The sequence below is a fragment of the Pleuronectes platessa genome, chromosome 8 (genome assembly GCF_947347685.1).
Source record: "Pleuronectes platessa chromosome 8, fPlePla1.1, whole genome shotgun sequence".
NCBI lineage: Eukaryota > Metazoa > Chordata > Actinopteri > Pleuronectiformes > Pleuronectidae > Pleuronectes > Pleuronectes platessa.
The window spans coordinates 11,499,332-11,634,116 of record NC_070633.1 but is presented as its reverse complement, the minus strand read 5'-3'; the positions used below and the strand labels follow the sequence as shown (position 1 = coordinate 11,634,116).

At 42.5% G+C, this 134,785-nt stretch overlaps 6 protein-coding genes across 7 annotated transcripts; 3 read left to right on the top strand and 3 right to left on the bottom strand.

Annotated features, from left to right (window-relative positions):
• Nucleotides 1-13,231: 13,231 nt before the first annotated feature.
• On the bottom strand, nucleotides 13,232-26,834 carry lonrf1 (LON peptidase N-terminal domain and ring finger 1). The gene is made up of 12 exons (XM_053428594.1): nucleotides 26,008-26,834; nucleotides 21,872-21,990; nucleotides 20,820-20,942; nucleotides 19,846-20,034; nucleotides 19,637-19,748; nucleotides 18,640-18,715; nucleotides 18,371-18,485; nucleotides 17,712-17,833; nucleotides 17,444-17,602; nucleotides 16,796-16,958; nucleotides 16,538-16,687; nucleotides 13,232-15,838 (listed from the first exon to the last, which is right to left on the bottom strand). Exons 1-12 carry the CDS (start codon nucleotides 26,306-26,308, stop codon nucleotides 15,689-15,691), a joined length of 1,779 nt encoding a protein of 592 aa, XP_053284569.1. The 5' UTR covers nucleotides 26,309-26,834; the 3' UTR covers nucleotides 13,232-15,688.
• A 1,711-nt stretch (nucleotides 26,835-28,545) lies between these two features.
• Nucleotides 28,546-30,459, bottom strand: med7 (mediator complex subunit 7). Its single transcript, XM_053428595.1, has 2 exons — nucleotides 30,328-30,459; nucleotides 28,546-29,556 (listed from the first exon to the last, which is right to left on the bottom strand). Exon 2 carries the CDS (start codon nucleotides 29,545-29,547, stop codon nucleotides 28,783-28,785), a length of 765 nt encoding a protein of 254 aa, XP_053284570.1. The 5' UTR covers nucleotides 29,548-29,556; nucleotides 30,328-30,459; the 3' UTR covers nucleotides 28,546-28,782.
• Nucleotides 30,460-32,173: 1,714 nt separating this feature from the next.
• Nucleotides 32,174-38,962, top strand: itk (IL2 inducible T cell kinase). The gene is made up of 17 exons (XM_053428593.1): nucleotides 32,174-32,458; nucleotides 32,585-32,689; nucleotides 32,801-32,882; nucleotides 32,991-33,116; nucleotides 33,347-33,384; nucleotides 34,385-34,536; nucleotides 34,652-34,717; nucleotides 34,832-34,886; nucleotides 35,972-36,051; nucleotides 36,221-36,363; nucleotides 36,511-36,585; nucleotides 36,757-36,925; nucleotides 37,021-37,237; nucleotides 37,325-37,389; nucleotides 37,502-37,620; nucleotides 38,328-38,485; nucleotides 38,569-38,962. The coding sequence occupies exons 1-17, from the start codon at nucleotides 32,321-32,323 to the stop codon at nucleotides 38,632-38,634; spliced, it is 1,854 nt and encodes a 617-aa protein (XP_053284568.1). The 5' UTR covers nucleotides 32,174-32,320; the 3' UTR covers nucleotides 38,635-38,962.
• A 2,124-nt stretch (nucleotides 38,963-41,086) lies between these two features.
• On the top strand, nucleotides 41,087-67,170 carry cyfip2 (cytoplasmic FMR1 interacting protein 2). Of its 2 annotated transcripts, XM_053429006.1 has the most exons (30): nucleotides 41,089-41,254; nucleotides 48,066-48,215; nucleotides 48,317-48,406; nucleotides 49,172-49,249; nucleotides 51,270-51,371; nucleotides 51,512-51,693; nucleotides 51,773-51,869; nucleotides 53,283-53,411; nucleotides 53,521-53,625; nucleotides 53,707-53,795; nucleotides 53,907-54,144; nucleotides 54,288-54,440; nucleotides 55,607-55,746; nucleotides 55,827-55,974; nucleotides 56,999-57,152; nucleotides 57,258-57,414; nucleotides 57,508-57,604; nucleotides 57,701-57,777; nucleotides 57,914-58,022; nucleotides 58,205-58,324; nucleotides 58,449-58,648; nucleotides 58,726-58,813; nucleotides 59,216-59,359; nucleotides 59,474-59,564; nucleotides 61,534-61,664; nucleotides 63,698-63,770; nucleotides 63,876-63,970; nucleotides 64,089-64,327; nucleotides 64,978-65,125; nucleotides 65,229-67,170. In XM_053429006.1, the coding sequence occupies exons 2-30, from the start codon at nucleotides 48,099-48,101 to the stop codon at nucleotides 65,394-65,396; spliced, it is 3,759 nt and encodes a 1,252-aa protein (XP_053284981.1). In that variant the 5' UTR covers nucleotides 41,089-41,254; nucleotides 48,066-48,098; the 3' UTR covers nucleotides 65,397-67,170. The 2 variants fall into 2 exon arrangements, with proteins under 2 accessions (XP_053284982.1, XP_053284981.1); XM_053429007.1 differs by lacking the exon at nucleotides 65,229-67,170 and having other exon boundaries at nucleotides 41,087-41,254; nucleotides 61,534-61,666; nucleotides 63,697-63,770; nucleotides 64,089-65,110.
• Nucleotides 67,171-67,972: 802 nt separating this feature from the next.
• Nucleotides 67,973-76,153, top strand: hmmr (hyaluronan-mediated motility receptor (RHAMM)). The gene is made up of 20 exons (XM_053428827.1): nucleotides 67,973-68,124; nucleotides 68,374-68,472; nucleotides 68,579-68,664; nucleotides 68,769-68,846; nucleotides 68,966-69,154; nucleotides 69,269-69,355; nucleotides 69,482-69,593; nucleotides 69,671-69,736; nucleotides 70,390-70,463; nucleotides 70,552-70,622; nucleotides 70,706-71,073; nucleotides 71,166-71,314; nucleotides 71,407-71,642; nucleotides 72,885-73,001; nucleotides 73,122-73,313; nucleotides 73,400-74,113; nucleotides 74,541-74,613; nucleotides 75,143-75,319; nucleotides 75,446-75,605; nucleotides 75,726-76,153. The coding sequence occupies exons 1-20, from the start codon at nucleotides 68,079-68,081 to the stop codon at nucleotides 75,734-75,736; spliced, it is 3,105 nt and encodes a 1,034-aa protein (XP_053284802.1). The 5' UTR covers nucleotides 67,973-68,078; the 3' UTR covers nucleotides 75,737-76,153.
• Nucleotides 76,154-76,496: 343 nt separating this feature from the next.
• Nucleotides 76,497-77,544, bottom strand: LOC128446204 (insulin-like). The gene is made up of 2 exons (XM_053429196.1): nucleotides 77,355-77,544; nucleotides 76,497-76,642 (listed from the first exon to the last, which is right to left on the bottom strand). Exons 1-2 carry the CDS (start codon nucleotides 77,542-77,544, stop codon nucleotides 76,497-76,499), a joined length of 336 nt encoding a protein of 111 aa, XP_053285171.1.
• Between the last annotated feature and the right edge of the window lie 57,241 nt (nucleotides 77,545-134,785).

Genomic DNA, 134,785 nt, shown 5'->3' with positions numbered 1-134,785 from the left:
AGACTGCAGAGCAAAGGAAGTGATGGAGCTGGATTTGGATGTGGACCAGCTTCCGATGGATCGAGCTTTGGGGCTACAGTGGTGCATTGAAACTGACAAATTCAAGTTTAGAACCTCAGTGCAAGAACAGCCACAGACAAGAAGAGGTATTTTGTCAGTGGTCAGCTCACTTTATGACCCCTTAGGTTTTTTGTCCCCACTCACCATTCCAGCCAAGCTGTTGTTACAGGAGCTTTGTAGGAGAAGCTTGGGGTGGGATGAAGCTATCCCCCATTCTCTCTCCAAGAAGTGGTTTGAGTGGTTGGAGGATCTTCAGAAGGTGGCTGAATTCAATGTGGATCGCTGTATGAAACCCAGAGACTTTGGAGACCCTGCCACTGCACAGCTTCACCACTTCTCTGACGCCAGCCAAGTTGGATATGGAACAGTGTCCTATTTGAGACTGGAAAAGGATGACAGCGTTCAGGTTTCATTTCTGTTGGGAAAGGCCAGAGTTGCTCCACTCAAGCAGACAACAATTCCTCGACTGGAACTCACAGCAGCAGTTCTTGCAGTTCGAGTTGACAAGATGCTTCAGAAGGAGTTGCAACTTAAGCTGGAAAAGTCAGTTTTCTGGACCGACAGCACAACTGTTCTTAAATACATCTGTAATGAAACCAGACGATTTCAAACTTTCGTGGCAAACAGAGTCTCCTTCATCAGAGGAGCATCAGATACTGATCAGTGGAGATATGTTTGTTCTAAGGAGAATCCAGCAGATGATGCATCAAGAGGAATGACGGCAGATAATTTCCTGACAGGCAGGAGATGGATAAATGGGCCGAAGTTTCTCTGTGGGCCAAAGGAGGTTTGGCCTAAATTGGATGCTGATCTTCATGTTATTCCTGCAGATGACCCAGAGGTCAAAAGGGAGTTGACTGTAAATTCTGTTGTTGTGGATTCTGAAAGTGCCACAGATCGCCTGCTCTGTTACTTTTCATCCTGGACGAGACTAAAAAGGTCTGTTGCCTGGTTGCTGAAGGTCAAGAGAACTCTTGTGTTATTGGGACAGAAGAGAAAGGAGCTGTGTGCCTCTAAATATCTCAGCCAGGACAAGCTGGAGCCAAAAGAGCAGGAAGTGAAAAGGAAAATTCAGAGCTTTAAAGCCACACTCAAAGGACAAATCTTGACTCCTGAAGATCTGGAAAAAGCAGAACAGTCAGTCATTCAGTATGTACAAGAACACAAATTTAAAGCTGAAATTTCCTCATTGAAGAATGGTTGTAAAATTGTTGCAAAAGGGAGTCCTCTGTACAGACTGGATCCGGTGATGGATAATGGAATCCTCAGAGTAGGTGGTCGGCTGGATAAATCAGCATTACCAACAGAGTCCAAACATCCAGTCATTTTGTCCAAAGATTTGCATGTATCCGTACTGATTCTGCGTCATATTCATCATCAACTGGGACATGCAGGAAGAAATCACATGCTGTCCAGGCTGCGGCAGAGGTACTGGATCATCAATGCAAACTCTGCTGCAAGGAAAGTTATATCTGACTGTGTTGTTTGCAGACGCAACAGAGGGAAACTCCTTGAACAGAAGATGGCGGACTTGCCTGAGGAAAGAGTGGTGCCTGATAGAGCCCCTTTCACAGATGTTGGAGTTGACTATTTCGGGCCCATTGAGGTTAAAAGAGGCAGAAGTCTTCTTAAAAGGTATGGAGTGCTTTTCACCTGTCTGACTAGCCGTGCTGTGCATTTGGAGGTGGCACATATGTTGGATACAGATTCCTGTATAAATGCTGTCCGGAGGTTCATCTGTAGACGAGGCCCAATCTCCACCATCAGGTCTGATAACGGCACAAACTTTGTTGGAGCTAACCGGGAGCTGAAGGAAAGTCTGGCTGGTTTAAATCATGGCAAAATTCAGAGAGCGTTGGTCCAGGATGGCATAAAATGGAGCTTTAACACACCAGCAGCTTCCCATCATGGTGGTGTTTGGGAGCGCCTGATTCGCTCTGTGAAAAGTGTTCTGACTTCAGTTCTCAAACAGCAAATTCTCGATGATGAAGGGCTCCAAACTGTTTTTTGTGAGGCTGAGGCCATATTGAATGACAGACCCATCACTAAAGTCTCTGATGACCCGGACGACCTGGAGGCACTCACACCTAACCACATTCTGATGTTAAAGGGGAAGCCAATCATGCCACCAGGACTGTTTGACCGCAATGATTTGTACATCAGGAAAAGGTGGAAGCAAATACAATACATGGCAGAACTGTTTTGGAAGAGATGGATTGCTGAATACTTACCAATGATGCAAGAGAGACAGAAATGGACAAGACCAAGGAGAAATCTCGTTCCTGGAGACATCGTCCTCATTGCAGACGCTGCAGCCCCAAGAGGATCTTGGCTGATGGGGAGAATCTTGGATGTGAGAGCAGATGCAAAGGGCCTGGTACGCTCTGTGCGCCTTCGGACCAGGACCAGCATTCTGGAGAGGCCTGTGACGAAGCTCTGCCTGCTGTTGGAAGCAGGAATGTGACACCATGGACTTTCTCTCTCTCCCCCTCCCTCTTTTTCTCTATATCTCTCTTTTGTTGTTTCAGGTACATCATAAAGAAGAAAGTGAACTGAAGCTAATGCATGAACTGTCTAGTCATAGATTGGGTGGAGGGAATAGCTCCTTTGATAAATTAAAGTAATTGTGATTTAGTGCACAATTAGGGGCCGGAATGTTGGAGCTATTTATTTAGTTGTAGTACTTAGTGCTGTTTAGTTTATTATTTTGTTTAGTGAGTATTTAGTTTTTTGGTTATTCTCAGTCAATTTGCTTGATTTCATTATGATTAGATTTCTATTAGTATTCTAGTTTATTATTTGTTTACTTTAGGTGTTTCTTGTTTATTATTTGTGTTTTGTTTCATTTGGGCACGGTAGGGGGGCACCTGAAGTTATATAGGTAGGCTGTCGGTAAGGGACCAGCATGCACCTGGGTGGGCAAATGGTTTTTTACCGGAGCGGGAGAGGCACAGGAATTTTCTTTGTTCTTTGTTTGCTCGCTGTTTGGTTAAATAAACCACGCTTTTCGCAGAAACTGGACATCTGTTTGGACACTATGTTTTTCCCATCCGCGTACACCACAACCCATGGTGCAACAGTGGCCCTTTGATTAGTATAATTCGAAGTTTGATTTGATACGTTTATCTGTTTGACAATCGGCTGCTACACCCATCGAACACCATTTATCGCAGTTTTTGCCGCCTACACAAACTAGGGCTACGTTGTAGCACTAACGGGGCCGAGCACAGGCAATTTCAAGCCTGTTGCGGTCGGAGAAGAGATAGCGATCGATGACCAAGTGCGAGTCTCCGCATTGCATGCGTTTTGCGCTCTGTGGCCAGGATAAACGCTTCACTTCCTGTAGAGAGCAGGTGGTGCTGTGGTTTTAAGTCATGATGTCTTTTTAGATGTCATCTGGTCGCAAGTCTTGGCTCACGTTTGGACTTGATTGGACCAAATATGTCTTAGATACAGAAGCTCGTGTTTGATGGCGTGTAATCAAACTTTGACGCCACGCCACGGCCACACAGCCTTAAAACCATATGAATATCTTCAAGGGGGGGCTGTTAATACACACTTGTAGTGTGAGTAAGATAGCACCATGAACACTGAAGATACGGCAATTTGTGTTTTTCATGGCGAGTTGATGAAATTTAATGCCACGCCATTAATATGGCATTTGATGAAAAGTCACAGTAATCTTATGCCTACATTATAAATGTCTTGAATATATTTATACATATATTTTTTCAACTAATAAGTTGAGTCATGTCATGTATTTGTCGTACATCTTTGCTTTTGAGCTTTTGATCTAAATAGTTCAACGTAAATGTAGCGCAAAATTTTCGTAGAGAATCCTACGAAATGCTCCAAATGACAAGTGCGCCTGTGCAGACCTCCGCAGCGCTCTGATCAAGCAAAATTGCGGAGATTTTCACAACCCTAATCTCAACCCGGAAGAACCATACAGAGAACTACAAATTGAATGGCCTTCCCGTACGTGTGTGTGTGTTGTTCCCATCTTTTGTAGTTCTAATGTGTTTTCACTATTACGTGAGATTGCGACCTGGAAACTTGCATGCTTCTTTATGTTTTTTTTGGTTTGAGAAAAACACCTGTTTAGTCAGATTTAGTTTTTCTTACTAATAAAACAGTAAAACTAGTTTTTCAAGGTTTTGGCCCTACTCAGTGGCGCCACCCATAGTTTTCCATTGGGCTATGGTAGTGGAGTTCAAGACCTTTCAAAAACAGATCATACCATGTCTGTTGCATATGTAGTTTCCATCCTGTAAGCCATCAAAACTGACTCAGGTGCAAGGTTCAAAGGTCATCCCTGAAGAGCAGGAGCCATCCACGATTTTCCCACTGACATAATGTTACTCCCGAGGTCAAGACCTTTACGATGATGTCTTTGCTTTTGTCCTACGACAAGGTTTACATTTCATCTTGCTCCAAACACAACAAGCTGGATCAAATCTGTCAAATCTGTTTTAAGTGGTATTTAATGGCCAGATTTGGTCAAAATATGTATGTTTGCTTTATACACAATCATATGTTCACTTTGGACCAAGTTAGAGACATCTTTGTTCATTAACAACCCAATTTCTCACACCGCAGCCTCAGACTATTTGCCCTCCTTCCCTCTGGGAGGCGCTACAGGGTCCTCCGTTCCCGGACCAGCAGGTTCAGGAACAGCTTACTCCTGCGGTTGTCACTCAGGTGAATCACCGTGGTGCACACTTCATATGTATTTTTCATATTAGGGTTAGGGTTATGGTCAGATGAATGTCTGCCATGTTTTTTGTTTTCAAGAAGAGAGAGAAGCGCATAGGTCACTTATCCCCAGCCTCCTGATTCACAATTTAGTGGAATTCATACGAATTCTAGTGCATTACTTTTAGTAGCATTTCCTACGAAATTTTGAGGGGGACCAGCCTGAATAGTTAGCCCGACAAAGTACATAGAGGAAAATACTTATGGAGAAGACAGACACATTACTGTGGACCCTATTTATTATTTTACACAGATTTCTATATATTTATAAAATATATATATATAATGAAGATACGGAGAGCGAAATGGGTCTCACCATAATACTTGGCAGCACTGACAAAGATGGCGGACAGATGTTGTCCCCCGTCTTCAGTGTTTGGGCGGGACGGGTTTCGACCCCATACATTGGGAGGTAAACACAACTCAGAGCCAAGTTAGTGTGTATGTGTAATAATCATTACAATTTCAATAGGGCCTCCCACTGTCAGTGCTCGGGCCCTAAATACAATTTCTAACATTTTTAGGACTGCAAAGCAGCACTGAGCGGGCCTGAGCACATTCATTTTGAAGTGTTGCATCGTTTTGCCTGAAAAAATGTAATAATGACTGAGGAAATATTGACACATAGAGCTGTTCAGGTTTGGACTCTGATCATGAGACAGAAGTTTGGTGGTGATAGGACAATGCACAGTGGGGTTATGACAACATCGTCTTCTTTGGCGAAGGATGAACCTTCGCCGCACCTCAATGTTTACACGGTTTGAGGAAATGTCCAATTCTGAGAGAGAGAAAGAGAGGGAGAGAGACGTCACCTTTGCAAGACATAAAGATTCCTTTGATCGTTGAACACTGACACTGCAGGAGTGGAGTTGTTTGTTTACGGCTCAGCATCAAAGGATTCATGGTCCAAAACGTCGTGTTTTAATGGCATGTAATCACAATTTGACGCCGCGCCACAGTGTTACGAAGAATCGGTCTTTTAATAACTTTTTATCTCCATCTTGTTGTGATGACACTGATCTCAATTTGAAGTTGATCTGACGAAAGCCCTGATTACAATTTCAATAGGGTCTCACCTGACCTTTGATGTCAGTGCTCGGGCCCTAATAAGAACCATTTATTATTAAGGTATTATTAATTTATTTGCACACATACAGACTTAAATATTGTCCCTGGATACACAGGATGTCCGCATCTAGCAGTGATCACATTAAGACATGCCCACTGAGCAGATTATTGAACTAACTTACTGGTAACCAAGGCCAACCGCCTTGCATCCATGACAACCCAACATCAGCAGTGAAGAAAGTTCCTGTGCTCACTAAAAGCCAATGAGATGAGTCGGATCAAAGCAGCTAGTCACTGCGCTGTGTTGATGTTTGAGGAAAACACTTGACTTGGTTTTCTTTTCGTCCATGTCACAGTGAGCTGCTCCATTCTCCCTGCTGCTGCACATTGTTCCTTTGTTCATGGACTTACTGTAATGGTGAGACTCATGGGCTTAACAGTAAATATAATATCATCCACAGCCGTGGCTCCTGCTGTTTCTGGTCACACTTCTCCTTATCGTCCAGACACACCTTTGCTCAGCAGCGAGCTCAAATCTAAAACTCACCTGAGGTAAGAGGCATCTGGGGAAATTATGGCCACCAGGTGATGAGATGGAATGGACTGATATGACTGTATTTACTTAAATGAGCATATTTATCAAACGGAGCCAACCCCTGAATCTGTCCGACCTCTTATCTCATTTTCCTCCCTGGATTCCTCTGCTTCCTCTGCATGATCTCATTTTCCTCGATACTTATTTTCTTCTTTCATCATCCTTTCACAATCACAATCCTCGCCATGGTCTTGGAAATTGTTGTTGATACATTATGAACAGTTGCAAGGTTCTTCATAGTTTAGAGGATTGTTAGGTAACCTCTCACAAACTTTACGTCTCCCAGCCTCCCACATTGCCTTTCTTTAACCAGAAATACTTTTGTGCTGGACTTCGACAGTCTGGTTTGACATTTTCTCTGCCTCGTCTCAAAGGTGTCAAAGGCTCATGTTACTCGTCCAATGTTGAGATATCTATGTTTCTCTGTATCTTGTGATTATATTTTACCTATATCCTGTGAACAAATATTAGCTGTATAATCCATATAATCAATAATGCTACAACAGTTTCTTTTAATTAGAATGATGTATAATCTTTTTGACTCAGACGCAGGGTCAGGCCCAGAGCACGACCACAGAAAGAGCAGGTGTCAACCTGAATGTCAATCTGACCCAAAATATAATTCGGAGAAAAGTGTGTGATGGAAGTTCATCTTGAGATTTGAAAAAATGAAAGCACGGATGCTCAGAAAAGAGAGAGGACGTGCCAGAACTAATACAATGAGGTGCTTCATGAAATATTGTGAGAAAAGATATGAAATCCTCCTGAAATGTTCAATCTGCTGGGTCTCCCCACTGTGGCAAGCTCCCTGTTTGTCAAGGCCACAGTGATGGGACACCTGGTCAGTTGAAAGTGACGTACTTGCAAAAACTGCATTTTGAGGAAACAATATTCATCTGGCCAATAACTAAATTCCCTCAAAGAAAAAGAACCGCCTCTGTGCCAACCCTGTGTCTGAATATATATATACTGTGGACTTAGGATTGAGAGGGCGTCTTCTCGACATGATCCAGTGAACCTGGTGACGTGTCCGGCAGAACCCCAGAGACTCTCTGTAAGTATTGTTCTTATACAATAAACTTGTTACTGTGAAACTTTTGAACATTGAATTTGTCTAATCATTGCCTTTCCCATCTGAACCTCGAATCAACGAACACAACGCTGTCCGGTCCGGACGGGACCGGGCTCGACACTAACCAAAGAATTTGAAATATTTTTACTTAGTAAAGGAAGTCAGTCTGATTTGTGATTTGTTGGTTTAACCCCTCAGCCTCGTTTTCCCCTTTCCCCATGTTCTATAGCTCATTACAAAATGGATTTTACAGCTTTTTTCATTTTAACAAACAACAGTCTGCTACAACAGGAACTGAGCGAAATACTTCAAACTAATCTTTTTATAGCTAACAGCAGGTTCTGTAGCTATTGTACACTTTGTGGCAATTGGTCCTGTTCATCATTTTACACACATAATTCATACGTACAATATAATCTGACGTATTCTCTCGTAGTAAGTTGTTTATAAAGGTGGACAACATGACAGCTCCCAAAAAGTGAATCCAAATCATTTCCATCCCCCCCTGCTGGCTGGCTGTAGTATGTGACATCCTCGCGTTAAGTAAGTAATATTTTTATTCTGCATGTCGTCTTGTTTGCTGCTTTATTTTGAAAATCTCATCTGGTCTCATTTGAGGTCACTTCACTTCCACTTCCTGATCCTCCAGCTCCAGTGTGTCCTGCTCTCCTGATGCTCCACACCTGCGCTTAGAGGTGTCACACCTGTGTCTCGTTGTTTCTCCTCCTCTTTTAGTATTTATAGTTTCTCTTTTGTCCTCGCCAGTTCATCTTTACACTTTTTGAGTTTGGCTTTATTTCAGCTTTTCTATGTGTATGACCTCTGAGACTGATGTTTCTGATACTTCTGCAATGGTTTAGACTGACGCTTGTGTACTTTTTTATGACAGACCTGGATTTTGAGCCTCATCCTGCTACATATCTCCATTTGACTCAATTGCGTCTGATCAGTATGATACAGAATAGTTCGTAAACCCCAACTCCTCCATGGTAACAGATGGGACAAAACCAAACATTTGAAAAGTCAACGTGAAATATTTTTTTCTCAAAGATGGTTTCTATCACTTAAAATTGTTCTCACCACACTCATGTTTGTTCAAGTGTTTATTTTGAACAAACATGACTGTGGTGAGAAATTGTCACATTTTCAGAAATTATACAATTATTCATGCTACTGAAGTTACTTGTGTAATTTTCAAGAGACATATCAAGTCCCATTGCCTAAGTGCAGTGGTACAACCTCTGAAGAGACCATGACCTGGATTACTGCTAATCTTCACAGATATCATGATTGACAGCTGAGACTGACTTGCAATAGGTTGAGCGTGTGCATCTGCAGCACATCGATACTGTGATCATTACCGTGCAGACTGGCTCCGAAATATTCAAAAGTCTGATATGACGGCACCCGTATTCATGATATTTTGGCTTCATTTTTGTACAACAGGAGTAAGAGGACGCGTCGTCCATGCACCTTTAATTGACTGTGGGTTTGACAAGCAGATTGTAGTAAATGAAGAGATAGATCAGTAAAATTGTAGAAATAAATCAGTTAGATTTTGTTGACAGGTTTCTAGTGACACAAAACAGGTGGTGCTACATTTTATCTTTCTTGCCCACATGTGGCGCCATCGTTTGATTGCAGAAATGTTGCTATTTTGTCTTTACAAACAAACTGATTTAAATTTAACTCAAAGCATGGGTATAATTGGACACATATGGAAACGCATCTTCAAACATCTGTTGTTCACAAAACACAGTAAACAGCTGAAGACTCAAGAATGGACAAACACACACACACACAAGCGTTGCTATTACAAACTGTCTTTGGGCATGTCCTGCCATGATTACGTTTAGATCTCTCTGTCCTTCAAGTCTAAATATATCCACCTCATTTTATACAATCATGAGGACTTTCTGAAACTCAGCCAGGTGTGTGTCCCAGCAGGCGGTACCTCTATGAATCAGTGAGCCAGTTGCATTATATCCTGTCTCCCGCAGCGCCCACCCCCACCTTCCTCCACCGCTTCCTGTTTTTTTCTGTCCTTCATCTCCCAGCAGGCAATCCTGATCTGCTTCATTTGTTGTTGCTGTTTTTTTTTTTTCTTCCACGAGGAATTACCAGAATATACTTGTGCAGTCCAGTTAACTTTTTCCCCCTGTAGGCCACACAATCTGTGCCAATTCTGCCTCGGATATTGACTTTGAAGTGGGGACAAACGAGCTGATGAAAGGTCAGATTTGTTCACCTCACAGAACTAGGGCCTGAATCAGCCAGGCCGGAATCAGTCTTGGAGGGGAAAAGTGAGATCTTTGAGAAGAAGAAAGGAAAGAGTTTTGTTTCCTAATCCTGCGACACAATGCTGCTTTCTGGGTCGAGAGGTTTTTGTTTTTTAGGTTTCCCTCTGATCTCTTGTGTTATTGTATATCAAAGTATTTATGAGATGTCCTACGGTGCCGACAGAGGCAGTTGGCCGATATGTTTACCTTGGCTCTCAGAGGCCCTGCCACACAAGAGCGTACTCATGGCTTTATCATCGTGTTGACACTCGAGGGGATTATACAAAGACAGAAAAGAGCTACGGTTTGTCAGCCTCACACCCAAAGAAGAACACACACGCCACACTTACTGACACATACACTCAGGAAAACTGTAATCCTCCAAAGAAGAGGCATTGAGCACTGCAGAAAACACACACACACACACACACACACACACACACACACACACAAGCGTTTGGAAACTTGTGCTCACTATCTTCTCTTCCCTCCACTCTGCTCCAATTCTCCGCACTTCTACTTGTGGGAGTTTGCTCCCCACGTCTTGTCTTTCAGGCTTTTGCACTTCAAAGACAAAAGTTTGATAATGTCCTAATTGATAAACTCGCTCTTGATTTTTTGTTTTTTTTGCGGACTGGATTAAGCTCCTATGACAGCTCAGTCGTATTCATGCTATGATCGTCTCTGTGACTCTTTTGCTGTTATTCAATATTATGAGAATTTGCAGTGGATTGTCTTTCAAGCTTCTTCACTTCAAAGACAAACGTTTTATTATTTCCTTATTGATAATCTTGCTCTTGATATTGCTGGATTTGGTTCCTATGACAACAGAGCTGCCTTCATCCTCTGATGTTCTCTGTGACTTGCTGTTGTTCTATTTTGTGGGATTTTTTTACCTTTTCACTTCTGAGAAAAAAACAATTTTAATTTCCTAAATGATAATCTTGCTCCTGATGAGGTTTTACAGGCTGGATTTAGTTCCTATGACAACAGAGCTGCTGTGTTCCTCCTTTGATACTCGTGACTCTCTTGTTGTTGGTTTGTACTCAGGGAATTAGCTCCCTAAGTGTTGTCTTTCAGGCTTTTACACTTTAAGACTAAAGTTTTACAATTATCTAATTGACAATCTTACCCATGATATTGAGGTTTTCCAAGCTGAGTTTAGTTTTGATGAGAACAGTGTTGCATTCATCCTTTGATTTTCTTTGTGACTCTCTTGCTGTCGCTCTATATTGCACAAAGCAGGCTGGTCTATTTTAAGGGGGACCCCAGCGAGTTGCTTTATAATTATGGAAGAAGATTATTAAAGCTTCACTACACACACACACTCACACGCATGTGTAATATGCTTTTCAGGGCTCATACTGAAACCATCCTCTCTGCACTTTGACCCTAACCTGACATTAATTCCAACGTAAATCCTCAACGCTGACTCATAACTTGTCCAAACATCCTCTCAGTGACAGACTCTTGTCACATATCTGTCCTTGTGAGGAATTTTTTTCACAGTAGTCATCCCAGAACTTACACACACACACAGATACATACACACAGACACACAGACACACACACATAGAACCACAGCCGGTTTCCCCTCTTGTGATAACTCCTACAAAACGCCTGTCAACCTTACTCAGTCATACACAAGCAGGGAGTCAGCGCAAGCTGATGGATCAATTTAGTACCAAAAAGCTGCAGCATTCTTCAAATGTAATGGGCTTTGATGTAGACACTGAGCTGCATTACAGAACCTAGCTAAAGCCAGTGAAACGTCTTTTCATCTGCCTGCTCCCTATGCAGAGGACACAGTCGTGAAACGTGTCTTACTTCTGCTACGCTGATGTCTCAGTTTTTTTGCTGTGTCGCTCACGCAATACAACACATCCTCTTTTTACTTTCACTAATGTTTTGTTCTCTCGAAGCTTCATGGGAAATAACCACCTTCTCCAGGCTTATTTGATAGATTGTCTCTCCCTCCCACGCAGATCCTCACTTTTCTTTTGACCCAATCTGTGACACTGAAATGATAACTGTGAAAGTGTATTTTTTGAAAAGCCATTTCCTTTTCCTTATGAGCCATATTCTCACAAGATTTTGCCTTGTTTATAAAATGTGATTCCATTTGTATTATACTGGTACTTCCTTCGACAGCTAAAGAGTGCCCCCTGGTGGAAACCTGCAGACCTGTTTTTGTATTTAGAAGGATGTGTTCATATTTGTTCCTTGCTGTGAGGATCAATCTTTGCATGGGCTTCCTCCCAAATTATAAATTTGCTGGATAAAAGAAGAACATAACTTAAACAGTGAACTTTAATACAGTAGCCTCTGGCATTTCTTCACGACTACACACTGAGAGTGTTGGAAGTAAGCCTAAAAATATCATTCAATTATAAATTCACTGGGAATACCCATTCTAGCTATTCTAATTTTAATCTCTATCCACAAGAGAGGAAACCAGAGGCTTCTTTCAGCCCTCTGCAGCTGCAGCACTTCACACTTCTCTCCGTAATTATAACTGTTTCCGTACCAGAGTGTCTATCTAGAAGTATGTGAGGCAGTTTCACTCCCATCCCCACTCCTCTCTACCAATTTCTTGTCACGCTGAGAATTGCACCATTTTTCAGCCCCTCCATTTGGATCGTAATGTCACTGTAACTACCAAAATATTGGTGGTATAACGTTTAAAATCACTCGGACAAAAAAAACAACAAACATTAAATAAAAATTTAGGCAGGATTGGCTTTTAAATTTGCTATATAAACTGTAACGTTTAAAAAGCAATAAAATGATTATCAGATCAGGATAGTGTACTGCTCTTGGCTGGAAAGCAGAATACAGATACACCACAAGAAAGCTACTTGCTTTAGTTTTTCATGTACTGAGGTATTTGTGCTGAGACCAACGGCCATGACTGCAGTTTGCACAGAGACCATCAGACCACATCAGCCAGCGTTTCCTGCAAAGCTGCAGCACATAACAGGAACACGTCAGCCATGATGCTTTTCACAGCCTCTCTGAAGCACAACACGTGTGTAAGACTTGTCCTCGCGTGGGGAATCGCTGCAAACAACGGGTCACTTATTATGCCGCCTGTTCTCCATTACAGACAATGTGGATTCAGCGCAAAGCGTTTTAACTGTGTTAGAGGCCATTTTCTGATGGATAATTATGCCACATGTGGACGCCTGCCCAGTTTGGGAAGGAACAAAAGCTGTGGGTCTAAATGAGAGGAAGAATCGTGACCGCACTGCATTAGCAACAGCAAAGTTGAAGCTAGTAAATGATATCAAGCAAGGGTGGCTAAACAATATGGGAGTGAAATACCTGAATACACTCTATGTAGCAGAGATTGAGTTCTGCTTTAGACAGTGTAAATAAAATAAATCACTATAGACTAATTGCTGTGATCCACAAACAGTAATTTTTTATTCAATGACGAGTGGTATCTTCAAGCTATAGAAGTATTACAAAGAAATATTCATTACAAAAAAAACATGTGAGAAACAACGTCCGAGCATCAGAACACAAATTAATGTCATTTTGCAAAAATAAGATTTTCTCTGAGGCTGAAGTTCACCTGAGTGGCCGTGGACTCATGTATTGCTGTCATGTCATGTGTTCACCACAAAGGCTCACCAGGCTGGACATTCAAAAATTCATCCCTTTTTGATTCGAGTGAGCTTTAATGGTTTCGGGTTGCAGGAAATGGAGCTTTACGGTGCATGCTTTTTTTTTCAGTGAAATCAGCAGCTATGGAGAAAAGTTGTGGTGACTGGCAAGTGAAAGTCTCGAGGCTCTGATCTTATTCCCAGATGTCTTCAAAAACGTTGACGTCCAACAATCCCATGTTAAGAAATAGTAAAAAACAGTGTTTGTTCACCTCAAGTAAAATGCTAGTTCCCAGGTCATAGTCATTCAGATGATCATTGCTGCCCCATTCTCTATCAGTCCGTCCATTTTAGTATTCTAAGCTACAATATATATACACAACAATAGGCAGAATCTACTGTGTAAGCGTGATTGGTGCACTAAGACTGATTCTGTTTAAAAGTGATATGTTGGCCACAAAAACACGGTCATTCACTATCCACCATACAAAAGGCATGAGGGCCAGAAGCCTAAAGTCAGGCTGTGATGAAGAATAACACAGATTTCATTCCGCTAACTGTTCTTGTAAGGCCTCAGTTCAATCTGTAGTTGTTCTTACTGTAAAGCTTTTATCGTTCCTGCGGAGGAGTGCATGCACTGTTGCTTCCCTTGTCAAGTTGTGACCACACCGGCACAACAAGTGGGGGGGGAAACATCGCAGGTGTCCACGTGGAGCCTCGCATGCACGCTTTGATGGTGAAATCGAGGTCAGTGTCCGTGTGATTACAGAGAGTTAAACATTAGCTTTTCAACACATTACACAGGGAAAATTTATCAAAGTGCAAAATAAACCACATCAACTCTTGCTTCACCCAGTTAAGCCCGTATTTGTTAGTGATTGTGAAATAACTCCACGTAACATTGCAGATTTAACATTCCATGGAATGTGGCACTCAAAATATGAAGATGACAAAAATCACGCATGTCCTTATAATGTTGTGACGAATACTTGCAGGTCTCCAGGTTGTGTGGCCCCGGTCCTCGACACCATGGTGCGTCGTTAGAAGGGCCAAACACACACACACACACACACACACAGAGTTAGGGGCCGGATGTTCAGTAGGCGTGGTGGCCCACTCATACGGAGCCACCGCAGGGGGACTCAGCCTCTGCCTCTACACCTGTCCCTGCACAGGAGAGGTTACACGCTGCGTCTCTGCATTTCAAGGCAGCTGTCATCGGTGCTCACACAAAATCACGTCGACTGACAAAAGTAACTCTTTCTCTACAGATGAAACTCAAACATAAAGTGCTGCATCCACACCAGACAAATCCACACACATAAATCAAACTGGCTCATACGAATAAAACAATCAATCGCCTCAATTTTTTCACCAGAAAATTACGACAGAAGCAGTGTTATCCATATAAAAAAAATCTCCTCTAGCTGCTGCTATTCCAAGTGACACTTCAAATTATTATTGCGATATTTACTAATAGGAAATAGGGATCTTTTGGGATTACTAAATGGCATAAAATGAGTCACAGTCAATTGCTGCCAAGGCCAATAGTTGCAACTAAGAAGAAGGTGTTACAAATAAGGCCCTTTAGCAAATGATAATCACTCCAAATGATCACATGCAAGGCATGAACTTTAATCCTCTGATGTGCATAGTCCTGAAAACGTCTGCATTAATTGGGTTGTGCTAGTAATGTTTATTTTCACTCCAAACTTAGCTATACTGATGCAAAACGTTTAAATGGAATTGAGTCACTATACTGTACTAGCTCAGGTGATTCTGTTGCATGTTCCCCATGTTTGTAATAACTGGTGAAAAACAGTGACACCTAGTGTTGACTTTCCATAATATTATTTAGATAACGACTTACCTTATCCACAAATAAGAATATTATAATAATTAACCACTTTTTGAGGACCAAAAATAAGAAGCATCTTTGGTCAACCCTGCAATTAAGTACAGTGTGCGTTCAGACACGACTCTAAAAACTTGAATTCCCGGGGAAGAAGATGGTGTAAGAAAGAAAACGTATGCAAATTCAAACAGCAAAAATCCAACCCCCGCACAACTGCTCCGTTTTGTAAGACAACAACCCTTTCACCTTTCGACAAGGTGATTTGGCCTTGAGCTGTGATTTTATAACAGTCCCTCTATGATTCAGAGTTGTCCAAAAAAAAATTTAAAGTCTCAAAACTCTGTAGTGTGAGTGCGTTCAATGGTTTCACTCCATTTATCCATTGGGCTGAGGAGTCTAGCTCTGAGAGAAGTACTCGAGAACGAGGCGGATGTGTCCCAGGCGGTCTTTGAGCGAGGTCAGGGACAGGACAGTGGTCTGATAGGCTGGGTCCAGCTGCATGACGGACAGCAGCCACCAGCACCAGGCGGGTCCATTGGTTGAGGACTACAAGAGATTAAAAAAAAAAAAGGATTAGATCAGAAACAAAGAACGTTGATTATCAGGAAAAAGCATGGCTTACTATTCAACCCAATTAGCCCTTTTAGATGAAATCACTCTGTTTTAACTTTTTATCTCAAAAAGATTTTTCCCCACAACTTCCAACTACTTTATCATTGTCATTAATTTCACTGAACGCTTACTGCATGCATTGATCCTATCTCAGTGAACTCTTTTTTAATAAGTGTTCTGTGATGTTACCATAATGCAGCTCTCAAATCAGTTTGAACAATTAAAAATATGGTTAAAGTCTCTGCAAATTCATTTTCATTCATACATAAATTAATAAATCAGTGACTATCAGGGGCATTAGTGTGGTTTCCAGTGATGTTTGGTTGACATGAATTCTACTAAATGAACTAAACCATTCAGCTACTTTGGTTTGATGCGTTTAGACCTTGTAATTGAAAATGCAGCAGGAGGCAGCGCACAAATTAAATGCGAAAAGCAGAGTGTCTGATATTCTTTTTGTGTTTTTCAGTTTTGCCTCTATCGCCTGTCAGCAGCATCAGTGACACACCCGCTCATGCACTTCGGACCTTTTCCTGTTATATTCTCACATGGGCTCTTTACACTATCATGGAAACTAGATGTTTTAGAGGATTAAGGTTGCGACTGCTGCCTCAAATATGTAAAGGCCCCAACCTGAATGTTTTCCTCCTTTTCTGGCATGGTGCCGTACTGTTTGTTGATCTGCTCGCGAATGCGGCTGCCCATGCGCATGTACCATTCCTGAGCCTGCTGGTACACACTGTCATGGAGACGCTGCAAAAGCTCTAACTCACTGTCATCCACCTGAGAGAGAGAGGGGGGGGGGGAGCAGACAGGGAAGAGGAGAGTGGTTGTGTTGTCTAGCAGTAACATTTTATGGTATAGTAAAGTTTGTGACTTCACGGTGCTGACCTTGAGGTCCTCCAGGTACTCTATGTCAGCAGTGTGGTAGCCGTCTCTCTGAGCTCTCTTAACCACCTTGAACCTGTTGCCACCCACAGTGTCCACGAAAGACCGTCCATCAGGCAGCAGCTCCAGACTGTGGATCTCCAGAATACAGCCGTAGTCAGAAAACCTATAGTGCGTTACATAAAACCAGAAATCTCATGCTTGTACAAAAGAAAAAAACATATCGGAATGCAATATTCACTGCATTAGTTACACAGAAAGTTCAACAAAATCAGTTTTTTTACTTTCTTTATCGTTGCTAAACAGGCCGTCTTGACCCATGATTATTGACAAAATATAATGACATGTTGGAATTAAATATCTAAAATACAACATTAAATTGCATCTCATTTGGATGTTTGGATGTTTCTCTGATTTAGATAAAAAAAAAATCCTGTCAGTAATCTAAGAAATTAAAACCAGGGCAGATTTGTAACCATGCTGCTATTTTCCACCGTCACATGTCATATGAGGGAGTTCAGCTTTGCCCACATTGCGTCCTGCTCTATTGCCATTTTCAAATATGTTGCTTGCTCTGGATAATCGAAAATATGTACCTACACCGAGTGAAGGACAGAGCTATGAAGGGTGTGTTTTTTGTGTGCTTCATACCCTTTGCCATGCTCATAGCTGCACATGCCAAATTTCTTGGTGCCTGTCTCCATGCAGCGGCGCATCATCAGCCGGTACCGAGGCTCGAAGATGTGCAGGGGGCAGGGGACTCCAGGGTACGCCACCGTGCAGACAAATATAGGGATGTCCTTATTTAGACTGCATAGACAAGGCAGAGGAGAAATCAGGGGGACAGTCCACAGAGGGGCTACAATCAATCCTAAATCTAAATGATGTTTTATTGTATGTTCAAGAGAGAGGTGCCTACTTGGACAGTTCAGCCATCTCGGCATCGTGCACCTGCTTCCTCTCAGCCAACTGTGATGGGAAACGATAGTTCATGATGTCCTGAAGCAGAAGCGTGGGGTTGTACTTCCTGTTTTTTAAATACTGGGAAGAGAAATTCGACAGTAAGTTATCAGCAATAGTATAAATACTCATTGTATTCAAACAGGAAAAAAAAAAAAACAGGGATTACAACTTTTTGTTTTAGTGTTTGTATTAATCGTATTGTATTCAATTGTAGTCTTGCTGCCGGTCCATGGAGATAAAAGCATTCAAACTACAGCAGAACTTTAAATAATAGATGTTATAGTTTATCACAAGCAATGAGGAACCAGGGAAGTTATCTGGTTCTGTAGCTTGGTGTGAATTTTGTTAGCAGATGAGACATGAATAAATCAGTTATGAATAGTAGAAAATCCTTTTTACAAAGCTGTCAGCCAAACAAAAGGAGTGAGATTAGTCTCACCCTGCCAGAGCTAACTTTGCTATCTGAAGACCACAATGTGGAACCAAGTAAAAAATCTTGAATAATGACTCCGCTTCAAATCAAATGTGGAAATCAGTGGAGCTAAAAACGGGGCCTTCTGCTCTCGTGTTGAAAACAGATGTATGGCTGCATGTGTCTGTGCTGTCAGTGATCACCTCTTGCAGTGGCTGTTTGCAGAGGGGACAGCGGAGGTTGTGGTCCAGACTCCGCTCTATGCAGTTTTTACAAAAGGTGTGACCACAGGGGGTCGTGACCGGCTCATAGAACAGCCTGCGGAGAGGAGGGATGTTTAGTACAGTGGAGGTGGTGATTATTGTGTGAGTAGCAGTAGTAGACATTAACCAGAGAGAGGAGATTCAGTCTGATCCATGAATCTGCAGAAGACAGTGATACAGAATTGATTTGACTAATCCAGGACACTGACCTGATGCAGAGGGGGCACTCAAAGTCTGACACCGTGAGAACACCTAGAGTTTTCTCTCTGCGCTGAATGCTTTCACCTGAAACACACAGAGAGAGAAACACAGTCACACTCAAGCTCTGTGATCAGTTTCCTCTTCAGAAGAGGAAGAACAAATGAAACAATGATTCTATATAAGTATTATTAAACTCATTTGTTAGGCGCATTAGTAGAACTGTTTATAGTGCCAATGGCAAAGGACCTGTTCAGACCTGGTACTAACATTCATCCTAAGAGATCTAACCACAAGAGGGCAGCATTCTTCTGTCTCCTGTGATCTGATCTCACTTCCCTTCTCTATTTACAAAAACACATAAACATCCAAATTTCCAAACACAGTCCAAATTTTGTGTGTGTCATTGTGATGGTGCAAGCGAGAGAGGGAGGGGGGGATGCTGTTTGCAGCTCTGCTATTAGAAGATTTTACCCATTTGAGAAAGAATTTAAGTCATTATGGGTTGGTCAGTGTTGCTAAAGTGATGGTGCCCACAAACCAATCCAAGTATGGACACTGAGAACCGTTTACACGCATTGATTCATTTTGAAACTGTAGCGGGTCAGAAGACATAGAGTAGGTTGTCCTTCATACGTGGCCCAGGAGCCAATCACGTGCACAATCAGTTTGTCAGGGTAGGCAGTGTTACTGGAGTTATAATGTGGAAACACATACCGATACGACACTGTCAGTTTCATAATGTCAGTAATTATCAATACGTTCACCACAGCTGTTAGTCTACAGTTATAAAGTGAAAGTGTCTGCTCTTATCACGAGAGTTAAACTACGAGGATGAAGAGGATTTGGTGTTAAAAAATAGTTAAAACGTTCAGTGTTATCGAGGTTCTACTGTCCTAACGACAGATCATTAAGGACAGATGTTAAAACCAGGTCTAAACGGGGTCAAAGAGGATGAAGGTGTTAGTCAAATCACAATAAGTATGTGTATTGAGTGTTTCTGCCTACGTGTGCCCTGTTCATCTTCTTTCATCATCTCCTCGTCCTCTTCAGCTGCAGGGAGGAAGGACACTGCCTGGCAGAGGCTGAGGCAGCACTCCGTACCTGTGTCGTGTTTCACCTTGAAGCCCAAAAGACAAAAGATTTGATCAGTGAGGGTGATATTCACATTCTAACACCTTCAAAACCAACCAAGTCCACATTCCTAACCAGCTTACCTGGTGTGTCTCTCTCCTCCCTTTACCCTCCCCCTCTTCCCCAAGTGGATGTTTGAGGGCCTCAGGGTGCAACGGCCCCTGGGAGCCACTGAGGCTGGTGATTGGGTAGGGCTCTTTCAGGTACTCTGATACAACCTGCAGGATGCAGGGCACCTCCTCCGGCACAGCCATGCCCTCCGCCTCCAGGATCTGCCGTTTGAATGGAAACAAATGTATTGAAAGGAATGTTTGTTTTCATCAATGCTAAAATGAAAGTAAAAGGTGATACAAAATAATTATAATTAAATAAGAATACATTTAACATGTGTAAATGTAAGATAACTGCTGTCATTTCAGAAGGAAGAGCTACATTGGAATAAACTCACACAATAAACAACTATCAAAACAAATTAATTTATAAGCAAAGGAAAAGAGGAGCATTTCTTGCTATAAGAAGCACCACCCACACATAATGAAAACAAGCTTCAATCAGAGCAGACGATCAGGCAGCGTAAAGTTGGCTTGTGATCATATGAAACAGGATGTGACTTGTTGTGAAAAATAACACATTCATGATACGGAAAGTCTTACATCAGCCTGCATTTCTGCTCAGGATCAGTGTGAAGTGCATGTGTGAATGAAATGGAGGGCATTGGGGGAGGTAGGCTTTCTACTGAGCACCATTCTGTTACTACTGAGTGTTTCTTATCTGGTCTGCTGCTTCATTACAGGAGCTATCAAATTCTCCTTCGGGTCCCAACTAATGTTTTTTTGCAGATGCTCGGAATGAGCTGTAAGATATTCTACGCCTGGTATCATTTTAGTTGTCTCTCTCCATTCTTGTATTTATATATGAACCTTCTTAATTGAATTTGCTGACCCATCTTGACTGGGACTCCCTGACAAATACACTATCTAAAATAACCTTCCTGGTTAAATAAAGGATAAATAACAGATCAATGAAATAAAACAGCCTACTGGTGATGTTCACAAACCTTCTTGATCTGACTCTTTGCAGGAACGAAGTCGGCTTGCAGTTTGAGGCAGTGGTGGAACTGGATGAGAGCTTCTGTCTGCTGACCCATCTCAAGCAGTACATTCCCTTTACGAAAGAAGCCCTGCATGCAGAGAGAGAGAGAGAGAAAAGTGCAACCAGCACATTACTGCCTGTTAAAGTGAAATAGATATTCAAACCATGTCACTGCAGAGAACATTAAGATTCAAAAGCACCAACCTCATTTAAAAGTTTACACAAATGCGTTTATGGTCGTTTGCATCATGTGTCTGCTTAAATGCAATGTGACATTTAAAAGTGATGTAATGGATCTCTGTAAATAAAATGAAATGACTGCATTAGCAGCGGGCCACCCACTGGCACAGGGCGATTATGACATAAGTAGCTGTTTGCATAACTTTGTGAATGACATAACGTCAATAAAAGGAGATAAAATCCTCTTAAGTGGGTCAGCGTTCTGCAGGTACAGTGATACAAGTCTAAATAAAAGCAGCACCTTTCTCCTGAGGTAACATGTGTACTTTCACACGCACGTTACAGAACCAGATGATTAAGTGCTTCTGCGGTTGAAGTCAGCAGACTTGCACAGAGATCCACTGAAGGGAAAAGACAGCAATGAATTTGGTTTTATTCATGGACTTACGGTGGATTTGTTCTTTTCTGCTGTGTAGACACTGCAATTACTGACTCATGGTTGTACTCCATCAGTCTGTCAAGTTGCAGTTACATCCACCTCTGTCATATTACTTATACATTTATGACTTCTAATTTAAGGAATTTAAGTAAGGGCACTGAGAAAGTTAAACAGAATCAGCACATGAAATCTTGAGTAATGGCCAAAAACTTGATGCGACTCTTTGACCTCCAAATTCAAATCACTTCATCCTCCAAGTGAACATTTGTAACAAATTCAAAGAGATTTCCTGGAGGTGTCCCTGATATCTAGTTCTTGAGACTGGGACAGACGGACACGAATATGATGAAAAAGACAGGAGACGTCATGAGTCTGACCGACACCGTCCCGTCTCTCACCTCGGTCCAGTTGGGTCGAAGGCAGCAGAGGTGGTCGAGGTCTGTGAGAGCATCAGAGAAACGCATCAGGCCGAAGTGAGCTTCTGCTCTGTACAACTTCAAGCTCAGGTCATCTGGGGCTGAGGGTGGAACCACAGGAGAGAGGTTAGGAAACTACCAACAAACTTAACACATGTAATGACACTTATAAAACAACCTGCATAACAGGTTGGTTTTGATTTAGAACATGACCTAAATACATTAAATTACTTTGGAGCCACTAACCTGAAGTATCAGATTGCTATTAACACTGACACAGTGCTTAAAGAAGAGGAGTCACAAATGTTACTACCAACAAACTTAAAACATGTAATGATACTTATAAAACAACCCGCATAACAGGTTGGTTTCGATTTATAACATGACCAAAATATATTAAATTACTTTAGAGCCACGAACCTGAAGTACCAGATTGCTATTAACACTGACAAAGTGCTTATTTAACAGATCATGACTCAGTAGGATGTGTCTGATCCCCATTAAAATAATCCTTAAAAGCCTCTGTCATTATAAATGCACAGTAATGCGATTTTAATTGGCTTTTTGTAACGACATAATCCATATTCATACAGACTTAAAATAAGTTAAATTATTGTTTGTGTCAAATGTTTTAGTTCATCGGTTACACCACTCATACAGTCACTGTTGCCTGAGGCTGTTGCTCCAGTTAAATAATGTTGATTTACCCAATGTAAAGGTTATAATAACAAACACACCCTCTTCCCTTGACAATGACCATACAGAGGAATTATAAAAGGAAAATGACCAAGCCCAAAACTTAAACCTCCACTGGCTGAAAGACGAAAAAGTGCAAGGAAATCATTACACAAGGTACGACTTTGCCGGAGAGAGGGAGGCAGCGGTATTTATTGAGCTGGATTGGCAGAGGTGTACGTCCGTAGATTCACTGTAGCAGTAAACACTCCTGATGTCCCGACCGACGAAATAACTTTTTCGCTGCTGAATCGCGAAAATAAGGTAATTTGCAGGAGATACTGTAAGTAACTGCACAGATACAATAAGAGAAAAGATCTGATTGCACGGCTGTTTTGGGGAATCAAGCGCTCTGAGCTATGAAAATATTTCACAATGTGCTCCTTGCAATTCTTCTCTGCAGGGTTGTTTAACTGCAGACATGTGCAAAAACTGCTCAAAAAAACTGAAATTGTCTCGGCGTCCAACAATGTTCCCTTACAACAGCTGTTATAGCTGCTTTTACTGCTTCTTATAGTGTATGTGATGAAAGTAAATGTTATATCAAACCAATGTGGGTTAACTTCTTCTGTAGCACATTTCTCATTCTTAGATATACAATTTGCCTACTACTCAAATATACTATTTACTATAAATATCACTATCATTACAACTGTCGTTGCTGCTCCCTTCATCTCTCTCTGACATTTTTCTTTTGTGTAACTACTTTTAACATTGATTGACCTCTCCATTTATATTAGGCATTGTCGTGCTCATGAATGTTGTAAATAGTGCTATTTTATATTGTGGTCTGTTAAATGTGACCTCTATTCTACCTCTGTCTGTCCTGGGAGAAGGATCCCTCACTTGCAGGACTCTGATTGATTGATTATTCTGAAACATAAGTTTACGTATTTTCTGTTTTGCTCAAGTGGATTAACACAAAAAGAAAAACTTAACAAGGAGGAAGCAGCATCTGGAGACTGACCCAGTTATACATTCAGGTCATTCGACAGTGATCACAATCAATCCATTCTATCTCATCAGGAATGTTAGTTTCCTGTATCTCCTGCCATTACATTATTGTTCTGTAAAATAGAACAATAATGTCACTGTTACTGGGCAACAGACCAGACTGTGCGCAACACATGAAAAATAGGACGCCAAACTAGTCCGTCTTCTTATTGCAATTCAAGGTAAACATGTTTTCATTTTCCTAAAACTTTTAGAACACACCCATATTTATTCTTTTTTTGTCAAATTTAACAGTTCATGTCGTATAATGGTTAACTGCTCAAGGTAAAAAAAGAAAATGGTTAAGGTAAAAAAACGGAGTGTTGCAGCCATAATGCTAACTTGTTTGTTTTTATTTTTCTTATGTTGCAGTATTTGCATACGCAGTCGCAGCAGGGATATCTGGGTGGAGCATTGTGTCTGGGGAAGCAATATAATGGCGCACCTGGTGATGGGAATCAGGTGTGGGTTGGATTTGGGAGAATCAACAGTTTTTGTAGCGTGTAGCTGTTTCAGTTTTGTGTTGTGCATTGGAACTCAAAAGGAAGATGCGGATGGACGGAGCACACGTCGGACAGAGATCCCCCCCATTCACACCTCAGTGGCTTATTTGGTAGTTCTTTTTAAAAGTCACTAGTACAATGGGCCCTTGGGTGGCTGCTGTTCAGGAGGAAGAGCGGGTTGTCCCTGGAGCCACCATGCCCAAAGTGACCTTGGGCAGGACCCTGGACCCCATTCTTTGACCCTGATGGCTGTAATAGTGTGTGAATGGTGATGGATAGAAAAAGTGCACAATATAGAAGTGCTTTATTAATGTGAATGGGTGAATGTGGCTTGTACTGTAAAGTGCTCTGAGTGATTTATTAGATTAGAAGGGTGTTATTTAAATGTCCGGGGTTAAAGGTTCATTGTGTAAGATTTAGGTGAAAGGGATCTATTGGCAGAAACTGAATATAAAATAATCCTAGTGATGTTTACAGTCGTGAACAATCTTCTAAATTGTACGAGTAGTAGTTCTCTTGACCCTAGAATGAGCATCCTTTATATATATATATATATATATACGATTTATATTTTCTACAGACGCTGCCCTGTTTTTAACAGTAGTGCAGACTGGACAAAGTTAACATCTTTTGAGTTTTTATGACAACTGAAGGCTGCCACAGGTTCTCTCTCATGTTTGGAAGGGGGAGGGTGAGGTGAGGGGTGTTCAGCTGCATCATAAAAATTCACATCTAAATTCTACACACTGAACCTTTAAGAATGAGTTAAACATACAGTTCCCTGCGGATATGAAAGTAAATTAATTTGAATACAAAACTAACAACAAGTGACATAACATTTGTTGATGAATCACAAACCCTCTGTCTGCACGGAGACAGTGTTTGAACAAAGTGGGTTACTATTACACCTTCTGATGCGTCATTAGGTCAACGCTGTGTTGCAGGAAGTAGTAGGCAGCTGTGTGTTGTTGTCAGAATGGTGAGAATAAGACAATGTAACAGAGGAAGACAGACTGGAAGGTCGGAAATTGATCGAACTGTAATATAATGAATCAAAACAGAAAAGGAACCGAATCAGACAGGTTGGGTCTCTCTATAAATTTAAGATCTTGACCTTATTATGTTATGATTTGAATTGAACCAAATACCTTTTATTATAATTCATCTCTTCATTTTGCCTTAGATTTGTTGTGTAAAGCACTTTTGAACCATGGTTAGATAAGTGCTATACAAATAAAGTTGCTATTATTATGAGTGGCAAATCTCAGTAAAAGACAATAACCAATCACTAAACACAATGCCATGAACTTGGTATGGAAAAGTTATGAGGGCATCAACATTGAATAGATGCACTGCCCAGGTGTTTTTTTTTTATTTGTTGTGTTTTTCTTGGTTTTGTGAATTCTAGTTGTGTTTTGTGTTTTTGCCCAATGACCACTTGACAAAGGGGGAAAGGAACTGCAAACTACATATTTGACACCTTCATGGTTGCATTTTGTAGTATTGTTAAAATACAACATTGTCATACTAGCATATAACTACAATATATATATATATATTGTAGTTTGCTTTTGCATAATTGCAAAGTGTGATACATTCATTGGAACTAATGGAACAAACAATATGAACAATATTTAATATCCAGCATTAAAAACACATCATGGGTGTGTTCTGCTTCATGAATGAACATATACTCTAATTCCATGACTCTTTATTATCAATATGTTATAGATTATTATGTGTTTCAAATTCTAAAACACTGACACCGTTTAAAGTTTGGATTTTATATGACAGGTTGGAAGAAAAAAAAACTTTTGACCGGAAGTGGGGGTTAACATGTCAACACAAACATCTGTGTGCAGCTGGAATGGTACGTGTGTCCCTTACCCTTGTCAAGACCCTCACTGGCGATGCGTAAAGCCTCGGGGAAGGCGCTGGCTCTCAGCTTCTCCTGGATGTGGCACGTGCTCAGGGTCTGGTCCGGGCAGCACTTCCCTGCGACGCTGATGAGCAGGACGTTGTTCTTGGTGGCCCTCACCTCCCTTTGTTTCAGCCTGGCTTTGCACGCCGGGCACTTGGACGGGAGGAACCCTCCAACCGCGCACCTCCGGCAGAACGAGTGGCCGCACGACACGGTCACCGGCTCGGCCATGAGGAAGAGGCAAAGCGGACACTCCAGCAGATCCATGGGCAAGGTCTGGATGCGGTTTTGTTGGTCAGAAGAAGAGAAGAGACGCAGCTCCGTGGAGATGTGGACGGTTTTATAAGAAGTAGTGACAGCAGTGGTCGCGCACGGACCATTTAAATAACCCACTGGCAGCCAGTCACAGTCAGTGTGTCCCCCTCCTCTGTGATCCCCCACCGGCTCCTGTCCACTAAAGCTGTCACACGCTCACCTCAGTTATGTTATTTACGCGTAAAACTGGCATGCTCCATTTCCAGGGCTAACGTGGTGTCTTCACCTCGGAGCGCACAGCAGCTCCCCCACTCAAAGCAGCTGGAGCAAAGCGAGCCAGAAAGAATCACAAGTCAGCTCCGGTCCAGCGATCGGCTCCGGACTCCAGACACGACCCGCAGAAGAAGAAGAGGTGCACATTGATATTTTCTTATATCGAGGTCCGTGTCCGATCCTAACCCGACGTGCACGCTCAGCCTCGGAGCGGGGTTACTGAGTAACACTTTTGCATTACATAAATAAAAGACCACGTGACGCAGCGACGCGCCGTCCCATTGGCTGAGAGCACGCCTTTCCACCCTGTTGTGAAACCAAATGATGCCGAGTTTCGTAACATAAGTCCATGCGTCAAAGATGCTCCTCTTTTCTCTCTCTCTCTACCTGGTTTAATTAAACCTCCACTGGGTTAGTGGGTTGGTGACCTCGTGCGATTGGTTCGCGTGATAATGCTAACGCGGTTGCATGGAGACAGGGGAAGGGAATCCCAGCAGCAGCAGCATAGGAGAACAGACAGGGGGCGAGGTGGAGATAGTGACATAAGCCCAGTGGTGGAGATCCTCACTTGTTTTTGCATTTATATATGCAATAGCCTGATAGAAGCCACGTGCACCTGATGTAAGGTCAGAAACTGGGGGAGGACCCTTTATATACAGTCTATGAGGTTAACAGTTTGCACGAGGAGAGGCTTGAAACTCTGTGTCCTGTACTTTTGAGGCATGACAAGAGGAGGCCCCAGAGCCGAGCAGTGTTATAACCGTAAAGAACCAGTGTTACACAAGTACCATGCAGTGTTGATGAAATGAGGCCAGAGTCTGCCACCGGCCAAACACCTTTGCACATTATCATTACCATTATTATTATTAGAGCAAGTTGCTTCAGGAGGACAGTTAGGCAAACAGAGCACCTTTGACAAATATGTACTTTAAAGACGAGGTTATGCATTTGCTTAATGCTCTGCAGAAATAGCAATTCCTCAGCCGATGCTGGAATTAGGCTGTAGTGAAAAGTAGTTGTTAAATTTACAACAAAATGTCATTTGTATCTCTTTTGATGACGCTCAGGACTGGAGCCGCTGTCAGGGCCCCCACCGTATGGAATAGTTTACCTGAGAAACGCACACAGTTTTAATCATCTCTCAAAACATGCTTTTACCAAGTGACTTTTACTGTATTCATTTTAGCTGCTATTTATTCTGTTATCCATTTATTTTGCCATTACTTTAAAACGTTGAATCTTTCTTTGCTTTTAGATTTTGTATTTTATAATTTGCAGTTCATTTTTCAAAGGCTTGTTGTCTGAGGTTTATTTTTTTTGTCTTTATGTATCCCCTTAGCAAAGCATTTCTCTCATGACTGATGCTACATTGATCGTTATTTTTTTTTTAACTGTACAAACACCCTGCTCGAACCAGACTTAACTGGGTTCCACCTTTAAATCATTTAAGGTTATTCACTGGACTTTAGCTGCTTCCCTCTTTGCTTTCCACAGCTTCTGCTAAGTAGAGGAGTGAAGTTTGATGTTGAACGTGCAACATTTCTTCTAGACTGGTAAATAAACAGCTATTAATGCTAACCTTTTCTGTGTTGCAACCAAAAACTTCATGTAGCTCCTTTTCAACTTTTCATAATCAAACAAGTGAGCTTGAAGAAGCTTAACCGGCAGCCTTTGTGACGTGCATTTCTTTCTGAAAATTAACTTCAAATAACCTCGATAAAACTGTTTGTGGAAAAACACAACACAAGTTATATTGTCAAGTGCTCTCTTGAAAAGCTTGAGGGAGGGAGGAGTTACTACGCAACTCCAGTACATGTTGACCTCTCTGTAACCACTCATAAGATTAGACAGTGTGCAAGTCATCTTTAGAGCACTTAAAGGACATAATTTAAAGAGATTTTACAGAGTTCCCCCAACAAACACTAAATTACTACTACTGTGTGATTGTGAAAGCATTGCACCCTTCTGCAATTAGATGTTTGGAAATGGTTTTTATTACAAAAGCTGAAAATTGGCTTCCCGGTTGATCTGTGTGACATCTTAATTCTTTGAAAATGTTCACAGGAAGTGGTAATAATATCTATGTGAATGCTTTTAAATAAAACACTATTCGGGATTTCAGACCCAGCCAACTTCTTCCCTCTTACACTAATAAAGCTCACAAAAACACAGAAAGATGCACAAAAAAGAAACACGAATACCCAATACAAAACTTAAGCAATTTCATCAATAATACTGCACATAGCAGCGTCTTTGTCCCATATTTTTTCTCTCCTTAAAGGAGGGATGCTTTTGTCCTGTTGAGCCACTGCCATACAGCTGGCCCCTGCTTCCTCTACATCCATAGGTTCACTTTTCAGCCTGGGGGCCAGGCCAGAAGAACTACCAACACTCGCTGCTGCAGACATATTCCTTGTCCCATCACCAGCACCATCTGGACCCTCGATCTGTGGCAAGTCATCAGGTAGCGAGGTGAGGCATCCCTGAATCATCTCCACCACTCTCTCCAAATGTTTCTGGAACCTCTCAGCTGTGTCCAGCCTCTGCCTCTTCTGCACCTCCATCATCACCCTCAGCGTCTCCCTTGCTTGATGCGGCCGGTACTCATTTATCAAGTGGTGCAAGTGAACAAACAGAAGCTTTATGTCCTCCAGCTTTTCTTCACGCTTTATGCTACCAGGGCTCTTAATGAGGATGTCCAGCAGGTCCAGAAAGTTCACGAGAATGGACATGTTGAGCTTCTTCAGCTCCCGCTTGTGGTCAAACTGCATCGGATGGAGCCGCTCGATGCCTTGGCTCTCTAGAGGCCGGATGATGAGGTCGTCACACTGGAACTGGTTGCCAAACATCATGTAGTTGTCTCTGATGGGTGGAGGTGGCTTGGGAGCCAGAGCTTTACGGATGTTTTCATCGGTGTACTCTTTGATGTACTGCATGGGCGGAGGGGGCAGGGCACTGACCTGCTGCGGTTCACCCATGATGCTGACCTGAAACAGAGACACCGACTGTTAGTTTAAAAGAAAAGTGTTTCTTGTATATTAAAGATTTTTGTGTTAAACATGTGGTGCGTTTAGTTAAGGAAACAGCTGACAGTCTAAATAGAAGTATCAGAAGTACATGTACGTAAGAACGGCCACTATCAGGACAAAACTGTGTTGATGCAGTAATTTAAGTAAGCATAACTTTTACTGTTATTTTAGTTCATAGTCATGTGTTCCATGTGCTTCTCCCCAATATGAGTGTGTAAAATACCGGATAGCTGCAGCTGCCACAAACACATAGAAAGTAAAACGCACCATATTTTAACTTCAACGTTGTGGAGCTGTAATGGTTGTGTCAAACTCTAGAAATGCAAACACCCCGTTAGTTTTTTCCACATTTAGACTAAGTGGCAAGGTAGCTGTGTTGTTTTAGTGAAGGATCGGGGCGTTCAGACAGCCCTAGTCTGCCGGTGGACTCCGTTTGAGACACAGAACGAGCTGGCGACCGCTGGTTGCGCTGGCTGCTGCCGCTAAACAACCGAGAAGCAGAAACTCTCACTTGCAAACCTCGATTTACATCGTTGGATGTGTTATGTGTTCAGTGTAAAGCCAGTTACGTGACAGCGTTGTTAAGGCAAACAGGGGGTTAGCTAACTAGCAATGGCTGCTGCTGGGCTAGCGGTATCCGTGCTAGCCTTTGCTAACTTGTTCCCTAATGGCTTGAAGCACACTAACAGCACAGGTAGACACAGATGAACCGACGGTATTCGTACGCACCTATAACGCCTCTCTCCGGTGGGTGAAAGCAGATGTTAGCGGTGAGATAAACAGACGTATAACACCGGACTGATAGCTCTTAGCAAAGCGTAGCTGCTTCACTTCCGTGGACTTTCGTTTCTGCCCCATTCCCATTGGCTGAAATGTGCTCGTGACGACCACACTAAACGCTGATTGGTCGAGATGTTCGAAACCGTGTAGTAGTACTTCTGTCTATGAAGTATATGCGTAGTATTTGATGATCTCCTAGTTGGAGGTCGTGGAGATGCAACCTGAAAAGATGAGTTTATCCTTTCAGTTTAATTCTGAGTTAGGTGATACAAATATATGTATCCATTCGATAATGTTAACATGTGAATTTAAGTGATGATTTTAAGTAGCTTCTAACGCATCTTTTAACATTTTCACATGTTAACTTTGTATTTGGAAGACCAAGACATCATCCCTTCAACACTGGGTTTCAATGTTATACAATCATAGTAGGTCTACCCTTTTATTGGGTAAAACTGCCTTTCTGTGACCTTCAACCTGTAGTACTCAAAACAACATCAACAATACTACTAGAAGCCTACTACTACTACTACTACCACTGCTACTACTATTATCAACAACAACTTCATCATCATCCACAACTTCCATGTAATTTGAGAGCAAAAGCACAAAATGTGTTCTATTAATCCTGACAAAGTTAAGGACTGTGGCATAACCATTGAGGTAAGATTCCTCGAACACACGCTACACAACATTGAATGAATTTAAAATACATAAACAGTTTAAAAGGAATGCTAGAAAAATTCAGAAATATAAGGATTATCTTTGTTAATGGGGCATCTTATAATAACGGTCGTATAAATGTATGAGGTGACGGGAAAATACATTCTGTAAAATAGAGAATTGACTAGAAACCCAAATACAAAATATAACAGTCCTGTGTTATGTTAAGACATGATACTGCTTTAAATTTTTACCAACACCAAGCAAAACCTATTCAATTTGTATAGTTTGTCGCCATTATATTACCTTTTTCTGTTTGATTTGATTTCTTTTGTGGAACAGTTTTTTACCTTAATATTTGTCACACCATCATTAAACTCATCACTCATTTCTACCTGGCGTTTTTTTTGCTTTACCTTTTACCTTTGCTTTATTTTAGCACAAATGCACACAACTTCCGATTTACAGTCACACTTACCATGTACAGTCCTTACAGTCACTTCTCTTTAGCCTGACACTATGTATTTACATTTCCCAATGCAGAGCCGACATGCTTCTTCATAACATGTCTCAAGAAATAATATTTTTTCATTTGGATCTTTTTTTATTTTTTATCAGTGACTTAAATTGTCTTCACATTTAATTGTAAAAATTCAACAAGCTATTCATTTTGCAATTTAAAACATATGCTTTTTCATTTGTCTGTGAGTATTATAAGGAGGGAGATTATAAAAGAACACAGAAATTTCTCACAAATTCAAATACAGCTTAGAAAATTGAGACAGCACAAAAAAATAATTTAACTTGGTTGGCCTTATCATATAGGTTATGGTTAAAGACATCTGTCTTCAGGTTAGTTTTGTAAGAGAAATTGAGCTAAATGTTATCAGTTATTTTCTATATGAACACTCTTCTTTAGTGGTTATATAATAATCTAATTATCAATTCCAGGATACCTTCAATCTGCATATTTACGTGGAAAATGTAAAAAATGGCGAAGATAAAAATAATCACTCTCCCACATACTGGTTTATTCCAACATCGTCAGTGGAAGTACCTGCCAGTGTATGTTTAGTGTGTGTGTGCATGCACAGATCATTTGTTACCGTGAGGATGTGGTTTACCGAGTGCAGCGTCTCTATTCCGGAAGCTCAACAGCCTCTATCACATCGAGCGACCCACATAGCTTCGACTTTTTCTTTCTGTCACATGCAGTAAAGTTCTCAGTCTCGCCTCATAACATTCAGTGTTTCTCAGAGCGTTGTTCATCGCTCTTACCATGTTCCCCAGGGTGATTCTAAAGGGAACTATGATCAAAAAATCTCAACAAAAGAAAAGAACATCACCTTGTAACTACAAGGAGCGTTTCTTTGTATTGGATACACAAGACTTGAAGTACTCGGAACGACGACCAGGGGTAGGTACATGCACATATTCAGTATACAAACTAGTTAACCAGGGGAAGTGAGCCCGCTCGGAACTTACCGTGGTTTAATTAATATCCACAGTGTGCATAGGAAATGTAACGGTCATGTTGTTTCAGAAAAAGCCCATGATGAAAGGTTGTATCGAGCTCTCCAGGATCAAGTGTGTGGAGATTGTGTGTTGTGACGTTCCTATACCATGCAACTTCAAGTACCCTTTCCAGGTGAGGTTCACAATTGCCCCGAAATAAACACTAATTCAATATAATTCATTATACAACCAACATGATGCATTCTAAAACAGGTAGCGTTCTAAAATACAATTATCTTCACAGATTTTTCATGATACCCATTACCTCTACATTTTCGCCCCAGACAATGATTGTCGTCAGAGATGGGTCAGAGCTCTCAAAGAGGGTGAGAAATGTTGAGAACATTGAAAGCAGTGCAATAAATGAATATGAATTATGGATTTTAGGTTAATATTTTATTCTGTATCTTTGTTTTTTATCTTGTTCTATTTAGAAACAAAACACAACAATTTGGTCGCAAAATACCATCCAAAATTCTGGCTGGTTGGAAAATGGAGATGCTGCCAACAAACGGAGAAACTGGCGCCAGGTTGTCACGTCTATGATCCTCTGGGTTATGGTTTGTAATATTTCATCACTTTCATAAATTCCATCAACTTCCTAATTTGTGTTCATGACATTGTAAAGTAGTTTGATGGTTTTGTCATGTGAATATGAGGTTAAGGCAAATCTTGATATAAACAAAATGTCTTAGTGTTGAATAATTTCAATTACCTTTAAAATCTCTATTTTGTAAACTTGTATTTGTCAGAAACTTTCTCCAATGCAATTTTTCCGATTCCTCCACAGCTTCTAAAAAGCCACTTCCTCAACTTCCAGATCCAAAGGTAGAACTTTGTAAAGTAAAAAATATTACTTGCTGTTGTTAAATTGTATTCATGTGCATTTCAACACTGTTCAAACTACAGGGGTGGATAAAACAAGAAGGTTATGATCTCACCTGAGCAGATTCTAATAAACAGATGGTTCTAAGATAAAAATAATTCCCCATGAAATAATTCAGTCCATGGCGGTAGAGCTGAGATGCACGTACAAGAAGGTCGCCGTCATGTGCAACATATTCTGAGTAACAGGTCCCCAGATACAGTTCTCGTTGGAGAGAGAAATGCGATGGATGCCTCTTGGGAGTCTGCTTTCAACTGCAGCCGAAATGATGAGGTCTGACTGTCTGCATGGACGGTAACAACTTTAAGGATGATAGCGCGAGTGAGCACGTTGCAAACAAACAACGCACACAGTGCTGAACACAGATATACAAGGCAGCAACAAAGCACCGAGTTTTCTTATGTTACTATGAGATGTGTAAAACATCTCCTAATGAAACTTTGGCAGGACAAATTAGAATATGGAGCAGCACTACAGTCTTGATGAGAAATGGGAAACACTGCTTTGACATGAAGCAGTAGCCGTGGTGGCGGTCTGTGTTATAAGAGCTTCTTTCTAGTTTGATATTAATCTTTTGTGTCTTTGGCTTTTCAAGTTGCCAATTTCCCTGTGGTTAGCGTTCAGATAATCATGTATCTTTTCAGCTTCGTTTCCTTATCTTGTATTTCTCATATCAGATTATAACTTAGCTTCTTCTTCTACTCACATGTTTTACTTGCTGTTAACTTGCTGTAAACAGAACATGCACTAACATACTTCAAATATTGTGATTTTAAGTCCTTTTCTTTGGGGCGTTAACATTATTTGTCTGCTGTGACTGAACTTGTAAATGTATACTTATTTCGAGGTACATTTGAGCTTTTATTGCTCGCCTCATGAACTGTGCTGCTAAAATCAAGTTCATATACATTTTTATATACTTTCCTTTGTTATCTCTGGTAGACGGAACTGCAGGGTGGAGAACAGAGGGTGGTCATCGCTCTGCAAGACTACACAGCGCTGGGAGATGACGACTTGCCCCTTCAGAAAGATCAAGAGTATGTCTTGATCAGAAGCACCCACCCTGACTGGTGGGCTGTGCAAGACAAGCAAGGGTAAGGAACAAAAATGGCGGTCCACCCTCGCTTCTGGCTCACACTGAGAAATAATAGCACCTGAATTTAAATAAGGGTGATGAGTTGATGTCCATCTTTTCTGATTTGTTTCCAGGAATATCGGATTTGTGCCCAGTAGGTGTGTGGCTGAAAAGTCGGGCAGCAGCTTTGAGAGATTTGAGTGAGTTTTATTGAATTTCTCTTTTCTACGTAATTGTGAACATGCGAATACTTGCAATTCCAATCGGTCCTCTGCAGGATTGAATTAATTTTAAATTAATTTGTCATTTCACAGATGGTACAATAAAAACATCACCCGAGGGGAAGCTGAGACTTTGCTAATGAATGAGGTAAAAACAATACTGATATTTAAGGAACTGAGGATTATTCAATTTTCATTTGTTTATTTCTCCAGCTGTGCTTTGACAGAAAAAAAGCTTAAAATCCTAATAATTCTGCTAATAATTACCAGTATTTGTGTCTGAATGACGCAGTGCAGTGCAAATATACCTGCAAAACAAGAATCTAACACAACGGCGTAGATGTCTCACGACCACAGCATTTCCTGCTGTGAGTGCTTTTGCTACGTTTTGCAAGAAGGAGGTAAAACAGCTATCCATCATTATCTTTGAGCCGCAGTGACCACCATGCCTGTGCTGATGTTAGCTGAAGATTAAAGAAATGATTTGAAAAGCTGTTTGAAAATGTTTAAAGTCCTCTTCTGGTGTTTTTAAAAATGTTAACAGTTCTTGTGCCTTTCATGATATTTTCGGCAACTGTGTTTAGCAACAGAGGAAGCATCGAACCACCGACCCTCTGGTTAGTGGATAACCTGCTTTACCTCCTCTGTTGGCAGTGTTGCGATGTAACACTGCAGTAAAATTGAAAGTCTGAAAGATGATTGATTCATACTTTCAGCCTGGGTTTGTGATGTTACAAATCTAAGAAACCAAGCTTATCCTGGGTGGGACTCAGATGGAAAGGACTCCTATTAGATTGTGGCTCAGACTTTGACGGAGCCTGACAGAAAACTAACCCAGCCCAAACCAGACAGATATTTCGTCCTTTTTGTGTCCTAGCTGGACCCGATTCGATGTTTTCCCTGATTACAGACACCTGCAGTATAAAAAAAGCCCAACCAACAAACCCAACGGGCTTGCTCCTAATGGGTCCAGACAGGCTTGGGTCATGATCCACACTTTAGGTCTTACGCTGCAGGTGGGCAGTTAGTGTGGGGTGAGGAGATGAGGAGCAAGGGCGGGGCCACATTAGCATATTCATAAGTCCCAGTAACGAAATGAGGAAGGAATATGTAGAGTTACATTTCAGCCGTTTTTAAGGCCAAGAGGAGAATCTTTCAATGAATTTAGTGAAGTGGGACTAATGTATGATTACATTTTGCTGATTTGCTGTAGTTTCAACACTTTATTTTCAGGGAAAAGAAGGTGCGTTCATGGTGCGGGACTCGAGGCAGGCAGGCGTCTACACAGTATCGGTCTTCACCAAAGCACCTGGGTAACCTTACTTCCTCCTATTATACTTGTAACTGTTAATGTAATGAACCTGTACAGATGATATATAACCAGATGCTATGCTGCTATGTGTATGTACATCTGATTACCACATTTCACTGATTCGTGTTTAAATAATTAGATTGCAAATAATGTTGCGATTTTACCTCCAGGTCAAATGGAGAGAAGAATCCGAGGGTGAAACATTACCAGATCAGGCAGAGAGAGACGGAGGACAGCGCCTTTTACTTGGCGGAGAAGTACCTGTTCAGCACCATTCCTGAGCTCATCCTTTACCACCAACACAATGCTGCCGGTAGAGTGCGGGTTTTCCACATACAATTATTAGTAATATGAGCCAGAAGGAAGTTGATAAAACAGCTCATACTTCTACCCTCTGCTCTGAGATCATGAATGACTATGGATTAATATACCTCTGTATGTGTATTTCATTTCTTGTCAGGCCTGATAACGCGTCTGAGACACCCGATCTCTCAGGATGGAGGCTGCTCCCAGGTCGCCGCTGATCCCACAGCAGGTTAGAGGCTGTACACTTGCATAAATGTTTAAAAGTCGACGCTGGAAATCGTGTTTGTTGCTGACCTCTAGTGGTTTCAATTGCACACACAAAATGCACATTTGTTATCTTCCCCTTCTTTCCTCTTAATTTAACAGTGTTATGTGTGTTGCTCACTAAAACGTTCAACAGATCAGTGGGAGGTGGACCCGGAGGAGCTGATCTTGGGTCAGGAGCTGGGCAGTGGTCAGTTTGGGCTGGTGATGGAGGGAAAGTGGAGGGAGACGAGGGTTGCAGTGAAGATGATAAGAGATAAGTGCATGTCAGACGAGGACTTTAAAGAAGAGGCAAGAGTCATGATGTAAGTCAAGTGTAATTCATGGTGATGTTTCATATCCAGGACAAATTAAGTGAAAACCAGGGGACTGATGCTTGTGTATGTGTGTGTTTTGACAGGAAGTTGTCCCACTCTAGGCTGGTGCAGCTCTACGGTGTGTGCACCCAGCGTTCTCCTATGTGTCTTGTGTTTGAGCTCATGGAAAACGGCTGCCTGTCAGACTACCTGCGAGAGAGGAAGGGGTGTTTGTCCCAGGAGATGATGCTGGGGATGTGTCTGGATGTCAGCGAGGGGATGGCTTACCTGGAGAGTTCCAACTTCATCCACAGGGATCTGGTAAAATAACAGCAACTTTTTTAATTCCCTATGGTGTCTGTGCTGTTTCAGCATTGAAACCCTCCTCTGCTTCTCCTTCTTCGGCAGGCTGCCAGGAACTGTCTTGTGTCAAAGAACATTGAGGTGAAGGTGTCAGATTTTGGGATGACCAGGTATGACTTCTACCATAATTTTTTTCATCACAGTATTTTTTTTTTTTGGACTATAGTTATCAGTGCACATGTACTGCTCTATAATGTTGTGTGTCCACCCTCTGGGCTGTAGATTTGTTCCGGACGATCAGTACACGAGTTCCCAGTGCTCCAAGTTCCCTGTCAAGTGGTCGGCCCCAGAGGTCATCAAATACTGCAAGTTCAGCAGCAAGTCAGACATCTGGTCATTCGGTGTGTTGATCTGTCTCACTTGTATGTACTCTATGTCTGATTAGCTGTCTCTCTGCTCATACATTATTTTAAGTTTCTGGGTGAAAGAAGGTGTTAGGGAGCTTTGCAGGTCGCGTAACTAAACACCAGAATCATCTGTGCACACTGACTCTGGTCTTCTCAGCCTTAGTGAACTAAAATAGAAGCTGTCTCAGCCCACGATGGTTTGGTAAAATATTCAATAGACACTGAAAATCTTGGGAGAATACACAAGGCCTTAATATAGTTTTTTTTAATTTATTTTTTTAATTGTTATTTAATGATTTCCAATAAATTACTTTATTTTGGTAGAGGGGTCGATGTCTGCTCATGTAATGAGGATGAATAAAAGATACACTGTTGTAATAAATGTGGATATTCTGAAACTTTAATGTGAAATTGTGAGTGGTTTAGATGAGAGTTCTATGCAGTATGTGTCAAAGTTGCGCCAAATGAATGTCCCGTTCTTAAATACAAGCTTATATAGCTTATTTCTAAACAAAGAGCTTAACATAAAGGAAGCAAATGGATTATTGCTTTAAAAGTGAGAATTTTGTAATCAATGTTGAATGTAACACAGTAACCAGTAATATGTCTCTGTTGCTTGTAGCTTCTTAGCATCTGAGCAGAAACTTATAATGTTAACAATGTTTATATGTCCCCCCCCCCCCCCCCCCCCCCCCGCTCAGGTGTAATCATGTGGGAGATTTACAATGAGGGCCGTCTTCCCTATGAGAACCGCTCCAACACTGAGGTGGTGGAGTCCCTGAACTCAGGCATGAGGCTCCTGAAGCCCCGCATGGCCCCAGATGCAGTTTACCAGCTCATGGACTGGTGCTGGAAAGAGGTGGGCACAGGACTCTAACAGAGTGGAAGCAGAGGAAGTCCCAAATCTAAATAATAATATTGTTTTTCTGTGTTATTTCGCAGAAACCAGATGATCGTCCATCCTTCGTTCAAGTACTACACGAGCTGGCCGCCCTCGGAAACCTGTGAACAGGGAGAAAATCTGATATTGATGATTTTGAAAATAACTTTATTTATTTAATTTATATTGATTCCTTCACCAGTTGATTGTCTGATGTTTTTCAAAGATGGGAGAAGTTCTCTCATCTGATGACAACAAAACACAAGACAATTTTCGATCCCTGGACATTGCACTTTATCTGTTTTACAGTTTTGAATAACCTGAGAATTCTAATGACGTCCACTCACACAGCTACAGCTGCTCGCTGCAGATATATTCCAGAAGAGCTCTGTTTATGTGGTGAGGTGGTTATGTTATATGACTGATTGTCGATTAAAGGAAACCCTGCTCATTAAATGTTCTGTATGTTTTTAAATTTTCTCAGCAGTAAAATTATGGCACTTGATCAACGCTAGCTTGACTTCAGGCTATTGGCAGTGAATTAAATTGCTGATAATGCTTTTCAACTATTATCAAAAGCTCTTAGTTTTGCCAAAGTGAGACTAAATACACAAAATAGAAAAAAAAAGTTTCAAGTTCCCTGCACGAACCCCAATGAGAAAGACTTGTCATTGAGGATTGATATTTTTACAGTTTAACCATGAACTTTACAACAAATAAAATTCTAATTAAATTAAGAAACAAAAAAAAAATTTGTGCCCGTCCGTCAAAGGTTCATATCAGTCTATTTTGAAAGATGGAGGTGGGAAGATGTTTACTTGTGATTTAACAAGAATAAGCTGAAATACTATAGGTCTCTTATACTTCATATGGCTGGGTGATAAGGCCAACAATTATACAGAGATAAAACATGTCATATCACTCAATATCGATAATGATCACGAGAAACATCACAATATCATTTAATTTAAGATTAAAGAGAGATGTTGCTTCTGATGGAAGGTTGTTGTTTTAAAGTATGCCGATGGAGGGGTGGGTTGAGTGTTTGAGTACACCAAACACTTCTGGAGTTTTAAGGGGTGAACAGAGTTGAAGCCAAATCCAATTCAATTGAAGTAACTGGTGACCACATCTTCAAACGTCTCCATACTGCTCCTGTAGTGCCATCCAAGTGTCTGTAAGCCTCAACATTCGAATTCGACCTGGAACGAGGTGACTTACACCGTGTCTTTAGGCCAAATGTCTTGTGATGGCCTCCTCTGGAGCCATGTTCGTCTGTGTGGACCACAGAGGACATTTAAGGACACTTGAATGACACCACAGGAGCGGCCTCGAGGCATTTTATGTTTTTTTACGTTTGAAGAATCGGTCTCCATTGACCTCGATTGTATAGGATTTGGCTGCAACGCTGTTTACCCCTGAAACTCCACTTCACCCTCCCCTCCATCAGCATAGTAGCCTGGATGCCAGACGAACTTAGCCCCGCCCACAACATTTTTGGTCGGGCAGTTCGGTCTGGAGTCGCTCCATTGGGAAAAAATTATGGGGCGTGTTTCAACTGACCAGGAAGTAAAATTCCTCTTCGCTCAATTGGATAGACCTACAACCAATCAGAGCAACGTAGTATGTGACGTATGCTAAGCAACGCATTGTGAGTTATTTACTAACGCCGGGTTCACACCGGACGCTTCAGCGCAGCGCCAAGCCTTAAATAACAGCTGGCTCCCATCCACTCCCATGTTAAAACTTTGTGCCAGTCACACCGGAGGCTGAAGCACCGCGAGGCAGCCTTGGCGCAGCGCGGTGCTTCAGCCTCCAGTGTGACTGGCACAAAGCCGTGCAGCGATCTACTGGATCAACGGGTGATATTATTAGCGCTGCCCGGCGGTTCAGCGTTGCTTCAGCGTCCGTTGTGAACAGCCAAGCGCCGGGGCGATAGGGATTAGCGCGGTGCTTTGGCGTCGCCTCCACGTTCTGTGTTCCTCTTTCAAAATGAATGCGCTGTCGATGTCTTCTAAAACAGACTCAATGGCAGCATCTCCACATCTCAGCTCGCCAGCGGCAGGCATGTTTGTTGAAAACGAATTCAACCCAAGGGCACTTTGATGACGTGGTTGATTACATCACCGTTGATCATCTGTCAATCATCGTATAAAGCCCGCCCTGACAATCTGATTGGCCCGGTCGGGCCATAATTTTTTCCCAATGGAGCGACCCCAGACCGAACTGCCCGACCAAAAATGTTGTGGGCGGGGCTAAGTTCGTCTGGCATCCAGGCTATCAGCATAGTGGTGAGTAGATAATGAGAGAATTTCCATTTTGGGGTGAACTATCCCTTTAAACTGTGCACTGTGCACTATGCATAAACAATACATATATATATGTTATGTTGCTATCGATGAAAACATATCGTGATAATTACTGATGCGTTGCACAGAACTATAAAAGCAGATCAACATGTCAGGGGCCTAGAATAACCTCCCCTCCCCTGCCTCCATCCCTCCGCTGTGCCTGTGCCTTTAAGAAAATGCACTTGCAGCCATTTTCTGCTCTTTGTGTGGGGTGGATTAGCAGCACTGGGTCGGTCCTGGGCGAAACTGGAGCATCAATCGGCGAAGAAGACGAGCGGCGGAAAAGGAGAAAAGCGAAAAACAGCCCGAACCCAGGATTCGTCGGACCTGCCGCCCCGGACACCGCGACACCGCCCGGCCGCCCTCGCGTCTCTGCGGACGGACATGCAATTTACAGGTACGTGCTGCATGTAACGGCGGATGGAGCCGCAGCGTTAAAGATGTGCGCTGGGTAGTGATGATGGCTGGAGACCAGAGAGAGAGGGAGAGGGAGAGAGGGAGCTGCCCGTTTGTCCTCCTTTCCATCTCCTCCCGTTCCTCTCTTGTTCTCCACCTCGCATCGTATCGCACCAAGCAGACAGACACCGAGTCTGGTCGTGCTCCGGCACCGGGCGGCGGATGGAGCGCCTCCCGGATCCCCGTTAGCTTCCAGCGGCAGTGTAGCTTAGATGGGTGGGGTGAGGAGAGGAGAGGGTCTCTGCCGTGGAGCCAGTGCACCGGGGGATGGATGGATCCCCGGCAGATGGACGGTGGTTTTTTAGCCAGGGAGGGGATGGTGGTGTTCGAGGGGACGAGTGTGATGCCGCTGCTGGTTTCACTCCCATTCAGCATTTTGTTTTACTCCGATGCAACACACGTACACACACACACACACACACACACACACACACACACACACACGTATATACACACGCTTACACACAAGAGGACTGGGCTTTCCCCCCCCTTGATGATTTATGCTGGAAAGGGTCCATAACATGCAACAAAATGACTACACGCACGCGCAGACGCACACCCACACACGAACACACAGGTTTGTGCAGCTATCCTTATTACGACTGTGCATTCACTTCCATTCATTGAGGACAGCTTAGCCAAAACCTTATCCCTAACCTATACCATGACCGATTCATGTCTAACCACAATTCGCATGTCATCCCTAACCTTAACCAGGTCCTCCGACATGCTGTTTTGCCACAAGGTTTACCTTAGTGTTAAATGCTGGAAAAGGTCCTAGGAGCCTCAGCCACTTACCCTAACGATAGGCGTCAAAATTCAACTCAAACCCTTATTAATACCAAATCTTAATCCTCAAACAGAGCATTGAAAAAGTGAGCACCGATCAAAATGTCCCCAGTTTATATGCTATTAATGGCTCTCATAAAGATACCAGTACACACATACACACGAGACAGGCCTGCTGCTGATGCACAGATGACAGGTTCACCTACTTCCGCTTCACATCAGAGTCTGATCACTTTTTTTTTCTCATGTTTTTTTTCTTTTCGCTAACGACCCATTATATCTCGGCTGTCTGTCTGCATCCTGTCACTCGGCAGCACAGACGTGAAGCTGCCCCTGCTGCAGACTCACTGGAGTTGTAAATGTGTACGCCAACCCCTCAGCAGCCAGCAGTGACGTAATTATGCTGCTGCTACTGATCCAGGCACAGACAATATTTTATAATGTATAATAATAGTATTATTCATATGATACTTCTATCAAGCAGAATCAGGGTTGATCAAAATTAGGGTTGGAAGATAAAGCTTTTCTCATTGGTCGATAACAATTATTATTATTATTATTATTATCATATATTACTATTTATTTTAACAGATTTTTGCTCCTGGGTGAATCTTGTGCTTTTAAACTCTTCTCCATGAGCAGAGAATTACAAACAATTTAAAAATGTTACAACTCTGATTTGCATCAATTATGTGTCACACAGTGCAAAAGCAATATATCAATACATACTGAAGCTTGGTCAAGTTGCTACTGATGAATAATTAGTAATGTTTGTATTGCCCAGGCCAAATCTAAATTACACATTTGCCTCTGAGGAATGTACAGTCAACATATGAAACCATCTATCATCAGACGTTCAGTTTGAATAAGTAACAAATAAAATCCCCAAAATATTGTTTAGTGGAAGAAATATAACAATAAACCTTAAAGAGTGTGGATGTGGTATGGAAGAGATTCTGGATGAAAATAGAATGTATTGGTATTGAGTTATCTTGGATTTAAATATACAGTAAGTAACTCTGCTAATTAGCAGGGAATGGAGCATCATGTATTTTCATCCTCAAATTATTGATTTGAATTATAAATGAAGCAATAATGCAAAACATTCAGTCATTACCACTTCTTCAATGTAAATAACAGTTCTCTGTTCTACACCATTCTAAATTGAATATCTTCAGAATGTGGACGTCTGATTGGACATAGCACGACATGTGAAGACCACATCTTGGGCTCTGAGAAACTGTAAAGCAAATGTTATGACAATTCAAAGGCCAAATCTGTCAAATTATATTTCTACTAGTAGTAAGTGGAATACTTAACCACAGTCAATGAAGCTGTATTTTCAGCCCCTGTCATATCAACATAATGCGGCTATTATTGTAAGATCTATCATACATCATTACAGTTATTCTTTTTGGACAACTTGATCAGGTAACAGCACTGCTGCTGCTTTAGTTTAGTTTACAGTTTTTACAGAGTAAAACGAAAGACAAAGGCCTGTAGGAGTATTAATAACCAACCAGCTGAGGAAAAGGGAAGTAGAGGAAAACAACACAGATAGATGAACATGTCTGTTATGTGTTGCATTTAGATGTATAAAGTACATTTAAATAATTGTCAAATAAGTTGTGATGTTAGGTGTTTGTTTACCCTCCTCTACTTGTCAAAGTGTAGTCATGTGATCCACGCTTATGTCATTGTTGTGGGGTCGGAAAGGTGAGCTTGACATCATGGGTGACCAATCATGAGACGACAACAGTTTTGCACTGCCGGGTGTTTGAAATGACAATCAGCCTGTCACATACCTCAGCTTGTTGGCATCCTGCACATGACGACACACCGTGGACTGCACCGATGCTGCTGGAATACACTAGTGTCAATATGTGTGTGTTTGTGTGTGCGTGTGCTAATTACCATGTGTGCATTTTAATGCTCGAGATTCCTGTTTCTTCCACGCTGAGCGGATCTCGTCTTATTGTGTGTATGAATATATATTACGAAGCTTGCCTTCGGGGCGGGGGGGATCCCATTGAGGGCTGTGACCCTGCAGTTGACACACTTTCTCTCACTGTGTGTATCTCAGTCAGGATGTTTTACACAAAGCCCCAGCAGCACATACCGGTCAAGATTTTCTCCTACAAATCATGTGTCATCTGTGTTCGCGATGCTGTTCCCCCACTCTGTCTCATTCTAGTTGGATTATTTGGAGAACTTCCTCAACAACCTTGGATTCTCACGGTTTAATGTTGTCATGAGGAGATCCGACCCCAGTGTGTGATGTGTTGAAGCTTCATTTTTTATGTCAGATTGGCCCGAGGGGGTTTCGCCGTGCAAAGCATTGATGATCTGTGTTGAGCTCGTCTAATAGTTAAACTACTGTATTGGATTTCTGAGAGGAGCTGTTGTCTCTGTCGTTCTGCCATAACACAGGCCTGCAGCTACTTTACCAAGTGTCCAGAAGGGAATGAAGGGGCCCTTTGCTTTGTAAAGAATGACACACACACACACACACACACACACACACACCAACTGCTGAACAGAGACTGGTATAGGGTGGGAAAGTTTGTTCAGCCAAACCAGGCTTCAGCCTGCGCCCGTGTTTTCCAAGCACAGATGGGAGTTTAGCAGTACTGTGCATGTTTGTGTGCCTGACAAAGCCGCTTGTAGCGAGCTGTATGTTTTGTATTCTACAAACTCAACAGTTAAAATAACCAACTGAGCCCAGAAAGAATCTGCAGAAGTGTGGATTCAGGTTGTAGCAGTCACAGCAGTTCAGAGAATACAGGAAACACATTCTTCAAGACGACAAAATCCTCCATTTTAATATTCTGTACTCAAACACACCGGAGCACACACAGGTAAAGGTTGCGCTGACATTTCAACCTAAGCTCTTGTTGGCATGCACCAGCATCCCTGAGGAGTACAAGTATATAAATATTTCAAAAAAGTAAACTCGAATGCTATTAAGCAAAAGTTATAGGTTTCTGCAAAGGACTAAAACTCTCAGTATGTCAGGGGCACTAAACGCTACAATGGAAAGTTATGCCACTTATATTGCTGCTATCATCTTTACATCCATAATTATCCCTCTTATAGTTTTATTATAACAACTAGTCTATCAGAACTGTTCCTGGACTCTCTCTCCTCTCTCTTCCCCTCCCCCCTATCTCTCTCTTTCTACTCTCCCCTCTTTTCCACCCATCTCCCTTCTCCTCCCCATTTCTCTCTGCTCACCCCAACCGGTAGAGGCTGATGGCCGTTTACATTGAGTCTTGTTCCGCCAGAGGTCTCTTCCAGTAAATGAGGAAGGTTTTTCTCGCTACGGTCGCCAAAGTGCTTGCTCATCGTGAGAACTGTTGGGGTTCTCTGTCATTTGTTAGGTGTTGCCTTGAGAATCATACCGAAATTGAATTGGCTCTTTACTGATCCATACCACATCCTTCCACCAAGTTTTGTATTAATATTTCCAGTAGTGTAGAGCATTTCTGCAAACTAGTAATAACAGAGTTTGTGTGGAGCAAACCTATAGATGTGGAGCAAACCTTTAGATGTCTAATTATATAACAAAAACAAATTGAGACTATAAAGTAAAGGATGATGAATTCGATATAAGCTATTAAAATATTGAAATAAAGAAATATGTATAAGGAACCCCAAAAAAAGAGACAGTGGAGACAGTACTAAAATAAAGTGATAAGTGATACATCTGAATAGAGAGGACAACATAGATTTAACTTATGAATCCATCTACATTCATTTACTCTGTTACCATCTTTTACGTGAAAGAGTTTGGTGTCACAGAAGTCTGATGAGTGAGTCATTCGACAACTTGTGGCTCACCTCACCAAGCTGCAGCCATCACATACTTTGTGTTCACTTAGACAGTTTGTTGTGACAGGAAACTGCACCCACCTCCTTTTTCACATAATTTATCATCACATTAGTGAGCGTGACCAGCAACATGTCAGATCGGCATCTCTCAGTATGTGTGTCGTTAACGTGTCTCTCTGCTGGCCACAGAAAGTCACTGTGGTCACTTTTGGATTGTTAGACTTTCTATGATGTCATCAGATAGAAAAGCTGAATGCTAAATTTGCCAATCGTTGTTGTGTTGACATTTAGATTTGCAGAGTGCCATTACCGTCAGTGTGTGGCCGAGTGCCTGGACAAATGATGAGCTGTATAAGGAAGAGATCTTCTGAAACCACTTTTCCCTTCCTACTACTGATTCTGATGCTTGGACTTTGCGTATCGGCCGATGTAGAGCACAGATCCGTACCAGTAACAATCCATGCAACCCATTTTAACAGCTGTATGCTAACGACCCACTTTCGAAGTGGTTATTGCTGTAGTTTTTGTTTGGCCTATTAATTGTATTGTAATTGGCAACACTAGCATTACCCTGCAAAACATCAGTCCTTTGTAAGGTACACATCAGCTTTATACCTGAACCTCCCTGTCCGAAATGTTCTGACATTTTAACGACCTCTGCTTAACCCTAACCTACTGAAAATAAATGCGCCAGGAACAATAACAAATACGGTTTTCCTATGTTTGGTTAGCGCTGCTAGGTCTAACTGTAGGTTTACCACTGAACTTAGATGTTACTGCAGCACATTTCCGCCATTTACAGACTACTACCACCCCCAATATTAGCTGGACCAGCACCGTATTTGACGGATCAATGCTGTTTACTTTATTGCCGCCGTTTTTGTCTTAGTGATAATTCTTTTAAAACAGAGGAAGTGTGTGTGTGTGTGTATACATTAAAAAAAAAGTTGCATCTGATCGGCACATTTGCATACTTGCAGATGCTCAACTTGGTATTTCTGATGCTGGTATCTGTATCTATACTAGGTTTAACAGCTTGATGCAACATTCAACCTTCTGTTGCTCTAAATCCTTTGCCTGCCTCTAACAAGGGGATAGAGAAACGGCCATGTTTGGTTTTTATCTGCCTCTTCTCTCGCCGCTGTTTGGCCCCTGGCACCCCTCAGCTCGAGTCATGCTCTCTCTGGCTGTGAAAATTAAGCTTATTATCGCTGCTGTCTGCCAGGTCAGTCGTGAAATACGCTCGTTTCTGAGAGGCACATGATATACAAGCGGGCGCATACACACTGCTGGGCTCAGGGGCTGCTTTTATATGAGGAGGGGAGGGCACGACTGGGACTGTACAGTTTCAAGAGGAGCTGGTCATTTATTCCAGACACAAATCAGGCAGAGTGGCCTTAATGATGGCCATGCGCATGAGCCATATATACACCTGTGGGCTCGTATATAGCATTTTAATCTATATAAAAGCTAAAAATTACATTTCTTATCGTTTCCAGTGGATCCCTGTGTCAGATAGCCCTTTTTTTATTTAATTTTTATGTCATTCATTGCCAGACTTCTGTCTCGCCTATCTCACATTTGTGAGATTTCCAGGTCTCTGCATTTCAAGAGTTAGACGCTTTATCTGTTCCTCCAGTCGAATAAGAAGTTAAAAAGGAAACAGCTGGGGGCCTCAGCAGGGATACAGGTGCAGGGTGAGCTCAGAGAAATGCTGCACCGCTCAGCGCATAAAGGGTTTCACAAGAGGAAGTGAGGTTGTCTAGACAATATCTGTTCCATGTCTTTGTGACTGAGAAGCATTCTCTCACTGTAGGATATATTTAATTCATTTCTCTCAGTTGGCCCCCACAGCCCTGTCAGATCAACTCAAGCATCCTTTCAACGACAATACCCATAATGTCAAAATGTGTTTACATGAATTGATTGATGACATCCTGATTATGTCCATTAGGTTTGCAGTGGTATTATTGCCACTTGAAACAACTTTTTCACCCTAATTTGCTCTGATACCTGTGATGTTCAGATGTTATTGTCAACTCGATTTATACTCATCCCATCATGCATCTGGCTTTCTGCACTGGAGCTTCTTCTGCCTCCCTATCTCACACCACTTCCTCTCTCTCTGTCAGACTGCGTTGTTGTGTGAGTGACGGCTTGTTACCATGACGACCCACGTGACCCTGGAGGATGCTCTGTCCAACGTGGACCTGCTGGAGGAGCTGCCCCTCCCGGACCAGCAGCCATGCATCGAACCCCCTCCCTCCTCCATCATGTACCAGGTACGTTCTCACAAACGCGGCCACCGCCATTCGCCATCGTCCCCATCGGTTCAGACATTTTTCAGGTCTCACCTTCACTCTCTTCTCCCCCTCTCCCGCAGGCTAATTTCGACACCAACTTCGAAGACAGGAACGCGTTCGTCACTGGCATCGCTCGTTATATAGAGCAAGCCACGGTCCACTCCAGCATGGTGAGATTTGTTGTTCCAGTTTTCCCAGAACCACAGGTCACGGCCTGTCATCATATTGGTTTATCCATGTAATTGGTATAAAACAATTTTGTTGTTGTCTGTCTTCAATCGCTGCTGTTACTCTTTCAGTGAACACAAAGGAGATGGAGGAGAGCAGTCTCACGCCCTAAAGAGAGCCTTGTATTTTTGTGAATTGATTATCATTTGGCTCCTTTGTTCAGACTTGGCTAGCCCTTTAGCACGACACACACACACACACACACAAACACACACACACACACACACACACACACACACACACACACACACACACACACACACACACTCACATAGATAAACATTCCCCTCACACACAGGATGGTGGTGTATCAGGCTGCCGATGGATCACTAAAGCTCTTTCCCCTGATGGTGAATGAATGGAGAGTGTGATTTGACTGGAAAAGAGGGGAAGTGGAGCTTTATTTAACCCTATTCAATGGGGAAGTCCCATTGAGGTGGAAGCTGGTCTATTTGAGGACTCTCCTTGTTTAAAGCGAGTCACGGAGAAATCTGTCTCAGCTACTTCTGAATGGAGGAAATCGTCCCCCTGCTCAAATATTTATCAAGCCCCATTCACCCTGGGATATGTGGCTCCTGTGCTGCTAAGTGCGGTTACAACAATTTCAGTAATTACATTCCAATATAAAAAAACAAGAGATACATTAACAAAGATTAATTTGCCACAACTTTACTTTGAGAATGAATCAAGTCTTTTTATTTGTGCAGAATGAGATGCTGGAGGAAGGACATGAGTACGCTGTGATGCTTTACACCTGGAGAAGCTGCTCCAGAGCTATTCCACAGGTAACACACACACACACACACACACACACACACACACACACACACACACACAGACAGAGCTGCATATCTTTTTGACTAATGAGCACATACACACATTCTTCTGTCCAGGGGCCACACTAGATGTGTGAGCATTATGTGACCTTCTATGTTTACAGGTTAGAATGTCTACACTGCCCATTTGAGGCCCTCTGTCAAAGTAAAAGCACTCTAATCTATGGCCTATCATTTCTGGTGACTAAATTCATTCATTGGTTTTAAATATAAATATGTGCAGGATGGGAAGATGCTTGGAGTCATATTGTAGTCTATGTTCCGTGTGAACATCAGAAACGCAGCAGATCAACCATCACGCGCTGCCCTTGCCCATTTAGTATTGATCATATTTAAAGGGCCCATATTGTGTAATATACATTTTCTGGGCTTTTACTCTCCGTAATGATTTGAAGGGGTCACTAGGGATCCTTCAGTATGAAAACAGTCACTCCTCAGACTTTTCCACTCAGTCCATTCTAAGAAATATGTTATGGAAACGTCTTGCTTCGTACTTTCTCCCCGTATGAGTGATATGGGTTCGCACTCGTCTCTCAGCCCCACCCAGTCAGTACCAGTCCAGTCTCTGAACCCACCACCACCCCCGCTCCCTAGCACCACCCCTCCAGACAGAAGGCCACACCAAGCAGATATGTTGATGAGCTAGCATCTTGTTAGTTACCACAGGCTAACCATAACAAACAACACTGAAGAAACACTGCAGCCTGGAGGCATGCAAGGAAGAGAACGTGACTGTTCCAGACCAGCGGTCACGCTTTGTTACTTCTGACGTGCCGTGTCGCTGTAACTCCGTACTGAAACATCCTGATGTAACCGACTGTAAATATGTGGCTGATCTTCTATAGCGGTATACAAACATAGCGCGACTTTCAGCAATGAGACCAGTGATGGGCCTGGTCGCGTGGCACTCAAACTGCAGTCAGCCAATCAGAGGAGGGGCTCAAGAGGCAGGTGTATACTGCCTGTTCTGTCTGCAGCTCCAGAGAGAGGCAGAAGAGAGGACATGGAAATACACATTTACATTAAATATGTATTATATCCTCTTAGGGGTGCCAGTACACCAAATTATATCGGAGAAATGTAAAATAAGGGGTCTTTAAAAGTTGTTTGTGTTTTATATTCCTAAGCATTCATAGGCACTCTACTCACCGATTGTGTGCATATATGTATATATAGGGGTGTCGGATGTTCTTCGTACTTCAGTTGGATGAATTCTTACCTTCAAAATACTACTACTACCTATTATGAATTTCGTGATTATTTATAATTGCTGTTATTTATTATTATTTATTATAAATTGCCATATGAACATGGCTAATCCTTTAATGTACGAGCCAGGGGAGAGGCCTTGGAGGTTGTGAGAATTTTTATTAGAACTAAAGCTCTCGCTGCCCGGCCTTCTTTTAACATTATTAAATTGACTTATTTATTTATTCCTTCTAAGGTGGTACTGTAACCAATCAATTTTAATTAGATATTTTTTGCATTTATATTTTTACATTCACAGCCCTGCGTGCCAGTGCCCCTAGTATCAGTCAGAGCATTCAGAGTCCTGCATTTTAACCCTAACGTAAACCTGCCTGAGACTTAATACTAACCCTTTCCCTAAACAGAATGAAAAAGATAGGAATGGCCAAAATGTCCTTAATCCATAAAGTTTATGCTTTAAATGGTCCCCACAAAGATACAAAGTTAAACTAATTTAACAGCTCATTTGAAAATTCATTGCAAAATCTCACTCTTTTGAAAGATATTTTAATCAAGTCTAGGTGGACAAATCTGCACCTGACCTAAGTATTTATCATAATATAATTTGCAGTAACTGGAAAGGGACAGTTTTTACATACATCATACATATTTTTTTTGTGACACAATATCTTTTTTGAATCATGATCATTACAGAGAAACTCAATATTGTACTGTCGTTGCAATATCACGTTGTGTGATGGCTCCCTCTTGTGTCTGCTAGGTGAAATGCAACGAGCAGCCCAACAGAGTGGAAATCTATGAGAAAACCGTGGAAGTGTTGGAACCTGAGGTGACCAAGCTCATGAAGTTCATGTACTTCCAGGTAAGACTCAGCCGCCTGATAATTTGCTAGTTTTATATTTCATAATTAACAGATCAATAGACATAGTTTTAAACTGTATTGTTTGTTGGTGAAATGGTCACTGATCTATTTCATGTATCCTGGTTTCTGTGTGTTTGCAGCGGAAAGCCATCGAGCGTTTCTGTGGTGAAGTGAAGCGTCTGTGCCACGCTGAGAGAAGGAAGGACTTTGTGTCCGAGGCTTACCTGCTCACTCTGGGCAAGTTCATCAACATGTTTGCGGTGCTGGATGAACTGAAGAACATGAAGTGTAGCGTCAAGAATGATCACTCTGCCTACAAAAGGTAGCGTGTCACACTCCAAAGAAAATCAAGTTTCTTCCTCTGAGCAGCCAGATTAACCTTTCTCTCCCCTTGTCTGCAGAGCGGCTCAGTTCCTGAGGAAGATGGCTGACCCTCAGTCCATCCAGGAGTCCCAGAATCTCTCCATGTTTTTAGCGAACCACAATAGGATCACTCAGGTTAGATGTCAGACCCTGTGCGTCATATTTACGTTGTAGGTTGATTAAAGGATGTTTCTCCTTTGAGTCTTTGTCAAAGTCGCAGAGGATCAAAAATCTTTTGATCAAGAGGTTGCTGCAAATGCACATAAATATTCTGCTCGTCTATAATACATTATAGAAGATGAGCTCCTAAGCGTCTAAATGAATAGCTCAGAAAATGATATGCTAGACAATCTGAGGGGATGAACTATATCTAAGCTGCCTTGTGACAGGTTAGGTTGCATGAAAATATTCTGCAGTATGAATAAAAGAGAAACTAGACTGGCACTCAGGAGAGCACAAGGCCCAACAGTCCCCTTAAATTCAGTAATGCCGCACCAAATTTCACACACTTATAGATATCATTCCTCTAAATATGAATAATTTTCTTTCATTTCTGATTCATGAATTTCTTCCAGGGAAATTTGTGAATATGTCTAAAAAATCACCCAATGTTAGAACAAGTGATGAATAATTTCTGGATCCACATCTTTATCTGGATACCCACAATTTTATGGATTCTCTCCTCAACCTCAACCTCTTCAACCATGTCACGCCCTTCCACCATGTTTTGTCCTTATCTGTTCTGTAGTTTCTGCTGAATCTTGCTGACGACCTAACCAACGTACAAACATAGCCTCCTCAGTGGAGGTAAAAAAGCAATTGACCTGCCCAATATTTATCCTACAGAATATATTGAATTAGATCAGAAGGATTCAACCCACACTTTAAATCTCGGGGGTCAGATTTGAAATAGTCACAGCTGTGGTTTTTCATTGACTTCACGGTTTAGGGGCTCATCTCTGTCTGTACTCTGCTTAAATCTCATCCCTATTCATGTCGTCTTCTGAACGGTTTCAGATATATACGAAACAGGCAAAACAGAGCAGTGCCATCATAAATAAGGGGGGGGGGCAGTGTAGCCAATAATCCAAGCAAGAGGATCATAGCACAAGAGGAAGAAATTCGTATGAGGAGAGAATATTCGAGTTGGGAAACTGGACCAGCACGTCCGCTTTTATCACTACGTCCACCACTAGGGCCATGTTTGTTGTCAGAAACTCTCCTACACTGCCCTCTAGTGGATGTATTACAGCCACATCGACGTAAAGGAAGCATTGGAAGTATGTGGGCAGGGAAAATGTCATAATTTGAAACAAATGTCTCTCCATGTGTGATGCTCAAAACCCTCGAAGAACCCCCGGTTTCTAATGATATACAGCTCCATTGATGACCATTTACAATTGGCTTGATTTGTTATGTGTTCACACAGTGATGTCAATATTCATACTTACTGTATAAGCAGGAGTTAACAGACCCTTTCTGGCATAATTTAACAAATGAACGGTTGTTAAATCGTCCGTGACCTCTTCTGTCTCCGTCTCTGTGCAGTGCCTGCACCAACAGCTGGAGGTCATTCCTGGCTACGAGGAACTTTTGGCCGACATTGTCAACATCTGTGTGGACTACTACGAGAACAAAATGTATCTGACTCCAAGCGAGAAACACATGCTGCTCAAGGTAAAGACATTTAATTCACATTCAACATGCTGCCAGCGGATAACTGTCAAATTGTGGGATCTCTCGCTGGCTCGATGTCATTGTAAAAACAAATATCTCTGTGTGTCAGGTGATGGGCTTTGGTCTGTACCTGATGGATGGAAACGTGAGTAACATCTACAAACTAGACGCCAAGAAGAGGATCAACCTGAGCAAGATTGACAAGTTCTTCAAAGTAAGGCTAATCTCTTTTATCCGGGAATATATCTGTGGCTATGATCGGTTGGTGGGACAAACATTGCCTTTTGTATTTTAGCTTCAAGTGGTTCCGCTGTTCGGGGACATGCAGATAGAGCTGTCACGTTACATTGAGACGAGTGCCCACTATGAAGAAAACAAGTCCAAGTAAGAAATATCTACTCGTATACCCAATTCAAATCCGTAATCCTTGACCACTGTGCCATCTGCTCCTGCCCCCCCACCATTAACCCTCTATTTCCTCCACCCTGTGCCCAGGTGGACGTGCACCCAGAGCAGCATCTCGCCGCAGTACAACCTGTGCGAGCAGATGGTACAGATCAGGGAGGACCACATCCGTTTCATCTCGGAGCTGGCGCGCTACAGCAACAGCGAAGTGGTGACGGGCTCGGGCCTGGACAGCCAGAAGTCGGACGAGGAGTACAGGGAGCTGTTCGACCTGGCTCTGAGGGGCCTGCAGCTGCTGTCCAAGTGGAGCACGCACGTCATGGAAGTTGTGAGTGAAGCAAGGGATTGATTTGGTTCGTGCATGGGAGGAGGGAAATGCTTATAGTGTGGCTGTAGGTACGAAAGGTGTGTTGTTTCGCCATTGATTGCCTCAGAGTTGGTCTATTTATAGCCCTCTCTTGTTGCTTTCAGTACTCGTGGAAGCTGGTCCATCCCACGGATAAATTCTGTAACAAGGACTGTCCTGGCACAGCGGAGGAGTACGAACGTGCCACGCGTTACAATTACACCAGTGAAGAGAAGTTCGCCCTGGTGGAAGTCATCGCCATGATCAAAGGGCTGCAGGTAAAACACATGGTGACCCAGACAGGTGTCGAAGTGCGTCTGACGAAAATACGAGGAGATCTGTATGTGGTGTTCTCGACAGCTGGTTATAGAACTTTGTGCGATAGACCATAAATAAAGTTGGATGATGCTTCTCTCCCACTGTGCGAAAATGAAGCCAAGATATCCTGGATACGGTTGCTGCCGTCTTGAGCTGGCTACACCTTTCGGAGCCGGAGTCTGCACGTAGTGATCGTGGGGTATCAAGGTCCTGCCGATACATGCAGTTAACCAATCAGGAGTCAGTCTCACCTGTCAGTCATGATGCTTCACACTTTTGTAGTATGATATAGCATGTCCCATTCACTAACATAGAGGAGATGGGGTTTATGACCTCTACTGTACGAGCCACCGATATGTTTTCGCTTCATTTTTGTCCTCCATCTTCATTTGCAGTCTATGGTCTGTGCATACTGTACATGCAGATATAAAACTAGTCATCAAGAAGCTTGGATGTTATATATTTTTAAACTTTATTGGATTATGACAATTTTTGAGAAATCTGTTTACTTGCTGAGGGTTTGATGAGAAGATTGATGCAACTCTGATGGGTTCGCTAAGGCCAAAGCTACAGCCAGCAGCTGACGAGCTGAGCAGAGACCAGGAAGAGGGGAATGGGTTAGCCTGACTCTCTGTAGAGTTTTTTTAAAGGTGTTGTTAGATTAAATTTAATTGTTACTTTAATGCAGAACCAGGCTAGTTGTTTCCCTGCCTCACCAGCCTTTATGCCAAGCTCGACTGTCTTCAGGCTGTAGCCTTTTATTTCCAGCCCCACGGTGCTAAAATGTGTTTTTTTAAATATTTGTTTCTACCTTGTAATCTTAATTTATTATGTGTATATACAAGCGGGATTCTGGAAGCCAATCATAGTCCAGTATCCAACTTGCACATTTGTGTTGTGAAACTTGAAACCACCAATGCACATGAGAGTGGACTTTTCAGAGACGTGGGAGACGTTTTAGAGTCAGACAAGTTACTTGGAGCAGATTTTCTTATGGTCTTCAGCTATGTCTGGAGGGATATTTGAATGGATACAATAATGTATCTGAGAATGATATACATTTTATAAGTAAGTATATTTTAGCTTATTTCGAAGACAATGACGTTCTGTGTAATGAACTGTGTAGGTTCTGATGGGCAGAATGGAGTCGGTGTTTAACCAGGCCATCAGGAATACCATCTACGCAGCGCTGCAGGACTTTGCTCAGATGACCCTAAGAGAGCCTCTACGCCAGGCTGTTCGCAAGAAGAAGAACGTCCTCATAAGGTAATCATCAAGATGATAAATGCACATTAAAGTTAATCTCATGGCTCTTTTGCACTTTTATAATCCTGCTTTGTTTGCAGTGTTCTCCAGGCCATCCGAAAGACCGTCTGTGACTGGGATGGGGCAAGGGAGCCTCCGAACGACCCCTGTCTGAGGGGAGAGAAGGATCCTAAAGGGGGATTTGACATCAAAGTGCCCCGCAGGGCTGTGGGACCCTCCAGCACACAGGTAGGTTCACAGACGTGTGGTCAGCACAAGGTTTTGAGAAACAGGGCCCATTCAGTAACAAAACAATAATCACGAGTAACACAATGCAAAATAGAAGTCCTTCATTTAAAAATACAGATTGAGGCACGATTTACAAAAAAAAAAGTAATTTTACAAAAAACTGATTTGTTTATTTTTCTGGTCTGATGCAACGACATTTTTTGTTACAACAACTTTATAATTTGTGTAACTAAAAGATAATTGGTAACTTTGCATTAGGATTTGCACAGCTCCAGTCAGCCAGTCACATATTGCCTTCTGCTTCAACACACATTCATAAGATATATATTACTTTATCATAAAATGGGTATTGACACACAGTGCTAAAAGAGACTGAGTTATAATGTGTGGTTTAACGTTCTCATTTACACTGCCCTTATGAATGAAACAGATCTGTCTGTTTCAAACAATGTGTATCACTGCACACATACTTCCATTTGTCCTCGATGTTGGCATGGTTGTTAAGCAATACGTCCACTAGAGGGCAGCAAAGAGTCGAGTTTCTGACTAAATCATCACGTCGATGCTGGAGGGGGACGTCAGAATGTAAGAACGATGCAAAAGCAGCGGGTTGTCCCTTTGCAGTAATAAAGCAACATTATATAGATCCTTTTAGTGACTCACCATCTTTTAAAGTATTTCCTCAAAAAATTCTCCCATTGTTGAAATTTCTTCTTCGTGTCTATACTTCCCACCCACTATTTCCTATGCTACTGCTCCATTTAGTTTTGTTTTGTCCGTATCCGTAAGCTTTCTGAAGACGTGCACATGTACAGATGAAATGAAAGCAGAGCACAGGCAGAAGGCTCCATCTGTTTTTCATGTACTTATCTAGCAAATGTGCCATTAGTTGGATTTTATATATACCAGGATAAGTTTGGAGGATTAAGAAACACGAGAATAAATCCAACTGCAACACGGTTTTTGTGACAGACAAATCGTTTTTCTCGTTTTCATCTTTTCACCTTTTGTCCTCCCTCTGCAGCTGTACATGGTGCGCACCATGCTGGAGTCACTGATTGCAGATAAGAGTGGCTCGAAGAAGACTCTCCGCAGCAGTCTGGATGGCCCCATAGTGGTGGCCATAGAGGACTTCCACAAACATTCCTTCTTCTTCACACACCTGCTCAACTTCAGCGGTGAGCATGTTGAACAGTCCAGCGTGTTGTCATATGAAGGTAAAATCCTTGTAGAGATTTCACTTTATTCCTTTCTCTCTTGTCTGCTCCGTCTCTGCTGTCCAGAGGCCCTGCAGCAGTGCTGTGATCTGTCCCAGCTGTGGTTCAGAGAGTTCTTCCTGGAGCTGACCATGGGCCGCAGAATCCAGTTCCCCATCGAGATGTCCATGCCCTGGATCCTAACCGACCACATCCTGGAGACCAAGGAGCCTTCCATGATGGAGTAAGACAAACACCTCACAATCCCTGTGAAGCTGAATGTGTTTGTACTATTAGTGAACAAACCATAATGTAACTGCTACTCTTCCTCCGCCAGGTATGTGCTGTATCCTCTAGACTTGTATAATGACAGCGGATACTACGCTCTCACCAAGTTCAAAAAGCAGTTCCTTTATGATGAAATTGAAGCTGAGGTAAGGCCACTTGTTTTTTCAAGTAAAATGCATCGATCTTTGTCTCTCTGGTGCTCTTGAAAAATAATACCCTCACAATGTGCTTCTTGTTTTCAGGTGAACCTCTGCTTTGACCAGTTTGTCTACAAGTTAGCGGATCAGATATTTGCCTACTACAAAGCAATGGCTGGGAGGTAGGAAGCGTCTTTATGACATTTTCAGACATTACACATATTCAGATGAGGGCTGGGGCCTCGGTAGAACATGCAGGACATGACGTACAAAGTGGGAAATCACCAGTTTACACCAGTTTTGACGCTCTTTCCACAGTGTCCTTCTCGACAAGCGCTTCAGAGCAGAGTGTAAAAACTATGGAGTGATCATCCCTTACCCTCCATCAAACCGCTACGAGACCCTGCTCAAACAGAGACACGTACAGGTAATGGAATAATGATAAGTTATTAATCTGTTGCTCATTTAGGAGTTATTTGGTCTCATCTACTCCTTAAATGTAAGGATACAGACAGGCAGCCATTGTTTTGGCCTTTATTTACAGTATGTTTATGAATATTTATTTGTAGAATATTTATAAGATTCTCTATGTTCCTTTGGAATCTTCAGCTGCTCGGTCGCTCCATCGACCTGAACCGCCTGATCACCCAGAGGATCTCTGCAGCGATGTACAAGTCTCTGGACCATGCAATCAGCCGCTTTGAGAGTGAGGACCTCACTTCCATAGTGGTAAGATCAGACCCCGATGATACACACCGTTAAATCTGGGCTTCATTCTTTTGAAGCCCGACGAAAACCAACTTTGTGCTCAAATCAAACCTCTTCACAATTCCTCTGTGTGTCTTCGGTGCAGGAGCTGGAGTGGCTGCTGGAGATCAACAGACTAACCCACCGGCTCCTGTGCAAGCACATGACCCTGGACAGTTTTGACGCCATGTTCCGCGAGGCCAACCACAATGTCTCGGCTCCCTACGGACGAATCACGCTGCACGTCTTCTGGGAGCTGAACTTCGATTTCCTCCCCAACTACTGCTACAATGGATCCACGAACCGGTTCGTTAAGTTTGATGTGCTCTGTTTGGGAAGAGACTGCGCCTGTTTCCTCTCTCATTTCCTCCCTCTCTTTTCAGCTTTGTACGTACAGCCATCCCCTTCACCCAGGAGCCACAGAGAGACAAGCCAGCGAATGTGCAGCCTTACTACCTGTATGGGTCCAAGGTATGGTGTCACTGATGATTTATATTTCATACATTACATTTACTCATTCGGCTGACACTTTAATCCAAAGAGACTCCCAACTGAGGGACAGTGCTAACGAGAGTAGGAGACCGTGAATAAAGTACTAAGTAATAAATCTGTTCCGTGAAACAAAGTTAAATCCGATTTCTTTTTTTTTTTATACAGCTCATTAAAAACCACAGGAGTTGAGCCAAAGTGATTTACAATAATGGCATAGGAAAAGAAATATGAGTATGGATGTGAAATAGAAGTGGTATTGATCAGTAGGGTGCAGCCAATGGAGGTCAAGGAGCAGCGGAGTGACCTTTGCCCTTTGTCGTAGACTTGCCTCCCTTCTGCTTCTGATTAACACCGTCTCTCTGTTTCCTCCTCTCTCCTCAGCCTCTCAACATTGCCTACTCCCACATATACAGCTCCTACAGAAACTTTGTCGGCCCGCCTCACTTCAAGACCATCTGCCGTCTCCTTGGCTACCAGGGCATCGCTGTAGTGATGGAGGAGCTCCTTAAGATTGTCAAGAGCCTGGTATTTATCTCCATATTCCTAGAAAACATGTTTCCATCCCTCCCAGTGGGCAGGACTCTCATTTCCCCCCCCTTTATCTTGCCCTTGCCTCCTTTCTTCCTTTTCACGTCACAGTTACAGGGCACCATCCTGCAGTACGTCAAAACACTGATAGAGGTCATGCCCAAGATCTGCCGCCTTCCACGCCATGAGTACGGCTCCCCAGGTGAGCTCATCGTCAATACTGTTTCAGGAAATAGTACACGTTGAGTTACATCTGCAGTATTGACAACACCAGTCTACATCCGTTTAAGCTGTAAATTGTAATTAAGTTCTAATAATTGCATAGAGAAGGAGGGGAAATACTGAAAATGGTTCATTTACCTCTGATGTTTGCAGAGAGGATTTGCTGCAGCTGTGATGTTATTGCATCAGTAAACATTCAGTTCATATTCACATTTACAATTAAGTTTGTGTTGAAGTTAGTAATGTCTTCATTACTAATAATCATTTTATGAAATAGTTTTGTTAACATAGCAATACACATTCCATCTTGGCCCCAACTTCACAAATGGACACAAATGTTGATATTTACCTTGATGCACGTGTAATTAACCAAGGATGGTTAAAAGCTTCCTGTAATCATCAACTTTTCTGAAGAAGACGGTCAAATTTATAGCTTGAAGGTCTCACTCAAACTGCAGCAACTCAATCTTACACACGACAAAAGCAACATTTCTCTCCATGATTGAGATCTACTTGATTTATCCTTCTGAAAAGCTCTGGATAATTTTCTTCTTTCAAAATATTTAATTGACAGCATAGTAAACGTGAAATTGAGGGGAGAGAGAATGGAAGAAGATGTACAGCAAAGGGTCGAAACCAGACCAAAGGATGACTCAAGCCTCTGAATGTGTAGCTCACCTGGTGGCGCAGTCCATGTCTTATTTTTAACAACTTCTTTCATCAAAGAATATTTCAGAGTAAGGGAGCAGGGTGTAGCAGTTGATTTTTAACTATGTCAGTGACATGACTTTAGCCTCCTCTCTGAAAAAAACAACTTTTTTTTCTGTGCAGTTTCTCATCACATGTTGAGCTTAATATATCTAACATGTATCTGAATGCTAAGATTGACATACTGGAAAATACCCAGAGAGGAAAAAAACTGGTAACTGACACAAAGACCTCCACTGGGGGCAATGCGGAGACAGTTTTTGACAACAACAAACATAATGATGGAGTTCTTTATAGTGTCCATCTTGAGACAAAAGCAGCAGTGACATCACATTGATTTGTTTCTTACGGACTGGCAAAGTTTCTCCTCATTATGATCCGACATTGTTGAAATATTGTCTTCAGGTCCTCGCCTGAACTGCTGGCTAGTCTACACATAGGCCTGTTAACATTGAGCATAAGTGGGCCATATTTGGGTTTGCAGGGTTATGAAACCAGCTGATTCCTCCTTCTTTGCTCACTTCAGTTCAGTCGAGGCTCAGCTGTTGCACACAATTGGAAAAATATTCAATTGTAATTTGCAGCATCAGAAAACTCTTCCAACACACAACATACTCCATCAATCAGCCAGTATTGTAAAAACAGTGAGGAGGAGTGTAAATGAGCCAGCTGGGGACACACTGAGGGAAAAATCTTCTCTGCAGCAACGGAAATTAAATCCGGGATAAATGTATTATATATAACAGTTCAAAGTAAAGCCAAACAAATGCTGTAATTCTATGAAGAATGTATTTGCCAATTTGTGGTAAAGGAAACTAAATGTTTTCATATTTAATATTCGACCCACAACAGATGCCTCAGTCCTCCACGTACTTCTGTGTCATCTTTGTTGATCACCTGACCTTCAACTGTGCATTTTGGCTGGAACAGTGTGTGCAGATTAGAGGCCTGTCAGATGGTATATCCCTATGACGAGGGTTTAGTAATCTGTAGATCACGGATGTGCTGTACCTGGCTTACATCCTCTGATCTTGCCGTCAGCAGTTAACACCCAGGTGTGACCAAACGTGGGTCAGAGCAGCCGGGCAGGCCCGCTGACACCTGATTCATGAATAGATAATCAATGTCGTAAAGAGGGACTGTGTCTTGGGTTTGAATAATAGATGTTATGTGTTCCTTAATTGAAAACATGGATTTATCAGAGTTTCATTGCTCTATGTTTTCCATTTCTGTCACCCCAGGAATCCTGGAGTTCTTTCACCATCAGCTGAAGGACATCATTGAGTATGCCGAGCTGAAGACAGACGTCTTCCAGAGTTTAAGGGAAGTCGGGAACGCCATCCTCTTCTGTCTGCTCATCGAACAAGCTCTGGTAAGATCTTCTACTCTGCAAGCTAAATTGCACATTTTACAGTTATGTCACTGCTATACTCCTGTTTGCTTCTTTTTCTCCTTTCCCTTTTCCTCCTCCTTCTCTTTCCCATTTTCCTTTTTCTTCTCCTTTTCCTCCTTATTTGTCCCGTTCTCCTTCCCGTTCTCCCTTTCATTGTCCTTCCCATATTTATTTTCTTTTCCCTTTCCTTCTCATTCTCCCTCCCCTTTTCCTTCACCTCTTTCCCCATCTTCTTCTTCTTTCCCTTCTCCTTGTTGTCCTTCTCTCCCCTTCTCTCTTTGTTGTGTTTATTTCTGTTCTTTTCCTCACAGGAATTGTCTCCCCTTACTTTCTTGACCTTTCCACTTTCTTTTCCCTCTGTTGTCCCTGAGCTTGATCTCTGAGAGGGGCGCTCTTGTGTAGCTGTATTGATTGCCATGTTGTTATGTGGGAAAGCCGTAACCAGGGCGCCTGAAGGTTTCTGGTTAAGTTATAGCATCGATTCACATCCTCAATCAAAACCGAAACTGTCAGGTGCCTGGTCCGAGTGCCCCAAGTGTGTTGGATCATTTGATGTTTTTTCTGAAATACAACTCTATTTTTCATTTCACGCTGGCAACTACCTCAGGTGGTAAGGACTTAGGTCTTGTCGTTAGTATCACAATGACGCCGAGACCGAATTTATCTTCCTCTCTTTTATTTCCTCTTGGTTTGGGCTGCTGTGGATATTTTTGTTTTTTCCTTTCTTTTTTCACCGTGTTAGTTTGGCACACACAGTCTCACCTCCAATCAGCCATGGAAGCAAAAGGATAAGAATTGCGGTGAATTTAAAATGTATGTCTAAATAAGGCAACTCAAGTAAATACATGAAAACCGATAGTAGTGAAATAGTCTCATGCATTTAAAAAATTTGGCAGCTGCAAAAAATAATCTTTCTGTCCTTGTCTTCCATGGAAGAGGTGATAAAACATTTCTGGTTGGTTGTTGGTTCAGTCTTGTGCTTAACTCCTGCCTCCATTTCTCTCCTCTGATTCGGGGAGCTTGTAAATGCCTGTCAACACAACACTACCTCACTCTGTCTGCCATTTTTGTCTGACTGCACTGACCTATGAATGTAGTGAGTGTGTGTGTGTGTGCGTGCGTGTGTGTGTGTATGTGTTACTTTAATCATTGCATGGCTCTCTTTCCTCACGCATGTTATGTTGTCTTATCTAACAATCGCCATGACTACCATCACTGACAAGCAACCTCATGTATGCCAAAATACATTCTGACAATTTACTAACCAATAACGTTTGTTACATTATCTACCATTAACCAGCGAGATTAAAATGTTATATGATGGACGAGTGTAGATGATCTATGAAAAAATATCAATTCAAGGGGTTAATTAAAAAAGAACATGAGGATTTTACTCATCATCACACACCTGCTGTCTCTCTCTCTCTCTCTCTCTCTCTCTCTCTCTCTCTCTCTCTCTCTCTCTCTCTCTCTCTCTCTCTCTCTCTCTCTATACACAACCGTCCGTCACAGTCAAGAGAAATCTATTCGGTCCAGTGGACATTGTTATCGGGACTTGAAGAGAAATTCAGAAAAATTGGATAAAAATTGTTTCTGAAACAAACTCTACCTTCAATCAATAGTATTAATTGGTCACCATTCTGATTGTCGAATAATGATTAAGTGCTTAATGAAAACCTCCCTACTGACACTTCATCATAACACAATTTAATGGGATTTTGATGTGTGACAAATTTTAATCCAGCTAATGTTTGCATCCTGGCATGATTAACACAGTCACTCATTTATCTCCTTCTCTTTTCTCTACTCCTTCACTCATGGCAGTTTTCTCAACGCTTTGGTCATTTAAGAGTAGTGTTGCATGTGATTCACCCACCACTAACCTCTAACTCTAGACTGAAGTTCAACCATCATCACCTCATGGCTTCCTGCATGCTCAGTAAGGGTGTCAATAGGGGGGTGAGGTTCTTGATGAAAATGCTCTGTTTTTTTGTGTTGTGCTTGAATCTCAGTCCCAGGAGGAAGTGTGTGATCTGCTCCATGCTGCCCCCTTCCAGAATATTCTGCCTCGAGTTTACATCAAAGGTATAGGAAAGAGGAATATTTTAAAAGACTTAATCAGATGTCTCACATCCTGTTCATTTTTGTACAATAAATACATGCTGTTACTTGTGTTGGTGTGGTACACAGAGGGAGAACGTCTGGAGGTGAGGATGAAGCGGCTGGAAGCCAAGTACGCCCCTCTCCACCTTGTGCCTCTAATTGAGAGGTTGGGAACCCCACAAGTGAGTTTAACACCATACTGACTTCAGAAGGTCTGACAAAGAGGAAAAAAACATTAAATTAGGTAATTTATTATTATTGTTGTTTTATGTTATTGTGGCTGTTCATTTTTTCCACCAGCAAATTGCCATTGCCCGTGAGGGAGACCTGCTGACCAAAGAACGCCTGTGCTGTGGCCTTTCCATGTTCGAGGTCATCCTGACGCGCATCCGCAGCTTCCTGCAGGATGCCGTGTGGCGCGGGCCCCCACCCACCAACGGCGTGATGCACGTGGATGAGTGTATGGAGTTCCACCGCCTGTGGAGCGCCATGCAGTTCGTCTACTGCATCCCTGTGGGCACGCACGAGTTCACAGCAGAGTGAGTAACGCTCAGCTGGTCTATGTGCAGTTAAATCATCCAACACACGTGGAGAAACGTGATCATGTAGAACAACGTATGATGATGCAAGTTGTAAGAATAGTAATTGAGGCTTAGTTTCCCAATATTATATCATCATGTATATTGAGATTATGTGGTAAAGGTTTAGGTAAACAGCTTTTTTCAGTAAACCTCCATATACTTGTACCTGCTTCTGGTCTTTCTCACATGACATCAAACTTTGGTTTATGACAGGAACCTTTTATACATTTCTTCCTTCTTTCTCTGGTACCATAGCAACTCTTAAAAAACCTCATATGGTATACCTGGTTTAGAAAGAGACCCTCGTCAGAATTAAAGAGAAGAATGCTTACTTCCATTAAAGCTATAACCGTTGCCATGTTACAGAAAGTAAAAAGAAAGATCTGCTCTAGAATATAATGGGGTCTTAATATTTCATGTAGATTTTGAGTAATCTTGTCTGAAAGACAGACACACTAGCAAACAGCAATGAAAACATATGCTCTTGGGCGGAGGTTATTATGGGAATATGTAAGGCATTTAATATTTAATTTAGCAGAAATGTCTTAAACTTGTGCCTCACAGTAATGGAAAGATAAGTGCTGTGTTTTATGTGCTTTGCTTTGCAGGCAGTGCTTTGGTGATGGGCTGAACTGGGCCGGCTGTGCCATCATTGTGCTGTTGGGACAGCAGCGTCGCTTTGACCTCTTTGATTTCTGCTACCACCTCCTCAAGGTCCAAAGACAGGACGGCAAGGACGAGATCATCAAAAACGTGGTGGGTGTATCACAGTGTCTGCATTGAATCACACAGTATTAACTTCTTTTTCATGCAGCTCTATGATTTAAATACACCCGTTGTTGCATTTCCCACTTGACAGCCCCTGAAGAAGATGGCGGACCGCATCAGGAAGTACCAGATCCTCAACAATGAGATTTTCGCCATCCTCAACAAGTACATGAAGGCGGTGGAGACAGACAGTTCCACTGTGGAGCATGTCCGCTGCTTCCAGCCTCCTATACACCAATCCCTGGCTACCACCTGTTGAAAAAGACCCTTCCTCACATAGTACACACACACACAAACACACACACACTTCCCATAGCTGTGATACTTGTTTCTGCCTCTTGCTGGTTTTGCAGAGGTCTAGGTTACTGGGATGGCTCCCCATGGGCGTAGAGAATCCAAAGACCAATCCTCTCAAATGTTCCTGTGTCTACACGATGACGGTCTTTGGATTCGTTAGACCCTCAGGAGTGGTCCCAGACCAGAGGTGGAAGTGTATATTCACACCTTTTTTCTTTTTCTTTTTCGATCTGTGTGGCTCTCACTCAGACTCATGCATGCCTTCTCTTATTCCCTCTGCTGCACACCTGTGGATTGGACCACTGTCACAAATGATAACCAGAGTTTGTCTTTCCTTACAATCTGAAGTCCTCCTTGGCTCCACATGTTCGAAATAACAGTCATTCTGGGTCAAAAAAACCTTCCGATTTCGCTCTCAAGAGCTGAGACAAAATGAAATCTAACATTGTTTAAATATAATACTAAATAATAAAACAGATAACTAATTTTCTAAGTTATATAAAGTTATTTTAAGTGCAACATGGTGCTCTTACTCTACTAACATTGCTTGCACAGGATCTAGTACACCTGTGCTATCATTATATGTTCCCATCTATATGACCCCCACTCATTTGTATAGTAACTTGATCTGCCAGGTTCATGATACATAGTGTTTATCATGATGCGTTTGAGTACTTCTTCTACACCTACACTTTTTTTATTTGCTTTTTACTCATCTCACCATTAAGTCTGTTTTTGTTCGCTTCTCTCCCTCACATTTTAAGTTAGTACCCGTTCCACTGTAAATTTCAGTGTTGAGCAAAGTGAAGTGTTGAAGTGTCGTGATTGTCCTTGTTTTTAATTATATATATTTTTTACTTTACAAATCCTCAATATACTTGCCTCTCTACTACTGACTGGAAACCTCATCCTGTGTTTATTTTATTTTATTTTGTTTTTCTCTCTTTTTGTCTGTTGGAAAGATTTTTATATTCTGTACATGAATACAGTGATATTATTTACAATTTGGGAAAAGGTCATCTGGGTTAAATGTGTTTGCTTTTTCATAGAGTTGAAGAAAAAAAACCTAAAGAAACAAGACTAGAAAATACCTCTAGTTTGTATAAAGACAGTGCTGTTCTAGATTAACCTGTTTTTAGTGTGAATGGATGACGTTGGTCTATGAAACATAAACTGCACATTAAGGAACAAAAAAAAAATCATAACTAAAATGTCAGTTACAATTAAAGGGCAGTTTCCTACATATAGTCAGTATTTACTATTGATGGATTTTTGCTTTAGATTTAGCAATGTTATTAAAATATGCAAAAATTTCCCTATTTTCTTTTTTCATATGAAGGAAACCCCGAATTATGAATAAGTAACCTTCCCCCAGAACAACCCTGTGATCTTTTCCTGCTCCGTTTTGAATGAAGGATGTTTCTTTTGTATTTCCGGTGTCTTTTTATCATATTTATTCAATTACAAGTTGTTTTTCATTTAAGGTTAATCTAGTAATAACAAAGGTACCAATGTATCATCAAAAACCTTAGCATGGCAAGTGTAATTTATTGTCATCAATGGCTCCATTTGTGACATGAGGCTTTGTTTATGATATTGTTGTACAAGTGACCATGTTTTCAAGTACAAAAAAAATTACAGAGAAATAAGTATAACATGTACAACAATGGTCCTGCAAAGGATTTGAAATGATGTTGTATTTCCAATAAATAAAAAAAATGTTTAACTGGAAAAAATGAAGTTGTATTTACGGTATTGGTTTTCAGTGGGTCAACCTTTAAGTGCAGTATTAAAGTTGTCAACAGACTTGTCTCTTCAGGTTCTTCTAATAACTGAATTAGTTGGAAAGGTTTGTGGACTCGCTGTCACTTACCCACCGGCTACTGAGGACAACATGATGGTGATATTTATGGGGGGGGGGGTTCAACAGCATGATGGAATTTTAAATGGTGATATATCACACACATTTACATAAGAGTTCTATGGTCAGGCATAAGAAAAGAAAAAAACGTTTAGATGTGGCCATCATGCTCTTCTTTCAGTTTGACATTATTCTTGACATTTCTACTTTTTTCTGATTCTGAATTTATTCTGAAAACTTTCCTCTAATGCCTGGCCTAAATTCTGTAAAATATGTATTTTGGTCTTTACCTTTATAAAAGTTTACAAATTAAAAAGATGATAAAAACAATGATTATGAAATAGAAGGGAATTAATAATATCCAGATGTTCATACCTGGAATTGTAGAGACTCAAAGGGTCAGATTCCTAAGAAAGGATTAACTAATAAACTCAGATATATTTAAATCGATTATTAATATAATTTATATAAATGATTAACTAATAAACCCAGATACATTTAAATCGATTATTAATATAATTGATTAACTAATAAACCCATATAAATATGATTTCCTTGTCAGGTCTGTGGGTTTGACTGAAAATCTGAATACTACGAGATGACGTAGGTGGAGGCGGGGCGGCGTCACAAGAGACAGAGTCCTGGGCGCCTATTGGCCACACGCACGTTAACGTACGTAGGACGTTATTTTGAAATTTCAGCGGCGAAGCGTCTGTGGCGAGTGACAGACGAGGAATTATCCATTTATTTCAAACTAGCATTAAAACACACTCGGGCTTTAACATGTCTTTTTCCAGAGCCCCGTTGAAAAGGTTCAACGAGCACGTTGGTAAGTAACGTCTAGAAACTAGCAGCTAGTAGCATGTTGGCTAACTGTCCTCCCTCAGGAGAAGTAGCTCATGTTAGCTGCTGTCACCACAGCTGCTAACCTTACAGACTGATATCCCCATTCTTAATTCAGTGAAAGACCTACAAATAAAACGAACTGACGTTGGTTGGATATGTCAAAGAAGCAGGACGTGGCATTGGTGTTTGTTTGATGCTAACTCGACTAACATTGTGCTTGTTGTGGCCGAAGGTTGTGCTCCACCGCCGGGGTCCTATGATATTAAACCCGGGGACCTGAAGGGAGCTGTGTCTTTCGAGAAATCGGATCGGTTCAGACCTCTTAAGGCGGGTGGGTAAATCTACTGAGCACAATTCAACAAGCTGTGGAAACTAACTGAACACAGTATCATCTGACCCACAATGCTCCCTTATGTTTTCATTGTTCGTGTCTGCAGTCCCTGGGGCTCTCCTGCCACCGCCATCGCCTACCAGAAATCCCCTGCAATCACCTTTCCGCAGGACAATGTCTGTGGATGGTCTTGTAAGTTTACTGTAACTTCTAATTGTAATAACATTACTAATGAATCACTCATATTTGTGCCTCTGTTATGAAATCATCCATCTCTATTTCTTGTCAAATCTCAGTCTGAAGGGTCAAGTGTGAAGAAAGAGAAGAACGGCTTCTCCATGGAGCTGAAACAGCAGAAGCTCCTGGAGAAAGAGGTGCGTTTCATCCTCCTGTGTTTATTGGTTACTAGTATTGATATGTGTTGTATGGACGATGACTGGTCCCTGCCAGATCAGCAGATGTTTACACTGCCACACCCTTTGCATTCTCACAGATCAGGTCCCTGGTTCAGCAGCGAGGGGAGCAGGACCGCACGCTGCTGGCCCTGGAGGACGAGCTTAAGAAGGTGCAGGCCAAGCTGCTGGCCATGGTCAGGGAGAGGACGGGCCTCTCTGCCAGTGTTACTACGCTTGAAAGACAGCGAGCTGAGCTCAAGAAAGTCAATGAGTTTCTAAAGAACAAGGTTAGTTTTATTTGGATTGAATGTATTCAGAATTCCTGTCTTGGCTTCTAAAATAATTTCTAGTATTTCTCGACAGTGTGCCACGAAAACTGTGACCAAGTGCATGTTTTTTAGGTTTCTGCTGACACTACAAAAAAAACAATAAATTCACTAACAATGGATTTGATGGAGGCCAGGAACTCTCTGGATGTGAAAAGTGAGGTATGCCTTGTGTTCACGTTCTACCTTCGTTATTCAGCAAAATACGGAATTCATTATTTATTACCACGTAAATATGAATCTGCTTTACTCTGACCTGAAGTAGACTGTATCTGTTTGTGTTTCCAGGAGCTAAGTGTCCTGCAGATTAACACTGAGGGTCAACTGAGGGTGCTAGAAACTGACCTGTCAGCTGCCAGGGCTACTGTTACAGCTCTAAAGGACAGAAACAGAGACCTGGGTAAGAATCATGTACACATAGTTCTACCAAATAGACAAATGGGTAGATTTACTTAAGGCTTCTTTTTTGTTTTATAGAGGACCTCCATCAAGTAACAAAAGTACTAAATGAAGAGCTGGAGACTGAGAATGCAAGGTTACATGGTGAGTTCTGTTGGTATGTTTTCGTTTGACACTATTCAAATTGACCAATCACGGTAAAAAAACAAAAACATACTCCAATTTATTTAGATAAGTTGCCAGATTTCTCTGCAAGTATCCCTCACATAAAGTTGCTCATATGTCCCTAGTACTGTTCTTGATGTACAAAGAGTAAAAGCCATTGTCAGACATGAGCACCAGAGAATGTCTGCAGAATTAGGTCCGGACTTTCTCTGAAGTTTGCTTTTCACATGCGAACAACACAGCGGGAGATTCTCTGCTCAGGCTTGTTCACAACAACACATGAGTCTCCGGGATGGCTCAGGTGAGGGGTGGAGCCGCAGACCGAGGACGTAATGTATCATCTTAGCTGCGGAGACACAATTTTTCAACACAAGGTATTGGTACTCTTATTCGGTGTCCACTCGCCTGCACTGAATCTCCTGCTGTGTTCTCATATCGGGTCTTTCGGAAATTCTCGTTTTTTTTTTTTATTAGAAGGCTTGGACATTTGCGTTCTCACAGAATGCCCAGAGGTTATCTGGAGTTCAGTGCATGTCTGAAAGGAGCATTAAAGGTTACAGTAAACATAATTCTTGCTTTTGTTTTGGGGATGGCTTGCTTATTTCTACCCACAATTCTGTATTGTTTTCCAGCTGTGATACGGGAGTTGAAGGAAGAGGTCCGAGTCTTGCAGGGATACCTGGATGCGTCAAATGACCAGATCCAGGTTATTTTTTAAAAGCCTATATGAGCAAATCATCCCAAAGTGGACAATCACTGTGAATTACAACGTTTATCTGTTTGTGTGCTTGTAGGATCTTCGCTTAACGCTTAAAGAAAAGACACAGGATAATACTGTCTCAGGTTCCCATATGGAGGAAGCAAAGTAAGCAAATACCTAATGGTTTCTCCAAGCAAGTTAGATCCCAATTGTGCATCACGACACACTTATTTGTCACTTCTCCACAGGCAACTAGAAACCAAACTGGAGCAGCGCGCAACTGAGCTTGAAACCACTCAGGATATGCTGAGACATAAAGAGGAGGAGGCACGGGTATTCCGGGAAGAGCTGCAGGCCTCAAAGGATGCTTTACGGGAGGTGGAGAAGAGACTGGAGAACCAGGAGCAGGAGCTCAAGGCTGCGCAAAAGTCAGTGGGTGACATGGAGGAGCAAATTAAACTGGCCAACCAAGAAGTTCACGACTCTCAAGCAACAGTTCGGCAGCAGGAGGCAGAGCTCGCCAGACTGAGGGAGGTTCTCAGACGGACGGAGAAGGAGCTGGATGAGAGAGTGGCTCATCTTGAACAGCGGTGTCTCTACTCAGAGGAAGAGAGAAGTGTGTTCACCTAGATCCCGATAGTGTGTTTTTTAATTGCCAAAAATTTATTAACAGTGATGTTTTTTATGAATTTTGTTGTTTCATTTTAGGCAAGACTCAAGAGGAGGGGCTGAGGAGGGTGCAGGAGTTAAAGACAGAGCTCAACTTGCTACAGGAGGTTAAACGAGATGAGAAAAAGAAACAAATTCAGCTTCTGCAGGAACATGATGCTCTAACTGAGGAACTGACAAAAGAAAAGGTTACACATACATTTTCCCTTCTGTGGCAAATTGATTTTAAATGAGTGCACTGACACTAAAGCTGTAACCTATTCTCAACTGTTTTCCACAGGCACTTGTAGACTCGCTGTCTGTGCTGGTGGAGCAGGAGAGGGAGGAGTCGGAGGAGCAGTTGAGACAGTTGAAGGAGGAGATGGAGGAGGTGCTGGGAGACCTTGCTATCTTGGAGGAGCAGGAGCAGAGTAGGATGGAGGTGGCGGAGAAAAGTCAGGAGGCCCTCCAGAAGCTACAGGACGAAAACAATGAGCTGGAGAGACAACTGAGTGATACTAGGGCACTGCAGGAGAGGTGAGCATAAAAAGGGAAAGTGCACTGTTTTTCACAGAAAAGAAAAGGTGAAAGTGAAGCTTTGGCCAATTCGCTTTAGCTCCAGAATCCATGTGGAGTTTGAAATGCATAGTTGTAGAAAAGTCGTCTTGCTCACTCTGCAATACAATATTTCCTTTTGGTTTTGTTGTGACTGCCTATGTTTCTATTTTGAGTCTTGAGCAGCTGGGAAACCGTCCCACTATACACACAGTTTAATGTAGAGAAAAATAATTGACAGGTTGGCAGTCCATCATAGGATTGACAGACTATTTCTGTGTCTGAGCAATTTAAAGTTTGCAAGTCACCTCACTACCTCATCTTTGGAATAAGAGGGGAACCAGGGTACATGGAGGGGAACGTGTTTTGGGGGGGTTTATTAGAGAGAGAAGTACAGAACGACGGAGACTGCTTGACAGGCTTGACACTCTACAAATCTCTTGTGTCAAATTTGAACAGAGTTTGGCAAACTTCTGATGTGCAGCTGCAACTAACTGTGATTTCATAACAGAATTTGTCAGTTTATTTGACAAGAAGTTCCCAGGCCTTTTTGTGAGTCAAACCCACACAGCCCTGTCAGACGAGCTTAAAAAAATATCTCTTCACTGATATCACCATCATGCTGCATACATTTAGCTGAAAATTGATTATTTAATACTGCTAATTATAGGAGGATTTCAAACGATTCTGGTAAAGTTTGCAATTGTTTTACAACCATCTGCAGCGGCAGGAGGTGCCAGTATCTTCTATCAAACCATAACTGTAAACTAACCATTTCAGCTGTTAAGCCATTAGTTTAACCTCGCTATGTCATTTCTTGTTTTTTTATATTTAGCTTTACTTATTTTTTTGCCTTCAATAATCTTTTAATACGTTTTAGCTAATTTAAACTATTTATCCAATAATTTAACAATTTCTTCTGCTTGCTTGCTTGCTAAGGCTTTTATCCAACACTCACTCCCAGTTGTGACGTGCTGACGACAGATTAGAGTTCATCCTCAACAAAAATATTACATTTTTTAACTAAATGTAGTTTGATTTATAAGTGGGCATTCAAGCCCATGTCAGCAGCAGCATAACCCGATGTGGTACAAGTTCTATCCAAATCTGTCAGTGGTCAAGGTGATGCCAAAACCCTGTTCAGAAATCTGTTTTTTACAATGATTTAAATCATCCATTCAATAATTTTTAATAACACGTCAAACATTTGCTTGCCAATTTCAGTAAGAGCTATGATGTGGCAGCTTTGAAAGAGGAGCATTTAGCTGCAATGCGACAACTCCAGGAAGCGCACACAAACTCACTGAGCAAGATGGGAGACATTGTCACAGAGCTTGAAAGGTGAGCGCTCGAGTTCAGTGTCAGTACTTGTAGAACATCAGTGTGATTTGTGTTGGCATTTACCTGTAGCTTAAGATTCTGTCAGTGTATGTTTCTCAGAGCGCTTGTCTGACTTTTCAGCACCAAAAACGCTCTGAGGGAGGAAGAGGAGAGACAGAAAGAACTAGAAGAGGAGGTGGAGAGAGTGACCCAGAAGATGAAAGAGGAGATGGACAAAGTGGTTAAAGAGAAGGAAGAGGAGATCAAGAGAGTGAAGGAGGGGCTGGAGGGGAGACAGTTAGTTGAAGAAAATGCCAGGGCGGAGAGTGCAAGGTAAGCTTTAAATTCACTTTCAGCCTGGGTTCGGAATAAGTGTCGCTTTTCCACCTTCTAAGTTTATTTTTCCCTTGACTGGATAGAATGTTGCTGGAGGTGCAGACTCAGCTGGCAAAGAAAGCTGAGGAGATAAAGGCCATGGAGTCAAACCATGCAGACCTGATCAGTCAGCTGCAGCAGGAGCTACAGCTGCAGACAAAGGAGAGAGAAGAAGCTCTGGGGCAGCTCGAGGAACAGAGAGGTCAGAGTGTTACTCGGCTCCAAAATGAGAAGGAAAAGGCACAGAGACTACTTGAGGAGGTCAGCCTGGCAAAAGAGGAAATAATGGAACAGCTCCAACGAGAAAGAGAAGAGGGAGCTAAAACTCAGACAGCCCTTCAGGAGAATATGGGAACACTGGAGGTTGAGAGGAAAGACCACCAGCAGGTCAGGTCAGAAATGCTCAGACTACAGGCAGAGCTAGAGAAAGCAGACAAGGAAAAGAAGAGTCTTCTGTATCAAGTTCAGCTCAAAGAGCAGTCAAGGCTCATTCTTGAAAATCAACTAAACATGGCAGAGCAGGACAGAAATGGGCTTCAGTCTCGCCTAGATGATGTCAAACAAGAGTACGTGAGCTCCCAGACCCAATTAGATCTTACAGAGGCCCTGCGGTGCGAGCTGGAAGAACAGCGACAAGACAGACGGGCTCTGCAGGAGCAGGTGGAATTACTTTCTCAGGAGAAGGTTACACTGCAGTGGGAGATGGAGGAGCAGCGACACGAACTACAAAGAAAAATAACTGAAGTGCAAGAGGAGAGGTATATGTGTGTGTGTTACCTATTTAACTCCTGGCCTTAAAAGTGTTTTGAGTGATTGGGTTGAGTTTGACCATGTGAAAGAACAGGTGTAAATGCACCCAAGATGCATTGTGGACAGATTTTTAATCTGATTGGCCAAACCACCTCTAGATCTGGTTAGAGCCGCCATGTGACCACATTGAACACAGGTTTTCTATGCATCTGCTAATGCAAATCCGCATGCAATAACTGAAGGCGGAAATTATTTTATCTCATTGTTGACACTGGAGACCCTTTTAAAAAAATCTTTTTAAATCTAAAAATCATATCCAGATATAATGCGGATACAAAACACATTTTAATGCCAGGTGCAAATGGAGTCAGTTTTCATCTTTATTTGTTTATTTATTATTTGCTGATTTAAACTGTTCATTCCTTTTCTCCAAAGCTCTCCGAGATCAGAGACAGAACACTGGAAGAAACAATACGAAGAGCTGTTTGCAAAAGTCAGGCCATTCCAGGTCAGTCATTTCCTTCATTCATCAATGAAGTCACATGTGAAATCTCTTTACAGAAAAACAAGTGTAATGTGAAAGCTTAGTCAGGAAAGCCTAAATCTTATGTGTTTCAGCTTACGTTTTTCATTTGACAAGACACAATTTCACTGTTTTGAATCAGACTCACTTCTCTCCAGCTCCTGCACAGTTCACATAAAAGAAACTGATAAACGCTCTGTGCAATATGATATAAGCTCAGCACAGAACAGACAAACAAATTTAGCACTAAGCTCTGGAGCGTGGTGAAGAGCAATGACTGTAGATAAATAAGGAAGACATCTCCCCTTTCCACTGGAAAAACAAAAATAAATTCATAATGTCCTGGATTCGGGTGCGGCCATCTTGTTCTGGTGACATCATTTTTGAAGCATTTGGAATCCACGCAGTAGTGATTATGGTGTCGAGTTGGGGTCCTGCTGATACACACTAAATTCATGCAAGTTGAACCAAAATTACTGACAAAGTTAAAATCATGATGTTGATTTGACCTCAGGAGCAGCTCAACGCATTTGCGGCAGAGCGAAATGCACTGCTCAATGAGAACGGGGTAAACCAGGAGGAGTTGAACAAATTGTCTGACGCTTACGCTCGCCTGATGAGCCACCAGAACCAGAAGCAGAAGATCAAACATGTGATGAAGCTGAAAGAGGAGAAAATCTCCCTTAAACAGGTAAAACTTGGGATACAGGAGTAGCATTAACACACACACACACACACACACAGACGCAAATCTTAAGCACATGTTCTTTATCCCCCTTCTTCCTGACTGTGTGTGTATACATGTGTTTCTACATAGGAGGTGTCTAAGCTCCGCTCCCAAGTGTGGCGGCAGAAGAGTGATCTGGAGCAGCTGAAGTCAAAGCTGCCCGGTGCGCCTGGCAGGTTTGATCCCTGCAAAGCTTTCCAACACGATAAGGAGAACAGGCATACTGAAGCCAATGAACCTCTTAAAGAAGGTAAGCGGCACGCTGACCTCTCATTGGCCTTGAGGACAATGAGCAGACAAAACAGTTCAGTATCATTTGTTATTCCTGCTCTTCATCTTATTTCGCCTAATTCTCTGTTTGTTTTGTCAGGGAATAATTAGGCGTAATGGAGTTCAAGAACTGGGAACTAATGGCTGACAAGTGTTAATTTCGAAGGTTTGGACTTTTGAATACTTAACCAACCTCCTAACGAGTGTTTTCTGCGTTCCCACATGTCGATGCATTACAGCCTTTTGTATTCAGTTTGTTACATAATGAGCCTGAGGATTTATCCGTTTAGATTATAAAAAGAAATGTGAGTATTGAAGCAGAGTGTGAAAATAATGAGGACATAGATGAAGTCTCTAGTGCTTAGAAAAAGCATTGTTGGCATAACATTTTAATATGTATTTTGGAATTTATCTTTGTAACTTTTTTAGAAATCTTGTAGCAACAGAACTAATAACCACTTCATGTGGAGTAGCTCTTTATTAACCTTTCTTGTTTGTAAATAAAGACAGATTTTAATACTCTTCTTAAACAAAGTGTTTCTGAGATTTATTTGCTTCCCAATTATATTTTTAAAAAATGGTTGCTTATGTCTTCTTGGCCATGTCCGTCCTCGGCCAGTAGAGTGCACTCTAGGACTGCAGCCTCAGGTTGTGGCACAGCAGAGGGTTATGGCAGCCCATCTATCACCCACTCTATATACCAACTACAAGCCCACAATTCCCATCTTTGCAAAGAAGAGCCTTGGGTTATGGGTCATGAAGCTTTATTTCCTCCATTTGATAAGACATTGCCAGCAAGTATTGGGCCACAAATTGACTTCGGGCCTTTTTTTTTTCAAGCTATATATGTTGCTCATCGTGGAGTGGCGAGTCAGTTGCAGTAGCCTTCAAGGTGGTGAATGCTGCATGGCTTATGACAGCATTGCTCCACGATGCCTCTCTTCACCTTGGGCTCAATGTGGCCAGACAGAGCCCTCTGCGGCTGGTGCTCTTGTTTGGATCTTTTTGACAGGAAGCCTGTGAAGTGGAGAAAGTTTGCAGTTAGCTATGTGTTAAGTCGGGTTGCTGCTTCACAAACCCCTCCGATTCCTCAAACTACCATTCAGACTGTTCAAGCTGTAATGGAGACTTAATGGCTATGTCATTCGATCTCCGCAATCCGTTTAGTCTTGTTGGCATCCATTTCAAGAGGAGATATGACGGAGCTCCAACAGAGACATGTCATAGCTTACACCTTCAAAGTTAACTTCAAAACATCAAAGGAGTGTTTGAGGCACAAGATCCAAATAACAAATTTTGGGAATAACTTTCACTGGGGATTTCACCAGATTTGTGTTTATTGGATTTGTCACATCATAGACGTTGAAAGCAACAATGAGAAACCACAAGTCTGGCTTCACCACTGAATTCAAAAGAGGCCACAGTGAGGCAGTGCACACTAATGATGGTCTCTACAAATACATAGTTTTAGTTCAGTAAAGTTTCCAACATGCTGTCCCTCTACATTTTCCTCCAGCTAGCATCCAAATTGGCGTTCTTATTAGACAGAGTCTGAACTTTGAACATGGTGCACAGGGACCGCAAAGACACAAAGCCAGCCTGAGGTCTCACGGGGGAATGTCTTGCTGTTCCTTTCTAAACTCCAACCATCAAGGGGACAATTACAACTTCTTTCTCAAAAGTCAAACAAAAAGAGTCACGCCTGTTCCCAGATCTAACACAAGCTTACCGAGCAGATCTTCCAGATCCCGCCTGTAGAGTCGGTTTGGACTGAAGAAAAAACCCCGTTCCCCACACACAAAGTAGAGGGCGTCCACCAGGTAGGAGCCACACAGGTGCTGGGCGGGGGCTGAGGACACCCCGCGGGAGTAGAGCACAAGCAGCAGCATCAAGGACACCGCACATGCTACCCTGGCCATAGGGCAGAGACCTATAGGGCAGAGCACAAATAGGGAAAGTTCACGAATGAAATGGCACTTCAAAGACAGAGTTGTGCCAAAATCCATCTATTAATAGTGATTTCCTCTGGGCCTGTTGGTTGAGGGTTGAAGGGTGAAGTGATGTTTAAATTTGATCCGAACTTTCTTGATGACACTCGAGCACAACAAGACCCCTATATTTCTGGATATAGCGTTTGACGGTGTTCGCTCTGATATTCCACCACATAGCTCCAGGCCTTGAGAGTATAATAGCACAAAGACAACACTGAAAGCACGCAGCAATTCCCCAACTCAAAATAAGGGCTTTGAAGTGAACTGAAAACTGAATAATTTATTCTTTCATTGGAAATCAAAGGCCAGGATGAAAAACTGCAGTGAAACAAGGTCTGTAGAAAAGTCACTGGATGGTATCTGACTCGAACTCTAAATCTTTTGAAGCTGTGCGAGTCTGAGCCCTGTTCTACCATTTAGAACAGGGGTGAGTTCAGAAATACTCCTTGATGACCTATGTGTTCATCAAGCCAGGCTTCAATGGGACAATGTGGTAATTATACTTCTTCATTGTTCGGCCGACCCCCAAAACTCTGTTATATGATGCTGGGCTCTTATAGATTCATATCTACAGACAGGATTTTAGGTAGACCATACAAGGTTATATTTCATGCTACTTCACCTGGATCCACTTCTGCTTCACTTCTATCTCCTGCTGACCTTATTTGATCTCAGCACCATCTGCTAAAAACTAGCAAACCTGCTTAAGTGTTACAAAAGCATTGTGGCTCCTCAAGGACAGTCCCCACTAGCTTAGCAGTTAGCGCTCTAAAGTAGGAATGATCTGTCCAAGATTCTGTCTGATGGACATTCTGCTGGATTTGAAGTTCAGCCCTTGTTTCAAGGGGGAAAATATATTTAGAAGTCATTTAGAAGCTATATAGACCTTTAGTGGACATCTTATAGTGTTCGGCAGATCATTGGATTGAAAATGAATCATTTTAACAGTGTCTTTAACAATATACCTGTGCCAGGCATTACAATATTGGCAGAGTGCTCTATCTGGCCCGCCACTCCTCTATCCCTCTTGGGCTCATGCCCGGTTTCTTGGCACAGTCGATTGGTTGAATTAAAGAACCCCGCCTGCGCTACTCTTTACTTTCACCCGGTTTATTCTACATCAATTTTAAAAAGTTGAAATCTCGAGACAAAGGAGAGAAGCTTGCTTACCTGGGTGTGAGGCCCTGGTGCAGCAGAGCAGCTTGTAGGCACTAATGAAAAGGGCCTACAGGACTACACCGGTACAGAGAACATCTCCACTTGGCCACCTTTCCCCTTTATAACTCCCGGTGTCCACCTGGCCTTTGTCAGCCTCAGCGGAAAAAGCCATGCTCCTCTCATTAACACACTGACCCGTGAGCACGCTGATCTGCTCGTGAGTGGCATTAAGTCAGTTTACTGAGAGTATACCAGCCGCAGAGGTGGGATAAAGTTAAGAAGGCACCCAGAGTGATACCCATTTCAACCCCTGCTGCTTGGTGTCCTGGCTGGCCCCGATGACAGGCTGACAGACAAACACCATATGCCACATTCTGATCACATAGCATAGATTAGCGGCTTATTAGTGACCACTAGTGGTGTGTTTTAAGATTGAGCTTTGTGCACGAGTAATGCTCATTAAAACATTAGCCTGCCTGTCTATCCCTTCACCTCTACACATGGGGAAAAAAGCCGGTTTACAAAAATACTACAATAAATCATACACTTTAAAATGGATATGTCATTTATTTTTTAATTATTGAGTGAAATGCCAATAGTAAAGTTTCAAGACACTACAAAAAGTGTTATTGGGTTGGTCATCATGTGGTTGTGTGAGTTATGTTCCAAAATTGAATTGTCATGTGATCAAATCAGCTGTGTTGCCCTGAAACATGACTATTTTCACCATAGCATTATTATTCACATTAAACTAAAATAATGTGTGATGAGTCAGCAGTGTTGTATGCAAATCATCAATGTTATTTTTCTCAGAGAGGCGGTTGGCCCTCTCTGAGAGCCGTGTTTTATTACACAGGTTTTGACTTGCACATCATGAGCAGCAGCAGATGTCCTCCTGTAATGAGGGTGGGCCAAATTTAGATGAGAGGTGACACACTATAATTTTATATCCACTGATGACTCAGTTGTCAAAGTCTGAGGATGCTGCACAGCTGTGTATTACCAACTCTTTGTCTCTGGGGTTTCATTTAACCTTTAGTGGATCCAGTAAAACTTCATGGTTTTTCCGTTAGTCTTTCACTGATTTCCAATTTGCACTGGCTGCATCGTTGTGGTTATACAACCATAACTTGCAACTTTGGGGGGGGGTAAACCCATTTTCCTAAATGAACATGGAGCTTTAAATTCAATTACTCTCCAGAGTTTGTTCTTAGGATTTAAGCTGCAGTAAATAAAGACGCATGTACACGAGTATCAGCTAAACTGTCCCAGAAGCAGGAATCAAGTGATGTCTTAAAAAGTTTCACCTCCTCCTTTTTGCCGTCATATTCAACATTGAATTTCAGACTTTACATTTTCACCTCGGATACGATCCAGCGGTCAAAAATTCCAAAACAATACAAAATGTCCTCAGATTGGCAGAGCTGTCAAATCCTATTAACTCCTGAAGCTCTCGCATCATGTTACATCAACTTTTCTCATGTCCCCCACATATCATGTATGTAGATGTGTATTTACATCCTGCTTTATCTTTTCCCTTCTTATCACTGGAAATGATATGTGCACCTTTGTATATAGTGCTTTAAATCAAAGCATGCAATATCTTGGGTTCATATTCAGCTCCATCTGCTTTAGGTTGCTTGTTGTGTCCGTTCCATATATTTTTCATAGGAAACTACAAAAAAAATGAAAGATGCTCTTTGAAAGGACTGCCAACAAAGCTATTCATGAGAGGAATGTTTCACAATCTAATTTCTGCTCTGTTTGGTCCAGTGCTGTGAAGTTACACACCGTTTGAAAGAGGAAAATGCAATAAGCTTGCATTCTGACCCCTTGCTGAGTTGAATATGGAGTCCTATCTAAACATTACAGATATGAAGATTTAGTATGAACAGATCTGAAATATCAAACAGCAGCCGTCAAGTCATCTCAAATGTTGCATCGGAGAAAATGTGAGCTCACATCAGTATTAGTATACAGGATAATGAGCATATGTACAAATCTGATTGTATTCAGTTTTTATCCAGAATAACAGACCGAGCAAAGCCTCCTTGTGGAAATGATTAATAACAACATGAATGCTGTTCTAAAGAAAAGGGACATTTCAATAACAAGGCAAATCAAAAGTTGACCAAAAAAAATAAAGAGACAAATTGTAAAAGCAATGAAACGCAATACAAAAAAGCTTTTACAAATTTGTAATTGAGAATAAATAAAATAAAATATATAATAAAAGAGAAGTAACAGAGAGATTTGACGGGGTTGAAAACCTTTCTCTTGCTTGAAATGTCCTTATAATTAAGGTTAGACAATATGGAAAAAATGAAATCAAGATGAGAAAAATCACATCAGTGGATATCGATAATTTTCATGATAAATTTCACATTATTTATTTGACAGACTGATTTTAGCTCAAGAGTGAAGGTTATGGTTATAAACTGGTCTTTATGAGCAATAAATTGATATATTCATGTATATTGAGCTTTTGTCATATTGCTACTGCTAAAAATGATATAGCTGTAATTATTCATATTGGTTTAATGCCCAGCCCTATTTTAATCCATAGGAAACACACACATTTGACTTTTCTTTTCCAGATTTTGCCCAAGGTATAAATGCCTTCTTACAGTATTAGTAATGTACAGAATTCAGCTTTAGTTTCCTCTGACTACTGATTCAGTTTGTGGTTTCTCAGTAAACGTGTGAGTTGTAGTCATTCAAGACACAATAAGGCCAGTAATCCAGAGCCAGGAATGTTCTTGTGAAGATTTTACCCCAATCTGTCAGAGAGGGATCAGCTCAAAGTTCAACTTGTTAATCATTTAAATTTCCCTCAAGCTAATGAGTATAGTGAAGAAAAAAAAAAAAACTAGGGTTTTTGATGCATAGAATTTTATGTTTGATGTATTGTACCAAATTTCATCATGCTGACATGAAATATTTTTTTAAAGAATGGCACTAAGAGAGCGCATACCCCAAAGCCTTCTGAAACCACATTTAAACTCATTAAATTACACTCTCGCTTAAATATCATTCCCCTATACATGTTGCTTTTTATCATGAAGATCTATGACTGAAAATAAAATTTTCAATCTGCCCCATGATCCAGATCCACACTAAAGTTGAATGGGTTCTTTCCTGACCCGTGTCCTGTCCTTCCCTAGCCTGGATGCCAGACGAACTTAGCCCCGCCCACAACATTTTTGGTCGGGAAGCTCGATCTGGAGCCGCTCCATTGGAGAGAAATTATGCTCCGAACAGAAGCTGTTCAGACCAATCACATTGTCAGGGCGGGCTTTATACGATGATGGACAGATGATCAACCATAGATATGTGATCAGCAGTGACGTAATCAACTACGTCATCAAAGTGCGCATGGGTTGACTTTGTTTTCCACAAACATGCCTGCCGCTGGAGAGCTGAGATGTGTAGATGCTGCCATTGAATCTGTTTTAGAAGACATCGACAGCACATTCATTTTGAAAGAGGAACAGAGAACGCGGAGGCGACGCCAAAGCGCCGCGCCGCGCTAATCCCTATCGCGCCGGCGCTTGGCTGTTCACACCGGACGCTGAAGCGACGCTGAACCGCCGGGCAGCACTAATAATATCACCCGTTGATCCAGTAGATTAAAAGCATATACTTACTTGTTGCTCCTACATTAAGCAACAGCGTCCCACCATTTGTCTTTTTTAGTGTTGTCTTTATACAACATGTTCCGAGGATCATACAACTCACTGTACTTCTTCACTTCAATTATTAATTTAATGTCATCCATTACCAATGACATTTAATAATGTCATTGGTAAAATTAAAACTCCAGGACAACAGAAGGGGACTTCAAAGTATGGGATGCATATTTGATCATTTATATCATTTAAAATATGTCATCAATATCGTTTAAAATCATTTTTCAGTGTGTTTCCTGGCGCGATACGCTCGCGTCACGCGCAAAAAATAGACTCGACGCCGAAACGATCGCTGCACGGCGCGAGGCAGCCTTGGCGCAGCTCGGTGCTTCAGCCTCCGGTGTGACCAGCACAAAGGTTTAACATGGGAGTGGATGGGAGCCAGCTGTTATTTAAGTCTTAGCTGCGCTTAAGCGCCGCTTTGGCATCGCTTCAGCGTCCAGTGTGAACCCGGCGTTAGTAAATAACTCAATGAGTCGCTTAACATACGTCACATACTATGTTGCTCTGATAGGTTGTAGGTCTATCCCATTGAGAAAAGAGGCATTTTTTTTCTGGTACGGTTGAAACACGCCCCATAATCACAGCCCAATGGAGCGGTATCAGACTCACATTCTGACTAGAATTGTGAGTATGACAACGTCAGGCTAGTCCTTCCCCAAAGTTCAGTGGAAATCCATTTGTTCGTTATCCTGCTGACGAACCAACCAATGAGCCAACCGTGCCAATCTAGTTGTTTCTTTTGTGTAATCTTGCCCACAGCAAACCAACAAACAAATGGATAGGAGTGAAACACATTACCTCCTTAGTAGATGTAATAAGTAAAAGAAAGAGTTAGCATCCATGTGCATTATAGTAGCTTATAGACACTGCGAAAACATCCCTGGCTTGAACGATAATTTCTTTTTAAGGACACAGTCTAGCTGAATGATTTGTGTGAGGGCAGGTCTGTTAATGAAAGGACGGTCCTCGGAAATCGGATAAAAGAGGACGGTGGGAAGAAAGCTACCCAGCACAGCGGCACTCCGGTTGGAGAAGGTGTTAAATGTAGAACCAGGAAAGGTCCAACTTTGCCATGCTTTGAAACTTGTTCCTCGAGGGAGCGAAGCAAAGCGGCGCGAGCTGTGAACAACATCCTCTTTGCCCCACTTGCGTGGCTGCTTCAAACACGCACATCAAATAGCAGAGGACTCGCAGGCGCCCCAGACATGCAGAGACAGACAGAAGTCGGGTGGAAAGTCGGCTGGGTCCCCAAGGTGGGAGTTGCGTAACTCATCTTCTCTTCCACTGCGTTTGAGAAAATAAAAGGGAGTGCAGAGTTCAGCCGAGTGAGATGTTGTTAATCTGCTCTGATAGTGAGTCTTTTTCACTGGCGTAATTATCCCAGACTTTCTGAGGATGGAAGCCGGAGAGACTTAGAACATTCAGAAAAAAAAAAAGACTCTTTGACTGACGCGGCAGACAACAGGAACAGCTTGGATCATACGGTTTTTATGTGAGAGTTTGAACCGTAAGAAAGCAGAAGCGATGAAACAGATTTCCATGAGTCAAGTCTGAGAACTGGATCCTGATACAAGGGGCTCCGAAAAGACTCATCTGTGCTGAGATGGAGCAAATCTATGAATATTGAATGAACTCCTTTTAAAAATAATATAAATCTAAAGATTTACTGTATTCAGTCCTTAATGTTAATCCACTCAATAAAGGAACAATATCAAAAATATATATTTTAATTCTGGATGGCTGCCCTCATTCGTGGGACAAAATTAAGGCAGCATGGGAAGGAGAGGTTGGAGAAGTAATACCAGAAGACACCTGGGAAAATACCATACAGCGTATGCACATCTTCTTTCTGTATCAGACATGGCTTGATTCAGTTTAAGGTTGTCAACAGGTTGCATTATTCTAACGACAGACTGTCTAAATTATACCCTAATGTTGCACCAAACTGTCCTAGATGTCAATATTCTCCTGTTTCTTTGGGACACATGTTTTGGTCTTGTCCATCATTGTATGGCTTCTGGTCCTCAGTCTTCCAATTACTCTCAGCAATACCTGGCAAAACACTGCAGCCTGACCCTGTGATAGCTATCTTCGGTGTAGTAAGGGATGAGCTAAAGCTGTCCCGTCTCCACAAAAATGCAATTGCCTTTGCATCGTTGCATGCCCGACGTCTGATTCTGCTGAATTGGAAGGGGAAGAATCCTCCTGCCTATGTTCATTGGATTAGAGAGGTGATGTTGGGATTGGCTCTGGAAAAAATTAGATTATACAGTACACGGGTTGGAGGATAAATACAACAGAACTTGGTCACAGTTCATGACACATATCAAGAGCTTGCCTTTTGGCTGAATCCTTGTTCTTATTTAGTATGTATCTGTTTTTCCTTCTTTCCTTCTCTGACTGCCGTCCTAGTCTTCTCAATGCCTATATTCTGACTGTTGGGACTTTTTTCTTATGTTAAAGGTCCTGAATGTTGGTGTTATGACCATAATGATCAACACAGATTGGTTTGAGTTTTTTTTTTTTTTTTTTTTCCTTTAGTCTGTCTATTTTTTGTATTTCTCTATATTTGCTTTCTTCTTTTTGTGCTCTGTCTGAGTGTTTTTGTGGATATGTTTGTGGGGATGCCACCTGGTTGGGGTGGGGGGTGGGGGACGGGTACACGACTTTTGTCAGAAATGCTTAAGTAGTGATGTCACTTTTTTCAATATGGAAAAATTATAAATAAAGTTGTAAAAAAATAAATAATAATAATATAAAGAGATACAAAGTCACTTCGGGCTGGAAAGAGAGAACATCGGGAAAATAAATACAGAGTCCAAAAAAAAAAGTTGGGAGCTTCCGTATCTTAAGCAAGGGCAAACAGTTTGGACTCTGGCAGGTCAAGTGTCCCTGTCATATTGCAAGCAATTCTCTCTTGCATGTCTGCGCCTACATGCAAGAGACAGACTGGACACGTCCGCCTGTTCCAGACACTGACCTCTTTGTGTGTCACGGCCCGCTGGTTCAGATCCCTGACAGAACGCCACGAGTTTCACAAAACCCCTGTGTGTGTGTGTGTGTGTGTGTGTGTGTGTGTGTGTGTGTGTGTGTGTGTGTGTGTGTGTGTGTGTGTGTGTGTGTGTGTGTGTGCGTGTGCGTGCGTGCGTGCGTGCGTGCGTGTGTGTGTGTGTGTGTGTGTGTGTGTGTGTGTGAGAGTGTGTAAGTGTGTGAGGCTGTGATTGAGAGGGAGAGGGCTGCCCTGGTGACTGCACCCTCCTGTCCTGTCACTAACGGGCACTAATGCAGTACTAACCTCTGTCATGACCTACTTTGCTATGCCACCTCTCTGTCTCGACCCTTGTGGAACGCACACACACACACACACGCACACACACATGCTCACACACACGCGCACACACACACACTAATAATGAATAAAAGGAAAGACATCTCCTATTCAGTCCAAAGACATTTAAAAAAAAAAACATTCTCCATCCATCGCACACATGCACACACACAAAAACACATACACACACACACACACACACAAACACACAGAAAGGGGCATTTGAGCAGATTAGAATTAGAGGTTGACAGGACGGGTCGGGAAACAGAGCTCGGCAAGACCAGGGTCTGACAGCTGAGAAAATGACTACATGTTATAAATGTGACACGTCCCCAGGAGAGAGGGGAGGCAGGACCGATGGATGGCCAGTTTGATTTTCAGGCCATAAAATAGATTTCTATCCAAACCCTCATGTGACCGCTGGCAAGCTGGCAAGTCGCGCTCAGTGCGAGACAAGAGACTTTTATTTAGAATTGGCATTTTTCTAGTTTGCGTGAGGAGTCCTTTAGTTTGATGGATTGATAAGAAAGAGCCTCGCTTTCTCTCCGCAGGGAATTCTTTTGTTCACGCCACATCAGAAGGGAGCAGGATGTTGTGTCTCTTCATCGCGTGACCTCCCCAACTGGGTATTATAACCTTTCTATGCACCAATGAGCAGAAGTAGCAGCTCGAAATGTACCTGATCTTTTACATTTCTCACCGAAAGAGGGTGTTGATTCACTTTGACTCGGGACTGACGTGACACAGGCCTTGGTTTGTTGAAGTTGACAGAGTTGGAAATCAGTTTTATGATTGCATCAATCTGGAGTATGATGTCGGTGGCTGTGAGTGGCTGCACGGACATGGGCACAGAGAGCCAGCGTGAAAATTCCGGAGATGAGGAATTCTCATTCGAAATGTGTCATAATGAAGAAATAACTTAGATTAAACAGCTCCGTTCTCAACTGTATGTTGACTGTTGTAGCATTTCGAACCATTTAATATAGTTTTGTTTATTGATATTTCAGTTTTTAAATGCCTTTGACACCATTTCCCCATTTTAGCCCTCTGGGATAGAAGCAGCAGGATAGAGAGGACCTAAACGTTTTAACCTGGCAGAGAGTACACAAATGTTAAAGGAAAAATAAAGGGTTAGGACCAGACTATAGGACTAGAATGAAAGGGATCATAAAAGTGATCTCAGTTGCTACCAGTTCATCCAATGTGGAATATGAATGTCTGGAGCAAATTTCATGGCAATTCATCCAATGGTTGTTGAATCATTTTACTCAAAATTACAAAAGTCAACCTCATGGTGTCAGGGGATCGACAAAGTCATTAGGCGACCATATTTACATTCCTGCAAAATTTAAGGGAAATCCAGAAAGAAGATGTTGAGAAACATAATTTTGGACCAAAGTGGTGAAAGCAGAAAGCCAATGACCTAATTGCTAGCATGGCTGAAATAGAAGTTAAAAAATATAATGTATAGTATTGTTATATGTTAGAATATTTCTCAATGGTCATAACCTTACTGTAGGCCTATGTAAGATTTTTCATTTTTTCACCTTGTAGTTATGCTATAGGATAGACAGAGTTAAATCTGGAGGATTATAGCCTTAAATTGTGCAGAGGCCACCTGCTTTAAGCAATGCCTCAAGTGTGTATTTGTGTGTGCGCGTGCACGTGTTTGCACAAATCGATATAGCTGGTATCATCCCCCTGAGTCTCTCTCCCCCTGCTCTTAGAGATAAAGTAGAGAAAGCAGACCTGCAGCCAGACGTATGAGTGGGATTAACAACAGGCGCTTATTTGGGAGAAGAAAAGAGGCAAAAGCTAAAGATGGAGGGATTTCAACACTTTTCATTATTTCGTTGACAATGTGTAGCAGGTACTGTCAGGGAAAGGTCAGAATCAATCAATCCAATGTTCTCTGCCACCCTGCCTCAAATTGCATATTGACTCGGTGTAAGGCTCTCCAAACTAGAGGAGTCGATGCATGTTGACAACTGTAATGCTACAGTGGAGCTTTTCTGGAGCTGTATCCATATGCTGCTGTTGGGTATCTCGGGGAGTTCGGCTTGATGTTGCCAATCCCAGGTTCTTCATCTCAGTCCTTCCCCCTGCTCCATCTTCCTGCGAAACTTTCTCTCATACGTTGTGCGGGCGTGAGTGTGAGGGAGGGAGGGAGTGAGGGAGAGGTGCTGCGGTTAAGGAGTGGAATGCTAAGCATGCCCAGGTTGGCGTGTAGGCGCATGTACACCTGACACCTGAGAGTTATCTCGATCTGTAACTGTCTGGTATCTGCAGGAGCTGTCAGTGCGATATATGTAAGTGTTGTGTTGTTGCAGAGGAGGGCTGTGCATTGCCCTGTTGGCTTCCAAGGGGTTCGTGTGTAGCATGTTGAACAGCAGGTAGTACAGCTTTGATATGTTGATGAGGACCTTTCATGTTTTAGTGCGCGTCTGTGGGAGAATGTGTGTGTGTGTGTGTGTATGTGTGTGTGTGTGTCCTGTGCTCGAGAGCAGAAGGGAGACTCTTCAGATGTGTCGCCCTTTCATTCCACAGTCCTCCCTTGAGCTAAGAGGATCCCCCTGAAAACTTAACATTTCATTGTGACTTGCCACAGATAAAGATTGAATTATCTGTGTTCTCCTTAAATCCCCATTCAATTTTTTTTTAACAGGGATGAAAGATTTTGTCTGCGGCGCCTGGGGAGCTGTGTACCCCGCTGTTTGGTAATATCTGAAATTAATTCCTCCACCCGTCCCGGTTGAGCCTAAACAATTCAAGGGCAGTGTCAGATCCTCAAATTGAGAGTTTACTGAGAGGCCTTTGCGCCACAGCCGGTGATAGTGGTTTTTTGTTAGGCATAATTCCATTTATCATTACTGTGTCCTACAGCACAAACTGGTTTGTATTGGCCACGCAACAAATTATATGTGACGCTCAGTCAGGTTGATGGTGAAATCAAAGTTGTTACCCTTTAATGGAAGTAGACCCCCCCCCCCCCGACATTCAACCCATGCAGTTAGGGGAAAGAGAGAAGATCATTCTTTGAACTCAAAGCAGAGGACTTCCTTCTGAGTCGCCACTGAGAAGAATTCCAAGGAACAGAAGGCAGGGTGGGAATGGAGAGAGGTGAAAACAGAGGACTGAGTTTTTTTCTTTTTACTGCTCAAAAATACTTAATGCTTTCCAGCTAAGGCTTGCTCCATAATTCAACACTATGTGGTCCTGAACTTCTCATCCACACAATATTACCATTATACACACACACACACACACACACACACACACACACACACACACACACACACACACACACACACACACACACTATGCATTTGGCCTTTGCCCTGGCTCAGATTGGTTTCCTCTGGATTTCATTCATCTTTGATGCAGAATCTTAGGCTTATTCTTTATTCCATCTGCAAATAAAATAAGTAAATGATGCGGTGGCAAATCTTTTCTTTCTTTCTGATAGTGAAGTTGTTTGGGAAAAAATCTCATACAAATGAAGCAACATAAATGATCATTTGAAGCTGTCCAACATTTACTGTCTCTATTCACAGGTGCCAAGGTGAGCAGGTGGTGTACAGATGGTCTCTCAGAGCTTTTTCTTGGAGACAAGGTGAAATGCTGCCGGCTGCAGCAGAGATGTTGCTAAATAACTAAACTAGAGATAAGCTAGATAAGACTGAGACAAGTTACAAGATGCTAATAAACTTTAACGGCTAACAAGAACTGCAGAGTCAGAGGTAAATTCTTTGTCTATATGACTGACATGTTTTCCGCTTAAAGTGTATTAATTAACCATATTCATACGACGTCCACTTTCCTCTGACGTCACGCTCAGGGTCCATCCATCCGTCCTAATATGTGAGATCAGGTTGCGCGGGCAGCTAGCTGGTTCCAGACATCCCTCTCCCAAGCCACACTGTCCAACTCCACCTGTGGGATGGCAAAGTGTTCCCAGGCCAGATGGGATATGTAGGGATATGTATAGCCTCTTGGCTGTGTAGCCTTTTGGGTCTCCTCCCAGTTTGACGAGCAGGCTAATCCTTCAGAGCAAGGTGCTCAGGAGGCATCGTGAATGATGCCTGAGCCACCTTAAAGGGATGTTTCACCAAAAAATGTAAATTGACTCATTGTCCACTCACCACTATGCCGATGGAGGGGTTGATGAAGTGCTGGAGACAACGCAACACTTTTGGAGTCTCGGGGGATTTTCCATTTCTCTAAGAACTTTCCTTTTAACTTGCCCCATTTTGCTGTGAAGGAGCAGTGGTTCAACTCCAAGCTTGCGCCGGGTGAAAAGTTAAATGCTGGTAACACAAGGATAATGTTGTACTGCTGGGATCCAAGCTACTAGTGACATTGTGGACATTTTTGGGAAAGCTACTGACCCAACTAGATCATTTCTGACGATGGCTGAAAAACATTAAACAGATTTCATTGCTATGCTCATTACATCCAGTCTATTTTACTTCCGGGGTAAATGTACGTGTCCATGATGCATATAGATATTTCAGAAATCATTGCAAACTCGGACCATGGATCAGTCCAACCATGATTGTGATGTCAGACCAAAATGGAACATTTTTATGTTGAATTCGATTCATTGTTAGTTCAACAGCAGCTCTAAAGTAACACAATGCAGGATTTCCTCTTGATTAAACTCAGGCTCCCCCTATAGGTGGAATGCATAACTTACTGATGTAAGTACAAGTTGTGATCTTTGTAGCACATCAGGTCGGCCCTCTTTTAGCTCTCGCCAGCAAAATATGCTCCGATATTGTTGCTTTATCGATTTCTTACCTTGTCACTTTCTTTTCTCTTCTTTTTCGTTTCTTCTCATAATGTTCTCCTTGCTTCCTTCCATGGCTCCACCATGATGTCCACACTTAGAGTGGCAAGTGACATGTCTCCTGTAGCTAGCTGCTAGGTCCGGCTCTGGTTGTTGGTGTGACGTATGCCTTAAAGCACGGTAGACTGATACAGGCGTCCAGGGATGCAGTGGCAATGACCGACATGTTCTCCCAATAGTACTGTACGTTTGTATAACACTAAAATGATATTGAAGCTGTTATTTTAAGGTATGGAAGTGTGGCTGTATGGTTTTAGTTCAAATGTGATGGTTTAATCTGCATGCTGGTGTTTTTAAGACTGGCGCACTCACTATGTTTAGACTAATGGTTGAGGGTTTTATGGTTGTTCAACAATACACTTCGGAGGATTCTAGGTATTTCAACATTTGCTAAAGCTGCAGGATCCAACACATGATGCACCAGCAGATGTAAACAAGAAGAAACATCTGTCAGAGGCCAGCGAGGCCTCCCAATAGTAAGAGAGGCAGCGCCCACTCAGAGGTGAGGAAGAGATATTAGCTCTGAAGCCTTCACACTAACCGCCGGCTAAAGGACAGCAGGGGATTGAAATATGGCCCAGAACGTGTGTTAAGTTAAAGATTCCACCTTTAAGAATTGTAACGGGCAAAAAAAGAGCTTTAATAAAGCAAACAGTGCAGATGATTTAGTGCAACCAAACTGACTTGTCAAAGAGGCAATCCTTCTAATAGAACCACTCTGATTTATCGCAGAGACTCTCCACAATAGAGACTGTAATGGGCTTTATTCATATTTTTATTTTATGAAACACGATGAAAGGGGTCACGGTGGCCATTAAGTTGATTAATGGTTTGTGTTGGGTAAAGAAGATGCCGTAAAGCCTTAAAAGTTAATGCTGTCATCTGCAGGCTGCCTTCCTGATGGAGTGGGAGGACCCGCACGCAGCTAATAGACATAATTCAGCCAGGTAATGCCGGATCACTGGGGGACAAGATGGATATCACTTGGGAATGTTATGGGGTGTGTCGTGGCGCGGCGGCACATTTACGCAGGTTATTTATGCTCCATAATGAAGAGCATAATGAAAATTGGACACAACTATAAATATGAGCAGGGAAAGTGTAATGCTGAGGGGTAATCATTGACGCAATTAAGGTGTCGTACACATGAAGTGTGAGCCTGGCCTCCCCTGACTCTCTCTCCTCTTCCGTTCGCCAAGGCTGTATTTTATCCTGAAACATCACATTTAATCAGCTGGGGGATGTCGGCATAAATCCTCTGCTCTTGCACAAAGAGGCTGACATTTAAAATATGTTAATGCAAAAGCAATAAAGTCTCTGGCTAAATGATCTCTGATGTTATCGACAGCTATTGTTGGTGGTGTTTCTGTGTCTTAATTGGTGTGTGGATGTGTCTCTGTGGACACTGTTCTCTCTGCGTGCATATCTGAGAGCATGGAGGGTGAAAAAAGAGAGGAGCCTCGCCTTCACATCTCGGTGCTTTGTCAGAGCTGTCAGAACCACAGAGAGGAGGGAGGTGGGCGAGAGAGGGAGAGTCGGGTCAGGAGATAGGGGAGGGAGAGAGAGGGTGACGGATGAGAAAGGGAGTCCGGGAGCTGAAGTGATCCTGCGGACCAGATGCTGATAAACTGCCATCACTCTGTCAGCTGCTCGCGCTCATCTGTCACTGTCATCCTGCTGTTCTTCACCTGCTCCTCCTCCTCCTCCTCCTCCTCCTCCTCCTCCTCCTCCTCCTCCTCCTCCTCCTCTTCTTATTCCTCTAATCCTCTAATCACACCTCCTTTGCATTATGTTTTTATCCCCCTGTTTGTTGCTTTGTATGTTTCATGACACTCTTACTCGAAACCCTTGAATTTTGCCGGTCACTTCTGGGCATTTTTTCCTTATTTTACTAAGTGTGACATTTGGAGAGAGGTTCCCCCAATGAATGAATCTTGGTGGAAAAAAATTGGGCAAATTCAGGGGACTGATATCAAAGTGTGTGCAATGTGGTGCGGCATGACCAAATTAAAAGGGCCTTGGCAGTGGTATGGACTCCAGTGAGTGAGTTCTAGTTGTGACACGTAGTTACAGGCAGCCATATAGTGCATGGTGGAGAAATCTACTTTACCCTTCAATACAAAATTTAATTAAATTGGCTTGGATGCCTTACTTGGTATTATTGAATCAATATATATGCTAATTGGCCGGAGTCTATCTCAACCCACTCCTCAGCCAATCATCTGCAGCTTCATCTGCCCATCAAACACACAAATATCAAAGTAAATCAGGCAGAAGTTAGAATTAGAAACTGGCTCTGGAGATTGATTTGTACTTGACATCAGCCTTTCAGCGAACGACATGAAACTTCAGAAAAACTTAAATCCTAATCCAGTTACCTAATGTAGCTTCCCTGGCTAACTTAACTTTCACTTCCACATAAACTTAGAAAGTGATAGGTTCCCCCCCCCTTGTTTCTTAAAAGCATAATCTAAAGAAAAATATTCATTTTTTTATTGCACATGAAGGATGACTGCCTTATGGGGAACCTGGGTGAGAGTGAATTAGATCTGCCTCCAGTGTGATAGTGAAGAGCACCTGCATGTTGTAACAGAAACAGACGAGTGAGTTATAGTAGGCAACGTGAAAGAATTCAGATGAGCTCAGTTTGTTGCTTGATAATGTTAGAAGGCTGTGTATTGTGTTCACTGCTGTTCAGGAAACTTCCTGTTTGTTACGTCCCTTTTGTGTTACACTGGGGAAACTGGAGACAAAAACACAAACAATCAAAGGATGTGACATGAGCCTTTGTGAAAATCTTGACACATAATAAACAAAGGTTTATACAATGTGGGGGAGGCCTGTACAAGATGCTCGTGCCAATTAAGGAAATCAAGAAAACCAAACTGGGCCTAGATTATCAAACAAACTCGGAAAATCAAAAGAATCAAAAAATCCCTGACTTCTTTACAAAGAAACTTCTCACAATCAATTCATCCAAATAAGGCACGGGTTAGTGTTTTCTAAGGGACAATGTATAAGGTACCTCAAACTTAACCATCGTCCAACAGCCCCCCACAAACCTTTTATTTCTAATGAGTTCCTTTGTTCCTCTTATAGCTCAGGTAACAAGAAGGGGGGTCATAAGAAGAGAGGCTTCCTTGGATGGTGATAGGTCAGCTCAGTCAAGGGAGAATCCCATGAGCAGTTTTGAATGGACGGCTCAGGTGTAAGCCAATCACCCAGTTAACACCTAAAGAGAAGACAGGTGGAGAGAAAGAACATCAGAAGAAGAGAAAGAGAAAGAGAATGCCCTGCTGGCATGTATTATCCTAAAGAAACTTCGGCAACTATAGTTCAGGATCAAAAAGCTGGGAAGGTAATGACATTTTTCTCATATAATATTTAAACCTTCGTGACTGGTAGAACTTGACTCATTAACTCTCGTGAGATGTTTCTCTGATTTAAAAAAAAAGCCGCTTGGAAAAACCTCTAAAGCGAAGTTTGATTCATTCTCTTTAGCTTGGCTGAGATTGATAAAGTTATTCCTTGAGTTGTTGGTGTTTTGTCTTATTATAGGACAGTTGCATTGGATTTTGTTATATTTGGTCTGACTGACATGCACTGGTTCTTCATGTGGTATTGTGTAATTGAAGGGATGGAGCTGCTGCTATGACTGTGAATACAAATATAATACTGACCACCATCGAGTAAAATCGCATATGTTGAAGACTGCAAACAAAAATGTTTCATGTCAACCCTGAGTGTTTTTTATCCTTCCTTTATTTTGGAGACTGTAACTGGTACACTGCCTTATAAAGCTGGAAATACTCAGCTGTTGCTCTGCCGGCTTATTCTGCTCCCTTTACACGGTATGGTATGAAAAAGACACCATATGGACATGTGAACAAGCTCTACATTCAATGGGGGGGGGGGGGGGGGGGGGGGGGTGTCTTTAAACGTCTCCTCATTCAAAAAAAGCATATAGCTTAATACGTTCATATTGATGAAACCTGTAATTGCTTGAAGCCCCTGAGTGTTGGATTAAAAAGTTGTTGTCTTTAGAGATTAGCGCTGGAAGTGGAAAAGTGGAATGCGGCTGACTGGTGTGTGAGTGTGGACAAATTAATTGGTATGTAATCACTTGCTAGCTGTAATTTTAATAATGGTGGTATTATACTGCTCTTTCTTTGGCCATGATAAATAATTCCTGTTTGGCGAAGTTATTCCTCTCTAATATGTCCCTGCCTCTTAAAATGTCCGGTCCAACTATGCAACAACATGTAAATTCTCCTTCATGTTCCCTGCTCTGATCACTGTGAACTCATGTGACACCTGCTGCACCACTCAACCTCCATTACAAAGCTTGAATCCTGGTCCAGACTAAAGACATTTGCACATCAACAAGGGGGCGAACAAACAACACAAAATGCAAATAATTTGGAGGCAACCTTTTATGTGGCTGAAAATTCAAATACAGCACGGGGTAATCTTGGTAAAATTATAAGGATCAGCACCTCAAGAAAAGAAAAATGGAATCTACATCAAGAAATGATGAACTGGTGCTCCTTTTATTTATAAGAAGAAAAAAGAAAAGAAAAACGTGGCGACAATATTGGATAAACAAGGAGAACTTCACTTAATTTCACTGGTTCAGGGGCATAAAGTCAACCACGGCCTTTTCAGGACGTATTTCACCATTTCCGTGAAAACTACTGCAACAGTTTGAACCAAGATCACAGTGTTTTCTTGAATATTAAAATTGACAAGGGTCCTGTTGTTGTTTGTTACCAGACCCAAATGTACAAATTGTGTTTTTTCTTTGACAGGAGTTACGTCAGCTGTTCAAGTATAGGCAACATCATGTCCTTTTAAAGACAAACATAACAAGCAGTGGCTGAAGACCAATATATTAAATAAAGCGACAAACTTTTTATCAGTCTGAAGTGTTCTTCTTCTAGTGCTTTTCTGCTTCAAGATATGACGATATTAACATCATGCATTGCGATTGGTTAGATGTGTACATGTACTTAATGAAGCCTTGAAAAAAATCCATCTAAGTTCAAAAAAGTTTAAGCTGCAGTATCGCTCAGCAAAATTGTGTTAATAATAATAATAATGCTCCAGTGTGCAAAGCCCTTTCAGGCAGCTGCAAACACAGCTTCTATTTCAAGGTGTGGACGGCTCCTGTCTGTGGTGCTGCGTTTAATCGGCACTCCAGAAAAGTGGCTTTTATATCCACACATCTTACACCTCTTATCTTTTGAAGAGTCTCATTGTATCTAACCCAGTTTAAAAAGAAACACACAAAAGCAACACAAGGCCAATTTTTTTATACATCTCCCCAAATTTGCCCCAGAGTCACAGGAACAAGAGTCCACATACATGCAATGGAGAAAAAGAGGTGTGAGATGCCGGAGAGATACGTTTGGCGTAGATAACAATAGAGGAGAGCGGGGTAATGTGGGACATTTTTTACATTTGCTCCCCTCTAGGTGAGCTAAACTGATATATCAGTAAAATGTACACATTTCCCATTAATTCAGGATGTTTTCTAGCAATGGAAATGATCAGAATGTCTTCAAGACAAAGGGCAGTGAAAATATGATTGTTTCAAAAAAATTGGTCTTGTGTCCCACTTCACCCCAGCTACGGGGTAAAGTGGTCATTTTTCCACTTTAAAACTACCATAACAACACATGTTGTAATAGTTAAAATCCCGACAGCTAGATTGACAACCACTAATATCGGACTAGTAACAGAATCATGGGGATTGGTCAATTAAGCACATTTATGATTATAATGATTCATTTGATCTCTAGCTTACCTGCACATTGTTTCTCAGTCCAATTGGCAGGGACAGGGATATTGTTTTTCTCTGCGTATTCAAATGCCAGTTCACGGCATTTAACTGGAGCAAGGCCATGGAACTGGTCAGCTAGTTGTTTCAAGTGTTTGGCTCCTCCTCCATCTCATCTGTGAATATTCTCTTTACCTCAGCTACTGCACCCCAGGCTACTGATTTTACTTCCCCTTTCTCTTTTTTCTTTATGAATCTTTTGAGGGTTGTCTTATCAATATTTCTATCCCTTCCAGCTTTTTTTAAGGACTTCTTTCCTTGCATGACCTCAGCGGCTACACTCTCCATCTCTGCGAGGGGTGTTTGGCCCCAGGTTGTCTTCCTGGTGTAGTTTCTTGGCATGATGGCTTTTCGACAATGTTTATGACATTAAAAATAAAACATATATAATATAATATAACACTAAAATATATTTAAGACTAAACTTAACTTGTGCTTCATGGTGGGGTAAAGTGAGACACTGTCCCACTTTACCCCACAGCATTTGTCCCACTTTACCCCGAAGCCACAATTTTAGAAAAACAACATCTTTTAGCAATTCAGGCTAATCTTCATCTAGCATCAATCACATTGTTTTATATGTTGGAAGTTCATCAACATGTATGATATAATTTTTTCTACCTGAATAAATTTGTTTTGACACAACAGTTGATTAAGTTCAAAGCAAGACAATTTACTTACTTTTACTTTTTACTTTACTTTTTGTGAAAAAACATACTTTCCACAGCACCTGAACCAACTTCTTCATGGCAAGGGGGGAATGGGAGGGGCTTTTAAACATAATAGTCGCATGACCACAAATGTGTTCCGTTGCCTAGATACAGTGGGTGTTTCACATCACCCGATGTCCCACATTACCCCGCTCTCCCCTAATGTATCATTCTAAGTTAACATACCAGGGATTAAGTTTAAAGTTGAGTCCCACCTAGCCTCTAAAAATGCCTACTCGAGCAGGTAAGGCAAGTGCTCACATCCTCCATCCCGGGCTAAGTGGCACTCTGCAGCCCGAAAAGGAGAGAACGTTATTATGACTTGACACCTCTGTCTATCAGAGCGTATTAGGACTCTGCCACCTCAACTAAAAACCCACTATGTCCACAAAAGTTTAAACGACATGTGTGCCTAAACGCAACTCATTTGTTACGGTTATTCAGATGCAGTGAATTTTCTTTTCTGTGTTAGTTGGGCTAGTTTACGGGTGCACCTATATCCTTTAGATTTGGGGAAAAGCCGGAGCTGGGCTGTTTCCTCATGTTAACCTATATTTTGCACTTTTTTCTTCTAGTACAACATTATACAAATAGAAACCAACCGATTTGAGGATGGTTTGAGGAAGTGGGTGCGTGTGTGTGTGTGTGCGTGCGTGTGTGCGTGTGTGTGTGTGTGTGTGTGTGTGTGTGTGGTGGGAAGGGTACTTCCCATGAACTCATTCCTGACTTCTCTTATATCCTTAATACCTAAATTCACAGGTGGCAATAGCTCCTTTATGTTCGCTGAATATTTAGCAGCTTTGACCTTTTTCTACTTTTAAACAGTCAAAATGGTAAATCTCTCCGAAGCGCTGGGCTCAATCTGCTGGTAATAGGAAGTGTCTCACCTGCGTTTAACACTCTAACCCACAAACCCTAGATCACACCTCCATGCAGACACACAAAGTACACTTACCTTTTCACAGAGGCTGTATGGTCAAATTAATGCAAGAGAACGTATTGGAAGAGGCTGCAGGAAATTGCAAGCAGAGAACATCAAGACACAGGCTTTGGTGGTGTTAGGAGTTTCAGCTCACTGCAGGGCGGACATGATATGATAAGATATGAGACTCGACATCTGATCAGTACACACCATTGCCATGAGACTGAACAGTTTCCTGTTTTCAACACTCCCGATAAATGTATATCAAATAATCGTTTTTTTTAATGCCCTGTTTTGGTCTCTGCTGAGGAAAAATGTCTGGTGTTTAAACCTCAAAAGCTCCATCCCAGCTGGTTATTACCCATGTGCCTTTTGTTACTGGGAGGGAATTGTACAGTGGCTTGGTCAGAGCATATTTGTAGAAATCGGCTCTGCCAGTAGATCAGGTAGTGACTGAAATAAAAACTCCAGAGCCATAAAAAAGCTAAACAAAAAGCTGGAGGACGATAAAATAGTGTCTCAACATGGGGGAATCACAGTTTCAAATAGTTTCTTTTTATGGGACGATGGCCGTTGATCAACAACCAAAATACTGTATTCATATGCCAGAATTAGATATAACGGCTAATTTTCACATGTTGACCTTAACCCGTTTTCAAAACCTGAAATCAAATCAAATAACCAATCCTATGTAACTCCAAATATCTATGGATAATACATGTGTAATATAATGCACGTCATCCAACCTGTACAGCAAACCCATGATTGAAACACCCAATCCGGTTAAAAAACACAAGGACACAAGAGAACCTACAAGCAAAGGAAAACCGTCAAACAAACTAAATCAGTTGAGTTATTTCATCAATTGTTGATGACCACGCTGAGCAGCGTTCAGGTTTGGTGAAGTGAGAAAAACCTTGAATTGAAGAGGAGAGGATGACAAATGAAATAGCAGTATGACGGGGCGAGTTGGAGGTAAAGGACTTTCAGAGCAGACTGAATAAATATGAGTTATTATATATTATAAGCATATAAGTATATAAGTTTTAGTGACTTGCCACTTAGTCACTGCTGCAGCTGTAGGACATAAACTCCTTCCATTGGCCTGTGTTGTGAGAGCAGACTATGAAGTAAAGCCAGGACTGGGGATAAAACCACCCGTATTTCTGTGGTTTCTCAGCATTATGATGACACACGGCCGTAAACAGCAACAAATGCTTTGAGGATTTGGAGGTAATCATATCAGTGTTGTTGATAACGATGCATAACATTTGCAGAAGTCCCCTCCAGCCTGGAGAAGTAGGCGACATAAAGTACAAACAAAGTTCACACTGATCTTTAATCAATTCATTCTGCAGTAAGCTGCAGAAATATAGGTGGAGGATGGAGCGGCATTAAAATGCAGTTTCATTTTCACCTCAAAAGAGCCTATTAATGTCTGACGTGTGTTTGCCTTTGCTATTGGACCTCTTTGAATGGTTCCTTTATTGGAATTTCCTGCTGCACAGGTCCTGGAAATGTGAAGGAGAATACTGAGTAAACCCTGATAGTGGCAGAGGTGAGCTTATCTTTCCTTTTCACTCTTTGAGGTGCTGGAGATCCACCAACACACTTTAACATTTAGCGTCTGCAATCTGCCTCACACTTAATAGCTTTCCACAATTAAATGAGAGTTGGTTTTTAAATATGATTTTGAGCAGATGACAGATGACACAGCTGTGAAACTCCAGCTGTAAAAACACGACTAATGACAACAGATTTTCATCTGCACTTTATCTCTGTGATTTGTATTGACAGGAGTTTTTACACAACACTGCCCCTCCTAAATTCCAAATTAATTTAAGTGAAACTCTCTTTGTGGACTTCTAAGTTTATTCATTAGATGTCTTCTAGAGTCTTCCTCTATGACATCACTTTTGTATAATACCACACTGCATTTCTTTCATATTTGTTCATGTATAATCAATGTAATATATAAATCATGAATTATTTTCTTATTTTGTGTCAAATAAATTGATTGTACTTCGAGTACAACAAGGGTTAGCCCATCACTACTTTTTCAGATGTTGTATTTTATTATATTGATCCCTGGAGGGAAATTAAATTGTCCCTGCAGCAGCCAAGCATGTCTAAATACAATAGAAACAAGATAAAATACACAAAGTGAAAGAAAAACGTCCTATTATTTTATTATTATTATTAACAATAATAGTAATCACAATAGTTAATCGTGAATTTAGGGTTAATTTACCCATATCAATACTTTTACCTGCCAGTAAGTTTTGTATATTTATTCCTGAACTGCCCATATGAGAAGAGCAGGCCAGGAAAACATTCATTATAACAGTCCCCATATATTCGAAACCTGTGTTGTATACATGTGGAGACTAATGAATGAGAGGTGTTTAAGGTTTATTTCTTACATATGTTAAGAATGATTTTGGCTATATTTATTTTTTCCTGGGAAAAAGGATAAGACTCATGCTTTATTCCAATAATAGATATCTATAAAGGTTGTTGATCGACTCCAGCATATCCCAACAACCGGATTAAATCCTGCGTATATCACACACTAACCTTGAGTGTTGCTCTGCTCAAACTTCTCCATCCCCATTAAATCGGCGAGTTATAATTCACATTGTCGGCGTGTTCTGTGTTAGTTACTGTGGCCATATGCTCATCTCCCTCGGCTTCACAACAGCTGAATCAGTGGATCAGTCTTTTAACCAGAAAACACAATATGACAGCACTTGGCAGGGCCTGTTCTCTCATCTTAATGCCACTGTGGGTGCCAGAGCCTCTCCCACTCTGGTGATGAGCTGGGGCCTCGTGGCAGCAGGGGGCAGTGTTGCACTTCTGCAGATCTCTGGCAGCTTCCTTGGCTTCTGCACAGGCCCGGCATTGATTAATTAGTTTATAAAATGTTATGTAGACTTTGGTGTATTGGCTCCCGTCCACATTGGCTCTCCACCTCTGGTCTGCAGACAGATTAACAGATAAATGGATCGCCATGGAGTATTCCGATGTGTGGTGCAGCAGGAATCAATATCTATTGTCCAGTAATGGCTTTCAGAAAAAACACGAATCTCATTTTCTTTTTTTTCAATCCCTGTTTTCATACTCCTACACACCAAGATTTGGATATTTCTTTGATTTTTTAAAAAATATATGGAGTTTTTGTCATTGTGAACCAGAACAATCAAGTAATGGCTTCCTCCCAGTCAACAATAATCCATGACTGGACACTTTTGTTTGAAAACGTCTACAATTATGTCCTCAGAATATCCAGTCGTGAGGTGATGGAAAAACCTTTCAAGCCTTGCTAAATTGCGATTGGTTGTTAAGCATATTGTTAATTTCAATGAAAATTAATTTCCTTTCATTTCAATTTTGTAAGGTCAACTAACTTTGAATAGCCGACTGAGGCTCCACCATTATTAAATGTGTCCTGATTGGGATTGGCCTCGACTGAACAGTTTATATGCTTGAAATAGAACAGGAAATTGTGGGTGCAAACCTTCTGGGAAAAGATAAGGAGAATCCTCTCTTTTTTTTTAATGAATCAATTGTGTTTCCAGCCAAAGAAATTAATTACATAGCTAAATATTGTCTATTTAAATAGACAAAGAAGTTAAACACTTGGCAATCAGTCGAGATACAATGCCACTTAATTTGTCATGTAAATGAAATGCTGAATCAAACATCATTAATGGCGAGAACAATAAGAGTGGTTGTTTGAAGGATACAGTGAAGGGTATAGGCATGTGTTGGAAATCAAAGCTATTATTGAGTAGAATGACACTTTGTTTGAGATCAAGGAAAAACACTTTCAATTTACAGCGCTGTCAACAATGGACAACCATTGCAGTTATTCCCACTCGCATGCAGTCGAGTTGATTTCAGGAAGACGTAGCCGCACTAACGGGTGTCGGTCAGGTCGTCTAAATCGTGTTGACTTGTAAAGACTGCATAAATAAATCTTTAGTATTTTTATTGGTTGTTTATTCCATGAATGTGTAAATGTGTTTCTTTCCCTCCCTGCAAATATATGGGATGATATGAGGATGATAAGATTCTACGTTGACTGATGAGTTTATCCTCCTCTGAGGAGAAAAAGAAAAACTAATCTTATGACGGATATTATGAATGAGTTTCCCTCTACCCTGACAACATGTTGTGCATTTTATATAAGTGCAAAAAGCAGGTGGGGAGACTCCACAGATCTGGCTCTTCAGCTGGACTGCTGAGTAATTGCTGACGCACGACAGCAGCGGAGAATAGACCCTCTTAAAACCGAGGCTCTCTGACTTCTTCTAAGAGAGTCGCAGCATGAAGGTCATCACTAATGCAACACTCTACATCCTGACCAGGCAACAAAAATGTCCCGGAGAAATAAAAGAAAGACCGTGTTTAACATATTTAATACCAACAGCGTCTGGATCTGATCACACCCGTTTCTTTGTGAAACCCCCGGAAAATGGTAATTAATTTTTCATAGTGTGAATTAGAATCCTAATTTGGCAACGCGAGATCAAAAGAAACAATTTCAATAGCTGGCTACTGGAAGTAATCCTTAGTGGCCGAGGACAAAAGGCGTGGTGTTTGAGATATTCCCAGTGGCAGCTTCACCACAGAATGCAGAGAGGGATTTACTGTGTTTGCCGAAATCACATTAATAAACCATGTACCAATTAAACCATAGCGACATACATTAGCTTAATTTTTCATTTGTTTCCCTCAGATCATCCTTGTCTTTTTAATAACTTATATTGTTTTTGCATTCCTACACTGGTCCATGCACATCCCTATAGGTTGTACAGGACGTGTATGACACATTCAGTACATTGCAATGGGAGATATTGCATTATGTCGGGATGGGTTCTGCAGAGTGGATGGAAAGGTCGCCGGGGTTGTGAATCCCAGAGGAATCCTAATCAGGCCTTGTTGCAACTCTAATTAATTACAGCCCAGAGGGCAAGAGATCATACACAGATGTACAAGCTAGCACATTTGCAAACACTGACTCACGCGCGCTGGGAAACTCACGCGCACAAAATGAGATATCGTATCCTTGGATTGTCTTGTCCTGCCATACACATCAGGCTGGGATTCATTTGATGAGCTGCTCTTAGATCTCCTCCATGCTTCCCAATAATGAATCTCCCATACGGAAAATGTTAAACTTTTGCCTCAAGAGTGGGCGTTTCATGGAGTCTCTGTCCTTAAAAAGATCAATGTACTCAATGTTGAAGCACACGTAGCAGCCAGGGCTAATAGACTTGTTCAGGCAATATAAAAGAACAACTATGACCACATAAAAATCTTTTACAGAAAGGTTATTGTCTAGTTTAATGTTTGGATGTTTTAACTTGTGTTTGTGGCAGGCATCATTAGAAAGGCCAGTGTGTGGGAGCTCATTAGCATTGGAGGGACCAGTCCGAGGCTTCCAGGGCAGCTCTGTTTGCAAACAGTGAGAAGAGCAAGGGCAAGCCAAAGCAGCAGATCACAAGGGTGTGTGTGTGTGTGTGTGTGTGTGTGTGTGTGTGAGCGAGAGAAGGACTACGTGCACATGCATAATGACTTCTCACTAAATTAGACAGTGATGAGTAAAGCTCTGCTTACTCAAATTCTGGAAGTCACTTCCACATCATCACTTTCTGTAAAATATGGTGATCTTTGACAGGCCGGAGATCAAAATAGATGGATAAAAAAAAATGACGGTGATGTATCATTGACTAACAAAATGGAAGCCCAATATGAATATGTTAACCTTGAGTTTAACCTTTTTGCTAATGTGCTGAGTAGGTGTAAAACAGTGACTTAACTTCAATATTGCCGAGTTCTCAATCTCATACTGATGCAGAGTACATATTTTCTTAATCGATTTGGGTGCAAATCCTCCACTGTAGGCAAACGGGGCGTTAGTATTCATGGGGCATGTGCACCTCTCGCTATGTTAATAATGCTGTCTTCCGACAGGCTCGGCTGTAATGAGGATACGCAAATTCAAATCACAGTCAGCTACATATGTCAATGCCATCAATATAGAGCAGCTCGGGCGCCACTGTTTCCTCTCCATTTCTGACACAGCCCGACTTCTTGACCCTCCCCACTTCAACAAGGAGGCAGTAAGGAAGTTATCATTGCTCCCTTCAGATAATGACAAGATGATGACTGGCCTCTGGCCCCGGCTTCATGGTTTACAGAAGAGCTGTTGGCGAGCAAAGGGCATAAAGTAGGAAAAAAATGGAGAGGAAAATGGAGAGGTCTAAGCACTTGTGCTATTTACGACTCGTCAACATATCAGCGGGTGTTAATTTCCTCCACTTTTTGAAATAGACTCGCTACCCAAATTTCTTTGTGTCCATTCCAGTTGGTCTGAATGGGTTTTTAACTGTTTTCTCCCACAATGACGCCCCATCTCTACTTAACTATCTTTAATAAATGTTTAATAGGAAGGGTGCATGAGAGTCAATCTACTTTAGTCTGCATACTCGCTCTGTGTTGAACAGTAAGTGTTTATGTAAATGAGAGATGGTGAGCAACTCTTTGTTCTGCTCTCTGTGTTTGCTTTTTATTCACATGAACAAGAAGGAAATTGAATTCAGGGTTTGTTGTAACTTCTTATCATGAACTCACATGAGTTGGGACTTTGAGGCTGCAATATTAGCATGGGCACCTGGGTGGCTTAAAGACATACCACACTTATGACTGTTCTTTGATGAAATTAATTAAAGCTGATTTTAATACCACATTTGTTGCCAAATGTATACAAGCATGGCTCATAACGCCACCTAGAGTTTCAAACTGTCTTGGACCTTGCAGGACCAACACTCATGAAGACTGAACTATTCGGAACGTCTCTATGCCATTATATTTATATGTATATTTAAAATGGTTACCAGCCTCCAATTAAAGGTTGACAGGCCCTGCCACCAGCGACTGCTTGTGAGCATCTGTAAAGCTGCGCTCATTTTAATCTCCTTTTGTCTGAGACATCCGCCTGTACTGGACCACCGTGCTCCTCAACTTCAGTTTAGCCCTGGCTCTCAGTTTTTCTTGTTGCTGTTTTTCAGTTTGGTCGGGAAGGCCATGGTCTTTGCCTTCAGGAAACTCTTGAGAAGTAGAATCCCTCTACTCAATACAACGTTTCTGTGGTAAAAGTGTGTGTGCTGCTACTGGAGCCATCGCAAATAGCTAGACAGCGTAGACACTGATTCTTGCTAGATGCCTGAGTAAGCTTATTGATATGTTTGTTTGCATGTGGGAGGGTAGTAATGGATGTCTTAGCCCCGCCCCCCTGCACTGCATTTTATAAACTTCCAGGACGCTTATTTCCTCCTCATATCATCATAATAAATAAGACTACTACAGGGCACTGTGTATTTATCACAATATCTTTGTCTCTCTTTAAGCTTCCCAGGCTACTCCTCTTTTACGCTTTTACTTCTTAACAGTTACTCTGAAGATTAAACTTCAGGTCTTTATAAACAAACTACAGCCTACTTTCTTAATTAAACAGTTCAAAGCACAGAGCGGTGGTTTGCTGCCTTTTAGTTCTTTGCTTGTTTGCTGCTGCTCCCCGAGAACAGGATCCTCTGGGTGGAGAGACCTCTTAAATGGGGCGAGCGCTTTGTATCACGCCTCTGAGCACGCCCGTGTTTAAGTGTTGGGATAGAACAGCGCCTGGGGTGTGTTTACCTGAGGAGGCTCTATCCCCCGTCCTATCCTTCTTCCACCGTCCGTCGCTCCCCTCCTCGTCTCTAATCGGTCTGATAAAGGATATCCTCTGCAGTCCCACAGCAATAGCTCTGCAGCAACAGATTAGACAGTCTGCATATATGCAAACCCACAGTCTGCTGTGTGGCTGCTGGAAACGGGACGACTAGGACAAACAGAATTCGAAATGGACAGCACCGGGCTGTGGATGCAAAGTGCGCACTGACACACAGATCGTCTTGATTTTTCAGGTACAATATAACACAGACGCAACATGTATGCACGTGCGGTACATCCACATGCTTCCACACACATGAAGCCAGCCGGCGTCCACATTAGACTAGACAGATGTGAAGTAGTCTGCTAACAAGCGGAAGTGAGTGGCTCTGACAAATTGGTGTGTGCTGATGAATTGGAGGGTGTGTACTTTGGCTAACAACACTGGGAGTAATGAGCAGGTTGCCCCTCATGTAACCCCTGCGTGCCGAGCCACAGAGATGAACGGCGCCTCGGACGGCTGCAAGAGAGCATCAGTTAACTGTGCGTGTCTTTTGAAAGTTTCTCGATAGAGCACAATAGGGGAAGGCACTGTGTATTCGAATGCATGACCAGAATCTTCTTGAGAGGGGAGGGGGCTCACCACAAATGTCCCACACTTTTATATGATCACTCCGGCACCGAGACTATTTGTGTGTGGCTATAAACACCGAGCAGAGCAGAAGAGCTCGCTCGATGGCTTTTACAATTCCAGGGATGGTGCGTGGAGACTGTCTGCTCATCTGCAAATGGCGAGCGGGATGCCAAGTCAGAAACATTAGCGGAGGGTGTCGCTGATTTCAGACCCATTTTTTATTTACCCCGAGCATGAAATTACACCACTCAAGCTGTTTGCGGCACTGGAAAGCTTCTGATTTTGCAACCTCCCGGCGCCACTTTGAGGTCTCCGAAAAACCACTGTTCCCAAATTACACGTGCCAACATCTCCGCCTCTGTGACAAACCTGCCGTGCTTTACTTGCCGCGGCTTTTATAACCTCGCGGAACAGGGCAGCAGAGAGTAGTTTACAACAGCGTCTGTCTAAAAGCCTGCGTGTTCACTAAATGTGCCAGCTTGCCGCTTTATGTGATTCTTTATCAAAACTATGAATGCGGGCGTGTTCTTTGTGAGGTATTTAATGCGTGTCTGAACACACTCTCTCCGTGTTGGCTCCCGAGTTAGACCAGGCTCGCTGTGTGAATTTGCCCGTACCCCCGTTTAGCCTTCCCTGTTGCTGGGTCGAAGCTGAGAGTCACACAACCTTGATGGCTGCCCGGCTTAAATCACACACTTTTACGACTTAGCTTCCCACCCAAGACACACAAGATTGAATACGATGGCAGGCTTTATAATTGGAGAAATGCTGCACCTCTGTTACCGTATAGGTGGCTTCAGATTTACAGGTGAGGGACTTCTTTAAACCCGAGCCAGCGGAGCCTTTTATGCATATGGCTGTTTGTTTCAAGCAAGGCTGCTATTACAACATGACAAGGACTAAACACACTGATTCACGGTGTTGGCACCGCGGTGGTCACAGCTCTCCTTGACCGCAGGTTTATTTAAGTCATAAAAAACACACTGCAACGGTTAAAACTTTGAGGTTGTCATATTTGGAAAGTTACCTTGAATCAGAGGTACGGGTTATATGAGCTCAACAAAACAACCAGGGACAGAGAGTGAAAACAAGGCAGAGGAGGGAAGTTGTTGTTGTCGATTCTGGTAGAGCTATAGTGTACAATTACAGAACCATATGGAGAACCTTGCATTGTCAACTGCTGTGGTTTTTCCCCCATGTACGTGCGCCTGCATTTACATGTGCATGTGAATTCTCTTTGATGAGGTCCTGAAATTCATCAAGACTCGCAGCATGGCACCATTATCTGCACCCCGAGAGACCTGCACGGCCCTGGTGGCTGATTGGGCTGAGGGAACAAAGAGAATCACGGGATTAGTTGGGTCGCGGTAGAAGGACTGGAGTCTGCAAGGCAACCATTTTGTTTACCTTTGTCTTTATTCTTTTATTCCATTTCCTCTATGTTATGTTTCGACTCGCAGTCAGGGGGCGGCTGGAGAGTGATATCTTGTTTGGCTCCTGACAGCACCACTCGGAGAGGAAAATGAAAAGAGATGGTGATAACACAGAGACTCACGCATTCACACACACCTCCTGCCGGCCTGTCCACCCCACGCTGTTCATAGGGCAATTCAAAACTAGCAATTTAGGGCCGAGTTAAAGTGGAGAGAAAAGCCTAAAATAGTGAGCCTCGGTGGAAGAGAGGGGAGAAAAAAACAGGAGACCTAGGGAGTGATTGGTGGAATGGTCGGGGACAGATGTAATTTTCAGACAACGGCGGGGAAGTGATGTAATTTTCTGCATGCAATTTGTCCGTGTGAGTGTGTGTATGCATGCGTTTGTCTGCGCGGTGTGTAAGTCGGGACAATGCAGATGCTAAAGTAGCACTTGAGTGAAGGAGTCATCAACTGAACGGGACAAAACACCTTATTTTGGGAAGTTTTTATAATATAATAGCCAGTTTCTAAATAAAGGGAAAGTTCACCCCATTTTGTAAAAGCTTTATGTTTGTTTGCAGACATATTTGTGTTCAGATGACTCCTCGTAGCTTTCACTCTGAGGGTTAGGGGTTGTGAACTTGCCAATATTGTCGTGACGGAGCAACACGGTTTGATGCATTGTGCTTCAGGCTGTCTGGGTAGACAATTAGTCTGACAGATGAATTAAATAATATGAGGCCATTTCCCACAGGAGGTGGATCCATCCTGCCTGAGCATATATCCATTTATGGCAGGGGGCCTATTTATATACCACCGGAAGGAGAAACATTAAAACTTTAGCGTTTGCAATTGAACACTTTAATGGCAGCATTCGGAAAGTGAACCAAGGACATCTTTATTTTTGAATTTGAACTTTAAATGCAAACTTTGAAGGCAACGAGAAAAAGTCTGTTTTGAAGAATAAGGTAGGTTTGAAAATGTCTTATTCTTAAAGGAATAGTTAACCGAAAAAATTCTCCAGAAAATTCTTCTGAAACCTTTGGTGTCGCCATGAACACAAGAGTGAGGTGAAAATTATTTGTCACCTCTGAAGGATTTATGTTAAATAAAATGTATAAGTGCCATAATGAAAATTGAGGGTTAGGGTTTGGCTGCAGAGCAGCGATTATAGGAAGTCAGACACCATTGTGTGTGTGTGGGTGTGTGTGTATGTGTGTGTATATGTGAGACATCGAGAGGGGGTTGGGGAGTGTGCAGTGGACCAATCCACTGTGAGGGAAGGGCGGGGGGGATCCAAACTGTCAAAGCTTAAAAATGGTTTATTTTGCATCTATGATTAGCGAACGTGCTTTCAGTGCATCTTGTTTTCCCATTTGAAAGCATGTAGGCAGTACTCAATCAAAGTGTGTCACATTGAAATATTTGCTCCACACCTGTGAATTATGGCGATGAATTAACGGAAGCTGGGGATGTCATGTGCTCATAAACATGGCGGGGGGGGGGGGGGGGGGGGGGGGGCAGCTCCTGTTGTTAAACTGTCTTCTTACCTCATCCTTTGTTCGACAGCAGGACAGACACAAGGTTAGAGGATCTTCGAAGGCAGAGACACAGGCTGCTGGTTACACCTCCTGGTGGTCTGTGCATTAAATAGGCTGGATAATTATCATTGGCCTGAATGGCTGATTTAGTAAATCCGGTAGCCGGAGGTTTCAGTGAGAGGCAGATACATTACAAAGCCTTTCACAATCTCAGATAATTGGATCGTTCAAAATAAGACCATATAACCAATCAGGGATATGAAACAAGTTTCAGAGGTGTAAACACACAGGTTGTGACCTCATGAATCACCAAATCTGCGCAGCCAAGTAGGTTTTATTTGAGCATTCACCTGGAGATAAGACGGTGTTTATTGGCTCCTCGTGTGACCCCCTCGTCCTTGTGAATCTCAGCGGGACTGTTAGTGTCGTGATGGAGGGTTACCTCCTGGTATAAAACACTCTGCCTGTGCAACAACAACTTTATAGAGCACCTGTGGGAGCGGGGTTTTTTACGAGCTCATCGGCTGCATGATTTTACATTTTCCAGTTGCCAAAGTGACATATGCTGCAGGAAACAAACACTGAGTCCTCAAGTCACCCCGTCCGAACCCGGCGAGCTGCGTGCTCAGATGGCGACAGGCCGGAGTCAATCATGACGCTCAATACCAAAGTGCCCTGACCTTTATTGTTTCACCGACCTGCCTAAGAGTTTTAAAAAGAACGTACATCGCGATAGTAAATCTGAACCATGGGGGCAATTCTCATGAAGAGCACTTGATGATCATGCACGAACCACAAATGCATCGTTACATTTTCATAATCAAGTCAAAACGATGAGTCAACCTCAACGTTATTAGGTTACCACGAGATTAGCACCCTTTTTCGTCGAGAGCCTCCAATAAATATGGCCATTTGCATGCATTTTGCATAACCCCACTGACAGGGGCTGCCTAGGAGGAGCCGTATATATGTCCTCACTGCAGACCACCTCAATTCTTTTGGGGGCAGTTGTAATTCTGCAGAAGCTCAGTTCTCATTTTCATGGGTGCATTTACATGCTGTCCAACTGTCGGGCCCTTTGAGTTACATCATGGGGCTTTATCACCTGAAATAAAGCAGAGATAAATGTTGCTGATAAAGTGAAACACACCGGCCCATCAACACCACATGTGCATGTGTGTCTGTGAGAGAGTATGCGGAAAGTCACGTGTATGTGCGTGAGAGTGTGTCTGTGTTATTTAATGCTCTAAACCTTGAGTCTGCGTGTGTGTGTGTCTGTGTGTGTGTGTGTGTGTGTGTGTGTGTGTGTGTAAACTCTGAGCGTTTTGCAGAGTCGGCTTCTCACGCCGTTCTTGCGGTTTCTGCCGATGATGCACTTTAAGCCCGAGGCTGTAGGAAGTCACTGTCACACACACACACATACACACACACACACATACATGCAAACACGTACACACTGATCCACATGTGCACGGATGTATCTTTCCTGACATTTACCATGTTTTTATATTGTTGTTTGTAAAGTGCACCAACCACACCAAGGCAATTTCCTGTATGTGAAAATATACAAGGCAATAAAAAGAATTCTGATTCTGATTCTGATTCTGATTTGACATAGATAGGAGTCCTGCTGTCACTAAAAGAAATCCATTCCCCTGCTGACATTTACGTGGGGCCACCAGAAATCATTAGTTAAGGTCAGTTTCATAACTTGTGAATGGGGAGGGGGATAACAAACTTGACTCTACCTATAGTTTTCCACTGAGCCGTGGAACTTGATATACAGTTCAGCCATGTGGGTGGTTGCACTGAGCAAATATGCCCTTCTGAATGATCCAGCACATTTGGATGAAAACTGTGCGAGGAAAATATCTATAGAAACGCAGCTCTTATCCTCTAACAGAATCGTGCTTCAACAGAAATTTGAAAAACCTTCTCTCGCTATATTTCCTCTATTAAGGCTCTAGACTCTGTTTGCTCGAACCTATGGTGCCTCTGTTATCTTGTTTGTACTTAAACAGCTTTCTCAGACTTTAGCTCCTTTATTTGGGGATATTTTGGCGAACGTCTGAGCTCTCCTGAGAGACTGACTCCACTCCCACTGAAGACACAACTCCAGAGAATAACAGGAGAAAATCAAAGCGTTGCTCTCAGAAATATATGGTAAATACCAACACAGAGGTTCGCTGAATGTGTAGTGTGTGTATGTGTGTCTGTGGAGTATGTTTTGCAGCTGAGAGGTAATGAATAGCAGTGAAGGGATTTAGAAGAGTCTGATGTATGGGGGCCTTGCTGAATAATTATTTTTCTCTCTAACTTGCTTTATTCCTCATAGATCGGATAAAACACTTGCTATTCCCAATTTCCCCCTTTTTCATTCTGTATACCCAAGCTTGATTCCTCACAATATGTCTGCTGCCAGCATCCGCCGAGGTTTGCTGTGGTGCACGGTAATAAGGGAGTCTGCTGACAAAAGAGAACTCAACCTTTTCAGCTCGCAGATGCAAATGGATTCATTAGAAAGCCGCCTCATTGGCTCACTCGGAATCAGTTGACAGGAAGGAACACAAATATTCCGATCATGTACCACTGGCGTAGGTTCTATATTTCTTTCTCTGCCTCGCGCTCTCTCATCTGCGTCTCGACTGACCGGGCTCGAGTGTCCGTGCAGACTCACAAGTGGTTAACTGAGGATTGTGCAGGGTCACCAATCATTCGAACGTGAAGCAACACTGGGATATAATGTAATATCAAGCCGTGATCCAATTTAATCATACCTGGAGGGTAATTGATGGGGCACAGGCGGAGAAGTGGTGGAATCCCACAACAGAAAAAAAAAACAAGTGACAGAGTTTGCGAGTAATGTTATAATAGAAGACAAACTACCATCCTGAGAGACTTATTTTCTTCACAATACTTTCTACCCACACACACACACTAATGTCCTCACCTACATGAAGCGACTTCTGAGTGGAGCAAGCAGCTACAATGCAAAACTGTTTTTCTTTTATGAACACAAATAACTTTAACTAATTTTATTTGATGTATACATATTGCATTCTAACCCATTGCTCCAGAGACGGCTTTTTTCGCTTGCAAACTTTCCAGAGCTTAGCAGAGGCGCTGACGGAGCACACATGCACACACGTATGTGCACGCAAGGCAGGACTACATGGACTCCAGAGTGGAGTGGTTTCCCCTTGTCGTGTCGCTGTGACTCCACATGCAGTGCAGTGTTTGGGCGAGGAGAAATGGATACAGGCAGGTAAGACGCTGGCCACTAATGCTTCAGGCTGTGTCGAGAGGCTTCTTCTGTACTCAGCAGTTTCAGAGGCTCATGGAAAACAAACTCTGTTCCGGTCCAGCACAAAAGACATTTCCTTTCTGTCGACTCAGTTCTCGGCTTTTACTTGGGTCTGAAACAGCCTTTCTGTGCATCCACACACACCTACAGTGGTATTCTGTTATCTTTCATGCCGCCATGTAATGTACATGTCATCAGAAGTGTACACGCACAGAGTGATGTGAAGATGTGTTCCAGGAATTAGAGCTGCACCCTCACTTGAGGAACGACGAGCAGAGAGATTCAGAGAACCTGGCTCTGTGGGCAGAAGGCCCCGGGAGGGTGGTGGAGAGGATGAGTGGGGAAATTTAAGCGATTTCTCAGTGTGCAGCCTCCCTGTGGTGAGTGGAATAAAATATTATTCCAAATGGTAAGTTTAAATGATTAGATATCTGTACAGTCAGACTCCTAATTAAGGTAACAGACCATGAATGCTAATGTCAGATTTTAACTTCACATTGATGTGCACATTAAATGCTGTAATGTACTGTAACTCCATCTTTCAATGTACTATGATAAAGCACTGCTTCCTGCCTATAGCGGGTGCAGAAATAATTGGCCCCATTCTATATTCGCGGAATCTTTAGTCAATCTTCCTTAAACAAAGAAATATTAGATTCTCTTGGATAATGTAACGACCCTATAGGTTTATGTTATGACTTCCAGTTTTAGCAATTTCAGCTTTGATTCTGAGAAATCACATTTTCTCCATAGTTTAGGCAGATGGGTCTTAATACTACAATATCCATGCATCACAGACACTGTTGACACTGAGAAGAGGCCAGTAGCGAATGGCTGATTCAAAATGCAATTTACAGTTGAGATTGAATCATTACACTAGATATTCTGAATTTCCCCATACATGAACTAGAATTTGAATATAAATATCCGCACCATTACTTTTTAGCATATATTTGTATGATTTAACTTAACAGGGCTATTTCAAGTTCATCTAAATCATAGAAATACTCAAACAGTCACAGAATGATGTCTAAGGAACGATTCATTGGGACTCGTACTCGGTGTAGCAGGGTGGGCCGAGCAGGGGATTTCCTGGGGCCCCGACGTGAGAGAAGGGCCCCCTCGAATTATGGCTTATAGCATAAGTCCACAACACATTTTGTGAGCCCACCTAAGATTCTATGCCCGGCTACAGTAGACTGCAACGGCATCATGGACGTAAAACCCATTAACAAGACCCCATGCCACAAACTTTCTGTCAGAATCTTTAACATTTCAGAGGTTTGATTGAAGACGAGAACATCTTAATGTGTGTGATGTGACTGGCATGGAAGTGGGGGCTTGCACTTACCATTACTATGGATGTGTTTGCACAATATGCACTTTCATTTTCATAAAAAAATTATTTAAAGATTGGAAAGACATGGTTTGGTAGTTGTTTCTTTAAGTCAGTTGAAATGCTCTTGACAGACTCCTAAATAGCTTCTCTTGCCTTATGACTGTCTTTGGGCCGCTGGGTGAACCTAACCGTATCAATCCAATGACTTTGTATTGCATTGCCTTAAAAGTTGTTGTGAGGAGAGAGTCTCAAGCTTTGGTGTGTGAGGCAATGGGTTATTTGCTGCTTTGAGCTAAATGCTAAAACATCAGGATGCTAACATGCTTGCATTACAATTAGTTTAAGCAAACAGAATGTTTACCGCTTCTATCAACGTAGCTGGTTTACATTTACGAACTAGCACCGAAGTCTGGAGCTATCGAGGCTGGCAGGTAAATCAAATGTTGGACTAATAAAAATGTTGACCCGATGATGACTCTAACTAGCCTGGATGCCAGACGAACTTAGCCCCGCCCACAACAATTTGGTCGGGCAGTTCGTTCTGGAGTCGCTCCATTGGGAAAAAACGATGGCCCGACCGGGCCAATCAGATTGTCAGGGCGGGCTTTATACGATGATTGACAGATGATCAACGGTAATGTAATCAATCAACCACGTCACCAAAGTGCCCTCGGGTTGAATTCGTTTTCAACAAACATGCCTGTCGCTGGCGAGCTGAGATGTGTAGATGCTGCCATTGAGTCTGTTTTAGAAGACATCGACAGCGCATTCATTTTGAAAGAGGAACACAGAACGTGGAGGCTACGCCAAAGCACCGTGCTAATCCCTATCGCCCCGGCGCTTGGCTGTTCACAACGGACACTGAAGCGACGCTGAACCGCCGGGCAGCGCTAATAATATCACCCGTTGATCCAGTAGTTCGCTGCACGGCTTTGTGCCAGTCACACCGGAGGCTGAAGCACCACGCTGCGCCAAGGCTGCCTCGCGGTGCTTCAGCCTCCGGTGTGACCGGCACAAAGTTTTAACATGGGAGTGGATGGGAGCCAGCTGTTATTTAAGGCTTGGCGCTGCGCTGAAGCGTCCGGTGTGAACCCAGTAAATAACTCACAATGCGTTGCTTAGCATACGTCACATACTACGTTGCTCTGATTGGTTGTAGGTCTATCCAATTGAGCGAAGAGGAATTTTACTTCCTGGTCAGTTGAAACACGCCCCATCATTTTTTCCCAATGGAGCGACCCCAGACCGAACTGCCCGACCAAAATGTTGTGGGCGGGGCTATGTTCGTCTGGCATCCAGGCTAGACTCTAACTGAAAGGATAAGGAATATTAGTAATTCAGATGCTCTGCAGAGGTTGAGATGTTTTACTGAGCTGCCGACTGACATAAACTTTCCTATGCAGCCAGCAGCCAGCGAGGCTCAGGCTGTGCCAGGCTGCTCATATATTTTTGAAAAGTTTTTCCGTTTTGCCTGTTTACCTCTCTGTTCGATTCTATATGTGTTTATCAACAGGACTTTGTCAAAAGTGATTATCATACCTCTGTAAACAATTTGAAAGCAGAGAGATATGTTCGTCATAACACAGAAACACACTGAACATGAACTTCGGGGAAAACAAGTTGATTCTTTCCTGAAATTGATCGAAATAAAAAGAAACAACAGTGAGGTTATCATGAGGACATTCCGATGAATTTGTTGTTTTGGGGGTCAAGTGTTTTGTACAGATATCCCTGCAAGAAGTTTGTCCAGGGGAGTTCTCATCCTTTATTCACAGCATATGGCTGTTTACTCCTCCCTGCAACGATGGAATGAAATGTTACAAACTCTCTGTTACGATATCCGAAGAATGGAAGTGTCTCGTGCATTTATCAAGTTTGTCCAACTTGCCACATTGCTCCGAGTGGTTCGTTTTCCTCGGTGTTCTCGCTGAGCTCCAAAGTCACCCTGATGAATTAATTGTCTGCATTTCTTATGCAGACACAGAGCGCAGAAGAGAGAAGACGATGAGTATGGCGAACAGTAGGGGACAGTAATTGAATCCCAGAGTTATTGATTTAGCCGGAGTGTCGCTGCGGGACACCTACGGCCAAGATTGTCTGTAAAACTCTGATTAGCATTCACTATGCTAATGGCTGGCTTACTGTAATTATGTTTTTGTTTCTCTCACTCTCTTCCCATACTTTTATTCCCAGCCTCCTCTTTTCTTTGACTACTTTCTATCAACATGAAGCACTGTATTAATTTCTTGATTTTGTCCCTCCGTGTGTTTTCTTTTTGCCCTTTGTCTCCTGAAGCCAACACCCCCCCCCTCCCTCAGAACCTTTCTGTTCTCCCACCCTGTGCGTCTAAATCGTGGTACCACTGAGAACATAGGTACTGTCTATGCCTGCGAGGGTTGCACCCTTCCAGCAGCTGTAAAGTCCCGTTTCTCTCTCTGGGCCCGAAGCCAGAGGCCAGGCCTGGTGTTTTAAAACAAACCGCTGCGGAGGCACGGGAGGAACTGCAGCGACGGCACTTTCCCACCTCGGTCCCTGGCCTCCTCACCACTCCCTTCCAGCCCATCAGCCCCTGGGGACCCATGAAGATAAGGATTGAACATCTCCGGATGCCACTTTGCATAAATGTTTAATAGCAGGGAAAACATTAGCATCAGTAATTAAAGCAGTAATTTAGGCCTAGATGCCATCAACAGGCAAGCTAGTTCCACACTGGAACAACACCACTGAAACACAGTAATTATCTCTGCTTTGATTGGATGGGAGACTGGGTTCAGAGAACGTGTGTTTGTGTGTGGATGCATGTGAGTGTGTGTGTGTGCATTTTGCTCATGACAAAGGAGGGTACACTTGTTGTGTTTGCCTCCCTTCCATGCATTACAGAGTTTGCAAATAGCTCGATTGATCTGCTTCTCTCTGCTTGCCTGTATTCGAGATTAATTACGCGAGAGACTGTGCACATACACCCGGTGCGTGCCTGTGTCAAATGGCATTTGACATTAGATGGAACGGTGTTAAACATTGGCCTGAGGAGGTCAAATATTGTGTAGGACTTCCCCAAGGAAGCTGGTGTTGTCCTATGTCATCATCCGTGTCCTGTGAGCCTCTCACTGCCTCTAATTCCCCCTAAACTCTCGACTCTAACCTTTGTGTCCGCCTGGGACCGCTGGGACAGGACCCTGCATTCTTTTTCATTAAAGTGCTATGATAGCAATATGGCTGTAAGGGGGAATGATATGTTTTGCTTCTTTCCACTGGCATCAAAAATCGTTAAGAGTGCAAGGAGGTCAGGCTGGCTCGTATCTGGCTTTTAATGGCTCCTTAAAGCTAGGCCCCAGGGATGGGTGTAGCGCAAGCTCACGAGCGTGCGCACATGCACACACACACACAAACAAAAGAGTGTCTGAAAACAAGCCAAGACCTCGCTCTCATCACCCCTCTCCCTCTTTATATCACTCTTTTTGCTCATTCTCCCTCTCTCCAGCCAAAAAGCTGCAGCCTTTGATATATCGCTAAAGACTACTACTGGAGCATCAGCGCTATTCTATGATTGTGACTCATCCTTGGCTCCAGCAGAATCTGTACTCAGGATAGTTTCTTTCTTTATTCCACTCAGGCATTTTTACTGGTCAGTACAAAGCCGCTATTCGTCCTATTCATGCTGCATTTCTATCAGAATGATATTCGAAATTTGTATTTGTGTATCAACACGGTTAAATCCATGACCTTACGGAAAAAAGAAGAAATATAAACTTTCACTTGTAACGGCCCCCTGCTGCTGCTCCTCAGATTACTGATAGAGTTTCTGTGCAGTCTAATTAAGCCTATTGAGTTTGCATCAGCAGTGGGGTGTTATATGGCCAGCTGGGTAAACACACACATTCACACACTCGCACAAACGCACACTCCTGCGTTGCCAATGCGCAGTCCTATCCATCCCAGCTGACAGCTTGTTAATTGCCAGGGGGTTAACTGGAAGTGGTGGTGTAATTGCATCAGAGTTTTAATTTACCCTGCCCTTTTATTTATTTACCTAGCCGTAGATTTTAAAGCAGCATTAATCATCTGGCTGCGTCGTTACAAAGTGGCGATCGACGGGCTGGATGTCAGCGCCGACGCGGTGCGGCCGGCAACCTGTGGCTCGTTCAGCGAGAGCGCGCGAGGAGAAATGAACAGCGCCGCGGTGACAATCGAATAAACCGCTGCAATCTCTCTTGGACGCAGAATATTTCAAGCTTATTCAAAAAGAAGATCATAATTGAGTCACTGTAATGTTCCTAAAGGCGTTAAGGTCTCTTTACTTAACTGCTAATGTGTTTTTTTTTTATAACGTGTGGAACTGATGAAAGGATAGCCTCTGAATGCTTTCTTATTATCAAAGCTTTGTGGAGCTATTCAGAAAAATACTGAATCTTGCAGCTAACATTGCCTTGAGTCTTGAATTGTGGCATTTTATGACTGCATTGGCTTTTTTTCTCTTTTTCCCCGGTGCTCTTTTTCCACATCTGACCTCGGGGGAAACGGCAAAGCACGAACGCCTTGGCAATCACATTGATTTGACAGGGAAGCAACTTAAAAGCTCTGCTGCGGACCGGCCTTTAGTTAAATGCTCTGAGATAGAAAGAGGGGGAGACACTCGAATACATCTGAAACGCACACAAAAATGTCATCCCCTTGATCTGTGCACCTGGCAAGGCTAGTTTTGAAGATAAAAAAGACTGTATCGATTGAAAAATTATGAAATCTGTTTTAGCTGGTGCTTCGTTTTGATGTTGAAGGCTTTCTTTGTTGCTGTGTGTGTGTGTGTGTCAGTGTGTGAGCTCTAAGTGTTTGTTCACATGCTACAACAGAATGACACTGGAAATGGGATAAATTCCCAGAAGCGGACCGAATCTGCAGCTTGATGCCCCTGTGTCTCTATCCACAGCCCACACACACACACACACACACACACACACACACACACACACAAACTCGCTCACCCTCTCCTACGAGCCCATCCATCCATCTCTTTGACATGATTGTTCCTCTCTTGTTACTTTATGTTCTAATCCATCAGCTATGAGTAAAACAGCAATTACGCCCGGCCATTGATGCAGTCAGCAGACAGTCAGAATTATGGCACGGTGCATTACTGCAAATTGCTCCTAAAGTTCCCTTTTTGCTCCTCCAGAGCACGGGGGAGCAACTGGAAAGTAATGGGCACTCGTAATAAGGCGCATCATTAGGATAGATTTAGTCATCTCACAGTTTTAATTGCTGCCTGAACATTTCTCCATATATGCACCCGCAGAGTCCCGCAGAGTTTGACGTGTGGTTTTCCTCCTACTGCCCACTTTGCTCCTGAGGTCAGAGCTCCCACTTTGTCTTGACTCTGTCTGCCGCTGCCTGTATTTTTCGATTCTTAATATTATTTAACCACATATTTTTTGCAGTCCACCAGCACCGGCTCGGACGCGTCGTTGCCGATTTTCCAAGCATGACTTTTCAAGATCTCTTCTGGGATGATGCAGATTAAAAGGTGAGACGACACAAACAGGAAATGGCTTTACTTTGTGAATGATACAGGCAACTTGGCAAGACCAGCCCAGAATAAAATAACGGAGCAGGCAACAGAATAACCTACTAGCATCGTGCGTAGATGGGGAAGGAAGCGGCGTGCGCTAGACTGAAGGAGGATAGACGGAGGGAAAGGTGAAGTGATGAGCGTTGTCCTATATGCCAGTGCTCGAGGAGATAGATGGAGGTTGTGTGTGGGTGGGTGGAGTTGTCCTTGGTGTGGTGCTGATTGTGTATGAGGTGGTGCTCAGCAGGACAGATGGTGCTAGTGGGCAGATGAGTGAATAATGATGTTTCACCACAGTGCAGTAATTACCTGCTCCTAGGCCCTCTCCGCAATCCGCCCGGCTGCATGCATGCGTGCATACGGACACACGTGCATGACCTCATGAATCTTAACATACCGTTCATACAGATACAGTGTACACAGCATTATACAACACACACTATATAACCCTGTTGGCCCGCTCCTGGGATTGATGGGGAGGCCCGTCTTGTGTGACGCTCTCCGATGTACTTATTCCAACAAACACTTTACATAGGGCTAAATCAATGCACCTGCATGTGGAATCTCCTCTATGAAATTCAAGGGCACAGCGTATTTTGTATGTCTCCAGCGCTATAAATCCTTGATACAATGAATCCCACAGTTGGAATCCAGCATCTGAAAAAGTCATCTTTTTTTAATAACATCATGTAAATCACAGTCATATTGCACAGCTCAGTCTTTACACCTCTCAGGGTCATTTTACCCCAACAGACAGAAATCAGGCTAAATCAAGGCACCACAGTCCCCTGACATCATTGTGGGGCTCATTTGATCTTGGATTAACTAGCATCAGTTTCAATGGAACTGATGAATATTTTAATTAGAATTAGTTCTTCTGCTCGGGTATTATGATTGAAGACAAAAATGTAAATGCTCTCATTCAAATTGTAAAATTGCACATCAAAATCACATTTATTACTTTATATTGGCCTGTGCCCTGTGCCCTTTACAATAAGTCATGTAAAATCAATGTATTATTTTTTAAACCATGCAGAAACTGCATGAATTGTTCATATTTATATCTCGGAGTACAAATGACACACTCTATGTTGTGAGGGGAACAATCTGTGCTATCATTTCTTCACTCACCAACCAAAGTATCAACGCCAAGTTTTTTCTTCAATATTTTTCTTTATATTTTAAACATACCTTTCTTTTTACCTCTAACAGGGAGGTTTTGTTTTCATTGCTGCTTGTTTGTCCGTCTGCAATCTCAGAAACCACTGAACACATGTTTGGGGCATGACCCAATAGCCCGTTGAAGTTTGATAAGGATAAACAGAAGAATCCAGGATTTGGCGTGCTTGTTGTTATTTTCGGTCATATAACTTGTACTTTTGGTCTTTCAACCCCCACTCGACCCGCATGTGATCCTTCCACTAAGGTTACTGGAACGTTGTGGTCTAGTTTACTGTAGAAAAAGTTGACAGTGGTTTCTCAACACACCATAATTGAAGGCAGCAGGATTGTGTGAGTTCGACTTAGTTTATGTGCAAAACAGTGTTCAGTGTTTGAGAGATAGAGAGAGAGAGAGAGAGAGAGAGAGAGAGAGAGGGGAGGTGACTGCAGAGAATTTAAACTGGTGGAGGCTGAAAGATGGACTGCTGCTATGTGATGAATTTATGATCCTGCCACACACACACACACAGACAGACACTGGAGCTGGCAGGCGAGACTACTAAATGAGTGTTGTGCTCGGCTGGACTGATTGGAATTCTCCCGGTGCCCCACATGTCCAGTCGTGGTCCATACTGCCCATGTGCTTTCTACCCTGTGTCCAGTCCTGGGTACAGATAAGACAATATTTATATATATTTTCTTCATTGAATTTTTGTTTATTTTAATTATCTATATACTTGTTTGCTTACTTACTGAGGCACAACCAAATATCTGCGTTGCTCCAGTAGATGAGGTCTCACGGCACCCTGGGCAAAGACGTAGACACACAGGAAGGGGGGATATTTCCCTAAATGATTAATGCTCAACTATCTGAGCTTCACATAACACTTTGTAAGAGGCGCCAAAGTGTGTCAGACCACCACCGGTCACGCAGAATACCAACATCATGGTGACAGGTTGCAATACATCAGGCACCTTGTCAGCTGCAGACTATTTCTGCCTTGAGATGCAGAACTATTGTTAAATGTCAAAATAAGCTTATAGGGATTCTTGTTGCTACAGTATATTACATTTTTATTGCATTTCGCACTTTCCACCTGCTGTCAGCTGATTTCCGTGGAGTAGCTTGACACCCGCGATTTGTTTGAGACACATTCTTCTGACCTGCAAATCTCTGGTCATGAAATATGTCTTGAAAGTTGAGTTAGATTTCAATCTCACATGTTCCTTCATATGATCAATCCTCTGGGCTCAGTGGACAAACAAGCAGAGCCAGCTCACACCCGTTACCCAGCAGCAGCTGACTGATCTTCAGGTTGATAAAATATTTAAGGTAGTTGCTGCAGCACTGACGACTCCCAAGTGCTATTATGTGGAATTTCTAATAAATCTCAGGGTTGAGTTGGATTTAAGAGTCCACCCAGCTCTGTTCTCATTCTGTCTCATTCACCAGACTGTGTTCAAGTGGAATACTGTTTCAGTTGTTAAATATCACTTTTCTCTGCACTTTAAAGAGAACTATTTCTAAGTTTTTCTTTTTTTAAAGAAAAAGTTTTAATCAGCTGTTCTCTCTGTGGTTCAGAACCTGAAGGCAAACACGTTGTGAGTTCAAACGGAATTCTTGCCACTCCTTTGAATTCAGGTGTCATTTGAGGCTCAAAGCTACAGTGGCACTAATTCATATTTTCACATCAACAGTGGATCCAATGTCTGTGTGCAATGTAAGAGATGTTGCACTAAGTGACTAAAGTGACAGAGAGCTAACACAGTGGCATTTCCCTCTGCTCCCAGGAGTGTTTAAGCATCCTTTAGAGCATTGTTATGGTTTTATGGCCTGAAACTTGACTATTTGGTGTAGTTGCAGCACTCTAACCCAATTTTGATCTGCCGGGAAAAGCTAAGATAAACCCATTATGTGTTACCTGATGAGCACCTACCGATGAGCACACAAAGCTAAAATTCAGACAAATGAACTTGCTGATAATTTCCTCAGAAGTCACTGGAGACCAACATATTACCTACATTTGTCAAATTGACACAATTATGAATAAACTACATCAAAGACTTTGCAAGGTGATAACATGACAATGTTGCGTTTACAGCTGGCCAAATATGCCCAAAAGGAATAAATACAGATTTAAAACCAGTAATGTACTTGTAGTAGAGCGCATGCCACCACCAAGGCAGAACAAGCCTATACCTGATTGTATGATTCTTGTCGTAGGAACACTAGAAGAGAAATAGGAAGTGGTAATAAAGCATCATAAATAAGAAATCCATCCCTTAATCGTTATCCACACTTTCATTAATGAGTTCAGTCCATAGACTAAATGCCACCTGGTGTCTGTTCACGGTATAGGTCCTAACTCAACCTCCCTCCGTGTTAGTGGATGGGACATGGACCAAAGACAGGTTGAAACATCATGATTAACAGCTGAGACCGACTCATAATTGGTCTAGCGTGTGTGGTATTGGGTCCCCACCGTTGTGGCTCCATATTTTGGCATCTTTTCCGGATAGTGGGAGTAAGCGAAGACGTGTTGTCCATCGATTCAGTCTAAGGTTCTTCCCAGTCCCCTCCCGCTAACCAATAAACCCAACAAACAGACATCGGTGAAAAGATACGGTAACCTCCTCGGCCGAGCTGGGAATATCTTATTCGAATTGTTGTATCTAAAACACAGATTGCCTGTCCTCTTTTGTGTCACTATTTGAAATGAATGATGCTGTTCCTTTACAGTCGGTAACTATGGCTCCAAATGCCAGGACAGGTTAGTCTTCGATGCTCCACACGTCATTCAGGAGCTGGTCTCCAAAGCTGTATGTGTCATACCTCATTACACAAAAGCTCACACCTAGAGTATATATGCGAGGCAGTGTATCTCCTGCAGGTCACCAGTTAGAGCCACTCTACATTCTGCAGCTGTCGTCCCCTGGTCCAGACAGCAGCCACTTCATCAAAATCAGCTGCTGGAAAGTCACACAAATTACCCACAGGAACCCACTACGAGCTTGAAATAGCAATCAATTTCACCGGTATCACAGCTGATGTCATAAGTGGTAAACACTGCTGTGCATAGCTTATGCTAATTACCGAAGCAGGGAGGAGGAGGAGGAGGAGGAGGAGGAGGAGGAGGCGGGAGAGAGGAAGATGGTCCTTAGATGATAACGTCCTTTATTGTGGCTGGTTAAGTGATGGTGGGACATGCCATATACATTTGCCCTTTGGAAACAATAGTAGAATCTAAGCAGTAGAATACTATTACAAGTGATCTACTGCTTAGACTGGAGATCATGGGATTATGATTTCCTGTTGCAATGCATAGAAAAGGCCTCGGGGATGTGCTCATCTTCAACACACCCAATAGACAATGAAGGGGATCTTGTTAACACTTTGTAGATTTCTAACAGCAGCTGTAATTACCACCATGTTTCTACATGTGTAACATTTGCATCCCAAGAAAACTGTTTTTTAATCTTTCGTCATTATGATTAAACACCACTGCAATCTCACATCATTAACAGAGTCTATTGCGTTCACAGCTCTTAGTTTGCCGGCTGCAACAGTTCTAACAGGATTTTCAAACTCTGATTATTCAGGCTCGGGACATGAAAAGAGGGAAGTGGGTAAATCAGGCTTTGTTTCTTTCGCAAAATTCTGGGGGAAATGAGAAAATGAAGAAGGATTTTGTGATTAGCCTAAGTTTAGATGAAACAATGCGCAACGCAGACGCCGCCGAGACAACGACCTGTCGATAAGCTAGACCCGCAGAGAACAAGCACATCCTCCTCTGATGTTCTCCACCTCCTTCCCTGTCTCCTCTCACTCTCAGGGGTACCGTATCCTCATCTCAAAGGCCACTGCGTCACTCACTCGACATGAGCTATCTTCAGGAGAGAGAAAAAAAAAAGAAGTTTCGAGTCTGTTCCTCCATCTGATTTCCTGCTCGTTTCATCTATGCTCTCTCGTTCCCTGTAGACTGCGTATAGTGTTGGTGGACTTTTTTTGCAGATATACCATACTCTCTGGTGAACACAACAGGCCCTGCTTACATCTCAGAGAAGCGTCACAGTGAGCTCGCTGGAAAACACCTCACATCTGTAGCTGCTGAGCTGTCGTGATCTGCTCGACTGAAGTGGCGTGTTGGATGAAAGTGAGTGAAGCTCCTGCATTTATGGTGAAATCGCGCAAAAACAGCAACGCAGGTTTGACAACAACTGCAGTGCACCTGCAGAAATCGCAGTACAACGACACGGTATTTTGATGTGTTGGATTTGCTTCAGACAGTGGGTCTGCACAATGTTTGCCTTCCCTGTTGAGTCATGACTGAATCAATCCAATCCGGGAGCAAAGCAGGTGACGGCTTCATGGGTTTGAAATGGCTCATGACATGACTGCTCCTCAAAATGTAAGCAAAAGTGTCTTGATCGCCATCTAGTGGATGGCCAGGTCATAAATCCAGCCTCCTCTATTAAATCAAAATTAAATCCATTCTTTTCAAAGAAGGTGTTCATATTTCAAGTGAGTTTGGTTTGAATTTATTTGATGTTTGGGTTGAAACATCATGATTGACAGCTGAGATTGACTCACGATTGGGCGATGGTGTTTATCAACCGGACCTCACTACCTTGGCTCCATCCCCTCCATTGCTACTGTGCAGACTCTGGCTCCAAATGGCAGTGTTCATTCCCAGGATATATTTAAGCTTTATTTTTAGATAGTGGGAGGAAGTGGATGTGTGTCATCATCTATATATACAGTCTGCGGTCCGGATTAAAACACAGTTACACACACACTGAAAGGGGCGAGCAGCATTTCCAAACCTCTCCGTTACTTGAGAACCCCAGAGAAGTGTGGACTACGGGCCTATATGTAGCAACAGTGATATTTCTTAAAACTAAAATGTATTGCTGTGCATGTGGCCGAAGAGTTCTAACATTTTATTTTGCAGTTACACGACGGTAGAGCCTAGAAACTGGATATAAACTGGACATTCACTATCTCTGTTTTGTCAAAAAGTTACACAGACAATTTTTGCTTAAAAACAACCACATATGAACATACACACGAACACGCACTCGCAGGTGGGAAGTGTGGGTAAAGAGAGTATGGTGGTTTTTTTGCAAAGGGCGGTAAAGGTGTATGTGTGTTTTTGTGTGAGTGTGTGTGTGTCCGTGCCTCTTCCTGGACTGATCTGTAACTAAAGTGGCAGGTCTGATCTTCTAAAGGTCATCCATGACATCTGGACTGGGCTTCTTTAGGCTTGATGCGTATTGGTGCTGATAGCTGCACCACTGGTGAAAACACTGTCCTCTCTCTCTCTCTCTCTCTCTCTCTCTCTCTCTCTCTCTCTCTCTCTCTCTCTCTCTCTCTCTCTCTCTCTCTCTCTCTCTCTCTCTCTCTCTCTCTCCTTTACTTTTATTCTCAGACGCACGCGCACTCACAAATAAGGACACAAGCGTGTGCGCAAGCCAGCCTCAGGTATTTAGTGTTTCTGAAAAGGTCAGTCCCACTCATTCACTCTCTTTAATGCTGACCAGTGGGAGTGCACGATAAAAGCTTTCGTGATGTCCTGCCATGCAGCGGAATCCTTGTGTTAATGTGTGTGTTTGTGTGTGTGTGTGTGTGCCATTCAAGCTCCTTTCACTGGAACAAGAGTTAGGACAGGGACAAGTCAGGTCAAAGTCAACACCAGAAGGACTCTTACGCTAATGCACCTTTTATCAGGGACATCTTTTTTGTGGCTGACACTTTTGCTGTCATACAGTCCTAAAAAAATGGTTGCAGATTTTGGAAAATGCTCTTATTTGCCTCCTTGCAGAGAGTTAGACAAGATGACTTATACCACTGTCATCACATAAATTTCTAAAATAGTGGCCGTTATGTACCTCAGTGCTGGAGAAGACCAGATCTTCATTTTAAAACAGGCTACATTATCACACTCCCTATTCCGGCACATGCTCTAGTCATCACACTCAGGAATACATTCTATTATGGCCACAACATACGAATCTCCTCTTTATGGACAGTAATGGAGGGAACTGAACTGAAGAAGCTTATTCTATGAAACGTTTCACTTGATCACATGATATAGCCTCCATAAGGGGCTTGAGTTCGACTAACTGAATGCACTGACTCTGAGTGAGGTCACATTTTGATGGGAAGTTTGGCAATCACTCTCATATGGGTCAGTGTTAACCTTAATAATTAGTATCAAAGGTTTATTTACTCTTGGCCATGGAATGATACATTTTCCAATCCATGTGGAATAGTATTTATAATGATGATGCTTTATATATATTAACAGAAAATAAAGGAACTGTTGCGATTCAATTACGGCATCTAAATACTGATCAGGAATTGCGTGAAGGTGGAAACAGTGGAGTGAACAGGTGAATAAACAAGTATCTGTTAGAATCAACTCGGCAGCAAAGTGGTGAGTATGGGACGACTCCATTGTACTGATGGAGGCTGTGGAAATAGTCGTTATGCTTAACTGACCATGTGAGAGTGTGGATAAATTACTGAATGGGCCCTGGGGGTCAGTATATGCCTGCACTGGAGCCAATTCAATATTAAGCTAGAGCTGGTTAATTTATCTTAGAACAGAGTGAGAAATCAAGGAAGTCAGTTAGTGTGGCTCTGCCCAAAAATGAACACAACTGCAATTTGTTGCCTGACAAGACAAGACTGGCTGAATAACCACTGGCTACAAACCACAGACGTGACCAGAAATAAAGCAAATTAAGTTTCCTTTATGAGAAACGTTGACCATTAAATAGTCTTTATTGCTGATAAACCAGTTAGGATAAACATAAAGTTCTCAAATTGCACACAACGTCCAGCACACAAACAATAAAAAGTGACAGTATAAGGTAGAACTGTTTTCAGGCTGACTCACTCATACACTGACTCACAGCCCATTCCACACAGGCAGTTTTAAAGAAGGCATTATTGCACCATCTTTCCAAAAAGTCTGAGAATTACTTCAATGCAGATACTACAACTGTATTATTCTGTAGAGATGTATCCTGTGAGAACATTGTATACAGTCTTAGTCGTGCTCGCTCATGCTCTTAAAAAGGAAAAGGGAACGAGAAATAGTGTCCCTGCTGTTTTTGCTCATTTCCCTCTAATAGCTCAAAGGCAGGAGACCTTTGGAGGGGACATGCAAACACATGGACGTCTTTGTCCTTTGTTGGCCTCAAGTACCCTGCTGTTTACTCCCCCTGCCAGCCTGATCCGTGCACACCATATTTTTTCTGTGCATTGCAACAAACAGCGGAGCATTACTCAGTCAAATTAAGACGAAAAGCAGAGTGGCGGCGTCGAGGGTCTTCTGGTAATGTTAAGTAGCTTTTTCCCCACCGGGCCCCCCGAAAAGCTCAGAGTGCTCTAATGTCAGTCTCAGATATAAAAAAAGGACTGGCCGGACGTCACCATGGCAACCATACTCATCAGGAATTACCCAGGATGCTTGTTGCGCGGGCGGCTTGACTTTTTCCCCAAGCTTCAGAACTTTCGAGCCGCTGAGCGGTTTATTTCTCTTTGTTTCAGTCGTCCCAGTGCGTTTGCAGAGAATGATGAAACTTTGCAACATATTTCTGTTTAAGCTTCGTAAACTATGATGTACAGACCACTGCTTCCGCACCCCCCCCCCCCCCCACACCAGCACCACACAGACACACACGCACACACACACAGTCTATCTCCCTTTCCCTCACTGTCAGCCTGTGTCATGATGAAGGCTTTGTCACTCCATCCTTATTACCAGAGGAGAGGTCAGCGCAAGTTCACCCATTACATCACTCAGACTGTGACAGCAGCAGCACTCTCTGCTAAGAGACAAGAAGAGAGCGAGAGAGGGATAGAGAGAAATGATTTTACTTTATGAGGGAGAGAGAGAGAGAGAGAAAGAGAGAGAGAGGAGGAGGGTGGTGGTGCTATATCCATCGAAGAAGCCTCCATCTCCCTGCGCCAGCCATTGTTGGTGCGGACAGAAACAGCCAGTCAACCAGCTGCGTCTTGTCCGGTGTTTTTCTGGCATTTACAGAGAAGTGGAGGCGAGGAGGAAAAAGAGGAAAAAGAGCGGTACAGCACATATCACAGGCTGAGTGCTTCGTGTGTCCAGAATACAAAAAGAAAAACACACACACACTCAAGAAAAGCAACAGAGAACAGGGAGAGAGGAAGAATCTCCTTTATGATCTTTATTAGGAGACTGTCTTCTATTCATTGTTCCCCCAAACATCAGAGGGCATTGATTTCTGAGGAAACTGGAGCCATATCTCTCCACTTCACTTGTTCAAGCGTTTGTCTGACGAGCGGGTGTTGAAAACCTTCCTCTGCTGCACTATTTCCATCACACCTGGAGGGCATCGTGCTCTGCTGTTCAACATATGTAAGCTGCTAACCATTCTTTCCCATGCCTCCAGTTTTTACATCTTCCATTTGATCCGTTGCTGCTTTATTCAACACAACCTCTATTTTGGGTGCGTTCCACTCCTCTCTGCAGGACCTGCCCTCCATCCCTCTTTACTTTTGACTTCTCCCCCCCTACCTAGGTTACTTTGCCTCGCTGCCACTCTTTTACGCTCTGTTGTTGTTATCGAGTGAGGTAGCTCCGCTGAGATACCTGCGCCTTGGTTTCTTTTCAAAATTCTTTTATCTCCCCAGGTAACCACACCTTCTCCTCCTTCCCTTCTCCTCTGTCTTTCACCTACTTTTACCCTCCTCTTGAAAGATATAAGTCACAAAGAGAGCCATAGTGCAACACAGCGCTCGCCTGAAGAGAAACACCGGATAGAGAAAGGCCAAACTTTGTTTTATTATTGACATAATCCTAAAAGCTTGTGCCTGTGAAAGCAGATCAATTTTCAGCACCTATTATTAAAAGCTGGCCCGAGGGCGGAGGAGACCAGGTATTTCAAAGAGAAACCGAGGCAAAGGAGAACACGCAGCGAGACAGATGGAAACACACAAACAGGCCCGCCCCTCTCCAGCCAGCTCAAGCTGATAAAACATGTATTTAGAATGAATTTGATTTCCCAATACTGTCATTAATAGATGAGCTGGCTTGAGGCCATGTGGAGCGGGCAGGCCTGCTGTAATAGTCATGGACAAGAGTAAGATAGAGACAATCACGCCTGCTATGAACAACACTTCATCACTGTCACGTTTGGGCAGAATTCAATTTGCAGATGTCGACCCTGCCCCCCCCCCCCCCCCCCCCCCCCCTCTTCTGTCTCTGCGCCACGTCTGGGCTGTGAGGAAGACACGCGCGCACCTGCACACACACACACACACACACACACACACACACACACACACACACACACACACACACACACAAACACGTGCATGCACAAAAACACAAATGGTGCATGTTTGCTTATTATGCGCTTCTTACTGTATAGAACCATATCGGGTGGATAACTGGTTAGAACGGTCCAGGAACAGAGGGGTGGGGGGTGGGGGGGGGGGGGGGTTGAAGAGGAAAAGAGATGTACTCTAAACCCTTTATGGTCTATACATATGATCAATGTGCACCCAATGTGCGCCGAGCTTTCACAGAACAGGAAAGCGTAAGTGGTGCATCAGCCCACAGTGCAGAGAAGAGAATTGAAACCGAAAGATGTCCATCTGTGCCCAGAAAGTATTGGAAAAAAGTAATAAATAAATATAACACTTTGAAACCAGGGGGGGGGGGGGGGGACTTGCTTCTTTAAACTGCTCGATGCACAATGTGTAATCAGTAATCAGAGGGAGCTTTCACTGCGCTATGCGGAATATGAAAGCCGTTTAGTGGGCATTTTCTCAACAATAAAAGATATGATTTTCTTAATAGTTCGATTTGGCAGACTCCAGAAAATTGCCTGCCGCCGTATAAAAAGAAATCACCCGTCCAGCAATTAACATAAATGATGGAAAGTTTAATCAGCTGACGGCAAATTACGATGTGACACCAGACGAGCGTCAGCGTCGGATAAAGAATTGTGTTGTAGCATGCTCCAGCCCATGTTAATAATACAGTGCCTGTCAGCCGGACGCTGTCCTATTCTGATGTTAATAGATTATTCCAGAAAACTGACATGGGCTTTTCTGCGCCTCATTATTTGAGCTCGTAACAATGACAGTGGCTGAATCTGATATTGATATGCTCATATGCTAATTGGGGAGCTCTCAGACAAGCAAATTTGAGTGAGTGAAATACGAGATATGGAACAGTGTCAACTCTAAGTATGCAAGTTGTGTTGGCAGGGGCCACTAATAAATGCTGTGGGCCGCTTTAATATTACAGCCCTCAGATGACAGTGTAATTATTTTGTACATATGCGGCAACAATGAAATGCTCTCCAGTCACCCACAGGTGCAAGGGAATGAATAGGCATCTGGTTTGTGTTAAGAAAAGACGTGGAACTAAATTACACTTTTTAAATCAGCTGATACATATTAGATAACAACAGGGTGCAGAGGAGACTAGATTATTATTTCATACCAGATGCCCTGTGGCCATACTGTCACAAGAGCACTTTCTCTCACATGTATAATGCTGCACTGCACTGTTCTCAAAAAGCAATGTTCATTACCCTGACTGGAATTCTACCTGCTTTTTTATGTTGATAAAAACATGAGGAAAAGTTAGCTCACAATATTGTACGTTCACACAGATGGCTGTCCAGTAATATCCAGTTATATCTGAAAATATAGCAGTGACGTCCAATGCTTGGGTATCCCGCTTCAGTTCAACCAAACAGCTAACGGTACATGTCGTAACAAAACGAAACAAGGGGCATTGAAACTTTCTCGACGAGCCTCTGTAGCTGGTCTCTGTGCGTCTTTGTAGACCAGGTCCTCCAAAGGATGCAAATCCTGAATTGAGACATGGCTTACAAGTATTCTGCTCCTTAATTGTTTTTTAATTGGATGATATTACAGGATATAAATGTTCATCTTCTCTTCTTGCATCATGTTTAATTGTAAAATGGATCCTCCATTAGAAAAGGACATTCGCATTTTATTATGATTACAAAAATACATATCAAAACATCAACTATTTTATAGCTAAAAAGATTGTGATATATTCATGACCATAAAGCCTGTGCCCGAGGAGCTTATCAACCAAGGTTTCAGAAGTACTTTTATGTCGAGAAAAATATTTAAATTATGAATGTGAGGCTTCCAATTCATATTCACCCTGCTTGGAATACATGTGCACTGTTTCCTTCTCAAAACACAAATATAAAAAATGGCAAGGCTGTCAAGCTTAACAGGCCGAAAACAAAAAAATCTAGATCTAATAATTGTAAATCACCCTCTCTCATGCCTTTTACTACACCTCGGTTTGAAGAGTGGACAGGAAAACACTAGGTTGTAATTCTGACAGTGTTCAACCCGCTTCAACCAAAAGCACATTTCCTCCCCTCTCTCTCCCCCTGGGTGTGTAAAGTCTCCACGCTGAGAGATGCTGCTTTGCACATTGTTTATAATTTATTGCATGCAATGGATTGTTTTTCTGCCCGCGAATCGACACAGTAATGGCCGCCTGTGATGCATCTGACCACTTTGCTTCTTACTTTCAAATCAACACGCATAATGGGCAGCGATGCCAGCCTGAGCTGCACCGCCGCGTCAAATGCTTCCTATAAACGACCGAGAGTGTTTGAACCCCTCTCAGCCCGACACAAACAGAATCGATTAATAATTGCCTCTTTCCTCTCCTGCAATGATTAGTTATTTCATGTTGCCATTTGTGTACCGTTTGATTCGTGGGACTGGCGAGGCAAAGTTTGTGTGTGTGTGTGTGGGTGTGTGTGTGTGTGTGTGCGTGTGTGTGTGTGTATCCAGGGACTCAAGCCTGTGATTTGTTGGGCTGGTACCTGGGAAATGTATTCTTAATTGCGTCGAAACCTTGTTACAACCCGCAGACTGGCAGGTCACAAATAACAAGCCAGCTGCTCTGTGGCTGTGGGCACGTGGGGAGCGAGGCAAATAAAATGGATGGATGAGAGAATGGGAGTGGGTATGGGGGGGGGGGTTCATCCCCTCATCAGCAAGGATGCAGGTGTCCTGCTGTTAGGTCTGGGTGGGCGGTGGGATGGATGTGACGTGAATGTCCGATCTGCAACCCCCACCTTCCAAGGTGGAGTTCAGAGTGTGGTCTGAACAACACAGTGGATTATGGTGCAGTACAACGAAGTTAAACAAAGTTCAACTCGCTGCATTTGTTTTTGTGCCGGACTGATGTAACCTGCATTGATTTATTAATGCATCTGTGCATGTTCGCACGAATAAAAGCTTCCCCTCGATTAGGTGGATCAGAAACCACACAGGGGACGCCCTGTTAAAATGTTCAGATGTGCCATTGATTTTCAGCTCTGCGCGTGTCCTGGTGATTACGAATAACATTGGAGTGTTAGCTTAAATGGAAATGACTGATGTTTATTGGCTGCTAATAAGCTATTACCTCAACCTTGCTGCGAGCTAGGAGTCGATCAGCGCTCATTTCACTTGTGAGGAAATGGGAGGGGCGGCAGGAAGAAGGATGGGAAGGTGTATGACTGTGTGTGTGTGTGTTTGTGTGTTTGTGTGTATTACAGAGACAGAGGGCAGAGTGAGATAAAAAGGAGGGAACATCCGTGTTTGTATTTCAATGTGCTGAGAGTAAGCCGCAGCTTAAAGCAATTTATATACCTGTGAAAAATGTGCCAACCATTTAATGGCTGTGGAATTAGCTGGGAATGGAACAGCACCTATTTCAAGGGCAGTGCTGCTTGCAGATAAGCATCACCATTTACTGTAATATTGGAGCCAGAGGATAGAGTCCTGTTACAGAGAAGATTAATGAGGCCCCTGTGTGTGTGTGTGTGTGTGTCTGTGTGGATATTGTATTTATATCTTTCCTGGAAACGTAAGGTTTCCAGAAGCAAAGGAATTAATATTTCCTCGTTTTTGACACTGTACACCACACATGAATTGATTGTTGTCACAGCTTTGAAAAATAAGTAGAAAAACAGAGAAAAACCTATAACAGTGCCATCCAGTGGACAGAGATGTCCTGTGCACCTGTGTGTGGCAGCATTCATGACTGAGCCAGCAATTTCTGACCTGCCCTACTTTGGCTTGTTTGCAATATTAATATTATTAGAGTTGCACACATACACACACTATTCTCCCTGGGTACCCCCCACCCGCCTCATTTTTATTTATTTATTTTTATCAAAAATGATAAATGAGAGTTCAGTTTCTGGTGTATTGATTGCATGCTTTTATGGAATTACATCTTTGGAGCAGGTTGGGCTTTAGAGGGAAGACAAATAGGTCTCACGAAATGAGAGTAAGCACAATCCGCCCTGAGCTGGCCTAGAGAGATTGGGCAAAGGGGGCACCGAAGGGCCAGAGTCAGCTCCAAGAGCCACAGACAGATATCCGTCCTCCCTTGGCCTCCTGCACGTCATCACTCAGGAGAGGCCCACAGTGGTCCCCGAGTGGAGTGGAGGGTTTTAAAATGGAATCCATTCCGCTCCTCCTCCCCCTCTCCGGGCTACACTGATATGGTAACACACTGAAAGCACCGGTTCAGCTTGATGGGTTTCTCCCATTGCCACAACATTTAAACAGGACGCTCTATTTCCTTTATTGATTATTATGAGAGCATTTCATTATACAGGAAGTTATATGGCCGACAAGCAATTATGAATTCAATACCGCAAATGTAAACTGAAATGTGTCTTCGTGGCATGTGTGTGAGGTGAAAAAGTCATTAAGCCCGAGCACTAAACACACACACGCACAAACACACACATTAAGGGAGGATGGAGTGCGGAAACACAGCCATTTTTGGACATTAACTAATTCACTCACTTGGCTGGCAGTGTGGTGTCGGGGTAATTTGGTGATGGCAAGGTGGTCCATTATCAGAATCAGAAATATGGAAATGGTGCTTACTTAAGCGGTTTCGCATGGAGGGCTGGAAAACAAGAGGTGAACCCCCCCCC

Excerpts from the sequence above, each read along its gene's own strand:
- lonrf1 (XM_053428594.1), bottom strand. The coding sequence starts at position 26,308 with ATGGATCTGCTGGAGTGTCCGCTTTGCCTCTTCCTCATGGCCGAGCCG. Across the intron at positions 19,749-19,845 it reads GGAGGAGAGAGACACACCAG|GTGAAACACGACACAGGTAC; the intron begins GTAAGCTGGTTA and ends TTGGGCTTCAAG. Across the intron at positions 16,959-17,443 it reads AGCTATGAGCATGGCAAAGG|GTTTTCTGACTACGGCTGTA; the intron begins GTATGAAGCACA and ends AACGCACTATAG.
- med7 (XM_053428595.1), bottom strand. The coding sequence starts at position 29,547 with ATGGGTGAACCGCAGCAGGTCAGTGCCCTGCCCCCTCCGCCCATGCAG.
- itk (XM_053428593.1), top strand. The coding sequence starts at position 32,321 with ATGTTCCCCAGGGTGATTCTAAAGGGAACTATGATCAAAAAATCTCAA. Across the intron at positions 32,690-32,800 it reads ACTTCAAGTACCCTTTCCAG|ATTTTTCATGATACCCATTA; the intron begins GTGAGGTTCACA and ends TTATCTTCACAG. Across the intron at positions 36,926-37,020 it reads GAAGAGGCAAGAGTCATGAT|GAAGTTGTCCCACTCTAGGC; the intron begins GTAAGTCAAGTG and ends GTGTTTTGACAG.
- cyfip2 (XM_053429006.1), top strand. The coding sequence starts at position 48,099 with ATGACGACCCACGTGACCCTGGAGGATGCTCTGTCCAACGTGGACCTG. Across the intron at positions 49,250-51,269 it reads GCTCCAGAGCTATTCCACAG|GTGAAATGCAACGAGCAGCC; the intron begins GTAACACACACA and ends TGTGTCTGCTAG. Across the intron at positions 55,747-55,826 it reads AAGAAGAACGTCCTCATAAG|TGTTCTCCAGGCCATCCGAA; the intron begins GTAATCATCAAG and ends CTTTGTTTGCAG.
- hmmr (XM_053428827.1), top strand. The coding sequence starts at position 68,079 with ATGTCTTTTTCCAGAGCCCCGTTGAAAAGGTTCAACGAGCACGTTG. Across the intron at positions 71,315-71,406 it reads AGGAACTGACAAAAGAAAAG|GCACTTGTAGACTCGCTGTC; the intron begins GTTACACATACA and ends TGTTTTCCACAG. Across the intron at positions 73,314-73,399 it reads GCCAGGGCGGAGAGTGCAAG|AATGTTGCTGGAGGTGCAGA; the intron begins GTAAGCTTTAAA and ends TTGACTGGATAG.
- LOC128446204 (XM_053429196.1), bottom strand. The coding sequence starts at position 77,544 with ATGGCCAGGGTAGCATGTGCGGTGTCCTTGATGCTGCTGCTTGTGCTC. Across the intron at positions 76,643-77,354 it reads GGATCTGGAAGATCTGCTCG|GCTTCCTGTCAAAAAGATCC; the intron begins GTAAGCTTGTGT and ends TCCACTTCACAG.